This window comes from Vicugna pacos, chromosome X, assembly GCF_048564905.1.
Source record: "Vicugna pacos chromosome X, VicPac4, whole genome shotgun sequence".
Taxonomy (NCBI): domain Eukaryota; kingdom Metazoa; phylum Chordata; class Mammalia; order Artiodactyla; family Camelidae; genus Vicugna; species Vicugna pacos.
This window is the reverse complement of record NC_133023.1, coordinates 36134102-36278280: the sequence shown is the minus strand read 5'-3', so window position 1 is coordinate 36278280 and position 144179 is coordinate 36134102. Positions and strand designations below refer to the sequence as shown.

At 40.3% G+C, this 144179-nt stretch overlaps 1 protein-coding gene and 2 non-coding genes across 3 annotated transcripts; 2 read left to right on the top strand and 1 right to left on the bottom strand.

The window, feature by feature from the left end:
- Window positions 1-36207: 36207 nt before the first annotated feature.
- MAOB (monoamine oxidase B) lies at window positions 36208-127237 on the top strand. Its single transcript, XM_006213398.3, has 15 exons — window positions 36208-36379; window positions 73175-73269; window positions 74214-74351; window positions 102653-102757; window positions 103637-103728; window positions 108607-108748; window positions 110005-110154; window positions 111110-111269; window positions 115973-116069; window positions 117491-117544; window positions 119915-119972; window positions 123639-123736; window positions 124344-124455; window positions 125111-125173; window positions 126229-127237. The coding sequence occupies exons 1-15, from the start codon at window positions 36334-36336 to the stop codon at window positions 126379-126381; spliced, it is 1563 nt and encodes a 520-aa protein (XP_006213460.1). The 5' UTR covers window positions 36208-36333; the 3' UTR covers window positions 126382-127237.
- TRNAA-GGC (transfer RNA alanine (anticodon GGC)) lies at window positions 83449-83520 on the top strand. The gene has a single exon. It is a non-coding gene; the product is annotated as a tRNA-Ala (tRNA).
- On the bottom strand, window positions 114714-114785 carry TRNAA-AGC (transfer RNA alanine (anticodon AGC)). Its single transcript has one exon. It is a non-coding gene; the product is annotated as a tRNA-Ala (tRNA).
- Window positions 127238-144179: the final 16942 nt, after the last annotated feature.

The window sequence follows — 144179 nt, the reverse complement described above, 5'->3', positions numbered from 1 at the left end:
GTTGCAAATGGCATGATTTTATTCTTTTTATGGATGAATAGTATTCCATTGTATAAATATACCACAGCTTCTTTATCCAGTCATCTGTCGATGGACATTTGGGTTGCTTCCATGTCTTGGCTATTATATCTAGTGCTCCTATGAGCATTGGTGTATATGCATCTCTTTGAATTAGAATTTTCTCTGGATATATGCCCAGGAGCAGGATTGCTGGATCATATGATAACTTAATTTTTAGTTTTTTTAGGAACCTCCATACTGTTTTCCATAGTGACTGTACCAATTTGCATTCCCACCAACAGTGTAGGAGGGTTCCCTTTTCTTTACGCCCTTTCCAGCATTTATCATTTGTAGACTTTTTAGTGATGGCCATTCTGACCCATGTGAAGTAGTAATACCTCACTGTAGCTTTGATTTGAATTTCTCTAATAATTAGCGATACTGAACATCTTTTCATGTGGCTATTGGCCATCTGTAAGTCTTCTTTGGAGAAATGTCTGCTTAGATCTTCCAGCTATTTTTGGATTGTTTTTTGTTGTTGTTGTTATTGGGTTGTATGAGCTGTTTATATATTTTGGAAATTAAGCTCTTGTCAGTTTCATCATTTGCAAATTTTTTTCCCAGTCTGTAGGTTGTCTTTTCATTTTGTTTATGGTTTCTTTTGCTATGCAAGAGCATATGTTTGATTAGGTCCCATTTTTTTTGTTTGTTTGTTTTTATTTCGATTGCTTTGGGAGACTGACCTAAGAAAACATTGCTACGCGGAAATGCAGGAGTTTTGATTTCAGTGTGTGGTATCTGATTGAACCCTACCTCCGTGTGACACTGAGCAATTAATGATCATGAAAGTGAGCTTGTTAATGTCTAGTATACGGATGCTGCTTTGAATGTGGTCTAAGCAATGAAAGGACTGTAGCCCCACTTTCCCATGAGCAATCCAAAGTAACATGTGTAGATTGTTCTGTGCTTCATGCACATTACCTTGCTTGATTTCTGCGATAACCTTATCACACAACAAGGTGGGTTTTATTATGATCATTTATCAATCTCATTTGACTGAAAGGAATTCTGAGAAGATAGTGATGCTGGCAGCAGCATAGCTTTTGAATCTTCTCATGAAAAAAACTCAGAGTAACTAAGATAGTAACCCTAAAACCAAGTGGCAAGGTGCTCTCATCAACCCAAAATAGACAGGTTTGGGGCCAAACACCAACAGCAACAAGATTAACAAGATTAGTAGAGAAGCAGCCACCATGCAGGGGGAAGTAGAGGAAAAGAATGAGAACTTTTCAGTGACTCCCAAGAAACAGACAATCCAAAAACTGACCATCGAGTTCTCCAAAGGAATGAGAAGAGCCCAAATTAGAAGGAGTATTTCCAGGTTCCAATCTAGGAACCATGTTAAAGTAGGACTATGCTGGAGTGATGTAGGCCCTAAGCACTCTCAAAGCTAACCAACTCAAGGGCCCTTCCAAGGCAGGGCCCACATGAAAAAAACACATACACACATACACAATTGCCCTAGAGACAAGGAAAGAGAAGAGTAAAGGAGGCAGCAAAGCTCAGGACAGAATTCAAGAAAATCTTCCTGAAGGAAAATGAAGAAAACTTGAAAAGTCATCTAGGGCAATCTACCAGAAGAGCCAACATCAAGACATGTTCTAATAAAACTATTGGTGTCTTCAAGTTGAAACACCATGTCATTGATAAGGGAGATAAATCAGATTGACGTTAGACTATTTATGTCCATAGATGATGGAATCAGCATATTTATGACAAAAAAGAAAATGTAAGCCAAGGTTTTTTATAAACGACCAAGCTGACCTTTAAATAGAGAGGCTACGGGTAAACTTTTGTTGTGAATCTACAAAAACTTGGAGAATATTAATTCCCATGAGACATTTCTGTTTTTTTTAACATTTTTTATTGAGTTATAGTCATTTTACAATGTTGTGTCAAATTCCAGTGTAGAGCACAATTTTTCAGTTATACTTGAGCATACATATATTCATTGTCACTTTTTTTTCACTGTGAGCTAGCACAAGTTCTTGTATCTATTTCCCTGTGCTATACAGTATAACCTTGTTTATCTGTTCTACATATGCCTGTCAGTATCTACAAATTTTGAACTCCCAGTCTGTACCTCCCCCGCCAGCAACCACAAGTTTGTATTCTGTGTCTGTGAGTCTGTTTCTGTTTTGTATTTATGTTTTTTTGTGTTTTTTTTAGATTCCACATATGAGTGATCTCATATGTTATTTTTCTTTCTCTTTCTGGCTTACTTCACTTAGAATGACATTCTCCAGGGACATACATGTTGCTGCAAATGGCATTATGTTGTCATTTTTATGACTGAATAGTATTCCATTGTATAAATATATCACATCTTCTTTATCCAGTCATCTATTGATGGACATTTAGGCTGTTCCCATGTCTTGGCTATTGTAAATAGTGCTGCTATGAACATTGGGGTGCAGGTGTTTTTTTGAAGTAGGGTTTCTCTGAGTATATGCTCAGGAGCAGGATCCTTGGGTCATATGGTAAGTCTATTCCTAGTCTTTTGAGGAATCTCTATACTGTTTTCCACAGTGGCTGCACCAACCTGCATTCCCACCAGCAGTGTAGGAGGGTTCCCTTTTCTCCACAGCCTCTCTAGCATTTGTCATTTGTGGACTTTTGAATGATGGCCATTCTGACTGGTGTGAGGTGATACCTCATTGTAGTTTTGATTTGCATTTCGCTGATAATTAGTGATATTGAGCGTTTTTCCCATGAGCCATTTCTGAAAAGTCTACTAGAAAATAAGCTTCAGAAAACCAATAAATGATCTAAGACTAAAATTGTGATAAGAAAGAAGAAAGTAGTTTGTAATGACTGTCTCTGACAATGTGAAGGAGAAAGAAGAGAGTACATAGTAGGATAAATTTGCTGACTGCCTTACACATACATAATCAAAAGACATCAAAAGAATATTACTTTAAAATTGTATACTGGGGGAGCAAAGAGGGGGTAAAAAGTGTTTATGAGCTAATTTCAATATCACTCATTGTAGACACTGTAAACAAAGGTGGGACTAAGGGTATTTATAAAGGCATTAGTATATAGATAACTGTATTAGTTTTCGATTGCTGCTGTAACAAATTATCACAAACTTAGCGGCTTAAACAATATAAATTTATTGTCTTACAGTTCAGGAGGTCAGAAATCCAAAATGGATCTCACTAGGCTAAAATCTAGGTGTTGGTAGGGCTACAATTCTCTTGGAGGTGCCAGAGGAAAACGCATTTCCTTGCCTTTCTAGCTTCTAGAGATACCACATTCCTTGGCTGGTGGCCCCCTTTCTCCTTATTACATTGCATCACTCTGACCTTGCTTCCATCATCATATGTCCCCTCTCAGTCTGACTCTCCTGTACCCGCTTCCATTTTTAAGGACTGTTGTGATTACATCAGACCACTCAGATAATCCAGCATGATCACCTTATCTTAAAGTCAGCTGATTAGTAACCCTAATTCCATCCCCAAACTTAATTCTCCTTAGCCATGTAACATAACAAACTCAACAGGTTCTAGGAATTAGGAAGTGGACAATTTTGGGGGAGGGCATTATTCTGCCTATCATAGTAACTACATACTATATACATACTAACTATATACTAAATGTCAAACTTTATCCTCCTTCCAAAAAGAAATAGAACAAACAAAATAGATTGAAGGAGAGAAATTGAGGCTCAAAGGTAGCTATCTAATCATTGGTAGACCCAGGGCTCAAACCTAGAATATCTGATTCCAAATTCCCTGCTCTTCTTATTGCTTCATATCATCAAGTCCAAAGGCTCATCTCTTAAGAGTGGAATTATGACTGTCAATCTGGTCCTTGTAAATAAGGAGTGCCTAAGGATAAATAGATATATGATTATGATCAGGATTATTGCTCCTAAAGGTTGCCAAAAGCTAAAGGAGGAAGGTAGCAGAGGTCAAGAGTTGCTGAAGGCATCATTACTATATCTTTAAATCTATAGTAGGATTTTCACAGGAATGAATTGAGTTATTTTTCTTGATTTTCTTAGGAGACAAAAATACAGTAATAGATTTAAACTAAAACTTCAGAAACTTTAAGGGGGGAAGGGATAGCTCAGTGATAGAGTGTGTGCTTAGCATGCATGAGGTCCTGGGTTCAATCCCCAGTACCTCTGTTAAAATCAATAAGTAAATAAATAAATCTAATTACCTCCCCAATAAAAAACGCACACACACACACAGAAAAAACCCCAAAAAATAAATTTTAAAAAAATGCAGAAATTTTACATCTTCATTAGAAAGAAATTCTTTTCTTTTAAGAGAAGAAAACACTGGAAGAGGTGTATTATGGAAAAGGTAGGGATTCTTGGCTGGGGAACCTTGAGAAAGGAACCAAATATCAACTTGAGAGAGCTTGAGCCCATTTCCCAGTTTTGAAGTGAGGGCCAGGCAAGATGAATGACTTCGTAGGGTCTCCTTGAATTTTAATAAGAGGTGACAAGATTCTGAGCACAGAGTAGAGAGTGTGTCATGGTCCAGACTCAAAGTGCTGTTGTTTCTGGCCATCACTGGGTAGTTGGTTTGGAAAACTCAGTGGACCAAAGCCTAAAGGAAAACTTAGGTGTCAAACAGGTAGAAAGCGAATGCTGCTTGCTACGAAGAAATGAGACAATATGATGGAAGAAACACTTACATAACTTCTCCAGTCTTGGAGGAAGTGGTTGGAGTTGTCAGAGTGTGTTTTGGGTTTTGATCCTGATGCTGTCATTTACTAGTGGAGTGAACTTATGCAATTTACTGAATTTCTCTGAGCCTCAGTTTTCTGATCTGTAAAATGGGCATAAGAATGCAAAGGGTTTTTAGGAAGACTAAAGGAACGTAAGCCAAGTTCTTACAAATGCGCTTACAACGTAACAGACACTCAGTTAATGATATTCTCCTTCCTCCATGCAAACTATGAAACTGGATGCATTTGAGTTGAGATGTTTTCATGTTGCCATTAACAGGCCTGAGCAACACCGTTCTGGGATCCAGCTTCCTAAGAATGTTCCCTCTCTGCCTACACTTTCTCTCCCCTCCACCATACTCACATCTGCACCCCAAATTTACATTTGAGTGGCCCTTCAACAGACGTCGGGTGGATAAGACCTGCTCCTATTCTAAATGACAAGGAGAAAATGGAACAGACACAAAGAGACAATTCTAGAACAATATGATTGCACCCTGAGTGGTGTGAGAGCAGCCAACAGACACTATGGTGCCCTTTGGGTCCTAAGATGCGTGGCAAGGTGGCAGGTAGTAAATCTGAGCTATAAGTTGGCCTTTCTGCTGGCCTCGCTGCACTTTGGCTGGGTGTTCCTGGGGACAGTTGGCTCCCTACTGTTAACTCCAGAGAAGTGGCTCTCATGGTGAAAGCTATGCTATTGGTGGTGATTGATGCTTTTTTCATTCTCCAGTTACACTACTTGGTCACTTAAGACACACAGGATGCATAGAGTAGCAATATTTCCAAGGTCATCTGACCTCATCCTAGAAAGGAGAACCCTTGTAAGAGCGTTTGTGAATTCCAGCTCTGCCAGCAGAGGGGGCACTCAAGATCAACGCAGGAAGCTTGAAAAAGCACTTGCCATTTCAGCTGATGCCTTTCGAGACCAGCCAGCCCACAGCAGACCAGCATCTGACCCGAGACCAGAAGCTGACCATTTCATTGGACAGCTGCCAACAAACTTGTAAATAAAATTTTATTGGATAACAGCCAAGTGCATTCACTTACAACTATCTATGGTTCTTTAGTGGTATATTAGCAGGGTTGAGTAATTGCGACAGAGACGGCATGGTCCACAAAATCTAAAATATTTAGTATCTGGCCCTTTACAGAAAATGTTTGCTGAACATTGTCTTACACAAATGAGGAAAACCCAGTCAAGACCAACAGAAGAAACTCCCTGGCCAGTCCAGCCCAAATCGCCAATCCACAGCACTATAAATTAAACACTGTTTTTTTTTTTTTTAATGGCAGCATAGTCAGTTACAGTGTGTCAATTTCTGGTGTACAGCACAATGGCCCAGTCATGCATATACATACATACATTCATTTCCATATTCTTTTTCATTAAAGGTTATTACAAGATATTGAATATAGTTCCTTGTGCTGTCAGAAGAAACTTGATGTTTATCTATTTTTATATATAGTGGCTAACATTTGCAAATCTCAAACTCCCAAATTTATCCCTTCCCACCCCCTTTCCCCTGGTGACCATAAGATTGTTTACTATGTCTGTAAGTCTGTTTCTGTTCTGTAGATGAGTTCATTAGTGTCCTATTTTTTTTCTCTTTTTAGATTTCACATATAAGTCATATCATATGGTATTTTTCTTTGTCTTTCTGACTTACTTCACTTAGAAAGACGATCTCTAGGTCCATCCATGTTGCTGCAAATGGCACTATTTTATTTTTTTTTTATGACTGAGTAGTTAAACACTGGCTGTTTTAAGCTATTTAATTTGGGGGTAGTTTGTTGTAGAGCAAAAACTAACCGGTACAGGCACATAACTGTTTCTTAGAGAAGTTTGAGAACCACATGCAGCTAAAGGAAGCTTCAAGAGTCAGATGAAGGTAAAAAGATAAGCAGCACGATATTTTTTGCCTCCAGCTTTTGACAGTGTTTTGGAAGAGGAAATTGATTTATTTTCATAATATCCTTGCACACACATATGAACCAAAACCAGAGCAATTTGTCACAAGAGTTACACATACGGATCCATGCCTATCAATCTATTAACATTTATCAGTCCATCTCTGTCGTATGCTAGTAGCTTTTGTAGACAGATTAAATAACTGGATGGCAGAACTATAGGAGATAGCCGAGAATTTGCACATAAAAACCCTCGGATATTAAATTTTGACAAAACTTGTGTTAAAGTCGGTGAGACTCTGCTTTTCTTGATAACATGAGTATCAACATCTTGTCATTAACTCGTCTCACTCTCCCATCAGAATGCACTTAACCGAAAATTAAATAAGGGCTGTTTGGAGGGTTGTTTTTTTTTTTTTTTAAGACTATCAAGAAAATATCTTCTGTGTGGTGAGAAAAGGAAAGATTTTCTTTTTAACTCCCAGGGAGAAGATGTTTCAGCAATTAGTACTGTAATTCCTCCACCTCGTAATTCCAGGCTGCCAAACTGTGGAAAACAGAATGCCTTTTGGAAAGAAGACTGCATCATTGTGTTTGTCTGCAAATGGCTTGTTCTTAATCATTCTTTGTGTCTGTTTGGAACAAGTTCACGTAAACAAAGGAACAACATGTGCCTAGAAGGCCCAAAATAACAATATATTTTTGGTTGGTTGGTTGATTTCTTAAATCAACATTTGTCGAGATTTATGTGAGAAAATAAGAAATTGTGATTCCCTTCCTTGTGTGAAAGAACTGAAGCCGAAAGTTACATAAAGTCATCCAATGAATTATCATTGAATCTAAATTTTGTGCACAGAATTTCCTGGCACCCAAACCCCACTCCAACTGCATCTTCACTCTCTCATGAACATTCCAAAAGTTAAAAGTGCAAAGATATTTTTACTATCACTTATAACTGCTTAGACTTCTATGGACACTTTTGTTATGAAAATCTATGATTCATATGATTATCACAAAATTTTACTCTTTGATTAAGCTACAGATTAAATTTACTTTGCTTCCTCTGCTGGGTACCACCTTGTTCATGATCAATTCATTTCTGATAAATTATCAGCAAGTGTTTTGCTGTTCTAATGGACTCAGGGTATTTGAGATCACTAGATATATTTCATATACCATTTCAGTCTCAATTTTAATTTAAATGATCTCCAAAAAAAAGTCAGAAATATAACATCTTAGCCATAAGAGACTTACCCCAGAAGCTTTTTCTCTGTCTGAAAAGAAAAAAAAAGACCCCCTTCAAGGCTTACATCATCTGTCACTGGAGAGTTACCGTGAGATACATGTTGCATCTAAGTTATAAAGAAATTATTTGATGACAAAGGAGGACTTATAATTTACATATAAAAATTCATCTGCAACACCTCACAAAAGCAACTTGCTTCTTCAGGCCCCTGGTGTTTTTTTGCTAAAATACTGGTAAAATGGAGAATAATATGTCCAGACATTTTTACAGAGTCTGGGACATGTAAACAGGGAGGTTAAACCATAATAACTCTCTCTGTAAAAGATTTTCAAGCTAAAACAAGTATCTCTCTGAGTACACAACTAATCCTCCTTTTTGTCTCAGTTCATCATTATCTTTGGGAAAGAGAGCAAACAATAAAGCAAGAAATTAGTTAAACTGTAATCGCCATCTTAAAAAACAAATATATCCTGATTCGAGTCAGAGGCGCAAATCTCATCTCTGAGGTAAAAGTGGGCAGGTATCCAGTTAATTGGTGAAAAAGAAAGGTCCGAAAGTGACCTGCTTTCACAATCGGCACACACATATTTGCAGGTGGAAGCTGTTTGCGTTCGCACAGCTGACACAGGCTTCTCTGTTCTAGACGTGACATGTCATTGCAGATCAAAATAAATATCTAGCTATATTTCAGTTGATGTGATTTATTATATAAAAGTCTGATAAGGGTGTCTTGCAATTTCATATTCATTGAACCATGAAACTCCTATTCTTCCACTTGCAACATCAGCATAAATTGTACATTTATTATGTAATAAAATACAATGATTGAGAAAGTGGGAGTGAAAGGAAAGCTTAAAGGGAGAGAAAAGCATTTAGATCAGCGTTAAAATCTCTGTGAACAAAGGGAAATTTACCTAAACCCAAAGACAAGTTGACTCCCGTCGGTGGCATTCTCCCGATTTTGTCTGTCAGTTTTAATCAACTTCATTACCGTCTTCTACTTTTTTTAGGATTTAGGATTAGGATTTTTTAGGATGAATCCCTTTGTTGATTCATCTTTCCACTTCTTTCCTTTTCTCCTATTCCTTCACTCATACAAACTTTCCCCACGAGAAGGACACGAATGGTCAGGGCCAGATCTAATCAGCAAGAAGAATCAGTGCAAATAACTAGTTAGTTGCTTTCATAAAAGGAACAAAATTGCCATGTATGTTAGTTTGTTCAGATCTCCAGAGCAAAATCCCACACAGGCTGGGTGACTTAAATAGCAGAAACTTACTGACTCACAGTTCTGGAAGCTGGATGACCAAGATCAAGGCGTTGACAGGTTTGGTTTCTTCTGAGACCTCTCTTTGGCTTACAGGTGCCATCTTCTTGCTGTGTCCCCACCTGATTGTCCCTTTGTCTGTGTTGTCTGTGTCCTAACTTCCTCTTTTTATAAGGACACCAGTCGTCTTAGATTCTGGCTTACTCTAATGATCCCATTTTAACTGATTTACCTCTTTAAAGACCTTATCTCCAAATACTGTTCCATTCTCAGGTGCTGCAGGTTAGGACTCCAAAAGACAAATTGTGGAGGGGGCCATGGTTCAGCCCGTGACGTCACACTACGGTAAGTCGCTGTCTCTCTGTAGAACAAGGTGAACAGAAGACTTGGTGCCTGAACTACTTCTTCTTTAGCAATGCCCCCATCACCGTTGTAGCCATCTTCCTCCTTTCTCACCTCCTTATCTTGAAATACAGCATCAGGGAAGGTGAGACTGGGGACTAGAAGCTAGATCAGGCTTCACTGTACCTTGGGGAGACTCCTTCAGCTCATTGGGTCTTGGTTTACCTCTCTGTGAAGTATTGGTGGAAAAGAAGATATCCACGATTTTGCCTATGCCTGAAATTTCACAATTTTATTATATTTACCAGCATACCCATAGGGAAAGTAAGGAAGATTGGAGGTTATTCCAGGATGACTCCTGTTGCTCCCAAGTCACTCCTTTGCTCACTCGTTAGGCTATTAAATTGTGCTCTTAGAAGCTCCTTCTTGCTAAGTGAAACAAGCCAGATGCAGAAAAATTCTGCACCATCTCACTTATATGTAGACTCTGAATTAGTCAAACATGTAGAAGCAGAGACCAGAATGGTGGTTGCCCAGGGCTTGGTGAAGGGAGAAATGGGGAAGTGTTGGGCAAATGGTACAAAGTTTCAGCTACAGAAAATAAATTCTGTAGATCTATTTCACAACACAGATACTATGATGAATGATACTGTATTGTATACTTAAAATGTTTCTAAGAAGGTAGACCTTCTATTAAAAGCTCTTATGACAAAAGGAAATAGAAAACAAAGGATGCAGGAGGAAACTTTCGGAGGTGATGCATAACGTTATAGCATTAACAGTGATGATGGTTTCCGAGGTGTGTACTTTTTTCCAAACAGATTAAACTGTAGACATTAAATATCTACAGCTTTTGTATATTAATCAGACCTCAGTAAAGTGATTTTTTTTTAAAATGCCTTCTTTGTGTGAAGATCTTGCCCCTCTAAGCATCTGGTTAAACATATTACTTTTTGGAGGAGCAAGTGTGTAAATAATAATGTGCAACAATGCATCTCGGGATTGGTTTGCTATTTTCCCAAGGGTGTAACTGATGGTGTGATTTCAGTATGTATCCTTTCCATCAGTCTACCAGAAACGTCTATTTATCCCTTACTCTACAAAATATTACTACTAACTGTTATAATAATAGCTACAATTTATTGAATTCTTACTAAGTGATTGGTTTCTGTAGCTACTATTTTTTTTTAACACTTAGCAGTTCTAGGAAGTGGGCTTCTTTATCTTCATTTTGCAGGTAAAAAATCCTGAGACTCAGAAAGATTTACTAGCTTTTCCAGCTGGACACAGCTAGTAAATTTAAATTATGGTCTACTTGATAGCACTTCATCTCTCTCTAATGCCGCGTTATCGCAGAACTGATTTTGGCAAAGATCTGAAATCAAGTAGGACATGATGAAAACCAGGAGGCAAGAACTCTCCATCCTTGGAAGTAGATTACTGTCCAAACATTTTAGCACTAATGAGGTTTTAGCATCAGCTCCAGAGGATGAAGGAAACATTGGCAACATTGACAATAACGATGATTTCTAGATCAGGAAATTTAAAGATCTTCAGACTTTATCTGTAAGGCTACCCAGAGGACACCAAGCCTGTAATCATGTTAAAAGAGACCTGGTATGACATTTTTAACTCATCTTGAGGACTGGCATTTTTTAGTGTTAATTTTTTGCTGATTATAAAATAATGTATGTTCCTTGTTGAAAATTTGGAAAATACAGAGAAGTGCGAGGAAGAAAATATAGTAGTCTATATTTCTATTTTCAGTAATAATAATGTATTTGTGAATATCCTTCTAGTCATTAGTTCCATGAAATTTTCACCTGGTTGAGTACTTACTATATATTTGATTTTGTTTCTGTTTTTTAAATTTAATAACTATATTTTGTCTCTAAATCCTTTGTGAACATTATTAATGATGCAATAGCATTTTATTATTTAGATGTATCGTTTATTGAATCAATATCAGATTGTTTCCATTTTTTAATAGTTTGAACTTTTTCAGGTACAAATAAATGTTTGCATTTAGAATTATTCTTGCTCAGGATAAGTTCCCAACAGTGGAATTACAGAATCAGAAGAGAGGGACACTTTTAAGACTGCTGATAAATATTGCCAAATTGCTTTCACAAAGAGAATGCTTATTTGTATTTCCAGTGGCAATATAGATAAACACTCATTTCATTTCCCCTCCCTCGCCAACTTTGGGTTTCATCTTCTCTTAATCTTCTTTAATTTGATAGGTAAAAAGAGATCCTAATTGTTACTTTTATTTTGCAGTTATGTGATCGCTACCATTTTCAGTAGTTTATTAAAAGCTTACTTAGTAATTGAATTTAGACTTTTGAGGAATATATACGCATAACATGGACTCATGTATATTTTGAGATTATCTTTATATCTGTGTTAATTTGCATTTTGCTTTAATTTACAAAAATGTATTAACATGTTGTGTGCAAATGTTTATTGAAAATAATTTTCTCAACTTTTCTCATTTGTATAATAATTCTAGACATGCAGTTTTTTATTTCTATCAATCAGATCTGTGTTTCCTAACACAGTTTTAAATTTAAACCTAGAAATTCTATGCATGGAGAGATTAAATAAATAATCATGTCTATTTTTTGAATTCACTTTTTGTATTTTTTTGTATTTGTTTGGTTTTGATTTGCACTTATTCTCTGTTCCAGTTGAATTTTATTTCAAGTATTTTGTGTGAAGATACAATTTGATTTAGTTCCCAGATAGCTAAGTAATCGTCCAGCTCATTTGACTGATTAATTCCTCCTTTTGGCCACTGATTTATGGTGCCAATCTTATTGCACATTACATGACTACCTGTCAATGATATACAGCTTTATTGATCTGTTAAGGAATTCTTGCATCAGCAAAAAAAGTTTTACTAATTAAACCTTTATGATGTGTATTAAAATTATTATTTTGGACTTCTGCTTTCCTTCAAAATGGAATAAAAAAAGATCTAAAACAATTTTTAATGGGAAACATTTATGAAAGAATGGTTTTCAAATATTGGACATCAGGCAGTGGAGGACAGTGATCCCTGAGAGAGGACAAACAAACGAGTTGAGCAAGTTGAGTTTGCTGCTCAAAGAGCATTTTCTGGCAGCAATACAAGGAGAGAGAACCTGATGAAGCTTAGCGATCCGCCTGAGTTGAGTTTTCAGGACCAAGTACTGAAGAAGAGAGTGTCCAATGAGAATTCTTTATCTCATCCCCTCTCTGTCCTTTGCATTCCAGGCTGGCTGAGTTTCTGCTGGTATAAAACTATCTAGTCTGTCACCTAGAAAGAGGGTCCTCCACCGACCTTTCCTGGAGAATGACATCTTTAGCCCTGGTTTCTGCTGAGATGCTTGATTGGTTTCACGAGTTCCACATCTCATCTCTTTAGCCAACATTGTCCGGCCACACTTTTGGCCTTGTTTTCAGAGCATGCTATCTGGATAGGCTGAGAAACTTCCAAACTATCAAGTGCCGATTCTTTTTTACATAACGATTTCTTCCTCAGTTTATGTTTTCCCTCTCACATGTTACTATAAACAGCAAGGAGACACCATGCTGCAGCTGCACACTTTGCTTGGAAGTTTTTCAGATGAATATCCAGGTTCATCACTTCCAAGTTTTACCTTCCACCCAACAGAAGAACACGTTTCCGCTGAATTGTCTGCCACTTTATAACAAGGATCACCTTTCCTCAGTGTCCAATAATATGCTTCTCATTTCCTTCTGAGGAAAGAGGTAGAACACTAGGAACAAATGGAATCAAAGAGGGGCTGGTTGATTACATTATGTTCATCAACGACAGACTATTATTCAATGATTAAAAAAGAAGGTACCACTTGATTTGGAGGGATTTTTATAAGAACATTAAAGTGAAAGAAGATACAAAAGTAAGTACGTAATAGGATTCATTTAATAAAAATGAACTATGAAAAACACCCAAATGTGTATATGTGTATGTATGATAATGTAACTTTGGTGGGTAATAAGGAAGGATACTGACTAAGTAGTCAACATGGTGTGTGTGATTGCACTAGTGTGTGTGTGTGTGTGTGTAGGAGGAGGAGTGATTGTGGGTGAGAGTGGAGTAAGGAGGTGGATGGAGAAGCCAAGTAAAAATGGAAGAGAGAACCAAAAAAATTGCATTATTGGAAATATATGTATATGAAAACATGTATGAATTCACATAAAAATTTTAAAATCTATTTTAAAAAGAATGTTATAAATAACAAAGTTCTGTGTGCTTCATATCCATACTTAAAACACCGTTGGAATTTGAAGTTGACTCTTACAGATGTCTTTTGTTTTGAGAGCCTTGAGCTAAATAAAGAAAGCATTGTTTTCCTCTAGGAAGGATTTCAGGATCATGTAGTTCATAACTTCTGATCTTACTGCCAAGAAAATATCACAACCTCAATCTCTGAAATCTATCCTTTGTTTTCTGTCTACATACACGCAACCACTCTCCATTGCTTTGTCTCAGACATAGCTGTCCGGCCAACTTATTTAAAAGATGTTTGTTGTTATGATCAGAATTCGATATTTTATGATTCTTACTGAAGCAACAGGAGGATTATACAATAAAATTTGCCCCAGATAAAAATTTTCATTGCTTTGGATGCTTTGGGTCTGAGCAATTACATTGAAACATCAAATAAACAAGCTGTGTTTTTCCCCTAGAATTTAAATAACACCTGCTTTTTCTCAGAAGAGTTGGATCAGGCCCTGTCTTGTCCTATTTTACGATAAAGAGGTCATAGATGTGAAGCTCCTTGGGCACTGACGTAATTCACGATGACTTAAAGGGCACCAGCTAAATGAAAGGTGGTGTCTTGAATGAACAGACTGGTTGAATAGCATAGGAAAAATACAGGAAGCATTTCGGTCTGAAGCACACAAGACAGTGTTCAAGCTGCTCCTCTCTACCCCTCAAAATCAAGTGACCAAGCAAACAAAATCAGAAGGCTTCTTTAGGGGAAGTGAGATTCTCTGGGGGCGCTTAAAGGAATAGAGGGACTATTTGCTATTGTTTTTATATGGAAATGAGAGGAGAATGTGGCCAAGGAAGATACAAAGATAAGTCAGGGACACTTTTAAAAAATCTAACAACTCTGGAAACTTGTTGCTATCTGAAACTAATATATATTCGAATCTCAGCATCTAATAGTTTTACAGAAAGTTAACCTCAAGCTTAACTCTTTATATCTCTCCATCCTGAATTCTGATCATACTGCCATGGATACCTACACTGCAAAATCTAAATATGTGGGGACTTCACTACTCAAAATATTCATTTTGTAAATTTATCTGTCTCTAAGATAAAACTTTAATGAGTCTGGATCGTGTGCGTAAATGAACTGTGGAACTACATGTATGTGCTTCCTCGTGAGACATTTTGGCTTGTCTTTATGCTACCAAGTGCACTTAGGGTCAGAAAGAAGATGGATGCAATAGACTCCCAAAGAATGCTTTTCATCGGAAATGTACAGTCAAAAGCTAACAAATGATGGTTACTAAAAGGGAAAGGGATGGGGGAAGGATAAATTAAGAGTTTGGGATGAACATATACACGCTACTATATATAAAACAGATAAACAACAAGGACCAACTGTATGTCACAGGGAACTATATTCAATATCTTGTAATAACCTATAATGGAGAAGAATCTGAAAAAATAATATGCATATATGTAGATATATAACTGAATCACTTTGCTGTATACCTGAAACTAACACAACATTGTAAATCAACTATACTTCAATGAAAAAGATATGATTCAAATTCATTAAAATGCTAATTAAATTTAATCCTAAACAATTAAACATTCTTTATCATCAACTGTAAAAAAAAAAAGCTAACTCTTGAGTGATTTGAACCATCACTCAAAATACCCCAAATTCTGGGCATTCCAAGAAACTTATATTCCTTTTGTTTTTAATTCTGTAGAATTTTTTTGTTTGTTTTTTCTAGATCATTCTAACTAGTAGGTATTAAGTAAATTTTAGTTGGACAAACAAAACAATATATAAAACTCCCCCTTTGAGGCAGCTAGTGGTGTAACTGTGTCGGCTTTGATTCAGACCCCTCCATTCCATTCCTGGATGATGGAAATCCAGTGTCTTGACAGTCTACAGTCCTCCAAATCCCATTAGGTTGCTGAAGTTAGCAAGATCAGTCTCAAATACAAATTCTTTTCCAGCTTAAAATGATTCAGTGGCTTATCTTAATTTTTAGGACACATTTCAAATTCTTTCTCCCCGATAAAATATGATTCTATTCCTGCCTGTCTCTCCACCTTACCATCTATCACACCCTTCAGATTCCCTTACTTTTTAATTATTTAATATTTTTTTTCTGTAATAGAGGTACTGAGGATTGAACCTAGGACCTCACGCATGCTAAGCATGCTCTCTACCACATGAGCTATACCCTCCATCCCCCAGATTCTCTTACTTTTGGAAACATTAGGACATCCTGGAGTTCGTACTGCCTCCATGGAGCTACTAAACCCTTCTCACACAATACTGAGTCTTCCAAAAACACTCTATTCATTTAGTAAACTCCTACTTCTTCAAAATGAATTTTTGTCTGTAACATCTTCTAGACAGCCTTCCTAGTTAAGACTTAGTTTTCAAGTAACGGATACCATTTAGAGCTAGGTTAAGAGAGAGGGGATTTTTAATAAGGGTCCAGAAAGGGGTTGGAAACAGAAACTTAGGAGTCATTAAAACCTCTAGAAGTTCCAGCATCTTCTCACTTCTCACTGTGTCTCTTTCCTACTTCCTCTTTGCCAGTTACATTTTCCGTCTTTTTATTCACCATGGAGCTGGAAATATAATTTCGAAGTCTCAGTTTCTCACCTGTAAAGTTGGATAATAATAATAGTTAACTCAAAGTGATGTTGTAAAATTTAAAGGAAAGGATGCTTATAAAGGGCTTAGCTCATTCCTTGGCACACAATAAATATGAGTTATTCTATTATTTAGACAAATGGATCATTAGAACACTAAGGTTCTGGATACACTGTAGTCAATTCCAAAGACATTATAAGAATTCAGTACTAAATTAAGCAACCCTCAAAAGCAAAGTGAGCAATGCACTTTACCAGAAGCAATGCATTTTGGGAACATAATACAAAACTAAATTAATTTATTTTAGAGTTGGAATCATGTTCCCATTTTTCCAAAAAGAAGACAAGTAGGTTCTAGAAACCAGGGAAAAATGAGCTTGATGGAATTGCTCTGCAAAATTCTAAAACAGGTATCAGAGGGATGTTTTAGGGGACACACATAGAAGTTGCGGCCACTGTTGAAATGAGTTTACCAATAAACAAGCCAAATCTTGTTTCCTTTGATGGTTAGCGTTGATGAAACCAATAGGTAAGGAATTTCATTTGCTTTAAGGGAATCTTAAATTCAGCTAGGTATTTGACAGATAATTTTATCACATCTTTTTGGACAAAATTGTTGGATTAGTAGCGATTTGAACAGTTTTACCCAAAGGATAATGAACTGATAGGAACCAGCTGTGCCCAGCAGTGAGCTCAAGGGCCCTGCGATTAGCCAAGCTTTGCTCAATGAATCCCTACACCAACACTCAAAGGTAGATAGTATTTTAACAATGAGAATGGAAGCACAGCAAAGGTAAGAATCTTGTGCAAAGCCTCACAGCTGTAACTCAGAAAACCTTCCCGGAGAAATCCAGCTCTATCAGACAACATAATGCAACCTTGGGCAAATTAATCAACTGCTGCAAAATTCAATTTCCTCATTGGTGAATTGGGGATAATAATGCTTACCTACAAGGATGTTATAGTGATGAGGTTGCTTTTTTATTCATTCATTTAACAAATGCCAAGCATTGTGCAAGATGCTGGAAATATTCTATGGGGGGGAGGGGTGAAGGGTTGGAGACAAGTGGAGGAGGAAGGGAGACATATAACAACAAATAAACAAACAAATAAATAGCATTTGCAAGTTGTATTAGGACAATGAAGCAAAAGTACAGGTGCTGGGAGAAAGAGAAACAGGTGGAAAATAAATTATCAAAGTATGGGAACCGTGCTTTGGTCAGCAAATCATCACAGAGGAGAGATTTTAAGCTAAACCTTTAAGAAGAGGAGAGGGATTTGGGTAGGGGAAGAGAGGAAGGCATTCTTAGGCAAGAAGGAAAGTATTAGAAGTATTAGAAGAAAAGGTTCTTATGCCAGATTATGAGAATGATATTAATATCTATTCTGTTCCTAGTATTACTGTTTATGAGTAGATATTCATGCTTGCCCTCTTTAAGTTAAAACATAGGCATCATGTACCTTTAAAGATTATTAAGCAAAATTATAAGGAAATGTCCTAAGAAGATAATCGTGTTATTATAGGGCAACTAGAGACTTTGTAGATTAAAAATAAGGACAATGCATCCTGAAGAGCGGACAGGGAGATTAAGTAAAATGGATATTGGAAATTCAGTGGGAATTGGCCAAGAAGGAACTCTAGACTGAAATTCCTTGAAATTGAATACACTTTGCCCTAGGTGAGATTTATGGCCTGCATGCTTGTGGTTTTGCTTTCTCAGTAAACTACATCTAAGGCAGAGCATAAGGACAGCAGAGAGAATGAGTGTAAGCTGAGTCTTTGGCAAAGGAAGCCATTTAAGGTGTAGGACACGTGAGGTATTAATGCCTGGTTTCAGGGCAGAGGTCCTGGGATCTCAGTGGGTGTACTGTGGACAGTAGTAAAATTAGGTCATGGTTGGAAGTGAATGACATTATCACGAATCAGTAATTAAAAGCCATTTTCTCTACCTTTTTTTTTCTTTAAAAGAAATGTAATCCTAAAGTGTGTAGGGATGTAGGACAATGCAGATAGTAGTTTTCCCTTCAGTCTGAAAGCAGGCAGGACCATTCTACAATGTCATGTCCATTCTGTTCTCTCTAATATAGGACAGATCTGAAGACCTAATAGTTCAAAGGAGAGTCACTTTGCCCAGAAGGAAAAAACTCCATTAAAACACTGTTTTTAATTTTTGCCTGAGAATGAGATGACATAGGGGTCAACTTAATAGTGTTTTAATAGACAAAGCACAGGTTGACCCAAGTAAGGCTTATTTTTCCTTTTCATTGAAAGAAGAACCAAAGCAAGGACTTGAACAGAATGAAGAACTTAGATAAGATGGAAGGAAAGAAGGACTTTTTTGATAATAAGGATCTAATAAACACTCGAATGGATTACTCAGTGACCTTGGAAATCTTCCATCCAAGTCTTCGGTAGACAATTCCAAGAGTGCTGGGCTGGGGATCAAAAGACCTTTAACCCTTAGTCACAAATTCGTTCTATGACCTTGGACAAGTTACTTAGCCTCTGTGTGTTCTAACTTCTTTATCTGTAAAATGACAGCTTTGGACTCATAAAGGACACTTTTGATTCTTAGCTAGAGTCTCATCTTGCTAGAATGATTCCCATTTTAAGTCAAGGAAATGGACCAGATTTTCCTGCTAGGCTAGCTAATGGCTTATCTCTTAAATAATGCTTTTTCTCCTAAAGTACTAATTACTTCACATTTTCTTATCATTTTTTGAGCCCTCTGAGATAGAAACATGCAAGATATCTTTTTTTTAATGTTTCATGTCAAACATGTATTTTCACTGAAAGGTCAAACTTCTATGTTCTTTGAACTTTGATGCTTTGTAGGGTGCTATATGATTTCTTGGGGCTCTTTGTAACTGCCCTTTACATTCCCCCAGTACCAGGGATAATATCACAAAAATGTACTATATTCTGCGCTGGAGGCAAAGATGTGAGCCCAGAGGTGCCCAGAAGATATTCAGGCCAACCCCAGGGTTCAGGGAAGGCTTCCTGGAAGACAGGACATTTGAGATGCATTCCAAAGAATGAGTAAGAAAGCATTCTAATTAGGGGGGCCAGATACGACAAAGACACACAGTTAAATTTAAATTTCACCCAGACCCCTTTTTAGAATAATGTTTAGTGTAAATATGTTCCCAATATTGTCTGGGACACATTTACACTAAAAAAAGTATTTATTGTTCATTTAAAATTTAGATTTAAGGGGATGGTATAGCTCAAGTGGTAGAGCACATGCTTAGCATGCATGAGGTCCTGGGTTCAATCCCCAGTGCCTCCTCTAACAACAGATAAATAAGTAAACCTAATTACTTCCCCCCACCAAAAAAAAATTAAAATTTAGATTTAACTGGGAGTCCTATGTTTTTATTTGCTGATTCTGGCAATCTTAATTCCAGCCTCAGCTCTAATGCTCTTCTAAGCCCCTGACATACTACGTTACTCATCTCTCCCCAGGACAGACACTGCAACAGTACCTCCCTCCTCTAACATCTTTTCCAAATGGTCATCCACGACTAGTGTGCCTCCCACCACTGAAGTTAATTACACTCTACTTTGTGCCAATACCACCGCTTGACGTTAATCTCTGTATAAAGACTTACCACACTGTGTTGCAATTTCTTACCTAGTGTCTATCTTACTGTTAGAACATAAGCATCTGAAGGACCCTGTCTTATTCATCTTGGTATGTTCAGAGTGCCTGGAAGCAGATGAGATCTCTCTGAACATTTGTTGCCTAAATGAATATACGGATGTAGAGACGAGCAAATAGTCCATGGAGCACTGATTTCCAAACTAAGCAGAGAACAAATAGGACTGACACTTTGAACAAGACTGTTTATATATGTTTTTCTGTTTTCTTCTGCAAGTTGCATATATTGGACATTTATCACATAGTGGACATTTTTCTCCCTTTTGACTGCCCAGCACCTAAACTCCTTTCTTGCATTTGGGGAACGCGCTATGGAATTCACATAATGACCTGGTGGGAGACAGGTACTGACAACTGGGGCACAGTCATGTGACCCAAGCCCAGTCAATTAATATGGACTTTGGATTCAGAATGCATTCAGGGCTTGCAAATCAGAATGAATGATAAAGGTAGTTTAGGCTTTATTCTGCCATGACTACTGGTGGCCAACAGTGCCCAGCCGTGGCACCCTAACCAGGGAATTTTCCTCTGCATGGCTATGATCGTCCTGACTGCTGTTTGTCATCTATTTCCAGTTCTTTTCTTCTTCTGGGAACATGATACAGTTTCATTTTCTGGCCGCCTTCTGGTTGAGTGGACCAGTTATAGCCAATGAGTTGGACTGGAAGTGATGAGTGTTCCTTCAGGACTGAGAATGTAATTGGTCGAGTGAGATCATCCAGAGTTATCTTTTTCTTCTAGTATGGACACTGGCAAGGTTTGAGATGGTGGCTGCCTTATCAGCTTGGGACCTTGAGGGACTATATTGAGCAGAGGCTCTCTGTCAACCCAAGACGGATTGAGTAAGAAATAAGCCTTTATTGATTTAAGCTGCTTAAACATAACCTAGTCGACCCTGTAAGTTTGGTTCCTGTTCATTTATTAGCCTTGTTCTTTACTCTTCCCACTGATTCTGTGAGCCAACCTATATCTTTCCAACAAGCCCATTCTTTCATAAGATAGATAGAATCGATTTCAGTCATTTACTACCAAGAATATCAAGTGGCCCACTGGGGATACACTGACAGCTGTGACAGAAGATGGTCATGGCAATGTGCAACCTTTCATTTGTAAGAAAGAAAGTTATTTTGGCCTAAGGGTTGTTTGCAAATTGTTACGAACAAGAAGTAGACTATTCAGGAGGAAGGAACATTGTCAGAAATCCTAACGCTCTATATCTCGGTAGCTCTGCTACCTCTAGAATGTCACTGCCACCTTTACCATTTGAAATCTATTCCTCCAGCGTTGATGTGAAGGCCACATAAGAAATATCATGTGAAAATGTTCTGTAACCTTAGCAGGGCTGTACAAATGTGACAGCTTATCCCTGACCCAGGCTGGGACTTTGCCAGTCTAGGCCATGGAGAATTTAAGGAGTCCCACGGTAGTAAAACTTGAGACTGAATTATTAAGTAACTATGCAAAGAGCAGATCACTGCAACCACTGTGTAAATATGGCAGGCAATTAGGGACCTTAGGAAGGACATCAGCTAGAGTTTCAGCTGGGCTTGTGTACATAGGGTGTTAGAAGAGCACCTATAGACTAATGAAAAGAGCTTTACATCCAACTGAAGTTTCACTTGAAAGTCTCTTTCTTATGATGAGGCAACTGCTTCTAGATTCTTCTTCTCCTTGACAAAAGCATTGTATCAGACCCTTCAGGTGCTTTGCCTCATGTTTCCCTAGCACATCTCTGGTCCCAGCTATTGAACTAGCAACCAGCTCGGCACAGGTAGAAGAAGCTCATAGGTCTGTCATTTATCAGCTGTGTGATGTTGCAAAAGCCTCCATCCCTGGTAGTCATAGTGTCCTTATGGGTGTGTTTTTACTGAGGAGGTGACCTGGGTTTCAAGTCAACTTGGAAATAGCCAAGGATAGGGCTGTGACCTCTGGAATTTGGACTCTGCCACCTTTGGCCCTCTGACACTGAAGGCCTCTGTCCAGGCCCCACGTTGGGGGTATGGCCAACTCCCAGTTAGGAATTGTCACTAATTCTGTTATTGCTTTTATGGCTGTTATTTTGCCTCACAGTGACTGGCTATACGTTTACTTAATTTTAAAATTATTTGTAGCTTACCATTTCTGGTTGTGTCCACTTTTACTCTGTTTAGCCTGTTTTAAATTATTTTTCTATGAATTAGGATCCCATTTTCTTTTCTATTCTTTGACTCTCTACGATTTATGCTTTTAAAAACTCTTGCCTTTGATTTCCTCATTATTTTATATGACCTTTTTGGGGGGAAGAAATTAGGTTTATTTGTTTTGATTTTATTTTTTTAATGGAGGCTCTGGGGATTGAACCCAGGACCTTGTGCTTATGCTCTACCACTGAGCTATACCCTCCCCCGCCAAACTTTTATTTTTAAAATCACCTTTTAATATTTTTACTCTTTTCTTTTTTACTTTCAGTACACTAACAAATTCTTTTGATTTCAACTCCTTACATTTTTACCATTTTGTTTCATTTTATTCAATTGTTTAATATGATAAACATCCTTCTAAATGATAAGTCTTTACCAGTTACCTTCCCCTGTCATTTCTACCATTCATTGTAACTGTTACCCACTGTTACAGTTGTCCAAGAAGAAACTTTCGTTTCGTTTTGTTTTCTTGTTTCACATCCAGATCCCAAGCTGGGATCTATTCTTTTTCTTCTACCTTTCAAGCAGGTGGCTTGTTTCCAGCGAGCCCTTTCATTGACCCATTCCTTTTAGTCTTTGGGCTTCATCCAATGTCTCAGTTCCAACAACTCATGCAGCATGAGTCCAAAACACTGCCTCCTGTCCAATGCTGCCCTTAGAAGCCAGTTCCCTTGGTTAAGAAAATCATCAGAGCCCCAGTATAGCTGTAGTGTCATATGATCACTTGCTTTTCCATCTGCCTCTTAAGTTTTGGCCCCTCGTGTTTTCTATCACTTTCTTACTAACCTCCTATACATTTAAAAAGATGTCTGTTATGTCTCTCTGTTTTCTATTGAGATGATATTCACATACTATGAAATTAACCATTTGAAGTACACAATTCAGTGACATTTAGTACATTCACAGTGCTGTGCAACCACCACCTCTATCTACTTCCAAAAAATATTGTCTTCACCTCAAAGGGAAACCCTGCACCCATTCAGAAGTTAATCCCCCATTTCCCATCCCCCAGCCCCTGACAACCACAACTCTGCTTTCTGTCTTTATGGATTTACATATTCCGGATATTTCATATAAATGCTATCATACAATATGTGACCTTTTGTATCTGGCTTCTTTTATTTAGCATCATGTGATGTTCGTTATATTATCTAGATATATATATCTAGATATATCTAGATAGATATATATATCTAGAGTTCTTAGCTGTTTTGTATTGGGAGAATTTTCAGGCCATCCAGTATATAGATGATGTTGCTGGAAATGGAAGTCCTAGATCTGATTATTACCATGAGTAGGAAATTAAGGGGCTTTATTGAAAATCCGTTTGACTGATATTTATCTCTCAGAGGTCCAAAACTTTCACTCAATGTTTTACTTCTTTTTAAGCAAGCGTAAGAGAGTTTCCTCCACTATTTGGTCAATCCTTCTGTAAAACAGTGGGCATTCAAAGTATAAATTCACTTTATCCATATTTTGAATCCAGTAAATTTTGTTTAATAAATTATTAGAAAAGTGATTTTTTTCCTAGCTTCACCACAGGAAAAAAACTTCTTGATTCAGGAAAAATGCATTGTGAATATATATCCTTGCTTATTTCTCCCATAGAGATCAATTTTTAATAAACTTCCAAATAGTAGTTAGAAGTAACCATTGTTTCTCAAAGTGATGAAATAAAGACTCCAGGACAGGATAGCCAGAGGCAAACAATATGGCACCTGTTTTGGCAGAATAATTTTGAACATGAAAATTTTTCAAGGGTTTTTGAACTGATGTCACAGTGTTTATCAGTTGAAGAGAGCTGCCTCTTGGGAGGGACCCCAGATTTTCAAAGGTGTCTCTCGTTTACCTTTATGATGGCCAATTTTTCTTCTCTCCCAAATTATAGACGCAGAAGCATTTATTAAAGGTAATCATCTCATAATTAGCCAGTAATGATTTGCCTTTCATTGTCAGGTGCACTTATTTCAATGAGTCAATCTGATGAGATCAACCCAGGACCACTGAAGTCAGGACCTTTGAAGTGAATGTGTGTGATCTTAATGGATATAGTTCATCACTTGCTTTTTCATCATCCAGGATCCATGTCTAGCAGCATCTTTATTCATCTTAGAGACGAGCTTATCAGATGCATAGGCTTTATTTGCTCAAGTTGTCTCTTATTTGTCTCAGTCGGATAGGAAAAGAATTACATTAGAGACTTCTTGGACATCTAATTCAACTGGTACAGGGTGCTTTAATCTAGATCAAGGGCTCTCAACGGTGGTGGGGGGGGTGGTTTCCTCTGGGAGACATGTGGCAATGTCTGGAGACATCTTTGTTTGTCACAAACAAATGGCAGGAGAAGGGGGAGCAGTGGTGGTGTGCTAGTATCCAGTGGGTAGAAGCCTGGTGTATCATTTATGGCTCTCTGGAGAAACAACCAGTAAGATGAAGATATATATACACATATGACATGTATATATACATTTATATAATATATATAAATATATAATTAATATATTATATATATAATATGTTATATATATAACATATATATAATGAAGAATAGGCTCATACAATGTGAAGGCAGCAAAGTCCCACGATCTGCCATTTGCATGCTGGCAACCCAGGAAAACCTGTGCTGTAATTCCATCCAAATCTGAACGCTTGAGAACCAAGAGAGCCAGTGGTTTAAATTCCAGCCAGAGGGCCAGAGACAGTCAGATGAGATGTTCCAAGTCAAGCAGGCAGGCAGAAAGCAAGAGGGTCAAATTCCTCCTTCTCTCGTCTTTTGTTCTGTTGAGGCCCTCAATTGATTGGATGATGCCCACCTCAATTGGAGAGGGCTATCTGCTTTAGTAAGTCCACAGATTCACGTGCTAATCTCATCTGGAAACACTCTCACAGACACACCCAGAAATACTGTTTAATCTGGGCACTCTGTGGCCAGTCAAGTTGACGCATCAAACTGACCATCACATGAGGAGTGTGGCTAAGCATGCTACAATGCTCGGGACAGCCCTCATAACAAAAAATTATCCTGTTCAAAGTGTCATCTGCGCAGAGGCTGAGAAACCCTGATCTAACCTGAAGCAATTTCAGATTTTAAATCTTGTTTCTTCTTGGTTTCAGATGGATTTTAAATGACTTTAAAAAATACACTGAAAGTCTGCCAGGCCAGAGAATATGCTGTCGCTATTAACACCTTTATATCAAAATGTGAAAAATCTAAGATTTAATCTCTTACATTTCAGTTTTCCATCTCAAGAAACTTAACACCTGTATTCTAGTTGGATATATCCCCAAATATAATCCTTAAACCACTAATGGGTGACAAAGGTTCCCCCTGAGAAGCTATAAACAGATGTAAACATGTCGATTTTTACATCACATCAGCATTTCGAAGAGTATCACATGCAATTCTATAGATTTTTATTGAATTTTGCTTCACTGGTGCTATTTCTACCGGAAAGCGCAATGAGTAGGACCAGCAGCTGTGGGATCTTTTTCTGTAAGTAATTCTCAGTCCAAAAAAGCTGGAGACCCATTGCTGCCCAGACTTTTCTTTGCAACAGTTCCTCCTGCCCAGCCCCCTGCTGAGATAAATGTGCCCGTTCCTTCTCTCCACTACTCTTTACCTTTAGATCTTGGTCCTCCGTCGAGACCCACCTCAAGCTGCCTCACGCTGGCGGATGTATGCATTTATTTGTTCATTCATTACACACATTGAGAATCTCCTGAACACCACTACCAGTAGGCTAGGGGCTGGAGACACAGGAAAGGCCCTCAAAAACAGAATTCCTTGAGTGCCCTCATTGTTGGAAAAATTCTGATCTCTGTTAACATTCCCTTTCCCTGCACCCCACAATTTGAGACTTGATCACATTCTGCTCAAATTGATTTCTTTGTGTCAATTTCTCCTCCTGAACCAGAACGAAATATCTTTTCCAGCTAGGGTTGCCAGATAAAGTACCGGCCCTCCAGTTAATTTTGACTTTCAGATAAACAACAGAGAATTTTTTAATATGACAGTGTTGCAAATGTTTCATGAGACACATTTATATTAAAAAGAGATGATTTGTCGAAATTCAAGTGTAACTGAGCATCTTGTATTTTTATTTGCTAAAGCTGGCAACCCTCTTTAGGGTAAGTGTTGTCTAATATTTTCCTTACATCTCCCAAGGATGTATGAGAGAGGTCTGGGTGTGCTGTCAGTACTCAAATAAGCAATTGTCTTATTCCTCTGAGGGACACAGAAAGTTAAAATGTTTTTCCTCCAAAGGCAGGGACAGTGAGTAATTTGTTCTGGTTCCTACTTACATCATAGTTAAATCAGTTGTGATCTGAAGTAGGAGCAGGCTTCCAGGAAATGGTGGACTTTAGGGCATAACTTCTAAAATATCAAATTATGAGAGAGAAGAGAATTCAAGCCCGAGGGATTCCCCCCACCCTGAGGAGGAGAGGGTGGGTGAAAGTCTGTCTTTTAGTCCCATCCATTCCAAAGTGAGTTTCACATCGAGCATTGGTATATGGATAGTGCAGGAAAACAACTTGTTTCAGTCACAATTATTTGGATAATTAATCATGAAAATTTAACTGCAAATAATATTTTTTTACATCTGACACTTGGCTATCAAGGAATATTATACTGTTACTTCAGTCACCATTATAACTGAAAATACATGAAGCTGCTCCTGAAATTGATGAAATGACTTAACTGCCCAGAAAGCATAAACAGTCATTGCCAAATAGCATCCATTCTGAGACCAGCAGGTCAGAGTTTCTATTTGCAATAGCAACTACAAGTATTGCTTTTTGGAACCAGAAAATGCTCTGTCATGTGGAATTTGTCAGGAAATGTCATACGGATTGCAGAGTATTACAGAAACAGGAAAGACTGTCACACAAAATGCCACGACAACCTCAGGACATGTGAGATTTTTCATACTTGTTTTTCCTAGGCAGGAGTCCTGCATTCTCATCTTGGCTGTATTAATGGATGTTGTTGTTTGCAGGAGGAAGGGGCGTCAGAGATGAGATTACTTCCTGTGCTTAGAGTCTTCTGTCCGTTCAATTGTCTCGCTATTAGGACCACCTGAAGCTGACCTTGTTCTTTGTTCCCAAGGCTTTAGGTGAGCTGCTATAGGCACGTGACAGTGGAGATGTAGACCAGATGGCTCCAAAGTTCTTTTCCAGGTCTGTGACCTCCATCACCAGTCCTCTTAATATTGAAAGGTGTTGGGGAGGGTATAGCTCAGTAGTGGAGTGTATGCCTAGCATGCATGAGGTCCTGGGTTCAATCTCCAGTACCTCCATTAAAAATAAGTAAATAAACCAAATTACCTCGACTGCCACCCCTCAAAAAAATAGAGAACAAAAAAAATATGATTGAAAGTTATTAATGTCTCACCAGTCTTGAGGAGACAGAAAGTTTATTTGAATTTGTTCTAGGTTATTCCAGGTGAAGAACAAAGAAACTATCTGATTTACTAAAGTAGGAAGGAAGAAAGATGGGGAAATTTTCTTTTCTTTGGAATACATCTTCAGTTACTCAGCATAGTTGGACAATATTTTTCAGATTAACACAAACTTATTAGCCAATGACCACTTTTCACAGCTTTTGAATGTAATAAAATAGGCTTAATAAAATGATAGTCAACAGATTTTTAAGAATATCTTATTCTAAGAATTTTCATAAATGTACACAGAAAAGAAGAAGAATATGTCATTTCTCAAGCATCTAGCTCCCAGTTTCAATATCTAGCACTATTTTGCCAGTCTTGTTTTATTTACAACCACCACTATTTTTTTCCTACTGTATTTTGAAGCAAATCTCATTATATTCTTTTATACTCAAATATTTAGTATGCATCTCTAATGGATAAAAATATTTTTATGTAACCACCATGGCTTTATCACATATATCAAAATGAGCAATAATTGCTTAATAACATCTCATAGCCCATCCATAGTCAAATTTCTCCATTTGTCACCCAAATGCAATTGATTTATTCTAATCAGGAGCCAAACAAATCTACACATTGCGTTTGTTTGAGTCTCTGAAGAGGCTTTTATAGTGAGCACAATTTAATCTTTTTTTATTAGACAATTTAGAAAATATATCAAGATTTCGGAGACTCTTGGGATCCTTAATATAATAATAATTACACTGTACATGGCCAGATATCTGTGAGGAAGTGGTTATGGTATACAGAATGGCAGGCTGTGGTTTAGAGCTTTGGAATAGAACCAAAGTGAGACCATGGCCTTTGTCACATAGCCTCTTTCAGAAAATGTGTAAAGGGCTTAGTTGAGCTTTGTTGGCTTTGCTGTATAAATGCTTTAGCTAACATTTTCCAGTTGCAAACAAATACCTCCAACATACTATCTAAAGTCAAGGCTATCTATTAGAGAAATCACAGTAAGATTTGAAGACATTTCTACTGCAGGATCTTTATGGGTGAGAAGTATTTCAGGGAAGAACTAGTGGGTCATTTGATTTACTGAGGGAGAAAACACCATTTCCAGTAGGACGAGAAGCTTCCCCAAAAAGGCTAGTGTTGCCGAAAAACCAGCCTCTGTATCCTGATAGCTGAATTGAGAGTCAGAAGCAGAGTTTTGGGAGAATTAGAAAAGAACAGATTTATTGCTTTGCTGGGCAAAGGGAGTCACTGCAAGCTAATGCCTTAGGGACTGTGAGCCCATCTTGGGGTCTGCAGATTAGAGATTAGATCATGGTTATGAGACAATATTACCTTTCTCATTTTGAGGGCTGTATCACAGTTTTGGAGGAGAATAACTTTGTTCCTAGGAAATACACACTAAAGTATTTGGAGGTCGTGGTGATGGGACATCATGCCAACAAGTTATTCTCAAATACTTCGAAGAATAAAAGATTCTTTTGTCCTGTATTTGCAACTTTTCTTAAAGTTTGAAACTGTGTAAAACAACATAATTGCAGAGAGAAAACAGCTTCTATCTTTTCCTGATTTGGGACGCAGCTTTTATCACATGGTAAGTTTCCATATGCAATGGAACCAGTTTACGCAATTCCATTCCATTGGGTTGTCTACTCATGAATTGATGCCACTCTGTTTTAGTCCAAGAAGCTATTATACTGTTTAAAAAAACTTAATTCAACTAAGTACATTTAGAGCTCTAATTGGCTTTACTCAAAGATTCATGATTTGGGCAGCGCTCCATCTAGCAAGGAGCAAGGAGCTCCGAGGGGCTGTACAAAATGCAAGGTTTTTAACGGCAGAGAGGGGGTGGGCCAAGTAAGTCCCTAAACAAAAGAGCAAGTTATTTCAGGCAAGGACACTTTTCTTTGGAAGAAGACAAGATCTACTAGGCATACTACCTCACTGGTGCTTACCAGGAAATTCCAGGCTGACTAGTTAAGGTTACATTTCTGGGGAAGATTAAAACTGCAATTATGTTAGATATTAAGTCTTGATTCAGTGATGAGGATTAGCACAAGTGACTCCATTTTGGGCCTATTGTTTCTTTTCTTTTTTTTTTAAACAATACCTAGTAAGTTCAGCCCTCTGTTTCCCTTTATTTTTCTTCTTTTCTTCAGGATTTTCCCAGCTATTCTATGGTAAAACTGTCTCTATTTGCATAACCTTTGTGTAAAACTCAAATCAATAGAAAATACTGCAAATGACAAGAGATTTTAATAAAGTAATAGGTTATAAAATAAATATACAAACATGAAAGTCCTCCATTTAAAATAAATAATATTATATTCAAAGATATAATGAAACAAAAGTCCTCCATTCACCAGAGAAAAAAACTTTTAAATTACCTAGGCACAGAATTAACAAGATGCATCCAAACTCTATATGAGGAAAATTACAAGACAATTTGGAAATACACGGGATTATACTAGATCAAGTGGAAAAATATTCTATGCTCTTGGATAAAAGGAGTCAACATCATAAAAATATTGGTTCAACCCAAGTTAATTTTATAAATTTAACAGATCCAAGTAAAATCTGTCAGCCCCCTTGAGGGATTGTCTCAACTGTTGAAAGCCAGGTCACCGTCCCCAAGTAACCCACAACCAATGAGAGATTGAGGCAGGAATACAGAGGCCTGGCCCCTGCTCCAAGAGAGAACAAGCTTGCAGGGTCTTTCCAGTCCCAGAAATCCCCGTAGGTTGGCTGAGCCTTCCACTGGGGCTGAATCACAAGTCAATTTCTTCAACTTCCTGCTTTCTTCTTTTCCCTTCGGCAGCTCTGGATCCTGAGAGCACTCCCTAATAAATCTCCTGTTCACTTGCCTCTGTGAAACTGAGTAAGCACACTAATGCCTTGCTAACCTGTGTGAGCAAACCTATACCTCAGTCCACACACTCACATCTGAGAAACGGAAATTTAGAAACAACCAATCACAAATAGCCGCTTGAGCTCTAGCCAATCAAATAATTCCCTTGCTTTACTTCCTTCTCTGCTCTATGAAAGTCTTGCCCCTAGCTCTTGTCACCAGAGTGCCCCCAACCACCTTCAGTTTGGCACTCCTCAGTTCAAATGGATTCTTGCTCAAATAAACTCCTGAAAATTTTAATGTGCCTCAGTTTATTTTTGGACTCGTGTTTCCGATTCTGCTTCCTGAATAATCTAGATTACTACGACCCAGGCTCTTGGATTTTGGTTGATCTGTGAGCACAGACCCCTCACTCCTGTGGGATTAGACGCAGTACCATCAGCCTCATGTTTTTGGCACAAGGCTGTTCTCTGCTGCTGAAGAAAATTACCTCAGCCCAATTATGATACTGCTACCCGAGGAACGGTAGCTTGCTGCAGTTTCTCTAGTTTTCCCCCTCTGGTAGAACATTTTTATTTCCTTGGAGATGTGGGTGCTTGACTTAAAAAACATGGCGATGCTATACATCTTCTAAAGAGGCCCCTCGCCACACTCAGTTGCTGGGCCACATCTTGGCTGTACCATCACAGACCAATGGGTCTCAGTGTGAGCTGCCAAACACCCTAATTATGCAATCCCTTATATATACTTAATATATTATTATATATTAATAATTATATTATACTTATAATGCGTAATTAATTAATATAGGATATATTCATATATGTATATGTAATATGTAGGTCTATGATTATATCCAACATTACTATATATTTCAGAAGTATGCTCAGATTGTCTACCTTTGGTAATACACTTCAGGTTTTTGCAGTATATGGCTCAATTTCTACTTCACTTATTTTTACAGTTGTTTATAGTTTAAACTCCTAATAGCCACAGCATCCATAGTGAAGAATCATTTTTCTTCTTTAACACCTTAATATCAATTATTTCATATGGGCTGAATTTCTATTCCTTAGAAGAGTTCAAGTCAACTCAAGCCCCAGCTATTAGCATCCTTTTGTAGTGTGTGACCCTCCCCACCAGGAACACGCCTTGCTGTGGTCGCCATCTCTAAGGGGAACTCCTCTCCTCACCTGATTAGCATAGTCAGCAGACTCAATGACAGTCGTCATCTGGAGTCGACATGACATAAATGTCTATAAGAAAACATGGAAAGATTAAACTCAGGACTGCATAAAGATAATCAGAAGATTGATTCTGCATCTGTGACCTCACACTATGAAATTAGAATCATAGAAATAAGAATAATTAATTGCAATAACTTTATTCAACGGCCAATAGGTAGTATACGGTGGGGCTCTAATACTAATTTGTAATTTCTTCTTCCTAAAAGAATTGATGAAAAGCCTTAACACAGTGTTCTTGGGAAATATTCTCATCTTCTTCCTGAGCTGAATATTTTGCAGTTGGCTCTTCCTCTGTGTGTCCCCTACAGTCCTCGTCATGCCATCTGTTCTGATATATCACCCTTTGTTTAGAAGCCCCGATTATGATTTGTAGAAACAGTATTCATCTCAGCATCAGTCATTGTAAAAAAAAAATCACTTTCGGTCCAGTTTGTTTAGCACTTATGTTGCAAATAAGATTTGTTTTTCTTCTGCATGCTCTGCAACATGTCTAGGCATGACCTCTATTTTTCTGAAGCCTTGTAGCTTGTGTGTTTTTGCTTGAGGGCCCACCCCTCTGTGTGGCGCCCCTTCGTCTCTCTCCTGCCCATGCTGTGGCAATTAGGTCACAGAGGAAAGAGTCGTCCTCTGGTTTTTTTGAGCAGAAAAAGTCATTTCTCTTCCATCTCAGCCTTGTGTCTATAAGCCAGCTCAGTGCATCCATCTAGCTGTCAGCCTGTTAAAGAGAGTCATGAAGACTCTAGTTTGTTTCCTGCCAACTCTACTCTGAGCCAGTTCCTGACCAGTCCCCTGGTCCTGGGGCAGGTCTTTCCTTTGGCCTCTTAATCCAGCCTATGGACTTTTGAGTTGGATCTCAAGCTCTAGCCCAATGTCTCATGAAGGGCTTTGACTTGGACTGAAGCTGAGCACCCCCAACTCTGGGGCTGCTTGAGGATGTGATTCCCCTCCAAGCAAGTCCTTGAGACCAAAAGTAAAGTCTTGGTCCACTGAAAGGTCCCCAACTGTTTCTTGTTGTCCCCAAGGAGGGGATTCGGCCACTCTCAGGTTAGGATCCAGGCTGATAACGGATATTTCACTGGGCAGAACCAAAGCCCCTATAACGTGGAACAGTTGTTAAGTTGTTAAAATTTTGATTTAACATTGTTAAAGAGCTGCGATGGCTGAGACCCTTTCATCATTTCATCCCTCAATGTATGCTTCAAAAGAGATTAACAGAGAAGTTGGGGAAAAGAAACTGGTACACTCTAAAGAATATAATTTTAAAACACATTTTCTATCCCCTGTGAAGCTTCCAGCATGCAAAAAAAAAAGTGAAATGTACAACTTAGATAATATCTGATGAACTCAGTTCTGCACAGTCTGCCTTTTATTGAAACCTCCTGTGGCATCATAAGAGACTCACTGAGATATCTGTTAATGAAAAGCTGGACAGCAAGAAAACGGTAATAAGGACTTTTTATCTCTGGCAGTCTTCTAATAAAAAAATGAAAGTAAGTTCATTTTAATTGATGAAAGAAATACAGATTTCATCAAGTTGGAAAGGCAAATAAACACTGCCTAGCGCCGGAGGCGAGGATGGAAAACAGCATTCCTCTGTGCTTCTTGGTTAGAGATGCTGAGCATCACCTATTGGGGCATGAATTAGGTTCATGGTAATTGTTTTCGTATTTGGTTTTCCTAGGATTAGCATCATTTCTTGTTTATAAAGGCATATTTCCAATGATGAACACAGTGCCTGACACAGAGTCGGCGCTCGATAAATCATTCTGAAACGGATGAATAAAAGATAATGTGGGATCTCTTCCTGCAGGGATTTATTACTTGGGAAGAGAAGACACAGGCACACACATACAGACATGCATACACACACAAATGATGCTTTCTATCACTTTATTCGCTGTTAATATTTCACTGGTATTATCTGATTATTACACTATTGGTTTTGCAGTGTTTGTTAATAAGTCTTAAAGGTGGTCAAAAATGTTCTTTGTACCCTGGACTGTGTCCAGTTCTTCCCATGCTCTGGCCTTAGGCTTGCCTCCCATCTCTGCCTGGCATGTTTGTCTTCCTCAATAGTTGATTAACCCCTGTTCATCCTTCAAGACCCAGCAGAAAACTCACTTCCTCTGGGAAGGTCTTCCTCACATGATTGCCTGGGCAATTATCTGGCCCTGCTGCATGTTCCAGAGCAACATTCAGAATTACACTTGTGATTGCTCTTCCTGATGGAGAATGAGCCCCAGGAGGGCAGGGTCAGCCTCTGTCTCATTCATCTCTCCCCTGGGGTTCAGCATAGTAGATGTTCCATAAATGCTTGGATAATGAACAGGCACCTTATCATTAGGGTCACTTTGAGATGGGGGGGGGCTCTGGACCATGGAGCTGGTTCTGAAACTGATGAGGAGCAGAGGCCTAGTGTAGAGGAAAATGTGCTCAAGATGTGTGGTCCATAGACAGCAGCACTGGCATCCCCTGGAGCCTGTTAGAAATACAGCTTCTCAGACCCCAGACTTGGGTGATTTGTATGCAAATTCAGGTTCAGGAAGCGCTGCTTTCAGAGGCTTCCTCCGGCCACATGATGCTAAGGGAGAAGACGGACCTTGGGAGTTAACCAACCAGGAGACGGAAGACCCTGAACAGGCCTGGATGACTACCTGGATGTGTCCCTAAAGGATCCCGTTTCCCCCTACAGCCAAGTCCTGAGTTTTATTTCAACCCACATTTGACCTCATAGAGCACATGGTAACTGACTACCTTTTTCTGGGGAAAATGCTGTTTGCCAGCCAGTGACTTTTTTCCATGGACACCAGGGAACTGTAGTTCCTCCCCTGGCCTTGTTGCCAGCTGGACATGGAGAAGGGACAGTCAGCCTGCAATGGACTCACGCTTTATATGCCCAGGCCTCTGGCTGACTTTGCATTGCTGGAACCAAGCAAAGGACATATGAAGCAGATTGTACACGTATCCTCTCCACCCATCCCACCCCACCCACCTGGACATGTAAGTCACTTGTAGGCTAGGTGAGGGGACAGAGTGGCCACAGCTAAGGAGCCCGAAGCTTCAGGGGTCTGTGGATGGACGTGGATGGGTGAGTCCTGACCAGGAGGCCAACATAGGCTGTCTGCCGGGTAAGGCAGTGGGGACATGGGCTCAACATTCAAGCACAGGGGCTATTTTATACCAAAGCAGGAGAGATGGACGTTTCTAGAATTCAAGTTAGAGCTGGACCAAGACATTCTCTGCCACCAGTAACTTCTCAGTCACAGACATACCCAAACCCTAGTCTGAAGACAGCAGAAGCTCCGAATACTTCGGCAGCAAGTGGATACACGGACTGGGGTGGGATGAGATGCAGGTTTGCTTCAGTGTCTCATCAATTCACCAGACCTGGAACAAGTACCCCCCCATCAGGTCCACAGCGGCCCCTAGTCCGAACAGAAGCACTTCCCACAATTATTTCTTGACAGGCCAGCCTACATGGCTTCTTTCCACTTTCAGCTCTCAGGGGTGGCTTTCCTAGTGGTCTGAAGAAATAGATCTCTGTTTTATTTGGAGCTACCTCAGCTTAAATACCTGTAATCTTGTTGAATCATTCCCATGCTTGGCAAAGACAAGGCCCACATCCCAGGGCCATAAATAACTCCCCTTGCTGTTTTGGGGGGCTCTGAATTCCATTCTGCCTCACCCACCCAAAGCCTCTTCCTGACACCACCACTTTCCTGGGCTCCTGTGTCAACAGCCCCCAACACGGGCATACTGGGTTGCTCCAGGAGCAGTTGGCTGTTTGACTCACTTGCAAGCAGGAGACAGTTTAAGATAGTCTTTAGGTGTTGCATTTGCAATACTAGAGAAGAGCATTCTGGAGATTCTTGTGGGCATAAAGAAAGGAGAGTGGGGACAGAAGTGGGCATTTGGAAAGAGGATGAGAGGGGTTGTAAATTCCACTCAGGTATATGCCCAGATAATGGCAGTACTACTATGTGGTAGATGAAGGAGGGTCTTGGAATCTTCTTGGCTTTTAAAAAAAAAAATTCTTATCTTTTTATCTTGCCTTTGTCCCTCGGTAACTCCTTTACCTCGCTTTCCTCATCTGTAAAATGGGCTGTTGTAAGGTTTAACTGGAATCATGCACATAAAGTGCTTAGTACAGTGCTTGCTAGCAGAAAAGCGCTCCATTAATGGCTGCTATTCTTTTGCTCCTGTCCAGTAACTGGGGTGCTGGAGGAAGACACACCACCCTCCCAGCCCCCAAGCTGAGGAGCGCTCTAGGGAGGCTGATGGGAAAATACCGTGCATTAGGCCAAGGGGCGGTGGCCCCGGGGACGGGCTCTTGGAGGCCCCAGGTGGCCGGTCTGCCCAGGCGTCCGCCCTCCCCAGGTCTGCGCGGCGGAGCTCCGGGCGGGGGCGGTGGCGGTGGCGGTGGCGGTGGCGGTGGCGGTGCGCTCCAACCGGCCAGCGCGTAGGCGGGCGGGCGGGGCTCCGCGACCGGACGCCCTGGGCGGGCAATATAGCCGCTCGGCGGAGGCGCGGGTGCGCGGGGGCAGCGCAGCGGGCGGGGGCCGAGATCCAGAGACCGGAGCGGCTGGCACCGGGGCCACCCGGAGAGGGGCGAGCGCCATGAGCAGCAAATGCGACGTGATCGTGGTGGGGGGCGGCATCTCAGGTCAGTCGCGGCTGCGCACCCTCCTTCCTCCTCCCGGGCTCCGACAAGTGGCCGCCCCGGGAGGCGCGCGGGGCGGCCGGAGGGAGGGGTGCCCCCCAGGAGCCCCTAGACTCTCCAAACGCCGGCGGGGGTCTAGCGGGTCCCGAGTTCCGCACCCGGAATCCTCCCTGGGGGAAGGATTTGGTGCGTCCCTGGACAGGAGCCGGGGGCTGGAAGTCTGCTGAAGGTCTGGGGCCAGAATTTGAACTTCTCCCCCGGAAAGCTGCCAAGCCAGCGCTTGCTGGAATTTTCGAAGCGAGGAGAAACAGAGTGGGCAGGAGAGGGGCTCTTCGTAGGGGATGGCCCAAAGGTCAGTCACTTGCCCCAAGCAAAGGTCAGTCATTTTGCCCCAACCTGCCCTGAACGCTCTGCACCCTTACTTGGAGCAGGCGTGCACGGCGACGCGCTGTTATTCTGGCACCAGGAGAACGACCTTGAACATTTCCCCGTTCAGAAACAAGGCATTCGCCCCGGGGGCAGTCGATTGCCGGAGACCCTCCTGACCCTGATTCTTTGTGGTTCCATGATTGCCCTGGGACCTGGGGCTGCAGGGCTTTCTTGTCAAATGCCTCTTCTCTCATTCCCCTCCCCCTTCAGGCAGTTAGAGGGTGGCCAAGTCGCCCAGCAGAATGGGGACAGAAATTACCCTCTCAAACATGGGACATGGGGGGCAGTGTGCACAGCAGGAGCCCCCAGAAATAGAAGCCAGGAGAGGGATGTGGACAGTGGGGGAACCTACCTTCAGAGGAGGAGGGTCAGGTGGATCACTTGGAGTGGGGTCAGTGGAAATAAGCAATGCTTTCAGAACAGCCTAACAGACCACTGGGGATGCTTTGGCCAAACCCCCAGGACCTCCTGGTGCTTGGGCAGTAACTAGGACACCTCTAAAATCCGTGGGTGTGTGGGATAGGATGTGCCCTAACCAGATCTCAGGAGCAGGGCTCACCAGATCTCAGGGGCGAGACTCCGTCTTGCTCCCTGTGAGGCCTGCAGGGCAGAGGTGCCCTGACTCTCTTTTGCCCAGGAGAAGAAACCAAGGTGTTGAACGTTGGGTGCTGCCCCTGATTGTCTGCTGCTCCTCCACTCCAGCTTTCTTCACCCTTGAATCAGATCTCAGGCTACCACTTCTGTCTGCCTGGTCCTCCTGAGCGCACCCCTGCCAGGTGCACAGATGCATAATCACAACAGCTCGCTGAGATGGGCCAAGGCTGAGTTTTCTTTCAGTATTTTTGACATCTTCTCTACTAAAGGAACTTGGACTTGAAAACTTATCTACCTAGGTGTTCTACAAAATATTACTAGGTGCTTCTCCATGCTGCCTTGCACAGCACCCATATTATGGAAACTGAGGATTCTCTTTCCAGTCCCCCAAAGTCCTTTTCTTGCCCAAAATATGTCTAATGGGGTCAGATTCTTCTATTCCCCACCCCCTTTATTTTGACTTTTCTTATTCGCGCTCTAAAGCTTCAAGCTCACTCAAGCTTATTCACATTAGACTTCTATGGAAAGTGTTTAGCTATTTCTACAGTGGTAGTGAATCTCCATATTCAGCCCCAAATTCTCCAAACAAGGGACTGATGAGTAGATCTGACTTCTCAAGCATGTTACATGGAATAGGCATTGTTCTAGAAACCAAGAAAGCAGACCGTATGCAATTGCTTTATCTGCTACATGAGGATAACACCAATTATACATACAGGGTCATAGCTACATTACAGGGTGGTGGTAGAAGGCAAGTGAGGCAATATGTGTGAAGATGGCATTGCAAAGTCAGATGTATGACACAAGGTCTTACAAGGGTTTTGCTCATTTATTCAGGCCATAGACATTAGGGTAGGCTGTGGTAGACCATGGAAAAATCAATCCCATTATTCTTGCCCTGGAAGATTTGTCAATCCAGGAAGGGAGATGAGGTACCCAAAGAAAATACAAGTTAGAAAGTGGTAGATGCCACAAAAGGGGTCCACTCATTCACTGGTTAACCATTCATTCAACGAACGTTTGCTTCCTGTCCCACACCTTATCCCAAAGGGAATGAAAGATGAATTATACAGAGCCATTGCCCCTGGGGGACTCAACCAGCTGATGGGGGAGGCAGAGTCATGAACAATTAATACTAATGAAAGGTGAATAGTTACGAAAGGTGAATGTTGAAATCTGCCTGAGAATATCTGGGCAGACTTCACAGAGGTGGTGACGTTTGATGTAGGTCTGAAGGAGTGAATATGGATTCACTAGGAGACTGGATGAAGAAAGTATTTGAAGCTAAGGAACAGCTTATATAAAATCACAAATATGGGAAAGAAGATTGCAGCATGGTTAGGAAATCGTAAGAACTTCAGTGTGGAGAGTTGGGGGGACTTGTGGGGAGCCTTGTATATCATCCCAAAAGATTTAGTTCCTTCTGTGGTTGATGAACAGCCACTGATAATTTTTCATTCACAGAGTGACATGTTTCAAGTGACGAGAATATGGTGATGCAAAAAGTGGGACATGCGGAAGAAGAGGAGCAAGTTTGGAGGAAAGATTTAGAGTTGGAGGTGCTGGGTGGATGCCCAGGGAGGGATGTCTAGCAGGTGGAAAGGCAAGGAGGAAGCTGGGTTTGCAGATTTGTGTGACAGAGCAGTTTTAGTTGAAGCCACCTGAAATGACCCAAACCGAGAGTGGAGAGAGAAGAGGGGATGCCCAGGGCAGAACTGGATGAGAGGGTGCTTACCCCCTCCACAGGGAGGGAGATGTTTCAGTCATTCTCTATAGTTTGATGAGAGAGATGAAGAAACTGAGTAACTGAAAAACACTTCGTTAACCTCAGATCTTAGCTCAGATGTCGTTTCCCTGGGGCAGTCTTCCCTTCCCAAGTCCCTCCCAATGGGATTAGATGCCTTTGTTTAACTTCCCTCTGCCATCTTGTTCTTTGCCATGAGTTTTTAATTGTTCACATATTAGTATAATTTCTCAGCCAATAGCTTTCTCCTCCACTAGGCTGTAAGTCTCTAGAGCCCCGGGGAGGTGTCTCTTTTTCTCCTGGAGAACTCCTAACCCCCAACTCCAGGGCTCTGCCTGACCCAGTTAGCACCCAATAAATGTGTTGAATTAACGAACTTTTACTTTACACCAACAAAGTAGCAACTGACTGGATCTGAAATTCACATCCATTCACTTTTGCATTTCCTGCCAAATCATATTGAGAACGGGGAAAGTGGTAAAATCGGAGTTTTAGAACAAGTAGGTGACCGACGCAATGGTTTAAAAGTCTAGAATTCGACTCTGGTTTTTTAACTTTGTTAATTATTAAACTTGGGACATTCTGGCAATTCTCTGATAGTTTTCAAAGCCGTCAGCAAATTTTAATCACTTCCTTTGGGATAAACAAAGATGTACTGGGGGTACAGCTGGTTAACCTATAACTTTCTTTTTTAATGTTTGAAAAATTCCAAGGCAAGTATAGAACAGCTTTTCTGAAATGTGTGTAGTACTTAAGTGCACACATACTCAAATTTCTTTCACCCAAGGAGCAGGTCATCTCTGGAGACTTGGCAGAGTGATGGCATTTCCCACATGGAGTTGGACAGCAGCGTATTGCTTCTGTCCTGAGTCTCGGTTTTAATGTTTGGTTTTGGTAGAACCATGGAAACTATCTTTTGCAATTCTGGAATGGCTCTTGCTCAAGGCTCTAAATAAAAGCTAAAAAAGGGAAACATGAAGCAGAAAGGAGAACATGTTTTTTTCCAGGCTTGAGAGAGGAGATCTGGCCATCTGAGGGTGGCAGGAACTTGGCTAAGAGCCTGAAAGAGTCGAAGTCAGCCTTCCAAATGGTAACTGACACCTGGGAGGTGATCCGTGCGGCCAGGAGGGCAAGCATGCTGCGGGCTGGCGGGACTGGCCTGGGCAGGGGGCGACAGAGAGGGTCCAGAAGGGATCATGAGTTGAGGGACACGACAGATAGGCAGATGTGGCCTGCGTGTTAATGACAAAGCCCCCTCCTCATCTCTGATGAAGAAAGATGGAGAACTCCCCTGGGCTCCTATGACCCACCTGAATGTTCTAAAAAAAATAGTAATTGTACAGAAGTGCTTGGAAATTTGTACAGCCCAGTCAAGGAGGGTCTGGAGAGAGGCAGTATGGCAGTGTTCAAACAACATCCATCACACATCAAACAGACTCGTTATCAGTCCCATTTCCTGCACTTACTACTGTGTCACCTTAAAATTTCCATCACGCCTCTGCTCTTCAGCTGCCTTATCTTTGAAAGGGGACTCCCGGTGCCTTTATTGGTGGAGACGTTGTTTAGAAAGAATGCGCAGGAAGTAAGGTACACAGTGGTCATTATGGCTTCCGTTTGTTCCTTTTGGAAAATACACCCTTTTTTGGCTTCCAGGGTTTTTTTAATCTGTGAGAGCAGAGGCAGGCATCTCTGTGTAATCTCTTCTTCCTCCTTGCTAACCAGTCATTTTTCTTGCTGTGAGGCATGTATAAGGTGGCAACAGGATGCGAGTTTTACATGCAGGCATCGGTAGGGACCTGCCTGGTTCCAGCCTCGCCTTGCCCCAGCCTATCCCTTTATTGCCTCCAGTGAAGGGCCTGAGGAGCTTAGGCTCACCCCGGGCTCTGGGATCCACTGGATTCCTCATCAGGAGAAATTCTGGCAGCCAGAGATCTGTATTTCATCCCTACCCCAGCCTGGCTGTTATTCCGATTCTGACCTGGTCCTCATTTCAGCCACCTGAGTCCTGTCTTAATGATAATAATAATTAAAAAATGCATGACTAATAAGTGGGAATATTATTTATTTATTTAATAATGTTAATTCTTGCATAATAATAAATACTACAAGAGCCAGCATGTTGAGTGCTGTTTATACGTTTATATGTTAAACTGAGTAACAGTGAGGTGCTATTAGCATCTGCTGGGCACCAAATGAATTCACAGTCTTCATGCAGAAATGCGTTCTGCGTTTAGAATTTCCGACATGTTTATCTCTTCAACACAGATTTTAAATGATTGGAGTTTATGATTTTTCTTTCAATTTAGCTGCTGGCTTTCTTGCATCGGCTGTGTTAATAAATCATACAGAAGCCAAGAAAATAGGGCTTCAAAGCAGCATCCTTGTTACAGGATAATATTCCACGAGTGTGTGTGTGTGTGTATTAGCCAATGCATGTGTGTGCACAACCACTGGCAACCTTCTCAACCCAAAGTTTGATGGTGGAGTCGACTGGCACACTGACACTTTGGATTAGTGGCCACTTTGTCAGCCTGGTAACAGTAATAGCCAAGATCTCCCTGTGTGTTTGCTGGAAGCCAAGCCCCATTGCAAGCACTTTATAGGCATTTTTTCTTTTAATCCTCTGATCCACTTTTTGAAGTAGATAGCTTTAGTATCCCTGTTTTCCAGATGAGAAAACCAAGCCATGGAAAGGGTATCAATTTTGCCTAAGATGGCACCGCTAGTTAGTGGTGGAACCAGGGTAAACACTCTGCTCTTAACCTCTGTGATCTACCACTGCTGAAAATGTTATTGCAGGAGAAGGTAATTCCAGTCTCTTAACCTTTACCCAACATCAGGGCAGCCATTGTCTCTGTAACAATAACTTAGAATTTGTTTTGCTATCATTGCGTCACACTGACATGGCTGGAAAGACACACACATTAAGGGCATTCTAGTAATGCAACTGATAAATAGGTCATCAAAGTTTGTTTAAAAATCCTCAGCTTATAACTAACAATCAGCTGTTCTAATGATTCCTGCATTTTTGACAATAAATACTCAGGTGGCCTCTGCGTCAAATTTATCTTATGAACTTGAAGAGATCATTTAGTGGCTAACTTATTTCATTAATGTTTTGGACCTTAGTAGCATTTTCACGGTCTATTGACATGATGAAGTCCATATAATGTTTCAACTTCAAGTGTTTCTCCAGACATCATGAATGACAACTAAGATTGCTATCACCAAATTCTAATGTTAGTATATTTCTTTATTCCTCTCAAGATTCAGACTGTATGTGCACAGGCACTCGACTGATGACAATGAATTAGAACTTCTGCAGCTTAAAGGACGTTTAAAATTAGTAAATATTAAGTTATTACAGGTGACAAGATCATAGTATAGTGGCAGATGTCATCACTACTTGAGACAGACGAAATGCATACAGTTGCATGTGATTCCATGTGAGAACTACCACTAACTTTAGTGTCATCTTTGGATTTGGTGGACATTATGCTTACAGTCTTAGCAGTGTTCCATGTGGATCTCTATTACTATATCTCATTTACCATGTTTAATTTAAATTACCTGTTTAAGCATCTGTGAACCCTTACCTGATCATAGGCTGTTCAAAATCAGGGACTTTGTATAATGTATCTCCCGATCTCTGGCGTTTAGCAAAGAAACCGGCTTACCCTAACTCCCAGAAATTGAATGAAATTGATCGAATCCCTTAATGACGATCATGGGCCTTGATAGGCTTTGGAACCAGGAAAAGGAGGCCCCACAACCCAAAATCTATTGAAAGAATGGAGTTAACCTTTCACCTCCTAGAGGAAGCAGAGTAACACGGAAGTTAAATGCAAGGACTCTGGAGCCCAAGGCTTGAGGTCAGATCCTGGATTCAGACCTGTGTCCTTAACTCTGTAGCTTGGACTAGTTACCTGTTTCCCTAGCCTCCAGATCTATGTGTCAAATGAGGAGTGATGGCCTTGGGGCTACCTTCTGGAATGTTCAATAACATTAACTTTATCATTTTTACAAACTAACAGGCAGTACTTAACTGAGGGGATCCTGGAAACGTACAAAATCAAATACTTGTCTCCATCCCCAAAATGGGCTCAGTTGAGAGGTCATGTTCAGAATGAGGGTTTTTGTCCCCATAACAATGCATCGGAGATTTGCTCAGATTCAATGTGCAGCGTTCCCATTTCGCAAGGGCCCCAAGTTTGTTAGGCTTCATTTTTCAGTAATGTCTCTGAATAAAAGTCATGATTTCTCTTGATAATGGTATAAAATTCTTTCCTCACTTTGAACATCCAGATCACATAAACTTCTTCTGAGCCCCCCAAAAAGTTTTCTCTAATAGAAACATTGGTGACTGAAGATGAGATCATCTTTAGAGTTTTACCTACTGATGAGAACGTCTGGTTTTCCATCCAAGGAAAAGCAGACCAAGAGATACCAAAGAGCTGATTCCAGGCCTCACAGCCACTTCTTTTGAATAAAATTACTGTCCTGGGGGATGAACCTTCAGGAGGAAATGCGATTGGACCAAGAACCTGACCAAATAATGCTGGGTGGAAGAGAAAAATTACCAATATTTCGAATGCGCTGTTTCTACTTTCAAGTTCGCACAATGGGTCCATCTTCAGTTAATTCAGTAAATAACCACACTGCATAAAACCAAATCCCAGTAAGCAACGTTCTAGAGTCAGCATGTGTCTGTTTACTTAGATATAGAAAAAGAGTAAGACCAAGTTCTTAGCCTCAGAAAACTTAAAATGCAATTGGAGGCACAAGACCAGCACATACAAGCAATAAGAAATTACTAGAAATAATAAATAATTGAATTGAGTTCTGTATTGTGGGACCCAAGGACTAAGTTAGAAGAAATCACTGAAGACCCCAGGAATTGGCGAAGTTTTCATTAAGGGAATAGAATTTGAACAGGTCCTGAAGAACAGTCAAGATTTGAGGTGAGTGGAGAAGAGAGAGGTTCCTAAGATGGGAGGAATAATAGAAATCATAAGTCTATTGGCTCCAGTTAACAGGTGATATTTCTACTTATAGGAAGGTAGAAAATGCAGCAAGTCTAGACTAAGAGGATGGGGAGACTTGGGTAATAAAGTTAGAAGAAGGAGGGTGGGATTAAACAATGAAACATTGAAAAGCAAAGTGAGTTAGCTTCGGTTTTCTGTGATTGGAAATAGGGGAGCATTGACAATTTTTGCTGTCAAGATAGGGTGGACAGTGGTGTGCCTGATAGGTGCAAGAGGGCAACCCTAGAATGAAGCCAAGGGATGGGTAGAAATTCAGGAACAGATTGAGAGGTGATCAGCTGATTATCATGAATTGGGTTATCCTGAAGCTCAAGACAGCTTGCAAGAGAAAGGGGGAGAGAGGAGGCAAGAACGAAAAGGGGAAGTTCTTCAATGGTACAGTCTCCTTTCTTCTATCTTGCTGAAACATACCCAGAAAAGAAGTATCACCAAAAAATAATTAATGTTTTCCCCTTGAAGTTTTGTATTTAGAATTGAAGGACTTGACTGTATTTCAAATTTCCTTTTTTAAAAAAAATAAAATCAAAGAGATTTTATTTCTAAGGGTGGTGACCCAGCTTACTAAATGGCAAACACATCTTGGGCAATCTCAAACACAAAGTGAATAGTTCATTCTATTTGGTAACGTAAAAGTTGTCATTGAAACCTGTTGTTTTGTGAGGGAGAGGGCAAAATCAGAAAGCAACCTCAGGTAGGTTTGACCTTTCAAATGTTAGTCATGTGACCATAGTCTCTGTTTAATGGCATCTTAAATGTCATGTTCTAGTTAATTTCCACTTCCTGTCGGAAGCTTAAGCTCTCGATCTTACGTTAATCATCCCTTACCTGAGCCATGTTCACTCTGGACTCATCATCCTCATTTCATTTATCAGAATTGCACAATGGTGAAGGTGTCCTTCTAGGTCCTTAGTTTTATTTGCTCTCCTTCCAGCCTAAATAATCCCCTCTTTGTGTTTACCTTGCAAATATTTCCAAAGATTCTTTTATAGTGAATTTGGAACCCTGACCTCATCTTTGGAGTTGGAGCTCCTTATTTATTTCTGTGATCCCAGTTGGGTTTCTGTCTGAAATTGTGTCTTTATAATTATGTTTAGTTCTATTTCATTTCTTTGGGTTCTTTTCCAGTTTTTGACATGAAAAGCAACAAGCTCTTTGGAAAAGTTTTGTTATCCAACAGGGCCTCTTTTTCAGATGACTTGCAGTAAAGTGAAGGATTAATAATTAAGTTAATGAATAACCAAAGTTCCCTCGAAAATTTTGAGGAGGAAAGGCCACTGATGTAAATGAACAATGAAATCACATTCCTTTTTGGTTATTTAGAGTTTAAGGAAATTTTATTTTGGAGAGGTGGGAACATTTGAAAAGTAATACTAGCTGCAGAAATAATACATATTTATGGTGAAAATCTGTAAATTATAGAAAAGATCAGAAAGAAAATGAAATCATCTATAATTGATCCCCCACAAAAAAAATTCACTGTTATTATTGTCACCTATATATATATGTATTTTTTTTTTTGCAAACCATTTACTATATTAACCATACTCACTGGCAGCCCCTTTTAAATAAATAATAACATATTATGAATGTTTAATTGTGTCTTAAATATTCTTCTTACATATGATCTTGATAACTTTATATTATTTCATATGATTGTATTTATTTACCACTCTTCTATTGATGAACATTGGTGTTTCCAAATTTCTGCTATTTTAAACAAATCTATTGTGAATATCCTTATACCTAAACCTTTGTGCATAATTATGAGTATTTATTTAAGAAATTTCTAGAAATAAGTGTTAGGAGTCTCTTTTTAAAGGCATTTAGTAATGATTGCAAAATTGTCACACCAAAAAAGTCTTATCAATTTAAGGTGGAATTTTAATAGTGAACTTTTTAGTTACTTCAATAGGAAACCAGTATTTTTCCCTCTCTGACACAAAACAGAGAAGACCACGGTTCTTCACCAGTTTGGAGCTGTAATTTAATGAAATTGTAGGTATTCGTTTTTGTAAACTATCTTGAGTTTTTTAAAATTTCAGTGGTGGCACTTTTTACAATTCATGCTTTGTGTCTACCATTATTTACTAGGAATATATTTTTTTATAGTGCTTTAGAATTTTTTGAATCCCATTTAGCCTGTGCTTCTGGAAGTTGGACATCATTAATGAGATAATTCTGTTGCGTCTCAGTACAGAAAAGAAAAAAGAATAGTCCTGTAGCAAACCATTTTCTATGATTAATTATTTTTAGCCATCTAGATAAGACGTGAATATGGCCTTTGTCCACAGTCTATTGTAAAAGCTGATCAAACAGCTCTTTCATGTTTTACATTTTAATTTCCTCTCCAGTTTGCATTCAAATCCTGGGTTAGATTTTGGTTTATTTAGGAGTCTCAAAAGATATCGTTGGCTGTTTCAGAATTGCCCTTTCATGCTATGCCAGTTAAAGTGAAACAGCCCTAGTTAAGCACTGATGATAGACACACCTGAAGGCGTACACTCAAATGACTTATCCTCATTTCATTGAAAGTGTGTTCTTATTTTGTTGTTTCTGCATGGGAGAAAAAGGAGTCAAGTTTGCTCATCCGTTGATTCGTGCATTCATTGAGTAAACCCTTTTCGCGTGCCCTATTTACCAAGCATTGGGCTAGGTGTGGGAATACACAGATGGGTAATACATGTTTCCATCTTTGAAGGGTACACCAAGCAGAGGGAGTCACCTACCGCTACATACAGGTGAATGCTCTGAGGGGTGGTGGAGGCTGAAAAAGGCAACTGCAGCTGGTTCACATGACACAGAGGAGAGGAGGCTGGCAGCTTCACCTCAGGGCCTCAGAGGACCTGAAGACTTGGTGATAGGATTTATTGGAGTGAGAAGTAGCCAATTCAGATATTCTTGCTTGAAGTATAGGTTTAAGTGGTTGAAACTTAAATCTACATTTAATATACATGGGGCTTTGAGATTTCAGGTTTCATCTTCTTAACTTTGACCCTAAAGTGACAACGTAGTGGATGCTGTAGTGGGCTGCCCAAGCCCCCGCGGGGCAGTTATTGACCCACCTGCTGAGAGCGTTGCCTGCTGCTGGTTCACAGCTGAGTCCCTCTCTCGAAATTGCCCTCGACCGAGGGGAGCTGACTTCCCTGCAGCAGACGTGGGGGTATAGAGACTAGACCCCCTTGCCAGGGCCATCTCAGCTCTGGAGCTCCCTGTAGGATTGACTAAAGCCATTGTTGTGACCGCATCTCAGTTCAGCTTCTCCCTCTGCCCAATCCTGTTTCCCTTACTTTTTTTTTTCCACTCCTGTTGAACCCCGATAAAGCTTTCTAGATGCAAATCAGTTTCAGAAGCTTCTTGCCATGGACCCTAATCTAGACAGATGATAATCGAACAGCATTTTTGTTCTGCACATCATAAGATATTCTGACCACAGAGCTTCAGTCAGTTGGAGATGGAGGAGGCCATTAAAGGACTGGGCATTTTCCAGGATGCAAGAAGCCAACAGGGCTGGGGAGGGTGCTGAGCTTTATCAGTTCTGGATAACCTCTCTTAGGTGCCCTGTGGGTCCCTGGAACAGGGGTGGAGGATGGAGGCTGAGCGCTACAATGGTCCAAACAAGCTCTGGGGAATTCACTTCTTCTCTCACTACTCTGTGGGCTAATTTAGAGTTGAGATTCATGCCCTCTGATCTAGAATTGCTATAAATGTGGGTTTCTTCCTTTACTGGAGAAATCTGTGGCAGTGCAGCCAAAGGATAAACTGTGAAACACATATCCCTAACCTATGAAGACTGGATGATACAGACAGGAGCCATCCATCTATTCCAGGCTACCATTTTGGATCCAGCTCAGCTTCTGGGTTCTTAGCAAAATGGTGCTGTTGGTGTGGACCACTATTCTTCCCCTAATCCTACAGCCATTTCATGCAGCTTTCCTTAGGATTTCTCACAGGGAATTGAAGATATTGAAAGTGAAAGTAGAGGTAAAAATAGAGGATGGAATCCCAGATGGACAAGGGAAAAAGTGAGGCTGTGGCAGGGCTGTTGGTAGTATTTGAGTGGAAAGGTTAATAAACTGAGGTTCTCTGGTTAAAGGATATTCATCTTAGATGGATTTGAGCACGTAAACTAGGAGGATAGAAGATCAAGATGGCAAGGGAGTGAGCTGTCGAGTTTTGACAGGTAATCATTTGCTTGTACGTCTTGGCAATGACCATTAATTGTGTTTAAATGAGTTGCAACATTTTGACTCATCATGACCAGAGACAGGATTCTCTGTGTGATTCAACACATGATTTAAAAGCCAGAAAAAATAATGTCGTTTTTAAAAATAGTAGTCTGCTGCTGGTTTTATGGTTGAGCAGAAGAGACAACTATTCATTTAGTCCAAGTTTAGGAATGACTGGAAGGCTCTTCTGCCGGATTGAGAGAGGCAGGAATCCTGTGCTTTGGGTCCCGAAGATTCTAAGTAGAGGTCTTTGTTCAAATTGCACGCACACAGCACTGGGAGGGGTAACCCCTCCACTGCTGACTTGTGTATGACTGATGCACAGCAGAATGGGGAGGGGACCCAAAGCAAGGTGCTCCGGGCCCAGCAGTGCAGAGCAGCTGGGAGACAATGAAACACTTCCGACCGGCTCATTTTGAGGAAGATGATTAGAAAAGCATTAAAAAGAAAAAAACCAAAAGGCAAGTGCTATACACAATTCAGCACTGTATAAAGTCCCAGCACACTGGCCCATTCCATACAGAGAGAGAGAGAGCCTGTCCTTCCCGTGCCCCCCAAACTAAATGTTTCAGAGCTAGACTGTTAACGATGGTGGCATGAACACCTTGAGGATTCTGTTCTCTAATTGAAAATGACGAAGCGTATTACTTATGGAAATGTCTGTAAAAGGAAATTGGGGGTTAGTTTTTCATCCTGTGGTTCAGCCTCTTAGATTTACTATCTGCTGGAAGATCTTGGCTGGCAGCGTGCCAATCTCTCTCTGGCCGTCTGCTGCTAGCCCTTCACTTAGAAAAACATCACGTGAGGGCCTTGTACGTGCCAGGTGCTAGGGATGAACAATCAGGAAACAGTGCCAGCTTAACACATGCACACACGCAAGAAACGATGGGAAGTTACATTTCTTGTGCCTGTTGTTGATCGATGCACAAAAATGTCCTCTTCAAATGAAAGAGACCTCCGCGCGCTTTTGAAGAGGTCACCTTTGGACCAAATCAGGATAGATGCAAAGACAACTTTGATTTTGGTTTCCAAGCGTTGTGTCCTCTGCTAGCTAGTTTTCGTCTGACTCAGAGGTGGTGTGCTATTTCGGGCCTTATGAGGGGTAAGTGGAATGTCATAAGTGCCTTTTCTCTGATCAGAAATTGGGTTGCAGGCAGGAACAGTCACAATCTGAAAAGAAATCACATGGTTCGTCCTAGTTGATAAAAGGCAGAACATTCAAAATACACTGCCTGTGATCTGAGTTTCTCCTCTTGATTCTTTTTTTCTCTGATTTCAGGAAGAATATGTCCAAAGGGAAATGAGTTTTCAGTAGATAAATCAGTCTGCCGATCTGCAATACTGAGCTTCCAGTGGACAGGTCTGAAAAATGGGGAAAGGTACAAAGAGGCTGAGCTGGCTATGAGGTAGAGGAGGCAAAAACATTTTGCGTGCAAAAGAAAAATCATTTGGGGCTTATGTTTGTTTTATTTCTGGGTTTTAGTTGGTGAGCAGAACACTATGAGAAGCTGATGGCAATGAGAAAGCATTTTTTTCTCCTACTTTGTTCTTTTAAAGGTATATTTCAGTAAACAGGTATCTTTTAAATCTGCCTTCCTTTCCCACAGATGAATTCCTTTGAAAGGAGTTTGTAGGTTTAAAGATTGCATGAGAATAAGTTTAAAACTGATCTTTAAGCTTCAACACATGAGTGAATTTTGAATTCCCAATGAATAGATGTGTGTGTGTGTTAAAATATTTGAATACTTTTTCTTAGAAAATAGGGATTTTTAAAAAGTGTTAGCAATTAGAATTTCAACCAGTCTGCAAATCATGCATTGTATATATAAATTCGTGGCGTTCTTTTTCAATATTTTTTAAATACAATAGATGAAGACCCCAATAACCATGAAAAATGCTGCCTGAAAGTAATTTGTAAAGTGAGAGCTTATTCAGTCTTGCTGGGGAAACAATTTGCAGCTACGTGGGAAGAACAAACAAAGGACATGCATGACATATAGTAACAAAAATATCTGCCCGATATTTCTAAAGGACCTTGGTTACATATCATTCGGCACATGTAAGAAGGGCAATATTGGGGTTTTTTTTTCCCTCCACAAATACGTCCCTCCTACAAGGTGGCATGCGCAATATACTGATTTGTATAATTTTACATGAAGTGGAAAGTTAGAAAGAGATGGAGTGTGGAGACACACTGAGAGCTTTTGTTTCTCTCAGCTTTTGTTTCTCTCACACTGTTACTTGCCTAGTGGAATACTGTCTCCTATATCCTTGGCTTCTGAGCCTCATGGTACAGTGCAGTAGAAGGGTGTTCGGGCCCTGTGAACTGCTATTTAACTAATACTGTTTTCCAAAATAGTTCCTACTGTCTCAGAAAAGATTTTTCAGCTTCTCGCGCTAGGTATTAACTAGGCATTTTAAAACGTCACTTCTCATCACTCCCATGATTCTACAGTTTCCTGCTGCCCTCCTGCCTCTCTAGCTGCTCCTTGAGTCTCCTCTGCCTGCTTCTAACTTGTTTTTCCTCCAGTGTTCCCAGTTTGGGGAAACAGAGCCACCTTCAGACCAGTTTTCAAGTCCAGACCCTTGACATTGGTAGCAGATATTGGAAGGCACCCACTCGCTTCTGCTGAGACCTGTGGCTCTTGACTGCTGCAAGTCTTTGCCTGAGGGCTTTCTCTGGCCACTGGAACCCCTGTAGGCTTCCACTAAGGACTGGCCAGCAATGGGGTGGGGTTCATGCCCCCAGGAGCAGCCATCTTCCTGGGACTGGCCTGAAAAGTTGCCTCTTAGTTGGAGTCACCAAGGTGTGTTCCACACAGTCTCCCAGAGATCCTGAGGGGGATCGAGCCCCAGTTGCTCACAGTGACAGCCTGCTGAATACTGCACCTTTATTGCCTGCCATCCCTTCCGTGTATTACGTCCCCAGAGTCCTACCAGGGCTTCTTGAGGTCACCTCCCAAATAAACTAGCAGCATCCAACTCCTTGTTTCAAGGTCTGCTTTTGGATACTAGACACTTTCTTCTTTTCTCCTTTTCTTATTCCTAAACCCTATTCCAGTTTCAAAATAGAACTTGGACACATCTACCTCACCATCTCCATACCCCTCCTGACCTGGGGTTCCTCAAGTAGACCAAAATAGTTCTCAGAATCTGCTCTTCATGTCTCCATCATTTGGTCCAGTCCTTGGCCAATCTGTTCTTTTTCTTTTTTCTTTTTTCTTGTAATAAAGTATATGCAACATAAAATTTACCATTTTAACCATTTTAAGTGTACAGTTCAGTAGCATTAAGTACATCCACATTGTTGTGCCACCATCACCACCATCCATCTTCAGAATTTTGTCATTACACTAAATTGAAATTCTGTCCACATTAAACACTAACTCTTCTCTCAGCCCCTAGTAACCTCCATTCTGTTTTCTGCCTCCATGAATTTGACTATGCTGGGAACTTCATACAGAGTGGGAGCATACAGCATTTGTCCTATCGTGTCTGGCTTATTTCAATTATCGTAATGCCTTCAAGATTCATCCATTCAGTCCATTCTTACACTAAAGGATGAATAATATTTTCTTAGTGCGAAAAATCCAAGTGCGATGTTTTAAAGCTACAGGAAATCTTTACTGTCAGAAGTGATGCGCCCAAAGTTGTCCAAACACAAAGCTAATTACCAATCGGTCTTCACCCCATCCCAACCCTCCTGAGGTGACCTGTGTTAACAGCCTGGTGTGTATCCTTTGAGACTTTTCTCCTGGAAGGACAGTCATTCTAAAATATAAATCTCATGAGGTTACTCCTGTTACACCCAAGATACCAGAAATTAACACAACATTGTAAATCGATAATTTGTAAATCGATTGATCATTCAATCAAAAAAAACCCCAAAAAACAAAATCAAAAGTCCAAAATGATGACTGTGGCCCAGACACACTGCAGACCTGAGCCCCGCCTACCACGTAGGAGGCTGATCTCCTATTATCTACCACGGTCTCTGGCCTTTGTACTTGCTTTTCATATGGGTCTCTTCCTAGCGCTCCTCCTTCCCATCTCCTGCTTTAGTAACTCTTGATCATCTTTCAGAATTTCTTTTAAGACTCACTTTTTCGGAGATGTCCTCATCTGATAGCCTTCTGCACGTTACCCTACACTGCCAGTTCTCCCTTCTTGTGGAGCCTTGTTTTATCCCTTTCCTGCCCTCCTGGGGATAAACTCCAGGAGGGCAGGTGCTCTGTCTTTTTAGCATCTAGCTCAGTGTCTCCACCTAGTAGGTCCACAGTAAATATTAATCGGCTTATTAAGTCTTTCTCCAAAAACTGAGTTTAGAACTTGGCGTTTTAAATTGCATTTGTACCCTTCTTGTTTTGTCCCTGTTTTCGGAGTTATTTCATATAGTTGTTATGACGAGTTAGGAACTATTAAACCACCTAGTTGCCTGACAAAATTCTATTGTTGATGAAGGGGCTGTCCTGGTTTTCCCTGAGTCCTCTCGCCCCATTTTCCGACATCCATGTCCCAGCATTTATTTGACAGCAGCTATGGCTCTAATCTACCATAATACAGGCCACAGTCCCCTTTCTGCGTTTCCTAAATGCCCCAGAGCTCAGAGAATTGGAAGTGTTTCCTGCAGCTTTCAGCAAGAGCTGATGAGAACTGATGTGTCTGGTTTGCTATTAGTGGTAGCAATAATAATGCAGGTAATTGCATTGGGGCTATTACATAATATAATGCCTGCATACTGTTTTGTCTCTAAAATCTGAAAAAAATTCAAAGTTCTGAAATGCATTTGGTGCCCAGAGTTTCAGATCAGGGACATCCTTAAAAATATAAACTAAGAGGATGGTGTATTTTGGAAAATATAATACCTTAAATGACACAGTCGTGTGCTAGTTCTGCCCATCCTGGGGTGTTTGTGTGTTAGTTGGTGGGTTTTTGCTTAGAAACACCATTAGTTCATTGTTCTCAGGAAAGACCCAACTCTTCTCAACAAAATTTCCAGCCAAAAAAATTAATATATTGGAGTCCCAACAAAGTTTCTCGATTTTATGCTTTCAATACATTGATGACAGTGCTTCCATGGTGTCTGCGTTTCTGTTCCTCTAAGTAGGACCGTCATGCCAGCTGAACCCCAGAGGACATGAGGGTTTCCTGCTCACCAAATCTTGACTAATTCTGGAACTTTCCATCTGCTAGTCTCTGCCAGCCCCAGTTGTCCCTGCTCTGCTCCCCTGAAGCCCTCGTTGCTGTTTCCATGGGCTGGAGAAGCTGCAGTTGCCCCATCCACAACACTGCACTGGGACCGGCTCCTTCTACACCTGTAGGCTGAGGTCCCAGAATCCTCTCTCTCAGCCCCCAGAGAAGACAGTGGGCCCAGAGAACCCTGCTCCAAAGGCCACCGCACTTCCCATACAGCCTGGTATGCAAAGATGTAGTTACTGTGACAATTTAAGGAAACACAGCGTTATTTGTAAACACAAGTCAACAAACTCTAATTCTCAATCTCTCTCTCTGTGTTGGCTAAACCTATAACTACAGAGATTTTCTTTTAATAACCTGACCAATGATCAGTTCAGATCTTTCTAGTGGAGCAAGATATGAATATTACTTGAGAAAGGAAGAAAGAGTAACACGTATCTTGCCTTGGTTTCCCCTAGAAGCTGACCCTCAGACAGACTGTGAGTGCAAGTCATTTATTTGGGAAGTGATCCCAGCAAATCCCTGAGAGGTTTGGAAGCCTAGAGGAGGTAAGGAAGTCAAAGGGTGAATTTTCAAGCCTGTTTCCACTGTGGGTGACTCAGGCGCATCCCTGCTGGGGACCCCGGGGAAGACAATGTAGGATGCTCCTTAGTTATCCCCGCCGAGTTGTGAGGCAGCTGGGGTACCTCATTGGTTTAGGTGGCAGCTGCTGCCAGAAGCAAGCCCTTGGGCAGAATCAGTCATGGGTTCAAATAGAAATGCATGAAGAGGGAATATGAGTGGGGCATGACAACACCGGCTACAGCATCTTTCCTTAAAACCTCAAAATAACTTTAAAAGGTAATGATAATAATTAGAAACCTTATCGAGTTCTAAAATTTCGGCTTAAGTTTTTAAAATAACAGCTTTATTGATATAGATAATTTACATACCATACAATTCACTCACTTAAATGTACAATTGAATGACTTTTTAACATAGTCACGGGGTTGTATAATCATGACCCCAATGTAAATTTTTTTTTCAGAACGGAAAACAGCCACTTTATTTTTTTTGATTGAAGTATAGTTGATTTACAGTATCGTGTTAGTTTCCTATGTACAACAAAGTGATTCAGTTATACATACACACACACACATATATTTATTTTTCAGATTCTTTTCTATTATAGGTTATTATAAGATATTGAATATAGTTCCCTGAGCCATACAGTAGTTCCTTGTTATTTATCTATTTTGTATATAGTAGGTGGTATCTGCTTATCCCAAACTCCTAATTTATCCCTCCCCCATGTAACCATAAGTTTGTTTTGGATGTCTGTGAGTCTAGTCAGTTCTGTAAATAAGTTCATTTACATGATTATTTTAGATTCTACATATAGTGATAGCATATGGTAGCTGTCTTTCTCTGTCTGGCTTACTTCCCTTCATATGATCATCTCTAGGTCCATGCACATTGCCCCAGTATAACTTTTGAACGTTTTTGTCTCCCCTAAAGGAAACTCTGCCCCCATTAGCAGTCACTCTTCATTCCCCTCCACTACCACCGCCACTACCCACCTCGCCCCAGCCCCTGGCAACCACTAATCTACTTTCTGACTCTAGATATTTGCTTGTTCTGGACATTTCATATAAATGAATCATACCATACCTTTGTGTCTGGCTTCTTTCACTCAGCAGAAGGTTCCTCCGTGTTGTGGCAGGCATGAATGCTCCATTCCTTTTTATGGCAGAATAGTATTCCATTGTATGGATAGACCACATTTTGTTTACCTGCTCTTTAGTTGATGGACATTTGGGTTGTTTCCACTTTTTGGCTATTGTGGACAGTGAGAACACCACTATGAACATTTGTGTACAAATATTTGTGTGGACATATGGTTTTCATTTCTCTCGGGTAGATATGTAGGAATGGAATTGCTGGGTCATGTGGTAACTCTATGCTTAACCTTTTGAGAATCATCGATTTTAAAATGTCACCTTCAGTGGTTTTGTGGATACCATGTGGTGAGGGTGCACTTAGAAACTTGGTATTTTGTGTTGCCTTCTGGGAAGAGAAGAAGTTGACTGTATTAGTCCAGGAGACTGGGAGACGACAGTGGGAGCCTCTGGTCGTCACAAAGGCACGTGTGTAGAGGTGCGGACCAGCTGAGCTGCCTGCTTCTCCCATATGCTTTTCCCACACGGTTGGGGCTGGAAGAGAGAGATCCTTGGGGCAAAATGCCTCAACATTCACATGAAAACCCTGACTAAAGAAAATATTTACATGTATATTTAAGTGTATGCTTATATATAAAATGTGTATACATGAATATATTTATGTGCACATTTAGGTATTATATTTAACATATAATAAGTCTTTTCCTTAGTTATAGCTTTCCTATGGACATTGGGACACTTTAGTTGGCCCATGAGCCTGGAATACAGATGGGGTTGCCAAATTCAATCCCTTAACTGGCGAACAATAATTGCATTGTATTCATCGGTTTAAGAAAGCACAATATAAGCAATGTTATTAAGTTCCAAAATTTACAGGCTAATCTAATAAAGATGTTTGTTTTTGAGGCGGGGCAGGTAATTAGGTTAACTTATTTATAGAGGAGTAACTGAGGATTGAACTCAGGACCCCGTGCATGCTAAGCATGCGCTCTACCACTTGAGCTGTATCCTCCTTGCAATCTAATAAAGATGTATTTGTGGTGTTCAAAGAAAAAGCAATGAAGGGAAACAGCTCCTAAGCCTTGAAAAACTAATGTACATCCTTCGCTCCTTTCCCCAATCTGATCATTAGGTTGTGATTGAAGTAAATTTCATAAAATATCAAGTCGTTGAGTTGATTTTTATTTGATTTACAGCTGACCTTTGGGAAAGCATTTCCATCAATTTATTTGCATACAATTATTCTTCTGAAATAGGGAGTGCAACATACAGGCAGATAGAGTGTGATTTATAGAGAAGTTTCACAATTATGTGACTCTAAGTGCTTAATTTGAGGTCTCTGAAAAGTATAAATTTGTAACAAAAAGTCAATCATTTATACAGTGAATTCTAGAAATAGTCTAATAAACGAAACTACTCATGTAGCATCACGACTATTGAAATTTTTACTAATTCTGGATGAATTATTTTCGTAAGTTCCTTTTTAAGTCTTATCATCCGAAAGACAACCACTCTTAACATTTGGGTATATTTTCTTTCAGCCTTTTTTTCATGCATTTGTTTGTTCTCTCTGCATGTGTGTCACACATTTATATTTATAATCATTTGTTCAGACACAAATTGATATCTTTTCACCTGATATTAAAACAGAAGCATTTCCCACATCCTTACAGTCTTTATGAACACAAGTTAATAACAAATAAGCTTACCGTAGCTTACTTAACTAATACCAGATTATTGGACCTTATGTGTTATGTGTGTGTGTTATTATAAATGATACTGCACTAAAGAGCTTTAGAAATAATATTTTTCCACATTTGATATTATTTCTTGGAATTGAATCATAAAGTAATAATTTCTGATTTAAAGATATAGACAGTTTAAAGGTTTTGACAAATACTGCCAAATTGCTTCTCTCGAATATTTTACCAATTACTATCCTAGCCAGCTTTGTTTCATCACATTATTGGCAGCATTTAATATCATCCTTTTTTATTCAATCTTTCTCAAATGGAGAGGGAAAATGATATTTCTCAGTTTCTCAAATTGAGAGGTGAACATGGTTGTTTTTAATTACTAGCAAAGTTGAACATTTCTCTTGCGTCTATTATTCAATTACATTTTCTGGGTGAACTACTTTTATTTCATTTTTTTCTTAACTTGTGGTTAGGATATGGGGTGGGATCTATTTTTCTTTTTTAATATACCAGTATTTATGTCTATGTTTCTGAGCTGATAAGTAACTAGAAACCTTTTAGCCAAGATATTTGAATGCTCTTTGCTTTCTAATGCATTATGCCCTTCTAATGCATGTAGTCTTCCGTGAGCCTCTCGACCGCTTTCAGTGTACACATTTCACACCCAGGTGTGTGGCCAGTAGCCATGGGATGATTGTGATATTGTGATTAAAAAGGCTTAACCCAATAAGTAGGCTTCCTTGTACATGTTTTCCTTATGGTATTATTCTATGCCAAATTCGTGCTGTCACTCTACCACTTTTACAAACCTCCAGGGGAACGTAGTGGTTTCAAACTTCACCTGTGCTAAGGTGACTCCCAAAGGGCTATATATTTTCAGCGAAAGTCAACAAATGGGAAAATAAATTAACAACTTCTGGCTTTGTAGTTGGGTCAGTTATGAGAGACAAAAGGAACTGGGAAAGTATGGGATACAGATGGACATAGTAAGACAGAGCTAAGAATGTACATGGAGACCTCCACAAAGATATACACACACAACAAAACACAAAACAACACACACACACACACACACAAAAGATATATATATTGTAAAGGAGCCCCAGAAATAGACTTATTGAATTGAACAGAAATCCAGAGGGACAAAGGGGCACAGAGGAACATCACATCACAGCATAACTTTCCAGGCTTAGAATTTTGTTACTAAAGACTGTTAAATATATTTTTGCCACCGTGGGCTTAAGTGGTGACATTGGCATTTTCAGTTCCATGTGCTCCTTTGTCTAGGAGGAATTTGTCAAGGATTGCAAGACCTCCGGGTCTGGATTATACCTCCTTTTAACAAGATAGAACGGGCCTCTCCCATTAGGAGTGGCTTCGTCTTTCAACTTGGAATGCAGATTGATATTGCAATTTGGGGCTATGCCCAAAGCTTCGGAGTACAGAGAGTTTGTTTAAGGCATTTAAAAGTACACACACACACACACACGCACACACACACACACTATTTCTGCTACAGCATAATATTAAAACACATTTAATGTATAAGAAATTTTGGTAAGTAGCTAGTGCAACATAGACCAGGTACCTTTCTGTTCCACAATCTAATGGTGCAGGTTGAGGATTTAAATGCCCCACAAGAATGAACAATTTTAAAAGCCTTTAAAATATCAAATGCTCAAGTGACCTTCGGCTGAGAAAATAGTTTAATTTTCTGACCAGTTCCCAGATTGTGTTATTGATTAAAGGGAACTCTAGAATTTAGATGTGAGGCAGACAGGTTGTGGAGCTGACATTGTATTGTTAATATTTGGCGACCTGTTTGAATCCTTGTCTGGGTGGAAGACTCCATTTCTCTATGGGTGCTTCTTCCCTTGCAGATGTTTTGTATTAAATTTGTGATTTAAAAGAATTCTGGAACAGAAAATTTAGGGTTTTTAAATTTTAAAGGGCACTTGTGATCAGATGGTCACACTGACATTAAAATAAATTTTGTGATACATCAGATTTTGAGTAGAAATGCATTCTGAGGAACCCACTAGAGTATGTTCTTTGCAAAACGAATCACTCTTCATCTTTGCAGCTGAACTTATTGACTTGTCTGTGTTGTTTCATGCGAGCAGCAAATATTCATTGAGGATGTCTACATGTCAGATATTCTCCCAAGTGTTGGGGACAAAGTAGGAAGCAAAACAAGTAAGATCCCTGCCCTCCCAGAGCTTATAATCTAGTAAGGACAGTCACACAATAAATAACCAATGAATCAACCAAATAAACACCTACCTACATACATTCATGCATACAAAGTACTACCAGTGGCAAGTAATCCAGGAAAAATAAAATAGACGGTGTGATGGAGCAGAGCCGGGGAATACCTCCTCCTTAGAGTTGAGGTATAAGCTGAGATCTGAGATGTTGAACATGTCAGTATCAGGGCAAGGAGCACTACAGGAGATGGGAACCATTGATGGAAAGCCCCAAGGGTGGAAACAACTTTGATGTGTACAAGGAACAGAAAGAAAATCAAGGTAGCTGGAGTGGGATGAGCAAAGGGTAGTAAGGCAAGATATGTAAGCAAGAGTGAGTTCATATAGGGCCCTGTAAGTTAAGTAATGAGGTAGGATCACCTCTTTGCAATGTAAGTCATTGGATGATTTGAAACAGGGAAATGTCATGAATTTGAGTTTGCTTTAAAAGATGTTCTATCCTCTGTAGATTGAAAACTTAGAGAAGTGAGAGTGGAAGCAGTTGCCAGACTATTATAATAGTCCAAAGGAAGATGATATCATCTTTGACCAAGGTAGTAGTAATATGGGTGCTAAGAAATGGTTGTATTCAGGTAGAGCTGACTTACTGACGTACTGATTGGAGGGTGGAGTGGCCGGGGGGATAAAGAACTAAGGACAGTTCCAGGATTTTGGCCTGAGCAACTGGGTGAAGTGTAGTACCATTGCTGAGATGGAAGAGACTGCAGAAGAACTAGTTTGGGGGAGGGGACTCAAGACCTCTGTTTGGGAGATGTTAAGGTTGAGATGATTATTAAATAGCTGAAGGCACAATTAAGTAGGCAATTTATATATAAAGCTTGAAGCTTCAAGTCTGTAGGATTGAGCGAGATAACCCAGGAATGATTTAAAAAAAAAAAAGAGAGAGAGATCTAATAAGTGAATCCTGAAGCTCTCCAACATTTAGAGGCTGGGAAGAGGAGAAAGATTCAGCAAAGGAGTGTGAGAAGGAGCAGAGAATCCCAAGGAAGTATGTGGCCCAGAAACAAAGTGAAGACAGTGGGTCAAGGAGGACAAGACCAAAAGCTGTTAAGTGGACAAGTAATTTCAGGGCAAAGACTTGACCACTGGGTTTGTAATCTGAAAACCAGAGCAGTCTAGATGGAGTGGTAGGAATGAAAGGCTGACTAAAGTCAAGTGGCCAACAGAAGCAACACGTGAAGATAACTCTTTGAAGTGCAGGATGCAGAGGGGAGGGGTTGTAGCTAAAACCAGAGCAGGATTGTGTGCTGATGACAGTGACCCAGGAGAGAGGGAGAAATTGATGATGCAGGAGAGAAAGTACATGATTAGAGGGTCAAAGCCTTGGTGGGGGGGCTAGGATCCAAAGAGAGTGGAAAGGATTGGCTTCTTTAAAGAAACCACTTCACTTAAAGCACAAGCGGGGGTATATAAGTGGATTTATTATGGAAAGATGAATGAGTTTTTACATTTTCTCAATAAAAAATGAAGCAGAGTCATCAGATGAAGAGGGCTGGGGGAGCGGGGGTGGTGTCATGTAAGAAGTTTTAGAAGGAAATATCCGACAGTGGGAAATTACACGCTAAGGGTCAAAAATGCTGTTCATTTAATTGCATGATGGTATCCGTCAAATACAATCATCTTAATGTTAGAAAAGAGGTATTAAAATATTCTTTCTGATGATGATTAGTCAAAAGATATTGCTTAGATTGCGCCAAGTCCATGATAAAAATGTTATCAACAGAGACAAAAATTGCTTTACCTCTTCTCTGCTATGGCCAGTGGGCGTTCGTCCAATCCATGATACAGTTTATCCATTTGTCTTGTTATAGGTTAAAAAGAAGGTGGTTTAAGACCCAGTCATTTTTCGTGGGATGCACAATTTGAAGAAATAGTAAAACCTGAGAGGTTATGCCAGTGTTCTAAGACGTGGAGGTATAGCAAAATCATCTACATGGAATTCAAGGATGATGCTGTCAAAAGCCTTCAATTGCCACTAAGTATTTGTAGGGAGATGGAAGTAAAGGAGAAGGAGGCATGATTAATTCCCAAGCCCAGCCTGCTGATCACTGGATAGCAACAGCAGGCCCAATATATGCAAGTAATTTCACACACATAATCTTTGTATCAACTCTGCCTGCAAGCTACATCCCTGTTTTACAAACTTGAATTAGAAGGAGTTCAGAAGTTCCTTGCTCAAGATGCCACAGTGCCTAAGAGGCCAAGTGGGATTGGAACCTAATTCTTCCAATTTCAAAGCCAAATACTTCCTAAGATGTTGAATTCATTCTCTGAATAGATATTTGTTGGGTATATACCATGCAACAGGCATCGTTCTCAGAACCTTGTGTATTTTGGCTCAATTTCTTTTCACAATTACTGGATAAGGTAGAGGGTAAATACTTCTATTCATTTACAGGCCAGGGATTTGGGATTTAAAGAAGGGGATTAATTTAATCACCTAGTCAATGGTAGACCCTGAATACGAGAGAGATCTGATTTTCTGGAAAGATTAACATTGCCTTTTTGAAGTAATACAAAGCCAATTCAACACAAGGAATTAATTAAGACAATTGGATTGGTAAGGACTGGGGCCCACCGCTCAGCATGAAATCTAGATATTTTGGCTAAAAGCACCTAAATTTGTTTTTGATTTGGGGTAACTGAGTAGATGTCCTCAAGTGAATGGGGAAACTGGATCCCAGCCACAGACACCTCTGAAATAATTTGTCCAGACAGCAATAGATACTTCGTTTTTCTGTGGATCTTTGCACTAGTGTTCATTTTGTGTGACAGGCCCTCTTCTGATACTGACCTGATCCTTTTTTATTTTATTTTTTTTGAGAGTATAATTTTCCCTAAAAAGAATTGACCCTAATGAACATACAAGGAATTTCATCTGAGTCCCACTTGAGGCCTTGTTTTGGCTTTCCGGAAGCCTTTTATCAAACCACAAACTGGGTTTTAGCCAGACATGGAGACCTTTCAACCTATCTCTAAACTGTTGGTATGAAATAACAAGAAAAGCCTCTTTCCAAAAATAATTTGACTGAAAAGTTTAAAATTATAGAACTCTCAAAATATTCTTGGAGATTTAGTTACAAACTGCCGAAGCCTACTTTCTCTTGGCTCACCATGTCTCCTAATTCTTATTGTAAGTGATCTAATAATGGGTAAGGTATTCATTGCTATGGAAGCCCCAACTTGGGGCTCCTAACACACCTTGGTGGAGGGGGGTTGGTTAGGGCAAATTGTCTAGAGCTTGAGCTGTATTTTGGGGAATGAGATGGAATTCAATGACATCTTCCCAGCAGAACAAAGGCCAGGAAACACTAAATAGCGTGGGATGTGACAAGAACCATAGTGGGAAGGGTTTCAACATGGCTGAAGTATAAGGAACAAGATGGGGAGCAGGAGAATAAGGCTAGAAAAGTTGGCAGGGGTGAAGTCATGTTGGATCTTGTAGGGCATTAAGATGGGAGAAGAGACTGGGAAAAACTCAATGATGAACTCTAGGTTTTAGACATGAGCTCCCAGGCCAATGACTGGGCCCAAGTTATGAGTCAGAAAACAACCTGGGAAAATGGATAGGATTTGATCATTCATTAGTTTCAGGTTTGTCAATTATCTCTGTGTTGTAAATATGCTGAAAACTAGGGATTTCCTTCCTGGTTTGATGAAGAGCCCTGCTTTGGAACAGGAAGAGGCGCCATCTTTGAAGGCATGCAAAGCGCTGATGAATCAGTGAAGACCCAGGAAAATGGCACCCTCTGCTGAAGCCACATCCCTATCAATAAGATGAGTGGCTTAGAGCAGAGGTTCTAAACTAGTGGCCCCTGGGCCTTCTGTAGCACTGCTTGTCTTGAAAGAAGAAGAAAGAGGGAAGCTTCTAGTTTCTTTTTTTGGTAGAACACTGTCTTTTTCCTTCTTGTTTCACCATTTTTCACATTTCTGTAACTCGGCTGAACTAAGTACACTTCCAGCCTCCCTAGGAAGCTCCCTTTCCACATACATTACAATCACCCTCTTCCCACCTCTGTGGTGCCTCTCCTATTAGGCTTTTTTCTCTTCAAGAAGCAAGTCATGGTTGGATATCAACTCCTTGATAATGTTCAGCTGAAGGACAATGATGTGGTCGAGGAAGTTTGAATTGTAGGGGAAAAGAGAGGAGGGTTTTTTTTTGAGGAATGTTCTGTGATCAACCCACCACCAACTGTAGCCACATTGACCAAACGGACCAGTTGCTTTAGGCAGTATTTCCCAAAATACGTAAGGAAACATTCCTGCCCTTGAAAAACATCACTTCCATTTGACACAACATTGTCAAATGACTATAACTCAATAAAAAAATGTTAAAAAAAATTTTAAATCACTTCCATCCCCTCTTCCAATAAGATATAGAGACTAAGAAATTATGTGAATAATATATATAATATCTCCCGATGGAGGTATGCAGTAAGTTAATTAAGGACTCTGAAAGTCCAGCTGGATAGAAACCAGTTTAACTTTTTGTATGTGTGTGTTTATTTTTATTTTATTTTACAGCAGCTGGGTAGTATATTACTAAACCACCATTCCTTACAGAAAATGTCAGCAACCATTTGAACATTTGTACTTGAACAATGTTTCATTCATCTTTAAGTTGGGCAAATCTTAAGTATTTTGCAATTTAAAATATTATATAATCTAAGAAAATCCACCTCTTTCAAATTTCAAATAACCATCTTCATAATTTAGATTTTATAGCCAACTTTTAAAAAATTGAGATATAATTGACATATAACATTATTTTAGTCTCAAGTGTACAACATAAAGATTCAATATTTGCGTATACCATGAAATGATCACCACAATGTGTCTAGTTAACATCCATCATGACACAGTTACAAAGATTTTTTTTCTTGTGATGAGAACTTGTAAGAGCTACTTTCTTAGCAACTTTCAAATATACCATACAGTATTAGTAACTGTAGCCACCATGCTGCACATTACATCCCCATGACTTATTTTATAATTGAAAGTTTGTACCTTTTGACCACCTGGTTTAACTTTTTTCCCAGAATTTTCTTATTATGAAAAAGGTCAAGGAATTTTACAGTCAACACTCATATACTGACCAACTAGATTCTACACTTAACATGCTTGCTGTATTTGCTTTATTCTGTAATTATCCATCTATCCATCCTTCTCTTTATCTGTCAAACCCTCTTATTATTTTTTGATACATTTCAAAGTAAGTCACAGACATCAGGACCTTTTGCCTCTAATTACTTTAGCACACTTATCCTCAACCAGCTTTGTTCGAATCCATATTTCCTTGTCCCACAAGAGCACAAAAATCCCATGTTTTTGATTAACACCTATTGATGTCACTCAAATTTCATGCTCCACAGGGCAGACTAAAGCTAATCCTTTGGGGTTATGAAAACATCACCTATGTAATGAAATCTCAGATTTTTTTTTAACATTTTTTATTGATTTATAATCATTTTACAATGTTGTGTCAAATTCCAGTGTTCAGCACAATTTTTCAGTCATTCATAGACATATACACACTCATTGTCACATTTTTTTCTCTGTGATTTATCATAACATTTTGTGTATATTTCCCTGTGCTATACAGTGTAATCTTGTTTATCTATTCTACAATTTTGAAATCCCAGTCTATCCCTTCCCACCCTCCACCCCCCTGGTAACCACAAGTCTGTATTCTCTGTCCTTGAGTCTATTTCTGTCCTGTATTTATGCTTTGTTTTTGTTTGTTTGTTTGTTTTTGTTTTTGTTTTTTAGATTCCACATATGAGCGCTCTCATATGGTATTTTTCTTTCTCTTTCTGGCTTACTTCACTTAGAATGACATTCTCCAGGAGCATCCATGTTGCTGCAAATGGCATTATGTTGTTGGTTTTTATGGCTGAGTAGTATTCCATTGTATAAATATACCACATCTTCTTTATCCAGTCACCTGTTGATGGACATTTAGGCTGTTTCCATGTTTTGGCTATTGTAAATAGTGCTGCTCTGAACATTGGGGTGCAGGTGTCATCCTGAAGTAGATTTCCTTCTGGATACAAGCCCAGGAGTGGGATTCCTGGGTCATATGGTAAATCTCAGATTATTTAAAATTGTTATCCTGTCTCATGTAGATTAAACACCGAATGGAAGGGGGCAAATTTAATCATCTCATTTTACAGATGGGGAAAGTGAAGCCCAGAAAGGTGAGGGCTCTTGTCCAAGGTCATACAACCTATTAGGCCTGTTAGGCATAGAGCTTTCCTGCAGAATGACAATGTTCTGCCTTGTTCTTGAACGAGGCCATTTTCCTGTCACTGTAGTCCTAGCACACTGCTGACTGCTATGGTCTTTGGCTCACAAGGGTGTTTCAGGAGCAAAAGTAAAGTTCCTGGGTCAGTCTCTAAGCTAGACTCCCAGATGACTGTTTTTGGAACTTCATTTCTTCCAGTTACTTGTTCCATCTCATCCAGATTTCTTTTGCTTGGCAATGCCCATGTTTTATTCTGTTCTTCTAGAATTCCAAATTAATCATCTCCTTTTTGGTGAAAGGAGATGTTTAAATGAAGAAGTATTCAAAGGATGCTACAGCAGGTCTCTGACCCTCTTCCGGCCATCTGTAACACCCAGCCCTTTCAGAGACTCAAATCTAGGGCGTGGATGAAGCCATGGGGGAAGTGGTATTGCTCCAATTTTATATTCTACCTTAAAGATGCTTGTGATTCTAAAAATCATGTTGGGAAACTCGAGGAGGGCTACTGTCACAGCAGTGAGCTATGTCATCCTTCAACCACGTGATGGATAGTCAAGGAAACTATGGTGGCATCATCTGGATACTTTCAATACTTAAAAAATAGTATTCTTCAAGGAGTCTGTGTTCATTTATTTATACATATTCCATTGAATTTGCAAAAGGATTTGAGGCAGGTGAATTAAAAGATTCGTTTTCTATAACAGTTTTTAAAATGAAGAATACAACACCCAAATTTGAGAAAGACAAAGCTGTAATTTCTGGGTTTGCATCCTTTTTTTCATGGGAGACCACGATGAGGTAAGGTGAAAAGAAATCTTGTCTACTACAATTACAATACACAAAAGATAACCCACACCTTTCACACAACAAAGGAAGACAAGAGCTTAGATATGAAACAAGACTCATTATACTGCTGACATTTTAATAAAATGTAATAATTTACGTAGACAGCATGATGAAACAATTTTTATGGTTTTAGACGTATTCTGAAAGGCCTTGGAAGGCAATCTCATTCTAATTTCTCAAAAGCAGCCGCATTTGGAGAAAAGTTTCTATGGCAACGCGGGAAAGCTTGTTTTTTTTTTTTTCCCTCCTTTTCAGGAGCATAAATCATCTCCTGGCTTGAGGCTTCAGTAAAGGTCTCCTTTATCTTAGAAGCTATTGCCATTTGGTTTTGCGTTCCCGATTTTGACTGTCTCAGAGAAAACCGAACAAAGGGCTTCTAAGAAAACTTGGAGTCTTTTTCATATTTGGGGCCAAGATGTGAATAACATAACTTTAGACTTTGCTTCTCAGTGATCAAAATGATGGTACAGGGGGAGGGTATATAGCTCAGTGGTAGAGCGCATGCCTAGCATGCAGGAAATCCTGGGTTCAATCCCCAGTACCACCATGAAATAAATTAATTAATTAACCTAATTACCTCCCCCTACTCCAAAAAAAATGAGGGTACACATTAGTATGTTTGGTTTATATCATGTATTGTTTCAAATTTCCAAAAAGTTGTGACTGATGGGTTCTCAGGAAAGAAAAACCAATCTGTACTTAAGGAGGAGGAACTGTCTGGCCAAAGCACCTCTTAATGACTAGTTTAGTGGAGCAGTTAGAAGGCTCTGCGATGCTCCAGCTGCCTTCAGATCTGCCTGTAAATGATATGGTCACCGGGTTTGGAGCACTGACAGGCTCCAGGTAGTTTTTTTTTTATCAATACATTCTTTCCAAGAAAGCTAATAATGAGATATTCTCATTTTAAAGCACGGCATGCCTTGAGAATTTTGTTTAAACCATATTGGCCTTTGTATGTTATAGGAAGTGATGTGACTAATGAAAAACACAGAGGACACAGAAACAGAGCTGGGTTTTAGACCTAGCTCTGCCATTGCTAGTTGTATAACACTGGGCAAATCCTTGAGCCTCCATTTTCTAATCTGAAAAATAGGAATAACACTTTGAGCCTCAAAGGCTTACTGTTAAGGGCTGAACGTGTGTGAATATTGGAGACTGCTGTGCTGTACACATATAAGGTAGTTATTATTATTGGTTGGTTGGTTCTCTTTCTTTCCATCTCTTTTTCTTTGAAAAGTCAAGGGTATCCTTTACTATTTCCAGTGTGACCGGAAGAAGTCAGTTTCAGCGTCTGTAAATATTTTAGTTTCTTATACGGTGTTAAATATACTCAGTTTATACAGATGCCATTTCAGGCATTTATTTATTTCTTGACCAAGTAATTAAATGTCATCTTTGTTGAAGGATATTAAATGAATCCATCCAACAAACGTGTTAAGTGCCAACGGTGTACTAGCATCGGGGAGACAAAGAATAGATAATTAAATTCTTATCATTCAGGAAATACGTTTTCTGAGTTTCAAGGCCACAGCATAAACTGTTCACACGGATGCAGTGAAAGAGGAGATGCAGGCCAGCTCACACTCTGCCAGCCAAGCGCCGATGTGAGCTGCAGTCATATGAAGAAAGGATGCCTTTTTGAAATTTACTTGCCATGAGTGTGTGCCTTCTTGTAATTTACACAAAGAAGACATGGAATGTGTCAGCAGCGGCCCTGATGCTTTTACGGTTCATGATATTCTCTGGAAGGCTTTCAGTGTTTCGCCGTTTAGCATGAGGAAGGCTGCTGGCCACGTTTGTTACTTGGAGTCAGAGTGTCTGGATTTGAATACTGGCTCTGCCATTTGCTAGCTGTGTGACCTTGGGTACATTACTTGGCCTCTCTGTGCTTGCCGCTTGCCACAACTGCCCACTTCATAGAGTTGTTAGGAGGATAAGTAAATTCTTACCTGTAAAACAGTTAGACTAGAAGCTGGCATATAGCCTGTGCTCAAAATGTTAGCTGTTTTTAGTAATATTATTACCTGCCTCTCCATTCTGTGTTGAAGAGTTCAAAAATTAATATCTGAATTCTGCCTACAAATGCTGCTTTCCTGTAATGAATTTAATCACATGTTGGGGATATTTTTCTTCTTACCCCAGATCCTTTGTATGTGTGTGTGTATGTGTGTGTGTATGTGTGTGTGTTTGTGTTAAATAACTAAAAGGCATTCTCTTTAGAGGCATCAAAGAATTCCAGTTCTTTGATCAAAGGCCACTTGATTGTTTCTAGAATTTTCTCATAAAACCATTGCTTTGTCAGAAGTGACAGAGGTGATGAGGGCTATTTGCATATTTTTTGGCTATTATCCTTCCTGGGAGGATGCTTGAAGGGTTTACCAGGGTTCTAAGGTTAGAGATGCTTTGAGGTACAGTGAAATATTTTGGTCAGTTTTGGTTAACATGTTCCTTTTTTTTTTTGGTAACTTTAAACTAAGAAAAAGTCCTTATGTAGTATTGAAGTATTGATGTTTCGTACTGTTTTCAAAACGATTAACTTTGCATTTTAAAATGCTGGAAAAGCTCTGTTAAATATCAGATTTTGATCTGAAGGACATGAGACAGATTGACAAGACAAAGGATGAGGCAGATGGGGATTTTGATTTTTCCCTTTTCTCCAAGTCCTTTCTCCTCCACTGTTCCTAAGACACTGAGAAGAGCCCCCCCTCATTACCTGCACTATGTGCTTTTCAGTCTCCTACTGCATCTAACTCTCAGGCCATTTTCCGTGGCACGAAACTGGAAGCGTTGACTGTTAATAATGGTACAAACCACTGATTTCTAGGTACTTAAAATAATTTGAGTATCTAATCCAAATTGAAGTATCCAAGTAATTGAGACAGTCATCACTTTGATGAGACATTTTCCAAGTGAACCATCTGGGAAGGGAGATGCAATATTTTAATCATTTCACGCATGAGGCTTTATAGTCCACCATTAGTCAGATGTACCACACTGGGTTTATTCATCCAAGGGAGACTCCCTGAGCCAAAATACTATGAGTCCTGCACCATTTAGAGACAACAAATAAGATGATCTTATCAGGGTCCTGTCGGGGACCGATAGGGGCTGCTTCTGAAAGTGCCAAATGATCATCTGTTTGTGAAATATTACTTGGTCCTGTGTGTTAAACTCAAGTTTAATTCACTTTTTAAAAGTACAGATGGATTCTCACCTTGCTTCTAAACTGGTTGCAAAAGTTAAATATCTGTTTAAGAGAAAAACTGATATTTTAAGATTCTTATATTTAAATGGAGAACAGAATGCTTTAAGACACTTTGCATCAATCAGTGTATAGTTACTGATTTTTTAAATTTTTCCTTTTGGATCCAAGGGTGGTGGCTGAGAGTTCAGGTTTGGTGCCAAACTCTAACCCTGCCTTTTAGTAATTGTGTAATCTTCAGCAAGTCAGGGAATGTCTCTAAGGCTTCCTTTTTAAATGAGGATAATAGTACTTCTCAGCACTGGGGTGAAGATCAGATGAGCTTTGTGTTTAAAACGCTTCTTCTTCACACAGAGCAAAGCAATGCTCAGTGCTTTATGATGGTGACTGTTAATATTGTGGATATTTTCATTCTTTCTTTCTTTTTCACCGTTACTGTGTTGTGTCAGTAAATGATTGCCTAAGTGTTTCAACAGTGTTGATTTCATCGTCTAGTGTTTTTAGAGCAAATGTAATTCTGCTACTTCGTGGGGTTTTTTTTTTTTGCAATAGTATTGCATTATAAAATTCTCAGACTTCCTGGAGAATGCACCATCTCTCATATTTTTGTTCTATGGCAAAATGTGTTAGTAGTTCCAAACGCCTGACATAAACATGAACTCTTGGGAAATCACCCTGTCCTAAGCCGGGGCAGCTTTGTGTACTTCGTTGTTTGCTTACTCTTAATTAATCAAACCATTAGTCCTTTTGCCAGTCGTCACTGAGGAATCCCTTGAGGGCTATTTCTTAACAGTCTTAATCACCTCCAGACCCCGACTCCAATTCTTTTTTCCAATTGCAGTGTCTTCCTTAAGGCACGGATGCTTGGGTCAATTACTTTTCAAGTCAATTTTGTCAGTTGATTCCAACAAACATTTTAAATACCCCTCACACGAACACTAGTGAGACAAATCGTGAGGTATTTCCAATAATACAGTCTCGTATTGCCTTCTTTAAAGATATTTTTGTAATTTCTATTTATGCCTTTTTAAGGCACTTGGGCATAGAGAACTCTATTCAGTGATTTGATAAGACCCTGGCTTGTTTTAGTAAAAGTCTGTGTTTAGCATCAGATGCTATGGGGAAACTGCACTTACTCAAAGACAGTACCTTCTGTGGAATATAAAATGCTAGTGTGTATGAGTGATGTTGTGTTTCGCTCTGAGCCCTTTTGTTTGAGCCTCAACACGCTCAGCAGGTCTGTCTGAATTCCCTGATGACAGCTGTTACTAGGGCTGCATGTTATTTCATATATCATTTGTTGAACTGATGCTTGAAAAGGGAAATGGCATTGAATTGTATGCAATTTTGTATCTAAATAGGAATTTTCTTTTCCTTATAGAGGTAAAATTAGGAAAGTGGAGTTAAAAATCCAAGCCCTGTATTTGTGAATTAGGATTGTGCAATGCTTGTGTGCAATGCTTGTGTGCAATGCCTGTGCACACTGTGCGGGGAGCTGTGGACTTTGGGACCATCACCTCACCACCAACTGGAAGTCCCAGCCTTGCCCCCAAGGACAGGGATCAGAAGATGGATTCACTCAAAGGATGAAAGGGCAAATTTGCCTCTTTAATATTTTAAATATTTTATTTATTATCATATTATTTTATTATTTTTTGGCAGAGGGGGAGGTAATTTTATTTATTTATTTATTTATCTTTTTTTTAACATTTTTTTTATTGAGTTAGTCATTTTACAATGTTGTATCAAATTCCAGTGTAGAGCACAATTTTTCAGTTATACATGAACATACATATATTCATTGTCACATTTTTTTTCGCTGTGAACCACCATAATATCCTGTATATATTTTCCTGTGCTATACAGTACAATCTTGTTTATCTATTCTCAGACTGGGATTTCAAAATTTGTAGATACTGACAGGCATATGCAGAATAGATAAACTAGATTTATTTATTTTTAATGGAGGTCCTGGGGATTGAACCCAGGACCTCGTGCATGCTAAGCATGTGCTCTACCACTGAGCTAAACCCTCCCCCCAAAATCAGCCTCTTTAAAAAAAAAGTGGGCATCTTCTTTTAGAATAGCCCATAGAGGGGGATACAAGCCTCGCCTTTTCATTATGGCTTTTACAATGCACTCATATTTTATGTTCCACAGACTGTTATCAAACCTTGAGGTACAAGTGTGTTTTAAAAACACATTGATCTAAACAGAGTGAAAAATATCTTTTGAAAGGTAATTTCTCCCTGAAGCAAAAATTGAGAGATGCGATCTATGAAAAGGATGGCTCTGAGGCATCTGAAAGCAGTACTCATGGTGGCTATGGATACCAACACTGGAGTGAAACTGCCTGGCTTTGCCGCTGGCTCGTTACGTGACCTTGGACACCTCTTCGCACTTCAGTTTCCTCAGCCATGAAATAGAAAGATCAATAAGACCTTTTTTATCGGGTTGCTGTGAGAATTCATTGAATTCACATATAAAATGCTTAGGACAGCGTCTCAAATGCAGTGAGCACATATGAATGGTAGCTATTTTGATAGGAATCTTTGTTTTCACACTAGTGGTATCTATATCTAAAAGTCCCAGAACTATTATTTTTAAAAGACAAGATAGAATTTGTTTCATTTATCAGTAAGGCACAGCATCTTGGCATTTCCTTGATTTTGTTTGGTCTCATAAAACAAATGAGTAATGTATTGGGAACTGAGCAAATTCAGGTCATCGTGGGAAGAGCACCAGAGTTCTCTTGTCTGAGAAAATGCTTGCTAAACTCTGGAAGTCAAAAATGCAGAATTTTAAGGTCTGTGATGTCAAAAACTACACCCAGGATATACTTACAGCAAAAACTACATATTGGAACTCTACACTAAGCTTTACACTTTATCAAAACTCATTGAACTCATTGGGTAAAGTTTATTGCATGTAAGTGTACCTCAGTAAAAAATTTTTTAAAGTTAAATTCATGGTGGTGAGAACACATTAGGCATTCAATAACTATTTTGACTACATTACCAATGGAATGAATGAATGAATGAATGAATGGAGTCATTTCATCCTTCAGTGATGAAGTATTCAGGCAATCAAGACAATTAAATGGGTTGAATTTTATGTCCTTGGTTTTGAAACTTTACATCGACTTCCAAAAATGCAGTTTTAACAGCAAATCTTAGATCCTTTCACGTGTTTTGAAGGCTCACTCTCCCCCCGATTTACCGGATTTTCGGATTTGCCTTGAGAATGAAGTCAACGGCTCCATTTGGTCCTGTGCCTTCTGGGGCTTATATGTATCTCTTTTGGGTGGCCTTGTACTTTCTCTCGCATTGTCAGACACAGTCATGCAATCTAGTCCTTAAAGACAGACATTTTGATACAGTGACCAAAGATGTTTTTAAAATTTGAGACATTTCCCCAAAAATGAAATCCCTTCTATTCTTTCTAGAAATAGAAGTTGGTTTCCCAGACTTGGAATCTGGGCCTCTCTTGAGAACCCTTAACCACTCTCAGTTAAAACAAGTAGAGCAGAACGATAAAGCAAATGTGTGAGCCAATGTGGACTTTTTCTCATTGGCTGTTAGCATGAGGAGCTGATCTGGAGTCTCCTGTAAAGTGCTTGATTCTGATTGCTTCTTGTATTTTTCTCCCAGGTATGGCCGCAGCCAAACTTCTGCACGACTGTGGCCTGAATGTGATTGTTCTAGAAGCCCGGGACCGTGTGGGAGGCAGGACTTACACCCTCAGGGTAAGACTTGTTAAGGATGGGTTGGAGAAACGTGCCACTGAAGCTGAGTTTCTTTTTTTTCTTTCTGGAAGTCTTGTGCTTCATTTGACTCTTTTTAAGAGAGTGAAAATTACTCTGGAGCATTCTCCCCAGCGTCTCTCTCAATTTTCAACTTATCTTCCTTTTCAACTTATCCTCCCGTCCCTTTTCTCTTCTCACCTCATGACACTTGGCATTTGCCCAGTAAATTATGGCACCAGTAAATAAGTGTTTGGAATTTATTAGTGAATAAAATGAAGATTACTCTTGTGAAACTTATGTTCTCTTTCTTTTGCAGGATGAGTAATACAATAAACAAACAATTAGGCATCCAATTATGCTTAGACACATTCAAACATAGGGAGTTTTTCTAGTCACTCTTTTTCAAAGATTGATGCTTAGGCATTGCAAGTGAACCAATTCATACCCATATGGAAACCTCTCTGTTGAACCTAAGAACAATTTCAAAGGTTTGATTATGGCCAAATATTTCCTAATGCCATCTTTCAAGGGTCTGGATTAGCAAACTGCATAAGAAGTGATTATTTCGTTTCTTGTTTTTCCTCTAGCATTAGGTCCCTCAAAATCAGCCTGAAATGCTAAGTAAAGAGAAATTCATCAACAATTCATAGCTTACAAATCCAAGGCACTAAAACCCAAATCATGTCGTGGTGTGTATTGAGAAGTATGGGGTTCAGATGTCTCTTGTCTATTTCAAGTTTAGTCAGTTTTGTTTTAAATTAAGGAATAATTCAGTAACTGTTAAGTCACATGAATGAAGTAAAGTTGAGAATAGAATCCAATTTTCCAAGGATACACCTCTTTAACCTGTGAAATGCCAATTTGCATATTTCAGGGCTGTCTTTTTTATCTTAGGAAGAACATTTTTACAAATATTTATTTTTATTTTTTCCATGGAAAAACAGAACCAAAAAGTTAAATATGTGGACCTTGGAGGATCTTATGTTGGGCCAACTCAGAATCGTATCTTAAGATTATCCACGGAGCTAGGATTGGAGACCTACAAAGTGAATGAAGTAGAGCGCCTGATTCATCATGTAAAGGTAAGCCTGGACCAGCCTTTGAAGGATTTGAAGACTTCTCTATGGATCTTTCCACATATGAATTCCAGATCCTTCCCTCAGTCTCCTTTATCCCTGAATGATGCATATATATTTTATAAGTATATTTCAACCATTCTGAGAATCTTTTTTTTAATTTCAACCATTCTGAGAATACTTTTTTTACTGTTATCAAAGAATGATTCCAGACCTATTTGCGGAGGTTATTGATGAGGTGATATTGCCCATCTGGTAAAAAGTGTAACAAAACCAATAGAAAAAAATGTGATTGATTTATTAAATAGCTCTATGGAAATAACTAGGTCCCTTTCAAGTGATATAAAAATTTGTGTATAGTTTTACAAATGCTGCCCTAGACTTCACATTATAAAGGGTGTTTGCAATATATCTACTATAGTATTTTGAAACTTTGTCATTAAGTCCTATATAATCAGCTAAACTCACTCTTTTTTTGGAGAAACATAAAAGTTGCTCAAGTCTCAAATTCCATTTTTCATGGAGAAGCTCCATTGATCCCCTGGAAATTTCTGTGAGTTCACTGGGTCTCCCATTCCCATGATCCTTTGTGGCTCATGGTTCTTGCTTCTGTGACCCCTGTGCTCATTCACAGTTCATGGCCTGTGACTCTTACCTTCCCCTTGTTCTGTGTCAACATGAGTTCAAATTCACCTCTTTGTCTTGATTTTCTTCAGACCACCCCAAACATCTGTGTTCAGCAGACTTGACTGAAGTTTTGAGCATCAGGAGGGGGCTTAATTGCAGAAACATAAACAGCTTAGAATTCAATATTGGTCATTCTAATAAGCTCTTAAAACAGTATGCCCCTGGGGATTTCTGAAGGGCCACATTCCTCTGTGGATTCCAGTTTTCCACCATGTTTCTGCCATCCTGATCCTTGTTTTCCTGGCACTGTTGTCTTGATCCAAAATGTCACCAGTGTTCTCTGACAAGCAAAGAGTCACCTACCTTGGGCCCCACTCTGAAGTCCCACAGAAGAACTGGTAGAGGTTTTGAATTTCAGCCTTTCCTCTCTCTTCCTCACTGAAAGTGATCAGTCTAGAGACCTGTTCCTCCCTGGAAGAAATCATCCCCTTAGGAGACAGAAGAAACTAGCAACAGTCAGTTTCAATTTACATAACAATGTTGACACCTGTATATTATTTGTGAGTGGTAATATCAAGAAGGACAAAGAATAGATTGTACATTATGAATCATTTAATAAGACAGGAAATAAATATCTACCTAATTTGGCATAATGAGGGTCACATTCATATATACATGTTTTGGTTGACCTTCAGATTTTGTTTTATGAGCCCTTGCACCTTGCTTCCATATGTGTCTAGCGGGAAAAGACACACACAAATTAGAAATGAAAATGTAACATGGTGATGGTGTGATTTATTGAACATCAGTCAGCGGCAGTGAACATCCTTCATCGGCTTTCTTGCTTTTAAATGTAGGGCATCTTGACCTATTTCTCCTGTCTTCCTTGTCCTACCATTTAAGACTTGGAGAGACTGACTTCCCAGAACACTAAGATCTCTTTTAGGTTTCTCCAGACAAAGGAGATGACTAACAGATTATATTCACTTTTCTGTCTATGTGTGTGCAGGGTTTCTTGGCAGTCAGGAGCTATGTTCAGGATGCTCTGTTTTTCTGGTAATCTTATGGCTCCCGTTAAGTTCCTTGTTTGAAAGAGGCTGGTCACAGTCATCAATCATGGAAACGATGCTATACTTGAATTTTTCAGAGTGATGGCCAAATGTACTACTTTCTTAGACTATTTTAAATAATCCACGTGCAGCTAAGACAATACAAGCAATGAAGTAGTATCTCTGACTTGATACAGAATAAATGCATATGCCAATATTGCTCTTTATCAAAATAAATGTTATCGCTGTTTAATTATTACAAAAATGAAACATGTTTACTGTAAAAAATATAATATGAAAATGTGGGTAGAGAAAAACAACTTAAAAAAAATAAAAACACTCCAATAATCCTATCTAGAGAAAATCACTCTAAATATTCTTTTGGAACATAGATTTTCATATTCCTGTATTGCTATTTTCTGACCTCTGCTGGAGGAAATGAGAAATATCAGTACACTTTAACATACTGTATACCTATGCATATGTGCATATGTTTAATATGCTTACTTAGTCTCCAATTAATTCTCATACTGAGACAGTTGAAGCGCCAATGAGGTTTATGAAACAAAGATGTTTCCAAAGGCGGTTTCCAGAGATGCTAATTTGACCTCCTTGTGGTCATATCCAGTGAAGAGCTACATGTTAATAAACATCAATAAACAGTATAAAGCTAAGAAATCTTCCCCAAACTAAATATTTATTTATTCACCACTATCATCACCGCCATATCTTTGCTCAGATGTCATATTTCTTATTTTTAACCTGTAAAAAGCATCTCAGATAGCTCCATCCATTTTTTGGAATTGACAAGAACTCTGACATTTGATCTCTTACAACATGCCAAAGAATGTAGTCCAGAAATGTGCCTCCTTGGTCATGGTAGGCAGTACTTCGGGCATTTGGACATGACTCTCGATTGCCTATTTCAATAGCTACCATTTCCAAGTGCAAACTACAGTTCATGCAAATATACCAGATATTTGTGCCTTGTTTTGTCAGCAGACCTGCATGTATTTCTTAACCCAAAGCCTGAGAACATCAAGATATCAAGTGTACTACTTACTATCTTGCCAGATCCTGCTAATCAAATCAACCTGCTCCAGGTCTCTGGTTCTTTTTTTTTTTTTTAATTCCTTGCATGGTCGTTAAAGGAGGGCAGAATGTTATGTGCAGCCTTCATACCATTAAGCTAAGGAATTTGGATATGATGCTTGGAATTGAAACTGGTGAAATGGGGCTATTCACAAGAGGGGGAGGGCACAGCAAATGATGGGCTAGCTATCCACAGGAAGGGTGTCTTTCCCAAGAAATGAGGACTCCCAGTATCACCAGTTCCCTGAGAGTTCTAGGAGAAATGGTCTATTGACAGATGGGGTATGAGCGTGCCAGCCCCATACCAAGCATCCGTAACCCCTGGTGTCCTGTGATGTGCAGGGCCTTTTGCTGTCTGCCTCTGATCTGTCGGAAATATTTCTAATCTCCTGAGGGGGCATTCATTTTTAGTACCACAGGAGATCTATTTTATGTGGTTTTCCAAAACCTTATTCATGAATGAAAGATGTGATACCAAGATAAATTGGGATTTAATCATCAGTGGGAAAAGTGATCACTTCAGCTCAAATCTGTATAATTTAGGTGTTTTTCCACACTTCTCAAAGCAGCAATGTGGTTCTTTGTGCTTCACAATTATTGTTAAACATCTACTGAAGTTTTTCATGTTTTACAAATAGTCATGCTGATTTCTGCTAGTCGAGTTTAAAAGGTGGCTGTTTGCATGCCTGGGAAGTGACTTGGAAAAAAAAAAGTCCCCTTTTAGGGACTATCTGATAATTTAAAAGACAAAGACAAAAGGTAAAAACTTGTTAAGGAATCTTGCTCTATTCTGACTTATGCCTCTTCCTCCTTCATCTCGTGTGTGTGTGTGTGTGTGTGTGTGTGTGTGTGTGTGTGTGTATCTGTTAGCGTGCACCCATCTCTGTGGTTATTGTGATGTTATTTTTTGTTCTTTTGGATTCTTACCTTGAAGGAGTCGGAGAACATTCTTAAGTGTAGTACAATTCAGGCTATCGGCAAATTAAGTTCCTCTGTCTCAGAAGCTCTTATAAGTCTGAAATTTGGAACTAGATTCTAGTCAAAATATGCATGAAACTGCTTTAGGCCCAAAGGCTGAACTGTTAAAGAGTTGGGTGAATGTAAAGATGGAGCGTGACAAACTTAAGAGCCCAACTGTGCACTGATAATCTTTTCCAAACTTCAGCTATCTGGAGAAATGGAGGAAAAAAGATGCTCTGGTCTTAGTGTGTTTCCCAGAGGGCAGAAGTCAAGCTGACTGTCAAAGTCCCTTTTGCGTTGTATGTGGTCAACCTTAATGCTTGAAGAGGTGCATGAATGAGGCACCATCCCTCAAATATACTGCCCACCTGTTACTGTGTTGTTCAGACAGCCTCATGGGGGAGGTACCATGTGGCACAGCCCTTCGGTTTGCTGAGAACTCTAAAAGCCAGTGAAAAATACAGGACAAAAAAGCACACAAAGGCAGAGAGCTGAGAGTAGATCTCTATTGACAAGAACAGTTGAGCGAACTTCTTGGAAGCGATTGCAAGGCTAAACTGCCTCTCAGTGTGGGGAAACAGCAAAAGAATTAGAGGTGAAATGTTGAAAACTAAAATATTCAAATGTTAATTGCATTTGCAAACAGAGATGGTCCTATGGTGCAGGACCTCGGCATCTCCCAGAAATCAGGAGACCAGGAGCGTCTAGTCTTCTTTAGGCTGTTAGTATCCCCTTTTCCATGCCTCTACCTCCGATCCAATTAATCCAGAGGAGCTTGGATCAAAGTCTAGGCAGCACTTGCTTGTCTCATGGTGACAGGAGTCTCTAGGAGCAGTTAGATAATCAACTCTTGTATTTCACCCAGGAATAGTTGCCCATTTCACATGAACTTCATACATGCCACACCGAGCTCACTGGCTCTGAGAGTCTTCCCTAGCTGGGATGGACTTTATGAACCTCTTCCACTCCCACCCCCACTCCATTTCATGTCTTAATTGTTGGAAACAAATATGTCTTGTATTCATGGGAGATTTTTTTTCCCCCCAAAAAAATGCAGAATAGTAATGTCCTCTTCAGCAAGTAAAACCCACTTGCCTAGTGATCATTCTGAACCTTATGCCAAGTTATTCTGGAAACCGAAGTGTTCATTTGTGTTCTTTAGAAAATACAGGCAGATTTTTTTGGCAGCTAATAATTTGCTGAAAATGATCCTTTCAATGACTGGATGTGGAGCAATATTTTGGGATGTGAAATGAATTTATTCTAGATCTTCAAGGTTTCCTATTAGAATTTAAAATGTAATGAAATCAGTAAACATGCTCCCTGTGTACAAACACACACACACACACACACACACACATCTGGATAAACTTAACAATGACTAGAGTTGTGAGTCACACAGTGTTGGTTTTACATTATACCGGAGGGAGAGGGTAGAGAATATATAGAATTCAGTTATGATGGTGAAATTCATAAGAGGAAACAAGCCTGGAGCTTAAATCTGCTGGGAAATTTTTATAGCATCTAATTACCATGTCATCATGGAATATGGCCAAGCAGTCCAAAGGAGATACAATGACAGGGGCCCAGCTCATCAAAGGGTGATGACTAATAAGGGTGATCATGTAACAGGTCGAATCTTCAGCAGCCTGTAGGGATTGGCAGGAAGTACAGGATGGCTGAAAATGTGTTAGCCTACCTTGCTACACTGTCATGGAGCCCACATCTTTCTCTTGCCCTCTGCTTCAACCAATAAATAATACTCTGGTATAGACATCTAGAACCTTCCAAGTGCTTTCACACATGATATGTGATTTGGACCTCACAAATATGAGTCCCAAATAACTAGAATGTATTTGGCTGTGAACTAGAAGTTTTGGCCCCATTTGACAGGTGAGAATGTAAAGGCTAAAGAGATCAATTGCATATGGCAGGAAGCGATGGGGTCAGAGCATGAATTGAGGTGCTAAGGATACACAGTAAACAGCTCACTGTCCTCCGGATGGGAGAATTCCTGTCACTTCCTTGAGCCCCAGCATCTGGCTTGCCCTGCTTCCTTCCTGCCCAACTTACACTCTCACATTGTGAAAAAATCCAATTCAAAATCTTTCTTTCCTTAAAATTTTCTGCAATTGAATACAATTCTGAAGCCCTGCATCCTCCTCACTTTCTTGATTACATTTTGTAGAAACCTGTTTGAAAGTAGGGAGAAATCTGTTATTTGTACTTGAAGATTATGCACTCCCTCCAACACAGAGAACATAGTCTGTTTATATTTGACATTCTTGGGTTCTTTTTTTTTTAACTTTTTATTGATTTATAATCATTTTACATTTTCATACTTTCACATAAAGAAAGTTTTCAAGTTTTTTTTTGCTTATGAATATTTCTCAAGTATTTTCTAATGTCATTAAAAGTTCTTTACAGATACCATTTTAAATAGATGCATAATATTCTGTAATAAGAACACTCTGTAATAGAGTGGCCATTTTGCCAATCAGTTTCTATTAATTAAGCTTCAACACTCTATTCAAATCATCTCACATGTATTATACATCTAACATAGGTTCCTACTATGCAAGGCTTAGGGCTAAATAATTGAATTTGAAACAGTCTGGCTTAAAGTCAGTGTGGGATTTGTGGGATCAAAGAGTCTTCTTTTAATATAAAAAGAAATGAACAAAAAAAAAAGGAAAAATGACCAAATAAAACAAAGCAAAAAAAAAAAAAAAAGATCTCCATGCCACAATTGAACCAGGAAAAAACAGTAGCCTTAGAAGGTAAAATCTGAGAGTTGACGGCAAGGAAAGGTTTCCAATCCTGGCTGCTCAGTCCCAGGGCTACATCATTGCTGAAAGCAAATGTGTTACAAGTAAAAAGCAACAATCACTAACACTGCAACAGTTTTGATTAGCATTTCAAGGTCCATAAGTACTTGGTTTGCCTTTCCAGGTCGTCCATGTGACAGTTTTGCCAATGCCCTCCAACTTTCTCTATCTTTCAATCCTGTGACATCTCTTTTCTGGCTACCAGCATCCTGCCCACTAAGCTAATGGCACACAATTAAAATTTTTGTTATATTAGTTCTCCACTTCAAGGTATCATCAAATGATGAGTCCAAATAAAAATTCAAGAATAGATAAGCTTTGATGCAATTGGTACCAAACATTAAATGTTTAAATAAAGATTTAAATTGGAAGAATTACAATTGTAGTGCACAATGAACTACAGATTTTTTTTTAAAGCCCTTCTATGGTAAACAAATCACATAATCTATAAAATCAGAATGTGGGGAAGAGGAGAAAGGAAGCGGCATTAGAAAGGTGAATGCTACTGACATCTTCCTTCATAGTATGGAATCAGTCTATACCAACCATATACTTGTAGCTAATAAAGAAACAAAGACTCAAATCTCTTAATGATTTTTTTATCATTCTTTTAACTTTATGCTACAGAGCTGTTTCAGAAACTAATATCTCTTGGGATTATGCAGCATTTATTTGAAGTTGAGCCCTTCCTTCAGTTCCCTTCACTTATGTTTCCTCCATGAAATTCAAGTACATTCATGTCATTAAAAATAGCAAATATAGTATAATTTAATTCTCAAATACTTATATTTCTTTCTTTGCCCTTTCTTTCCTCCTTCCTTACTTTTTCTTCCTTCCTCCTTCTCTCCATCATTGATTTGTTTATTTGTCCATCCATATCAACCATCCATCCATCCACCCATGTATCTATCCATCTTTCTATGTTGCAGATGCTTACAAAGAGGTCTGGAAGGTAATGAACCATATGTTGTAACTAATTTTTTCTTAACCTGAATGGTATGATTTGAGGTAGTTTGTTGCCTTCTTCATTGTATTTTTTAGTACTGCTTGAACTTTATGTGAAGAGCTCCTCTCATTTCTATTTTGAAAAATGTAATTAGACACGGACTTTACTTTTCATATTCTTTCCATTAGAGCTTATTACAAGATAATGACTATAGTTCCCTGTGCTATACAGTAGGACCTTGTTGTTTATCTCTTTTATGTATAGTAGTGTGTATCTGCTAATCCCAAACTCCTAATTTAGTCCTCCGCCCTCTTTCCCTTTAGGTAACCATAAATTTGTTTTTTATGCACAGACTCTACTTTTAAGAGCTCATGATCTATGAGAAGAGGTAAGATCCAGTGTTTCCAGCAGATCTCTGTGATTCTCACCTGCGTAGGCAGCAGTCTCCTGGGTTACAGATCTATTAACAATAACGAAACTGCTTCCAGCCAGGCTTAGTGACTGAGCTTCGACCCTTTGAGTTCAGACAGTCTAGAGCCCAAAGCAGCTGTTTGAATGCAGAACCTCAAAGGCTCTTATCCTGGTATTACTGAGCTACAGAATTTTCCCAGTGTCTCCTGCACACACACTTCATCATTGACTTTTTGTATGACCTTGGCCATGTTATTTCTGCTTTTGTGCCTTGATTTCCCCATTTGCAAAAGGTGGATATTTGTACCTGTCCTGCTTAGTGCTTTGAGATTTGAAAGAGAAAAAAATAACAGAAGACATTGATCAACATTATTCTCACCAAGAAGGCTGCTTGGATACACTGGACATACTAAGGATGTTCTCATAGAGTCTGTTTACTTTCAAAAACAAACTTTTCTAATAGGCTCAGAAGATTCTTACTACCAAGGAAGAATTTAAATGGTGAGATACCAGATAGTTTAAAGCTTTACAAATTCTTTTCGAAAGAGAACCAGGCCAATAAACTCATCCTGAAAATATTTTTGTAGGCTCTTTATACACCAAAATAGAACTTCTCCTACTTTTAAATACAGTCTTCCCTTCTTTATTTGTTTCCCATGTTACTAATGGGCTTAGGATATCAGCATTTGGCTGCACAGACTCACACACCCAGACAAACAGTAAATAGATAATAGAAAAGAGAAATTAACCCCCCCCCGTCTTTTTTAGCTGTGTTACCTTGTAAATTTCCTTCAGCTCTACTCTGATGTCTTCAGATCCTGCATATGTGGTGATTATTTGGCCCAGTTGAGACCCTTTCCTTCCAGTTATTAAATGGTAGTGGTAATACTTTGGAGAGCTGTCAGGAGACAGTGGGCATGTCCGTTTCCTAATCTCTAAATCATCTCAGTTCAGAGACTCAAAATACATTCATTTTCCTCATTTTTGATGTGAAATCTGGGAATACTCATTAAAATAGACTAAAGCAACGCTGTCCAACAGAAATGTAAGATGTCACATATGTCCCTTCAAATTTTCTAGTAGCTGTATTTGAAAAGTAAAAAGAAACAGGTGAAATTAATTTTAATAATATATTTTATTGAATCCAGGATATCCAAAATATTATCATCTGAACATGTAGTCCAGTGGTGGGGGATGTAGCTCAGTGGTAGAGCACATGCCTGGCATGCATGAGGTCCTGGGTTCAATCCCCAACGCCTCCATTACATAAATAAATAAATCAATCTAATTACTCCCCCCCAAAAAACAAACAAGAAACAAAAACACATGTAGTCCATATAAAACATTATTAAGATGACATTTACATTCTTGTTTGGTACTAAGCTTTAGAAATTCAGAATGTAGTTTATACTTACAGCACATCTCAATTTGGACTAGCCCCATACTAAGTTTTCTTAGCCTCATATGGCTAGTGGCTCCTGTACTGAACAGCAGAGGCCTAAAAGGTTAGCAGATTTTATGTATTTTTGCAAGTATTTCTAATCCATCTTCAGCTTTTTAGAAACCTGTATAAAACACTTTTAGATCTTACAACATAAACCCAACATTATGGCATAGATTAATTTCACTTATTCTGACAACTTCATTATCTGGTATCGCAAAGAACTTGGAAATAAGTGAGATTCCTTATGTGCCTCTTGCTTCCTAAGGGCAAACCAGCTTTGAATCCCTTTCTGAATACTCTCCTAGGTCCCCAGGGAGATGCCATGTCCCTGAGATTTTCATTCACGAGGCAGCGAGCAAGTTAGAACTCAATGAGGTTGAGGAGGTCAGAGATGTTGCCATAGACAATGTTTTGGACACTTTTCAAAACCTAAAGGGCATTGCTAAATAAATTTAAGGAAATTACTTTAGGGAGAGCATAAGTACTTTTCGTACGGTGGCAATATTTTAATAAAGTTGTTAAATTATCCTTGACTATGACTTGGGAGAAACCACAGAACTGGCCCAAAGTGTTATAAATGATTATTGTCTTAAAATAGAGTTAAGGAAGATTCCCGCAAGTGATGAGTTGTAGAGACGATGAGGCTATAGTTCAACAGAAGATGCTTATTTACTCCCTTCATCTTTTTGCACACATGCTCCCTGCAAAACTCTAAGCGAAAGGGCTGCAGAGTGACCTGGAGCCTTTTACAGTTGACATTTACTGTTTCCCCTTCTTTAAGTTGGCAAATGTTAAGAGCCACTGCTACAGACAGCGTCTGGTCACGTGCAAACTAAGGGAAAAAATCCCAATTCATCGTCACCTATAGTTTAGGCTCTCACGTTGAACTGAACATATCTGTGCATTGTGGTTCCTGGAGACTCAGTTCAAAATTGAATTTAGTAACAACAATAGCCAATACCTTTTGAGATTTCAATGTGTGCAGAGCCCCATGCTAAGCATTTGATCTGTGTTAACTCAATTCTCAGATACTCAATACTTAATACTCCCAAGAGCCACCTGATCTAGCAGCGTTAGGAGCCCACCGAGGCCACTGACATGAACTTTCCATTTGGTTAAGTCAAAGGCTGTTGAGAGACACTGAACTTTCTCATTTCATTCTTAACTTGAGAATTCTTAATTTGAGCTCTGTTATACCAGATAAATATGAGGAGACAGCCATACACGAATCTCATGTTCATTTCATCTTTCCATTGCAAACATAATATAGTCAGAAGAAGCATTGCTTTATGTACCACTTCATGCTTTAGGCAGAAAAGAGAAGATAAAATATTTAAGGGTGACCTATGTAGAGTAGATGTTTTGGCAGTTGAAGAGGATCATTATGATACCTAATGACATTGATCCATTGGATTAGAAAGGATGAGGGTCCGTCTAAAAACAACAGGTTGCTTTAAGCTGCTACCTCTCTTTCTAAGGCCAGGATCTTTGTACTGCTGCTATTTTAAGGACCTTATATTTCTCCTTTATTACTTCCAGGCATTTCTCCCAGATCACTGTTGACATCTTTTCTATGTATCCAGGCTGGGGTTAAGGTTTCTTGACTGCAGAACCCTAGAAGGAAAAAAAAAAGCAATAAAAAATAAATTAGAAGAATGAATGAAACTCAATTTTTATTATGGCTTACAAGTCCCTACATGATATGCCCCTTCCAACCTCCTAGTCCAGCCACTCTGGCTTCTAGTATGCCAAGTTTACTCCTACCTCAGGGCTTTGGCACTTTGAGGCAGATTAAAGATGGCCACATATTCTCTGATGCCCCTCTCATGGGGAGGGAGAGGTGGGTTCTATGCCCCCTTCCTTTGGGAGGGCACTGTTGCTGATTTGACCAGTAGTATATGGTGGAAATGATGCTGTTCCAGTTTGGGGTCCAGGCCTTAAGGAACTGGCAGTACCAATTCTGTCTTGGAACAGTCACTCTTGGAGCCTTAAGTTACACCATGTATGAAGTCCAAATACCTTGAGAACACTATGCTGGAGAAGCCACATATAGGTACTCTGGTCTCCTGCCCCAGCTGAATTCAGCCTTCCAGCCTTACCTTCCAAGGCCTTAGACTTGGCAGTGAAGCTATCTTGGGCATCCAGCCCAGTCAAGCCTTCAAATGACTACAGCCCCAGCCCATCTCTGATGTAGCTGCACTAGTGACCTCAAGCAAGAACTGCACAGCTGAGCCCAGTCAACTCACAGAACCCATTTTTTAAGACATGGGCTATCTCTTTATGCATCAATAGATAACCCAAACGTAATTGCCATTCCCTCCACTTGGAATGCTTTTTCTCAGGTCTCAACTCAAATAGCGTCTCCTCAGAGAGACCTTCCCTGGTAACCCCACCTGAAAGAGCAGCCTCTCCCACCCCACCTAGTATTCTCTGTTACAGTCCCTAATTTATCCCTCCCCTGCTTTATTGTTTATTCAATGCACTTACAAATGGTTAACATTGTATCCGAGATGCATTTGTTTTCCATCTGCCTTCTCCTGGTGGAATGTAAGCACCATGAGGACAGAATTTTTTTTTTTTTCTATTTTGTCTACCACAGGATCTCCAGTACTTGGATAAGGACCTGGCTTTAGGTAAAGGTGTTTTCCGTGAATGACTGAAAGAATGGGTCTTTGCCTATTCTATGTGAGCCTGTCCCTTTTAGGGAACAATTGGGCAGATTTTAATTTGGTATTGTTGTTAGGGGCAAAAGTGAAATATTTTAGTCGGAAATAATCTAGTCCTACAGGAAATCCAGTGCCTACCTCGTCTGATGTCAAGAAACCAGGTGCACCACTCCCATCTCAACACATACACCTCTATTCCCACCAAAATTCCACAACCGAAGACTATTTTCCTTGTCCACAGTTAAGTTACAAATAAACTTACAAATACAGAGGCAAAGAAAATATACCAAAATCCTTGCCCTCATGAAGCGTACATGTGAGCTGGGTAGGACAGACAATAAACAAACAAAATATATAGAAAACCAACTTATCTACCTAAAATAGAATTAGAATTAACCATGTTTGATTTTATATTGCTTTTAACTTGCAGTAACAGGCACAGTCAAGAAATGCAAAATGCAAAATTAAAAAAGTATGAAATATGAATTTTCTTCAAATAAAGTTAACTCCAATATATCAAAATTCTTATATCACATTATCTGAAACTTTAAAAAAAAAGTCCATTTTAAATTTAACACTCTCAACTCTAATGGGCATATGAGTTGATTTTCAAATACATGTTAGAGTTAAAAATCAGTTAACCACCAAGTTGTGGAATTATGCAAAGTTCTGTTTGGCTTTTAAAGTCTGTTGCTTTTCCCATGTCAAGATTTAATAATTTCTACAAAGGGTTGGAACTTTGTAACCAGATCTGTTAAATCTCCCATGTATATTAAAGCAATGCGTAATAAAACGTCTGCTCAGCCGTATTTGAAAAATACATATATTATCAGAAAGTCCTGAGTGCTTACAAAGAATGGGAGGTGAGAGAGAATGGGATCTAATTTCAAACACAATAGTCAGGTAGGGCCTCACCAAGGAGGTGACATTTCAATAAAAACCTAACCCTCATCTGTAGGATTTGCATGGTGTAAATACTACACAGTGGCTCAGGTCAACCTACCCACTTATCGTTGATTCACGTGGAGGTGGGAAGCAAGGAGCCCAATTGCTTCTCCAGAGCCAGTACGTGCGAGCCCGGCACCACACAGGAAGGTCAGAGAGGTAGCATCCTACTCTAGATGGCAGAGGACTTGTGGGCAGTTATGAGAACTTTGGTTTGGGGAAGGTATAGCTCAGTGGTAGAGTGCGTGGTTAGCATGCATGAGGTCCTGGGTTCAATCCCCAGTACCTCCATTAAATATAAACAAATAGGTAAATGAACCTAGTTACCCCCCCAAAAAAATAATTTAAAAATAAAAAACAAATGAGAACATTGGCTTTTACTCTGGGTGATACAAGAATAGATTGGAAGGTTTTTAAGTAGAGAAGTAACGTGATCTGATTTTAATTTTAAAAGTTATGTTCTAAGGGTAGGGGAGCATATAGCTCAGTGGTAGAGTGCACACTTAGCATGCACAAGGTCCTGGGTTCAATCCCCAGTGCCTCTATTAAAAAATTAATTCAACAAATAGATAAATAAACTCAATTACCTCCCCCTTCACCAAAAAAGAAAGTTATGTCCTACAGAAGTTGGCTCATGAGCAAACAGATACTTTGTTGAAGGGGGAGCACACATGCATGTGTACGCACATGAGCACTTGGTTATGCGTATATTTCTTCTTCACAGGTGTCAATTCACCCCAGCCAGCACACTGCTCTTTCTTTGGGGTAGATACAAAAGAATACATCTTTTCCTGTGAAGGGCCAATCCCCTTGCTTCATTCAGACATTTAATCAAGAGCTTGCTAAAATAAAAATGCCGTATATTATCACGGCTTTTAAGAATATGTGGCCCGTTCAACCCACGAGCTTCTCATAAAAGTGACATTCCACACACGTTATGAAGCCTTATGTTGTCATCACAATTAGTTATATTACTTCGTTTTGTTAAGTGGTGATGAAAGTGTTCTCAGGCTCCTGCTCTGCCCTCCAGCTCGGATGCGCATAGTATTCTACTCACACTGATATTTGTACATTTAGGAAACATAAAGGTTGTCAGCAGACATTCAATAATTTTGAAGGGAAGCATTTTGAAACTAGCCTATACTGCATTTCTTATTACCATGGTCATCACTTAAACCTCCCTCAGGTCAACGTAAGTTAGCTAGCATCCTGTGGGCCGCTTTGGAATTTAAAGCAATCATAGGAGACCATATCCCTGCATGGAATTTTACAATTGAAGCTATGCATAAGAATGATGTTAGAGGTATTTTAGAAACCTTCTGAGTTAATAGATTAATTCTGAGTGAGTCTGAATGGTACAGAGCAAAGAAAGAGAAAATACTTTTATGGTGACAGACTTCCTCGGCATAAATACATAGGCTTGAAGATGGAAAAAGCGAGATAATTGAAAATAATGTCCAAAAGAAGAAAGGGAAATGCTTATACATTTAACAGAAGCCATGAATACATCTTATGTACATCTTAAAGGGTATCTCTCTTACTTATGAAGAAATAGCCTTTGTCCCAGTGGTCTTTGGCTAATATCTTCCAGCAGCTTGAAGATATGTTAGCATTATCGTATTAAAGTTCGTCAAAGCCTTGAAAGATAGATGTCATCAAGTGTATTTGAGGAGAAAGTCAAAAAATAAAACCACCAGCCCATCTGTAATGATATAGAGATTGGTATCGTAGGCTTAGAACCCAGAGGAACTTTGAATTTCTGACTCACTGCTTATTAGCTGTGTGAGTTGAGGCAAGTTTCTTAACCTCTCTGTGCCTACATGGGCACATCCTTGTAGGATTGTTAAGAGACAAATGAGTTAAATTTTTAAATCCTTGAAAGAGTCCCTGGTACACAGCAAATGTTCAGGAAGTGTTAGCCACTTTGATGATGATGATGATGGTGGTGATGGTGGTGGTGATGATGGCAATGGTGGTGATGATGATGGTAATTATGCTGCTTGCCTATCACAGTCCTTATTTCTCTTACCCACTTTCTTCTTGCTCATGACTTCTCCTTTGCAGTGGTGGGCTTTTTTAAGCAGGTGGGTGTCGATCAAAAGTACCCCTTAAGTGAATTTCTTTGAAAACACTTCCTCTCTGAAAAGAATTGTTTCAAAGAAGCAGATGCCTCTGGGATATTCCTGTCATCTCAGTAAAGTTGGTAAAGTTTGAATTCTCTTAAAATGTCTTCGAGTTGTCTTGCATGTAAAATTCACAAGACTTGCCTCTTCCTTCGTGTGACTCTCACTCCAGGTTTCTCCTGCAATGTCGCTTCTCTCCTAGACCCCAGAATATTCCTCTGATCGGAATCTGCTCAGCATACTTCTTACTGCCGCAACAAGTGACTTCCTTAAATCAACACTGTTCCACCACCGGGGATTAAAGTTCATAGCAGCAAAGCTCATTTTGGGGCAGAGGAAACTTTCTATTTATGCATAAAGTCTCTTTTGATTTATTCCAAAGTGGCGTTCCTATTTCAAAGCATTGGATTTCTTTGGAGGGAGTCTTCTGACTCATCCAAGTGAATCATCATTTTGGTTTGTACCATTAGAGAAAGTAAACATTTTCTCTCAAATAATTTATGGAGTGGAAAGTTGGTATGTTTACCGGCATTAATCAGTGGCTGACTTTGGAACTGGGTGAGTTATTCGTTGGAAAGTAGAATATGTGTTGTGTTGGGTACATTCAAGGCTATGAATTTCCATCTTGTGAGGACCTCTCTGTAAAGAAAGGCAGACTCACTCTGGAGTCACAGCCCTCTGTTTACGCCCCGGGCTTTCAGTAAACTCACTGTGGATCCCGGGCATGTAATTTACTGCTTCTTAGAGCCTCAATTCCTAGTCTGTAAAGTGAGACTATTACTTTCCACCTCCCAGGGTTGTCATGAAAATTAAATATGATAATATACCAAATGACTTTATAAATATCAGGTACTTTTACCATTTAAAAAAAGTCTTATGTGGTAGAGAAACCCTTCAGGAGGGCAATTTTTTTTTTGATCATTTACTTTTTGGACACAGCTTTTCTAGACTGAGATCATCACAAATCCTCAGATTTCAAAATGACAGTCTGGTAACCCAAAGATGATGATAATTAACAATTGATAATAATGGCCCCCAAAACCCCGTTTTGAGAAAAATCATTTATTTTAAAAGTCTTAATTCTCTTTCTCTTTCCCTGTCTCTCTCCCCTTTTATGTTGTCTGTGCCCAAGTTACAAAGTGATTTTTCATCTTCTCATTACTCTATGTCGTTTGGGCACATCAAAAGCATTCAGATAATATCTTTGAAAGACAAGGGACGCACCTGTCGTCTGGCACCTGTGATCGCAGTGAGGCTCCAGTTGGGCTAGGGAAGGGGTGCAGTTGTTTGGGATTAGTTGAGCTGCTCTCTGAGGCTGGCGTTCAGGCTCTAGGTCTGGAGGTTCAGAGAGTACTTGCCAGAGAAGGTGACTGGATGAGCGCCTTCCCTGACAAGGGTGTGCTGGGGTGAGCAGTTTGGAGATTGATTTTCTCTGCTGGTAAAAATCCCAGCAGGCTGAGTGATGCTGTGAAGGCAGGAAGCTTTTGCACCTTCTGCTACAAAGTTGTCCCTGAGCTCACATGGTGCAATTCCCCTAGAGGGTCTGGAGAGCCTCCCGTCATGGGAGGCTCAAGACGTGTTTATAAAGGGGCATTGTGGTATTTATTAAAATAACAATGACAATCACATCCTTTGAAGCACTTTCTATATATTATCTCATTTAATCCTTGCTTCAGCCTCTAAATGACAGTTGGCAATACCTTTTGTGGAAAGATAAGTGTAGGGACAGTAGTGATGATATTAGTCGGTGTTTACACGTTTGCTCTGGACGACGCACTCTGTTATGAGACGTATATGCATCTTCCCACTGGTTGCCGGCAATGACATCATGACATTGGTTCTATTTACATCCACATTAGACAGTAGCCAGACAGTGGAAGCTGTTTGCTTGAATTCACATGGTTACTTAGTTATTCAACATTGCAGGCTGTTTTCTCGCCTCTAATCGCATGTATGTGGGCGTTAAAATGGATCCTTTTCAAGTGATTTCTGTTGTTTTGTGAAGGAAAGGCCGGGCTGGTCTAACAAGATAACTCACAAGTCTAGGAATGTGAAGGAGAGGCTGGGCTGGGCTAACCAGATAACTCACAAGTCTAAGTATTGGAATACTGATCTGAGTTCTGCTGGACTAACTTGTAAATCTAGGTTAATTAGTGTTGGTTTGCTGTTCATGTTTTTTTGCTAGCCAGCTGGGTTTTCAAAGATACATATCTGGCTTTGGAATGTTGGTTTGCTGCCTCCCCACCTCCACTTTTGTGATGCTGCTGCTGCTAAAGCTGTTCCATGCCTATTGGCCGAATACTCCAAGCTTGTACTTTACCCTATAAAACCTCATGCTCACGTCTTGGAGGTGCTCAGAGCTTCGGAGCAGAAGCCCCTCTGAGCCCGCCGACGTAATACATCTGAGTACTCCAACCCTCCGAGTGGTGCTTGTTTCTTGACTGGCCTGTTGTTTCTGTAACAGTTTGAGCACTCTAAATAAGGGTTTGCTGTGATCGTGGTTAAGCCAGTGTCCCTTTTTTGACTAAGGCGAATCGTGTTTGGTTTTATTTCTTTACTGCCCTACAATTCAGTCACCTAAAAATCACTTTATGTCTTACTGTGATCTATTTTTCACTCACAATTCTTCTGACACCAGATGTGTGGGGATTTTTTCCCCCACACCAACCAAATCTTAAACTGAGTGGACATCAACTGGGTGTCCTCCAGTTCAATTCATTCTGACATCTGACAACCTGAAGTTAGCGCAGGCCCCACATGTTAGGGGCTCAGTCCCACAAAACTGCCACCACTTCGCAGTTTCCAGGCCTCCCCTACTTCTGACTGACCAGCTATAAATCGGAAGTTCCCATGACACACTCTTCAGGTTGGAAAATTTGCTAGAACAGCTCACAGAACTCAGAGAAAACAGTTTACTTATGACTACTGGTTTATTATAAAAGATGCAGATGAACAGCCAGATGTGGAGGAACATAGGGCCAAGTCTGGAAGGGTCCTGAGCACAGGAGCATCAGTCCTCATAGCATCCAGGGTGCAGCACCCTTCAGGCACATGGATGTGTTCTCCGCTGACACGGGGCCTCTCTGAATTCCCTTGTTTAGGGATTGTTATGGAGGTTTCATTGTGTAGCAATGACTGATTAAATCACTGGGCTTTAGTGATTGCATCATCCAGCCCTCCTCCCCACTACTCCTTGGAGGTCTGGGGTGGGGCTGAAAGTTCCCGCCCTCTAGTCATGTGGTTGGTTCCCTTGGCAACCAGCCCCCATCCTGAAGCCATCTAGGGGCTCACTAAGAGTTACGTTATTAGCATAAACTCAGGACTTTGTTCGAAAGGGGCTAGTTATGAATAACAAAAGACATTCTTCTCACCCCTATGACTTAGGAACTTCCAAAGGTTTTAGATGCTCTCGTGCTAGGAACTAGGGACAAAGACCAAGTATATATTCTCACAATATCACACTATTGAAGTAAAAATTTTCCAAACCGTAACATATCTATATAAACATGCAATTTTACAACTCTTTATTAACGGCCACTTTAACAAAAATTTTATCAATTTTTTCCTATGAAAAACCACATTGAATTTATTAATTAAATCATAATATTAGAGCTGGAAAAACTATCTTTTGTGTAAATTATTTGTGGAAGATTTTATGACATCTTTTAGTGAGACCAAAATGATCTTTTCTCTAATTGATGATTACACAGAAGTGAATACAGCTAGCAGAGCATGTTGTCAACTGAAAAAACAAACAAACAAAAAAAACCCGGACAATCTAAAAGGTGAGAATTATGTTTTATTCGGTGGACTTTCTGAGGACTTCAAGAGACAGCCTCTCAGATAGCTCTAAGGGACTTCTCCGAAGAGGTAAGGGAGGAGCCAGGGTATACAGGAGTTTTTGCAACAAAGACCAGGTAGTTGGAATATCAAAAGATTACTGTTAATTAAAGAAAACCCAGATATCTCAGGTTAAGGGATTTTGAGCTTTTCAGTATGGATGGGAAGCTGCAAGAGTCTGGGTTTATTGAAATCACTCCTTTGATATGCACTTTAGTCATCTAGGGCCAGTATCCTGTTCCCTCCCATCTGGAGTCCCCTCGGGTGTTACCGTTGGGGGTGGCTGCAGTGGCTGAGTGCTTAATGGCGGGCATCCTGTTTCCATTGTGAGTTCCCTCGGGGCTCCCCGTCGGCGATGGCTGCGGTGGCTTGATAGCCGCAACATTCTTTGTTTACTGATATGGCAGGAGATATTTTTCATTCACAGTGTTAAAAATGGGAAAATTTCAATATTTAGACTTGTTTAAAATTTACTGGAATTTGGAGACCATGTGGATTTTAACTACAAGGTCATTTCTTAAATAACTCAAAATATATGATAGGAGTTTTTTTGTTTGTTTCAGGTTCTTGGAGATATTTTTTAACATTTTTTTTTATTGAGTTACAGTCATTTTACAATGTGTCAAATTCCAGTGTAGAGCACAATTTTTCAGTTATACATGAACATACATAAATTCATTGTCGCATTCTTTTTTGCCATGAGCTACCACAAGATCTTGTATCTATTTCCCTGCGCTATACAGTATAATCTTGGTTATCTGTTCTGCATATGCCTGTCAGTATCTACAAATTTCGGAATCCCAGTCTGTCCCTTCCCACCCCCCCCCCCCCGCCCGCATGGCAACCACAGGTTTGTTGGAGGCATTTTTAAGACGGCAAACTCACTCTTGCTCCTGACACAAACTTTTACATGAATATTAATGGGATTTTAAAATTATGACCTATGATGTAAAAGTAAGCTTTGCTTTGTAGGTCTTAGATTTGATTATAGACTTTCTCCTCTCAATTTCCTCCTGTCGGTCTGTCAGCCTCTCTGAGGATTTTTGTAACTGCTATGGCTGTATTCCTCATTTCCTTTAGCAAGGCTCTGGTGAGGATCACGGGGAAGAAGTTTGGGACCTGCTCACTAATCTGGTCCAAAGGCAACACCTTTGTTCTCAAATGTGGTCCCATTGTGCCTGGTTCTACACATTTTCCATGCAGTTTGGGCCACCCCAGAGCCCTGGGATTGAGATTCTTTAGACATTGCCACAGTCTGTTGTGCCCATCCCAGTGAATGGCTGTTGTGGTGGAGTTCCCCAGGAAGCAAACTCTGAGATGGAGATGAGCACACAGGAGGGTTATTAGAGGATGCTCTGGGAATCAGCAGGTATGGATAGGAGGGGGGAAAGGCAGAAGCCGGCAGAAGGAGAAATCAAACTGTGATATATTGTCAATGGAAGCCTTAGCCAACCCTGCAAGGAATTCTGAAGACAGGAAGACACTTCAGAACTGTTCAGAGTGGGGCAGAAGGGCAAGACGTCTACACCCTCACATTGGTCAGTCATTGGAAGGGGGCTGCCCAGAGGAGGCGGCATGACCTGAAGCAAAGTGGTTTGGGGCTAAGAGCCAACTGCTGCCTGGCAGGAACACTCAGTAACAAGTCTACTGAATGGGGATATGGGCAAGCTTATCACAGTGTCCACCACATCGACCCCTTGGGTAGATGGCTCTTCTCTTTAGTAGTTCTAGACCAAGCTTCACCTCTTGGAGGCTTTTGTAGACCTTGCCACCTGGCTACCAGAATGGCTCTGCCTGGAGAAGCATCGGGGTGTCTGGGGTAAGATAGATGCAGTCTTGAATCCTGCGGACTGAGCCCTCCAGGAAACAGCTCCCTCCACCCAAAGATTTGGGTTGGGGGGGGGCTTGGCAATACACAGCCATGTAGCCAGGTGATGCCATGAAGCCAGCTGTGTGCCACGTTATAATTATAGTGCTGTAACTCTGTTTCCATGGACCTGCCTTTCCAACTAGACTTTAGAGCTCCTCGAGCCTGGGACTATGTCTTATTTCATTTCTGTGTCTTCAGAGCATCACATGGTGCATGTCTCAGATCTGTGGTTAATAAATATGTTTTTACTGAATGAAAGAAATTGTCCAAGTGTTAGTAGCACTTAAAAGTATGATCCCTAGAGATTCTTCTTGGGTCAGTCCAAGCCTATCAGTAAAACAATTTTAATTCTCTTCAATGTTTAGCTAAATACAGTGTTAGTTCTAATTTGATAGCTATCCTTTGCTTAGGGCTTTAAAAGTCATGAAAACATGTAAGCAGATGGAGTGGAACATTGAGGAGGTGGGCCATGTTGGTGCCTGCTGTGGCCTGAGCGCCGGTGACCATCCAGATCGTGGATCTCCTGCTGGGTGAGAGGTGGCATGTGCCAGGAACCCACTTGACTTTAAGCATGGCTGCATTTGAACCTCCTTCATTAGCTGGGTGACCCTGAGAAGGTTGTTTATCCTGAGACTCACTCTTCTCATCTGTAAAATGGGTTAATGCACAAATGTTCATGCAGCATTATTCTAATAGCCCCAAAGCAAAAATAACCCAAATGTCTATCAACAGATGAATGGATAAATAAAATGTAGTCTATCCACACAATGGAATATGAGTCAGCCTTAAGAAAGAATGAAATTCTGAGCCATGCTACAACATAGATGAATCTGGAAAATATTATGCTAAATGAAATAAGTAAGATGTAAAATCCACTTATATGAAGTACGTAGAATAGGCAAATTCACAGAGACAGGACGTAGAATGAGGTTACCAGGGGCCCGTGGGAGGGAGAAATGAGGTGTTAGTGTTTAATGGATGTGAAGTTTCTATTTGGGATGATGAAAAAGTTCTGAAAATAGAAAGTAGTCATGGTGGTACCAATATGGTGAGTGCTTAATAGCACTACATTATATACTTAAAGACGGTTAAAATGGTCATTTTATCTTATGTCTATTTTACCCCAGTAAAAAAGAATTTTATGGCATGTGAATTATATCTCAATAAAGCTGTTAGTTAAAAATAAGGTTAATAACAGTACCTATTCCACAAAATATTTGTAAGGATTGAAAATGATACATGATGTAATGTAGATACATGACTGGGACATTATGCTGTATGCCAGAGATTGACACATTGTAATTGACTGTACTTCAATTTGAAAAAATGATATATGAGAAGTACCACTCACATGATATGTGCTTACCAAAAGGTAGTTGTTGCTAAGCATGATCTAGAAATTAAGCATTTGTTTCATGCAAAGGACCCCATAATTCTAAAAGGCACTGATGCTTAAGGACTGGGGTGTGCAGCTCTGTCTCTGGCCTCGGGATGGCTGCAGGAGTCTTTTCTAATAATAATCCATCTATATGTCAAGACAGACTTGGTGGTATTTCAGTTAATTACCATGGGACAGTGCCCTAGCTTCACAAATGAAGAACTCATCACGAACACCTTCCAAACACGTGATTAAAGCATAGCTACCCTCTTGGCATCGTTACTCTCTGTTATGCATCTTCTCTGGCCTCTACACATGGTTTCAGATGAACACAGCATTCGATCTTTATTTATGCATAGTTGTAGATCGTTCATTGTCATTGCTGTATGGTGTTCCATTGTGGGATGTAACTCAATTTATTTGTCCAACTACTGTTCATGGACATTTAACATTCTTGGGTATGTGTTTGGAGAACATTTTCTTGGGCATCTACCTAGAAGTGAGTCAGAAGTGCACGTGCATCTTTAGTGGATGCTGCCAAACACTTTTCCAAAGCGGTTATACTATGTTACCCTCCCATTAGCAGGAGATGAGAGGTTGCTCCTTAATTTCACCAACACTTGGTATTATCATCAAGTTTTCTCATCCTTTAATTCATGACTCTTGGGAAAGGGTCCAAGATAAGTTTCAGTTACACCCCCCAGCTTTATATACAGAATTGTTTGTATATGTGCACTTTACTGGAGAGATTACATGGTTTGAAACAGAGTTTCGGGGGTCCTTGTCCCAGAGAAGGGCAAGGACCATCACTTCAAGGTTTTGGCAATTTTATAATCCCTAACATTGTGATGGTACAGCCTTTTATTTGAGCCAAGATTTCTCTTGGGAAAGCTAAAACTGCTAGGTAACTGTCTCTGTTTTTGAGAAGCACATGATTGAAGGCCAAGGAACTCTGGAATTTTGCTAGTGCTGGTGTATGTTGGATAATGTTCAAAACTGCATGCCCTAAGTAAATGGATGCTATTTAACGGGATATTTTAGGTGCCTGTGCTAATTTGATCAAATAAACACTTCCGTGTCTACAAATTGAAAGAGTGAAAAAAAAATTGGCACCGGAAAATAGATTTTAGCTGTGGGCATTATTCTGCTTTGGAAACAGCTTCTTGACATCAGTAGAATGTCCCTATGGTTTGCAACGTGATACAGCTGGAAATGTACCGGCATCCTTCTTAACACACTCTTTTTCTTTGAGGTAAATGTATGGGCTAATTTTGGAAACGCTCCCCTGTGGAATCCCCTGTCTCCACTGGCTGGTGTATTTACAACAGATTATGAAAGGAAAGAGGACAAAGATACGGATTAGGTCTTTGCGGGGGAAGAATTACAACGTTCAGCTTCCTAGTTTAAACACTTACTTTAATTTTTTTTCCAGAAGAAATTAATTTTCATTGTGTTTAAAAAACATTCAGGCAGACTTCTGTCTCAGACCCTGAAGAATGCCTCTTCTTATTTTGACACTGTTTGCCTTAGTCAGTTTGGGCTGCAATAACAAAATACCATAGACTGGGTGGCTTATAAACAACAGGAATTTATTTCTCATAGTTCTGGAGGCTGGGAAGTCCCAGATCAAGGTCACCGGCAGATTTGGTGTTACTGTCTGCTCACTGTGTCTGTCCTCGCTTAGCCAAAGCTCTCCAGACTTTCTTTTATAAGAAAGTCTGATCTCATTCATGAGGATGATTCATCTTCCAAAGACTTCCACCTCCAAATACCATCACAGTGGGGGGGCAGGTTTCAACATACGAACTTGGCAGGGGGGACACAAACATTCAGCTGTAATATATATGCATGACTGGGACATTATGCTGTACACCAGAAATTGACACATTGTAACTGACTGTACTTCAATTAAAAAATACATTCAGCTACAGCATTATTCATTCAATCAATCATCTATCCATCCATCCATTCATCCAATCATCCAACACTTGTCAAACATCCATTGAAAATATAGCACTCTTAAGCATTAATATGAAAGGAGGCAAATGATTGTCTCTTTTCCTGAAGTAGCTGGAGGAAGAAGGAAAACCCACGTGGACTACCTCGAGAATGATATCAAAGTAACACGGGCCAGTACAAGCTGATAGGGTAAGGACTCAAAATGGGGTGAACTTCGTTTTGAGCACTGTCGGGGGAAGGGAGAAAGGGAGGTGAATTTCCGAAGGCTTCTGGAAGAAAGTGAGTCTTAAGCTGGGCATAGAAAGGAGTTCAAAGTTTGCACTGCTAGAATCTAGACGGCAAAGAGCCTTCAAGGGCAGATGCAGCAATGATGGGTGGTGAGGGTGACCCGCTGAGATCAGGGAGACTCCCTGACCGGAGAGCAGAGGCCATCTGCCTGGCTGCCACCTTCTTCTGGTAACCTTGAGAGCCATCCCTGCAGAAGAAGAGATAACATGAAGCTGGCCTCCTTTCTGTTACCCACAAGGTCCTTCTCAGGACATTTGCTGGGGCCTCGGGCTGAAGTGATCTCCTCCCACTTTTTTTTTCTTTCTCCTTTGGGTATGTAAAATCTAAAGTGCTGTCTCTGAATAATCTAAATCCTTTTTTTTCTCACCATGGAAGGTCCAGTGTTCCCTTCTCAGTGAAGCCTTCCCTGACCACCTTATTTATTTAAAATTACAATCAACCCCAAACCAGCACACTTTCTCTTGTTCTTCTTAGCACTTAGCACCTTCTAATATACTACATGATTGTCTTCTTTATTTTGTTTAGCCTCTGTTTGGTTAGTTTATTTTGTTTACACCTATTAGAATGTAAGCTCCCAGGAGAGTAGGGATTTTTGTCTGTTGTCCCTCACTGCTGTGCCCCTGGAACCTGGGACAGTGACAGGTACATAGGAGGTGTTCAGGAAATATTTGTTGATCTATGTCATTGAAAAATTTCTGATAGCCACATTGAAAAAAATAAGCAGGTGAAATTAGCTTTTGTTAATCCTCTCAGGTAACAATGGAGGCACTAATAAAGAATTTTCAACAGCATTATTGAGGTGTAATTAACATGTAATAAACTGCACGTGTTTAAGGTGTATAGTTTGAGATTTGACATGTATATACACCTGTGAAACCATCCCCACAATCAAGATAGTGAACACATCCACCACAATCAAGGGTCTTTGTGGCCTTTTGTAATTATATATGTTTAATAGTGTATTTTATTTAACCCAATGTATCCCACTGGGTACAAGCTGTGTGACCTTTGGACAAGTTACTCAACCTCTCTCTGCTTCAGAACTCATCTGTAAAGTGAAACATACGGTAAGCAGTTTGCTCACTGGGTTATTGTGAGGATTAAAATAAATAATTTAATAAACACTGTTAACCTAATGTCCGACAAATGGTGTTCAATAATTATAATTCACAGGCTGGGAAGTTTCACGATCAAGAGCATTGACCTTCGAATGTCTGAATTTCAGTTCTGCTGCCACTTAGGAGCTGTGAGACCTTGAGCAAAGGATAATTATTTCACCTGTCTGTGTCTCAGCTTCTGCATCCGAAAGGGTGGCGGTGAAGATGAATGAATCCAGACATGCACAGTGAATAGAACCAGGCCTAAACTGGGGAAACACTCTTGGCTGTTATCATTATTTTTTGTTATTATTATTCCTGCAGGCCTTTGCCTAATTTCTCAGCCACTACCATCCCCATCTTCCCCATTTATCCCTACATGGGCAATCCCAGACCTTTCCTGGGCTACAGGGCTGCTGGCCTGTCCGCAAATCCTTGCCATTTCTGTCTGTCCCTCCCTCCAGCTTTGCGCATGTGATGATGCCATCAGAAGACAGTGTTGCCGCCAGGCTCCGGGGGCTTTGAAATGTGAGCCCATGAACAGAGGAAGAAAGCCATCTGCTTAAGTCTGAGCTCCCTCCTCTCCTCACCCATTAAGAAGATGAAATTTCTTTTCTTCCAAACTGGAAACAGAGATCAAAAGTTCAGCTTGGTCCTGCCATTTTGTTTGTGGCCCAAGCATCGTCCTTGCCAATAGCTGTAAAAATGATTGAGTTCTAGAGGGCTCGGTGGCCTGCTCCAGCTTCCCGCAGTGAGGAAGGCAAGATGCCCATGAACAGCAGAGGAGATGCTCCAAGAGGGAAAACTCACTGCCAAGAAGCTGGATCTAAGAAAGGCCAGGCCACCTCTTCCTACTGCAGAGGCTGGGGTCTGCATGGGGACTAAGAGGGCAAAAGGGCTTCCCAGGTGGGACAGAAATCAGGGTCTTTGTCTCTAGAGAACTAGGGTCAGGAGAAGAGCAGGACATCTGGAGCATCGAAACTGATGTTAGTGATGCACGTGTCGCCAAGCCAGCCTGTCTCTGAGAGCCACTGGCCCGCTCATTGAGTGGGGGGAGGTTTGCGGAGGTAGACTTCAGATGTTTTTACTGAGCCCTCTGAGGCTCACAGGCTACGAAATAAGGCCATGTGATAATCGAGTGGGTTGCTGGTTTTCAGCAAGTCTGCTTTAAAAAGTCAAACATAAATCATCATGCCAGGAATTCTGATCCTAAGAATTTACCCAAAGGAGATTAATCAAAAATGTGGACATGGATTCATGGCTAAGAAGTGGCTGTATAAATGACAGGACATTCATCATGATTCCAGAACTGTCAGCAGCCTCCAGTTAGTGAGTGCATCCTGTTGGCTGTGTGTAATCCTACAATACCCCTGTGACATGGGTACCATTATTCCACATCTAAAGATAAGAGACACAAATGTTGAGCAACTTGCCTGTAGTCACACAGTTATCAAGTTTCAAAGCCCGTTTGAATCGGGGCTTTGGACTTTCAAAAGCCACCCTGAATCCCTTCTTCTGTGGTCCTAGCCCAGCCCTGCTCAGACATTTATTTATTTATTTATCTATCTATTTATTTTTATTGAAGTCTAGTTGATTTACAATGTTGTGTTAGTTTCAGGTGTACAGCAAAGTGATTCAGTTTTGCATATATGTATAAACATATACATTCTTTTTCAGATTCTTTTCCATTATAAGTTATTAAAAGCTATTGAATATAGTTCCCTGTTCTCTACAGTAGCTCCTTGTTGTTTGTTTTATATATGGTAGCATGTATATGTTAATCCCAAACTCCTAATTTATCCCTCCCCATCTCCTTCCCCTTTGGTAACCATAGTTTGTTTTCTATGTCTGTGAGTCTCTTTCTGGTTTGTAAGTAAGTTCATTTGTATCAGTTTTTTTTTTAGATTCCACATATAAGTGATATCATATGATATTTGTCTTTCTCTGTCTGACTTTCTTCACTTATGATAATCTCTAGGTCCATCCATGTAGGTGCAAATGGCATTATTTCATTCTTTTTTTATAACAGCCTGACTTCTGACTCAGGTTTTCAAATGAAACTAAAGTGGTTTTTGTGCATGTTCCTAAACTGCCACCAACAAGTTAGTCTCCCAGAGATGACTTATAGGCTGCCATATTATTAATCCTTGAGAAATATGCCGTTTATCTTTCTGTTGCTCTTCTGGGAGAACCGGGTAGTATAAACATGTCCCGAGGAGAGCCTTGAAGTTGTCTCTTTCTATTTTAACCTTGTCCATCTCTGGGAACTCCTGTGTTGACTTATCACATCTGATTCCTTGCGGAAGCTTGCTGGACCATGTTTCGTGGCTTTTCCTACAGATGCTTGCATTCCTGCAATTGGTTTCTCATCCCCTTCTAACTTGTATAATATTTATAGTTGTCATTTTCTGACCTTCCAGGCACACAGGGTCTCCTTGCGCTAAGATATTTGCAAGTATCATTGGCAAATGAGATTACTTTAGGTAACCCCACTCCTGTACTGGCATTGAAGTTTTACTTGGTAAGCGTTCCAATTTCAAAGGAAAACCTTCTTATTGTGTTTGGTGTGGCAGCAAATTTATTTAGCTAACAGAGAATTTTGCTGGAAATCTTTATGCTAAAAAGTTAAGTTGGGTTCTGAGGACACAAGGAACTAAAACACTTGACTGTGTATCACAGATTGATAACATGGTTTTCGCTTGCAGATATTTAACGGCTTGGCATATTAAACGACTTTGACATTGTAGTAAATGTATCCTTTTAAAAATATCTTGTCTCTCGCAGGGCAAATCATACCCCTTCAGGGGCCCATTCCCACCTGTATGGAATCCAATTGTCTTACTAGACCACAACAACCTTTGGAGGACGATGGATAATATGGGACAAGAGGTAAAGCTTCCTAAAACTTAGGTCAAAGAAATCAAGAATTTCTTTGTCTTTTGACAACATTTGTATTCTCCATTCTTAAGTTTAGTCCTTAAAAGAAAGAAAGTGAGGGGGAAGGGTGGAGCTCAGTGGTAAAGTGCATGCTTGGCATGCACGAGGTCCTGGGTTCAATCCCCAGTACCTCCATTAAGTAAATAAATAAACCTAATTACATCCTCCCCTCCCCCCCAAAAAAATTTTTAAAAAAAAGAAAGTGAAACATGTCACCAGTGCCAAGCACATGGTATAGCACATAGTAACTGTCAGTAAAGATTTGTGAGATGTATGAATGAACTTGTATGTAACCTCTAAAAGAATGAGATGTCCAACAAACTGGTGTTTCCATACTGCTGATGGCGTCGGGGGGAAGATCTTATATCATGCAGCCTTCCTGGGATGATGTTTCTAATTTAGAAAATTGTCAGGGCATAGCAAATAAGATTTCTGGGTCTTTGAGTCACTACCATCCTCAAACCTGCAACTCATAAGTAAACACACTCTAATTGTGACATGATTTGGTGCAACTGTCTGATTCCTGTTTTGGGGCTGAACTTACGAATTGTTGTCTCTAAATCAGTAACTTAGTAGTTGATATTTGGAAACAGCCTGATGACAACATAGCCTCCATTTATTGCATAGGAAGTCTTCTCATAAATTAAATATAGACTGAGTGAATAGGGAAGCTATGCAGACAACGTTGGTTGAGCGGTAAAAACCACTCTTGGGGGAATCTGGAAAATTTGCATTTTCCTTCCTTAAGTTAGAATTTTTAATACTATCAAAATAGTTATCTCAAGTGGAAAATTGCATTTTTTTCTCCCCTGAATCCTCCTCTGAATGTAGATTCCCAGTGATGCCCCATGGAAGGCACCCCTTGCCGAAAAGTGGGACAACATGACAATGAAGGAGCTACTGGACAAGATCTGCTGGACCAAGTAAGACTCACCATTAGGCACAGGCATTTACTGTGACCCTCTTTCAGTTCTATTTGGTGACACCATTCAGCGGATATGAAACAAGCAGTTGCTTTGTGGCTAAAACCACACCATTTGGCCAGGTGGAATGCTGAAAAACATGGGAACCATTTCTTGCCCTAAAGCTATCTCTACCTCAAATTTACTTCTTTGGGATAGTTTTGCATCACAAAGGCGATATTACCCCATAGAGTCCTCAGAACAGACCAGAATGAGCCACTTCCTTTATTTAGAACAGCTTAAAGACAGTCAAGCATAAAGAGCTCATTTATCAAGTTGTTCACTTTTGTGCTCCTCACTGGGGGTCAAGTATGGAGAGTGCATTAGCACGTGCATTTGAAAACACTTACGGAATGAAGTACAACTCTTCAAGGCTTTGAAAGGGAACTTCTGTAAGTTCTCTGGATAATTCACAACTGTCCAGGAAACATGTATGACATACTCTTCATCAGGGAGAAACATGGAGCGTTGAAAGAAAGTGTTGATGAGTCAAGTATTCAATTATGGTCGGCTATATAGTCAGACAACGTGCAGAGGCTTCCCTCTTGGACAGCAGGGAAAAAAGGAAAGGATGGTCAGGGTCCCATCTCAAGCACGTGGTGAATTTGTGGTGAGCAAAGTAAGAAAATGGAATTGTAATGAGACTGTCCACCCATGCGAAACAGCTTTAGTTGGGAATATGTTTGGCCGGGGAGTTGATGTCTTCATTCCCCTAGGCACTGGCGAGGGAAGTTGAAGCACTAACAACTGGAAGTAAAACGTTTTTAGGGCTATCTGAATCTAAGATATGGAAATAACCAAAAGACATGAAATTTACATACTTCTTAATATATAAATTCAACTTCTTAGAATTTAGCTTAAAGAAGGAGTGAGAAAAGAAGAGAGGGAGAAAGGCACACAGGGAGGGAGAAAGGAAGAGAAAGGAAGGGAGAGAGGGAGATTCAAAGCATTATTTTTAAAAGGAAAATTGAAATAGAAGATTGGTTAAATTAATTATGGGTCATCTGAAAGCTGGAATACTCTAAAGTCTTGTAAAATTATGTTGCAGAAGAATACTTAATGGCTTGAAAAAAATCATGGTATTAAACATAGAAAAGCAGGCTGTCATCAAGTCTGTACAGTGATATATGATCTCATTTCTAAAAAAAAACTGTATATGCACTGTGAGCAATGGAAATCCATCAGAATGTTTTTGAACACTTAATATTACCATCAAACATTTATCCATGTCATTAAGATTCTTCATCAAACATCATATTTCATGGTTGCAGAATATTCCATGGAAAGTGAATACCATGTATTTATCTATTATCATTGGACATTTTAGTCATGTCCAGTTTTTCATCATTATTGTTATTTATTTTATATAATATTCTATGATGAACATGTGTTTCTCTTATGTCTTCGACCTTTGAAAGCAACCAATTTTGGAATAAAACCCTTTTACGATCATGAAATCAATGTCTATTATTAATTACATCCTTTTAAACATTCATCTGACGCCATTTACCACTTTTTTTGAGAGTGTCGGTTTATAATACAAGTTAGTTTGTGCTAATAAAATTGCAGTATTTACTTTTAAATTTTATACATGAGATTTTCAAAAAATAGTGAGTATTCAATTATCGGCACTTGTTTTGTAACTTCTATTATAAAAAACTTTTAATAAATTCAGTTAAGCCTTTTCTCTCCAGAGAGCTTTGAAGCTCATTGAAGTTAGGACTAATCATATTTCTTTGGTCTCATAGAAATCAGACTTTTTCTGCCACAGTCCTTGGCCTAGTCCTCCCCTTAGTGAATATTCTAGATTGTTGGCTGACAAAATAAAGTATTCTGAGATGCTAGGAGTATATGAACACAAGGTAATTTTTTAACTTTTCCTAAGCAAGATAAACATGATATCATTTCCTGATTTTAAAGGAAATAATCCCCGGAGCACAATCATACATTCAAAGTCTAACGTTGATCATTCTTTCTATTATTATCATTTATAAAGTGCTTTTCAGAAACACAAATTAAATTTACTGTGTGGTCACAGCTAGATAAATACACTTTTTAAAGCCTATAACTAGAAAAAAAAATGCACCAAAATGAATCTAGGGGTTATCTTTGAGGGGGGTGACAGAAATATGAAAGCTACTCCTCTCACCTTTTCCTTTTATGAATTTTCCAAATTTTATATAATGTGTATGTAGCCTTCATTTAGAAAATATAATGACGTTTATCACTTCAAAAGTCAGCAGGGCAAAGAACACGAAAATATTGCACTAGCTTCCTTGACCTTCCATCCCTCAGATATTGTTCTCATTTCTTTTCTTACTGAAGCTCCCAGAGTAAATCAAATAAAGGATTAAGAATGGCCTGGCCCTCCCGAGAGAATTACTTTTACCTCTCCCTCGATTTCAAACCAGGGTTATTTCTTTCTCATCAAATTGGCAACAATAACAGCTCAAATTGCAGTACTATTTTTATGTTTAATATTGGCTAGCTAGCTAGGGAAACATTAGGTTTTAGTTATTTATAACTCTCTTTCCCTTATATGCCCAAATTCACCTATAAAATAAGGAGCAAAGGAAACAGGACATCAGGAAACAGCAAAGGATATTTTCACTTTGAGGTAGTATTTTAAACCAACGCTTGAATATTTGCTTTAGACAGATGCCAAAAATTGCCTCTGCGAAGAAAGCATGAGTCAGCACTTTCCATCCCTTCAGTTATCATGACGAATCTTGCAAACCTAATTCTAAGTCATGTCAACATGTATATTACACCTAATGCAGGCTTAGTGATGGGGACTGTCACAAAAGTGCTACCAGGTTGTTAGGGTTGCAGACATTGTCCCAAGCAACTGGTTATGTGGGTTAGATGTGATTCTACAAACTTCCAGAGTCAAGGAACACTAGAGTAGAGAGGAGTCCCTTGGGAAGGGTTTATACCTTCAAGGTTGTCAGCAGCCTAATTATAAAGCATTTTGAGGTACTAAAATCAAGAAGTTGGGATCAGGTATGATCTAGGTTGAAGTTGTACCATTTAGTGAGCTGTGTACTACATATGATTAACTTCCCTGAGACTCAGTTTTTGGGCTTGTGAACTGGGGCAAAATCACAACCGTTATTTTTATGACAAATCGATAAGACAATAGGTTTAAGGACCATGGAGAAAGAGCTCAATACATGGAAGATAGTTATTATTTACTCCACCCATTGTCCGCACTACCAGGTGGCAAATTCTGCCTCAGGTAAAACCAGACCAATAACACGCAAACTTGATGCCAACGTCAAAAGGGGGATGGGTCCTAATTAAAGCAACCCCAGAGTGCTCATTACTACTGGCAAATCTTAGGATCTGTTTGACTTATTTGTTTCTTTTGAGGGGCAGAAGTAGCTAGGTTTGTTGATTTTTAATGGAGGTACTGGGGATTGAACCCAGGACCTTGTGCATGCTAAGCACACACTCTACCACTGAGCTATGCCTTCCCCCTAGGGTTTGTGAGATTTAACTGAGTTGTTGGAATTGCATGAGATCATTCACTTTCTGGTGTGCCTCCAGAGAGGGAGTAACCTCTCGCCATTTACCTGCCAACCTCAAGCAAAAGTTTGCTCATCTCTACTCTGTTCATCACTTTTCTCTCTCATCCATTCTTTGAGCTGATCTCCCATTAGGTTATCATAACTGAAGAGATAACTGTGACTAATTCTGGGCGTGGTACAGCACCTAGCATATCCTTTGTATATTATGGATCACTTAAAAGTAATATTTAATTGATATTTCTCATTACTCATGTATTCATTCGGTTATCTAACAAGTAATTTATTAAATGCTTACCGTATGCCCGATACTATTTTATTAAAGAAGACACTATGATGAGCAAGAAACTTAAGATCACTGCCTTACTGGTTGGTATTCTAGTGGGGGCAACAGCAAGAAAAAATAATAAACCAATAATTAAGATCATTCAAGACAGTGAAAAGAGTGTTAAAAATACTGTTCTATGGCAAAACGATAGAAAATGCCAGGGTGCTGGGAATGTGGAAGCTGGTGTTGATTTTTGTAGACATGTAAAAGTTCATCTTTCTGAGGAGCCATTAGAATAAGCAGAGAAGATACAGGATGAGATAGAAAAAGTAGGCATGGGCTAGATCAGTTAGGACTTTGGAGGCCATGGTGAAAGATCTGAATCTTATTCCGGTTTTGCTAGGATGCCACTGGAGTGTTTCAAGCAAGGGAATAACATGACTTGATTTACACTTTAGAAAGAGCACAATGGATAGAGGGGAGGGTGATAAAAAGCTTTTGCTTTCAAGTGTGGTAGATAGATATCCTGTGGGGACAAGTGGATTCAGAGAGACCAATCTGGAGGAAATCATTGCAATAATCCTGGCAAGAGATGATGTGAAATTGGTGATGATGAAGATGGAGTGATGTGGTGAGAGACAACAGGACTTCCTCATGGATTGGATGCGGGGAGAGTGATGGAAAGAGAAATCAAGGTTGATTTCTGGAGTACTGGCCTTAGCAATTGGGTGAATGGTGATGCCTGTTACTAAGATGGGGATCACTCGAAGAGTAGCAAGTGTGTGAGGAGAAATCAGAACAGCACAAAGTATGAGATACAAGCTGATTCTGGGTTAGGCATTTTGATTAAGGGGAAAAGAAATCTCATATTCCCCAAATTTCTGATATCATGTATTATAATATTCGATTCTAGTGACAGTTTTCTGCAACTTGCCAAATTGTACTCCACGTAGCCAAGTAAGTTTATTGCTTGAATAATTTCCAGAGACTGAAGAAGATGCTCTCCTGCATTTGCCAATTTTGCTCTCATTTCTTCCTGAGCAGATCTACGAAGGATCTTGCTACTCTCTTTGTGAACCTGTGTGTCACTGCGGAGACCCATGAGGTCTCTGCTCTCTGGTTCCTGTGGTATGTGAAGCAGTGTGGGGGCACGACCAGGATCATCTCAACAGCCAATGGAGGGCAGGTACCCATTCATACCCACACCGTTCCTACTGAAATCCACCACTGCCTAAATGAAAGATTGGCATCATTCTTTGTGATGGCAGGCTTGTGGCTTTTAGAGCTTAATCGTAGCAGCTCCAAGTGACTTTTGAAAGGGACAGCCTGTTGTTAGGTACCCCATGTGACAACCCAGTGGCCAATGTCATTTGAAGATTAGACTTGTCTCTTTTTCTGTACTTTTGCAATTTTCCATTTGGCTATACATCCGATTTTTATTGGGTAAATTTGTAAGAGACCATTGGATGAACAAAACTGAGTACTTCTCAGAAAACCCAGCAGAGAAAGTCTGAAAAGCATTTTTAATTTAAAACACACACACCACATGGAAGTCATTCATTCATTGCTTCATTCATTCATTGCCTGCTTCCTGAGCACCAGCCTCGTGGAAGGCACTGTGCTAGGCACAGTAGGAGATGGATTCGAGTTCTTAGATAATCTGCTTGATAGTCATTTTCCTTTCCTCCCCATCCTCCTTCTCCTTCCATCGCCCTCCTTCTTCTCCTCCCCTGCACCCTTTTCTTCCTCCTTCTCCATGACCTCCTTCCTCGTAGACCTATTTGAAGCCATCTTTTTCAAAATTAACTGAGCTGAAAATTTAGGAGGCAGTCAGTTCCACCGTGCACATGACCCTGCGGAACATTTGGCAGCTTTAGCAGGGCTTGGGTTAGGTGGGTGCAGTGAGGTGAAATGACCTCATTGGCCTGCAGAAAGAGCAGGTACCTGGCCCAGGGTGAGACAGCTAGCCTGCCACGGGGAGTAGGTGGGCCTGGGGGTGGGTGGGCCAGTGAGGTTCTGAGCCTGAGTCACAAGGAAAGGGGAAACAGGTCTAGATGTGCTCACACAAGGGCTGGTCCAGCTCTAAGGAGCGCCTCACCAGACTTGGCAACCCAACCAAAGGATGTGGGTAGGACGCGGAGCAGGGGCAGTGGCCAGGCAGGTGGGACATGGGGGTCAGGCTGAGGAGAGGATACACAGTGGAGTTTGGAGCCTGAGAAGCCACAAGAACATAACCTGGAAGGTGACTGTTAGAAAACCTGTAACTTTGTCGAAAGCCAGCCAGCATTCGTTAGAAAACAATGGTGAAAGACGCCATTCCCAAGCGCCAAATGAAATCGTATCCATCGCACAGTAAAGATACGTGCGGAAAACTAGCAACTTAGCACTTCATATCCCTTCCTATATTCCCTACCCACCTCTGGAGTCCTTTTTTCTTTCCAGGAGAGGAAATTTGTGGGTGGATCGGGTCAAGTGAGCGAACGGATTATGGACCTCCTTGGAGACCGAGTCAAGTTGGAGCGGCCTGTGATCCACATTGACCAGACAGGAGAACACGTCTTGGTGGAGACCCTCAACCATGAGGTGTATGAGGTAACCAAGAGCCTCAAAACTGGGGGGAAGAAGCCAGAGTCCCACAGATAACCAGAGCTTAAGTAAAGCTGAGAATATTCCAGACTTCCCAGACAAAGCCTTGGCCAAAAGTGCAAAAGCTGCCTCTATCTGAAAGGAAGGGAAAGAGAACATATATATATTTATAAAATAAATCTATAAAAATAATATTATTATCGCCCCTCTGTATTGGGCTCCTATATAAGTAGAAAACCAAAAAAAAAATTTATTTGATAAATATCAAGTGCCTCCTATGTGCTTGGCATTATTCTAGGAGGTGGGAACACAGCAGTGAACAAAACAGATAAATTCTTTGCTTTCATGTAACTTACATTCTAGTGAAGGCAAAAAGTCATAATCAAATATGTAGTTCAAATACTGACTATGCGAGATCGTGATAAGGAAGAGGGAGGGGTGTACCAGAAAGTGGGATGGGACAATTGGTCATGCAATTTTAAATAAGGTCATCAAGGAAGTCTGAAGCTTGAGTCCAGAACCCAAAGAGGTGAGGGATTGAGCCATATGGCTCTCTGGGGAATCGTTTTTCAGGTTGACTGAGCAGCCAGCCAGTGCAAAGGCCCTGAGGCAGGAGCAAGCTTGGCATGATGAAGTAACAGCAAGGCAGTCAAAATGGTGAAATTAAGAGGATTGAGGGGGAGAGTAGCAGAAGATGCGATGAGAGATGTGACAGGGGTACCTTTCATGGATGACCTTGAAAGTCACTGTAAGGAACTTGGCTTTGATTCCAAGTGTGATAGGAAGTCATTGGCAGTTTTGAACTAGGGAACAATAAAAGCTCATTTTGATTTTAATAAGACTCTTCTGGTTTCTCTGTTAAGAAGAGATTGAATGAGGGACAAGGGTAAAATAAGGAAGAAACATTAGGAAAAAAGTAAAAACAACCCAACAATGTTTAACCCTGCTGTTTTCCTTCCAGGCTAAGTACGTGATTAGCGCTGTTCCTCCTGTTCTGAGCATGAAGATTCATTTCAATCCTCCTCTGCCAATGATGAGAAATCAGCTGATCACTCGTGTGCCCTTGGGTTCAGTCATCAAGTGTATAGTTTATTACGAAGAGCCCTTCTGGAGGAAAAAGGGTGAGTCCTTTTCTTTGGCAGAAGATCCAAGAAACTTGGTGCAAAGTCACGTATTTGCATGTAACTGTTTTTCTTAGAATGCTGGATATCAGACATTCATCCAGGTTCTAAGTACAGTTCCATCAAATAAAGTACATTGACACAAACTCATGGAATTAACTTCCCTTTAGAATATGATCAACTCTTTCTATAATTCAATATAAAGTTTACTTAACTCTTTCACAAAATCTTGTGAAAATGAGTTATTAACATTTTCTAATACAGGTTTTTAAAGTATGAATTTATAAAGCCATTCACAAAGGTGTGGATTCTGAACACGTGTGTGAGTCATGAACACTTGAAATGTGATGAGTGAGACTGAGAATCTGAATTTTTCCATTTTATTTCATTTGAATTGCTTTAAATTCAAATGTAAACAGCCAGATGTGGCTAATGGCTACTATATTAGACAGCACAGTGCTAGAGTCTTACCATATTTACTCTCATCACATCTACTTTTCTTCCAAGAGGGGACCGTGTAAGAACAGTCAGTAGCTGGGACTGAGGGCGAAGGGAAAGATGCACTGAAATGAGGAACCAGATGGCAGAGAGAAGAGGAAAGTTGTGCTGGAGGCAAAGGGAGGAAGGTTTCATATTCTTACCTACCCTTTTCTGCCACATGGCAGCCTCCTAATTCTCCACCTTTGCAGGAAATTCTGTTTAGGACGGTTATTGGATTGGTGCATCCATTGAACAAGTAATCTACCTTTTGCAAAGGACAGGGCAGTGACCCACCATGAAGGACTTGCTTCCTCGCGTGACCCAGGTCACCCGTTTGAGGCAGCTGGGTGCTGGCAAGTAGATAAGGTTTAGGACCTTGGAATAGAGATGTTTTCTTTTAATGACTCAGAACGCCTTTATTTGTGGAAAATACCTCTAGCTTTCCTTCAAGTTAGCAAATCTTTAGCTTAGGGCTGCTGTGTGCCTGGCAAGTTCACTGTTAGGCAGTAGCGTCAAAAAGAAAACCCAAGTTCTCCACTCGCAAAAGGTTGGGTCTGACTTGATCCTTATTATGGGCCTTGAATTATGCTCTAAAAATTACTGAGGATGTCAGAACCTCCCCCATAGCATTTTCAGTTTCTTTTGTGTTACTATATTAATGTATTTCTGCAACTAACCATTATTGAGTACCTATTGTACAACCTTGGGGATTCAAAGGCATATTTCCTTGCCCAGAAAATCCAGACTTTGTGGGAAGACGTCCATGTAAACTAATAATTGCATTACAATGTGCTGAGTACACTGTTGGCAGCACCCAGGCTATTATAGAAACACAGGGGAGGGCTCCCAAACTCACATCCAATGTGGTGCCTCCTTTTTAAAAAAAAAAATTACAGAAGTAAACTTGTTCACTCTAAAACTTTCAAAATATAGAAGTGTATGAAAAAGGTCCCTCACCTATTGCCACGCCTCCCCCTGCCCAGGGAATCACTGTTGAAAGTGTAAGTTTGTTATCTTTAGAGATTCATCGTAGACATAAGTGATACTTTAAATATATTGAGGGAGGAGGGTATAGCTCAGTGGTAGAGTGCCTGCTTAGCATGCTTGAGGTCCTGGGCTCAATCCCCAGTACCTCCCTTAAAAATAAATAAACCTAATTACCTCGCCCCAAAAATAAAATTTTAAAAATAAAATTTAAAAAAAAGTTTAAAAGTTTTTAAAAAATTAAATATATTGTACATCTATATTGAAATATATAGACTTTCAATGTATATTGAAGAATATGTATAACATTGATGTGAAAATATAATTTTAAATAAATGTTATATATTTTCCCCAAACCACTATTTTTTAAAAAATACACATTATGCTGAAGTTTGCTCTTTGCTATTATTAGCGGTAAGCTATAGATATTTCTCCACATCAGTTACATTTTAATCCCCCTCATTTCGACAATTGAATAAACAGTATTTCACTGTAGGCTCCATGAAAATGTACCCAGTAGCTGTGCTTATGATAGGTGTTTCATTTGTTTCCAAGTTTTTGCTCTTATACACTACACTGCAATAAACAGCTTCCTTCTTATAGCTCTGCAGATTTGTATGGGAGCATTTTTCTTTTTTTGATAAATTTGTTAAAGTGAAATTACGAAGTCAACTGACTTGGGTAGACCAGCTAATAATATTTTTTAACTTTCTGCCAGTCAGTAGGGGAAAATATACCACTTATGTCTCATTTGTAAGTTTCATCATTAATAAGGCTTCGGAGTTATATTAAATCATTCTGTAAATTATCTGTTTATCCTGTGCTCTTTACATTTTTTTCTGTATATGTTGCAAATATTTTTTCCCAGTGTACCAGTTTTTAAAAAATTGTTTATGCTGATTTCATCCTACTATGAAATATATATACATGGGGCTTTTCTGGACCAAAAATTCTTTTCCACTGTTCTTTGTTACTGGACTCCAAATGTTTTTTTATAGCCCTATGTGTTAAAAATTAAACATCAACTACCACTGAATATATTTATTTGTAAACTATGCACATGGACTACTGGATACAATGTTTTTATTACAAAACATACTGGACACTTTTGAATAGCTGAAATTGAAAAATAAGAATTTCTGATGTCTTTCTCCACTATCTAGATGTGTAATCTAGGTGTGTGCACCCTACTTTGGAGAACACAGATTTCTAGTATCGAATCCTATGGTAACACTCTACTATGTGAATCCCTGTGACTTTACAATATGTTTGATATCTGGTAGGATATTCTTTTCTTGTAATTTTGTCCTTGGTAAATGTCAATTATTCTTCTAGATGAATGTGATCATTTTCTCGGAACTCCTCCTTCCACACTCCCACACTCAAGACACTTCTATTGAATTATTTTATCCTGAATATTCCTCTTTATCGCCTCCCATAGCTACAATATCTTCTCTTTTCTCCCTCAGGATGTCACTTGCCACTTTTGGGAACATTTCTCCTACTTTTTGTGCCCCCCCCACCCCGAGAGTTCCTTTGTTTGTTTGTTGTTAGCTTGTTTCTTCGTTTGTCTTTTCTTCTTTTGCTGAAAGTCTTTGTTAGATGTCTTCTAAGAGTGAGGCAGGACCAAGGTAACCAGAAGTCCTTTGTGCATGGGCGGAGCTCCTGAGCTTTCTACCTACAAATGATAGAGGTGCTACTGATGCCACATGGTTTGTCCTGGCATGAACAGGATGCTTCTCTCTGCCCCTTGCTCCTTCACTTCCGCCCAGTGCAGCTGCGTGATGCCGAGGTCATCTTTGCTCTGTGAAGGAAGTGTCCAAGGAGCCCCTCCACCCAGAAAGCAGGGCCTTCACCCCAGCCAACCTGGTGTCCTCCAGGAGCCCTCTGTCTGGTCCAGCTGACCCCCACGTGACCAGTGTACCCTTGCTTTTTTTAAATTTTGGAAAGGGAGGTAATTAGGTTCATTTATTTATTTAATGGAGGTACTGGGGGTTGAACCCAGGACCTTGTGCATGCTAAGCACACGCTCTACCACTGAGCTACACCCCCTCACCCCCATGCCGCTTGCTCTCTTCTCCTACCACATCCTGTCCCATTTGTCTCCTCTCTTGCTTGTCTTCTTATTACAAAGTGATTCCTTAGCTGTTTCCCTTGTATTCTTAAATCTTCTTGAGCTCTTGGACAGACGTTAACCATTTCTTCTTCCCATATTTCATTATGTTTTTCTCAATGATTTTTCCTAGCCCCAGTACACCTGAGGAACATGCAACTGCCCCTCCATCCAGTGGCTAACTAGGGCATTGATTCTCAGGAATGTGAAGTGGGGAGGGTCGTGGGAGGAGAGAGAGAGAGAGAAGGAAGTGCAGGTAGAAACCAGACGGGTGCGTCTGCTCACATACAGATCGGGGCAGTGCGTGCCCTCCAAGTTCTTTCTCTGTTCTTTCCTCCTCATTTTGAAACCCTCTCACTGGATTTTCTATACAACATTTATTCCAAGGTCTTCCGCCATAATTTTGTTCAAACAACCTCGATCTGCAAGTAAACGGTAGAGCAAGAGGAGTGATACACTGTAGTAGCATATTCTTACAGCATTTCAAATTCTGCCCTGACATTTTCGCCATTGCTCGGTCGCATTCTTTTGTTGAAATGACATGTATTTTGTTCTGGAGGGGAATGAGAGGGGCGCTTTTGTCCAGAATGAGCTGAAATTGTTTCCCAAGTTGTTCTGTAGGTCCTGTTTGAAATAAGGGTTTGGGATTCTGCATTTGAATTATCCATGTCCTCTCTGCCCTGTCTTCAGCTAATCAAGATCTAGTTAGCAAAGAACAGGTGGCTCCTCATAAAATGTGAATGTTCAGTCCCTCCGATTTTGCAGGAATGGGCTAGCGTTTCTTTTACACATCTTTGGTTTTATCTGATTTCTTGTGAAAGAGGAAAAAGGGGACATGCTTATCAATGGCAAGGAAAACAAGATTTCATGAAATGGTGGCCTGGATTAATTCATAATATCACATTGCTTCTTTGCAGAGAGGGGCTTACAGTTTGAGCTTTTCACAATGCTGGCTACTTAGCCTTCCTTTTGACTTTCAGTTTGGTTTGCCTGCATATATTTTGAATATATTAGCTTACTTTTAGCCTTTGGGCTTCTCAAGTTGCAAAAGGTGTGCTTCATTGCAACTGTTTTGGGTAACTTGATAGGGTGATGAATATCATTTTCCATTTTGCTCTTCTCCAAGATTACTGTGGAACCATGATTATTGAAGGAGAAGAAGCTGCAGTTGCCTACACGTTGGATGATACCAAACCTGATGGAACTTATGCTGCCATAATGGGGTAAGGCATGGTTGTGGTGGTGTGGGTGATAGTTTATGTTGACAGTGTATCCCATGCTATTCATAAATGTGCCCCAAACTTGGTTCAATCATTTTTTAAAATTGAAGCATAGTTGATTTACAATGTTGTGTTAGTTTCTGGTAAACAGCATAATGATTCATTTATATATATATATATATATATATATATATATATATATATATACACACACACTCTTTTTCATATCCTTTTTCATTATAGGTTATTATAAGATATTGAATATAGTTCTCTGTGCTATCCAGTACAACCTTGTTGTTTGTCCATTTTATATATAGTAGTTAGTATCTGCAAATCTAAGACATGTAAACAACCTAAATGTCCATCAACAGATGAATGAATAAAGAAGATTGGTATATATATTATATATAGGAATACTACTCAGCCATAAAAAAGAATATTCAATAATTTTTTTTTGTATCCATCACCATCATTCTCCAAATCCAGCAGTAGAAAAAAACATTGCTTAAAAAAATAATGTCTTCCAATGAATAAATACTTGGAAAGGAATTAGAAAATCAATAATATTTTAAAATTTGTTATATGAGATTTTGTTTGTTTGTTTTGCTTCATGTTTAGTGCCAGGGGTTGACATACTCTGGTAAGCTATTTTTTTGTGAAAACATGATATGAAGATTTGACTTACGGTGTTTTATTAAGAAGGCTTCTTGTGGAGGCTGTGTGGGCATCTATGGTATTTATGTGGAAAGCTGAGATTTTCCAGTTCCCACCAGAGAGGAGCTAAGACCAGGCCAGTTCGCAACTTGGGAAGGAAGACCAATGCAGATGGGGATGTCATGGGGGCCAGAACTTGGCCCAGAGGCAGAGGGGTGGCTACCCAAAACAGCCAAAATTGAGATGGACCTTAGAATATGTATGAGTTTATTTCAGAGAGAGCCAAGGGTCAGAACAGGGAGATCAAAGCCAGTTGTAAAGTTGAAGGCAAGCATAGGGCTAGAAATGGAGGTGGATTCTAGAAGGCTGGGCATCAGGGAGATGCCACCATGAAGATAGATCCTAAGAGCAAGGGCTGGATGAAATTGGAAAGTCTCAGACATATCTTAGATAGGCATTTGAAACCCAGTATGTATTCCTATTGACCGCCAGTCATGTAGGGGGAGTTGGGTCACTCATGGTATCACCCTAGGCAGAAATGATGGCCAGTCATTTGTTTTTAGTCCCTCGAATCCCTGAAGCTAGAAGGTATCTTTTAGTGTCAGGAATATAACACATAAACAGTAAAACATCAAAAGTTAGACAGTGTATAATTTGTTTCTTCTGGTTGACTTTTAACTTGTACACTAGGCACATGTGTCGGTGTAGAAATGAGGCCAGGAGGAAAGCAGCCATTCATTTCCCCCCTTTCTCTTGTTTGTATATTTTAGGTTTATCCTTTCCCACAAAGCCAGAAAACTGGCCCGTCTTACCAAAGATGAAAGGTAAGGGAAAAAGTGCGTTTTCTTTCTTCCCTCCTTCTCTCCCTCCCTTCCTCTGTCCCCTTTCTTCCTGCCCCTCTCCACACCCCCTCTCCCTTTCTTTCCTCCTTTGCTTCTTTCTACAGACTTTCAACTTTATTGAACTTTCTGACTTAAAGACTGTTTAATACGATGAGTATTCCCAGCACTACCTGTCCATGATGTTACTTACAAGGGTCTTGTATAAAGACGCAGTGCTGGTATCTTAAGAACCAAGTATTCAAAATAATATTTATTGAGTTTATTGTACATAAGATACCATGCAAAGAGCTATGGAGAATACAAAAATGGATACAGCCCAGGAGCTGAAAATTGACTTGGGGAGGAGATAACCAGGAAGACAAATGACTGCATTGCAGGGCAGTGTGCAGTACATCCTTCATGAATGATGTGTAACAGTGACAGATTGCAGGTACAAAGGGGCTTGTTTCTCTGCAGGGGGCAATTTCTCCCAGTAATTCGTATTCACCGCTACCAATTTTCTATTCCCACACCACGACTCAGAGCCCTTGAATTACATTATGACACATCCCCTCTCCCCATTAGCAGGCTGCTTTGTGACTATTGCCACCACTGCACTTGGCCCTGGGCTATGGAGGCGTCACTGGGCCACTCACCTAACAATGTCCCCACTAGAATATTCAGATCCATGAAGGTAGGAAGTTTTGTCTGGATCGTTCACTGCTGGATCTCCAGTGCCTGGGACAATGCCTGGGACAGATCTTTTCCCAGTTTATCTTTTGAGCATATTTACGGCTTCTTCATTTATATTATATTATATTTATACTGTATATAATATATATAATATAATATACTGTATAGTATATTATATTTCTACTGCAATATGATTTTAACTTTTTATGAAGTTTTAACTTATTATGAAGTTAACTTTTTATGAAGTTTATCAGTTTGTAAAATCATCACTTCTGAAGGGTCTATCAGGCATAGAAAAGACTTTTCTATTTCAAGATTATTTTCTAAATTATCCATTTTTTCATTACTTTTCTGATTTCATCCATTATGTGTAAATCTTTGATCTTTCTGAAATATATTTTGAAGGAGTCACATAGGAGTCCAGCTTTGTTTCTTTCACGGGTAGCCATTTGTCTGAGGGCCATTTTATTGAATAATCTGTCTTTTTTGTCATGGGTTTTAAATGCCCATCTTTATGATTCTAAATTCCCTTATGTATTTGGTTCTATTCCTAAATTTAATTTTCTCTACTCTGTAGAACCATTCCTCTACTTATGCCAAACTAGTCCATTTATGTAAATACAAATTAAGAAGAAAAAAAGAGAGAGAGAGAGGGAGGATGGGAAGAAAGAAGGAAGGAAGAAAGGATGGGAAGAAGGAGGGATGGAACAGAGGGGAGAAACGAGGGGAAAATAGACATTTTCACATACCTTTGTTTGTAGAAAGAGCTCCTGGATTTAAAATCATAATACTTTTGAAAATCATTGGCCTTAACTCTAAATCATCTGTAAGATCCTCTTTAACAATACTATAAAAATCAGAATGGAAATGGCTATAAGCTTATACTTTAATTGACTAATTATAACTTTTGGCTCACATCCCATTCACCCATAAAACTAAATATCTTAAGAGCTACCATTTATTGAGCATTTACTATGTACGAGTTATTGAATTGGGAACTTTCTATGCCTTATATCAGCTGCTCACAAACTTAATCACCTGGAAGGTTTGTGAAGACCCTTTGCTGCCACTGCTGTCTCTGAATTGGCAGGTCTGGGGCGGGGCCTGAGAATTTGCATTTCTAACAAGTTCCCCAGATGATGCACCTGCTGCTGCAGGTCCAGGGACCACACAGTTTTACCACCATTAGTGAAAACCTCATGCCAGCTTGTTGCTAAAACTAAAAGTCAGAGAGCTTAAGTAACCTGCTCAAGCCCTCACAGCATGCAAGAGGCAGAATCCAAATTTGAAGCTTTTCCTGCTCCACTTTGCCCATCGCTTCTCAGTGGGATGGGGGAGAAAGCGGAGTGAGCAAGAATCCTGTCTCGGTCCTCCCAGACTCTCCAGTGCTTAGGAGGTTGACAAGAGGTACACAATGTTTTCTTGAGTGAATGAACAAATTGCCATGTGCCCCCAGTGATGCAGACAATGCATCACTTTTTTTCTTTAATACTATTTGTGACCTCATCAATTTCCAGTGTTTGAACTAGAACAAAGCGCCTTGTTCTGAAAAATTGCAATGAACTTTCCAGTGGATGCAATAGCTTGGAATCATTTTGAATGAGGGGCTACTATGGATCTTGCACTTTTTCTTCCTTCTTCATTTTCACTTTTTTTTCTTTTCCTCTTCTCTTCCCATAGGTTGAAGAAACTTTGCGAGCTCTACGCAAAAATCCTAGGCTCACAAGAAGCTCTGAAGGTCAGACTGCTTCCCAACCCTTTTTAAGGGAGAGAGATCTTGCTTTGTTGTCCAGGTCTTGCAGGGATGGATTCATGCAAGTGGGGTGCTAGAGCTCATGTTTTTCCTGATACACTCTCGAAAGTGTCTACACAGCTGAGCTGGCCAATTTATGAGTTGTCCCAGAGAATATGGGCCCTGGCTGTGCCTCTGGCAGCCCCAGGACCCTGCAACACTGTTGTGTTTTAGGTAGTGCTATCCTGTCCCCGAGTTCAGAGCACTTCCTGGAGCAGGAAAGACATGCCGATGGGCTCAAGCTGAGCCCCGTGGGCTGAATTTCCCAGGCACTTTTGCAAGTAGCCTGAGGAAGCTGTGATCTTCAAGTGGAACGAGTAGTTCCCCTCCCCCACACCAGGAGGCTGAAGGCGGGATGGGCGGGGTAGGAAGGCAGTGTGATGGGGGCATTCCGTGATGGTCAAAGGGCCAGATGTGCTCAATAACCAGTATCCACAACCACTTCATCAATATTGAAAACGAAGGATCGATGTTCTCGTTAAATTCACCAGACTGCTGGGTCTTTAATGTTTTGACCTGGATTCAATCACCTTTTGAGAACGAAGATTAAATCCAGTTATCTGTGACGCAGTTGAAGACAATGGAGACCAATGTACAAATGAGCAGCTAAAGCGCGAGAAAAGTCTAATGAAGGGGCTAAGAGTGTTTAACTTGCTAAGCCTCTTAAATCCAAATCTCTGCAGGGCACGCCATGACCTAGTTGAGCTTCATCTCGTTCCTTGAACGCTTATTTCGCTCAACTTTGCAGTGGCTCCCTAGTCAAGTGGTTGTGGCTTTTGAATTTGTCATTTTTGTTCATCCTTTTCAAGCAAGAGCCATTTCCCCCGTGCTCATGATAAGCGAAACACATGCTCTTGAGGATTTGGGGAATTCTTTCTCAGCAAATGAACAAGAGTGACTAATTGATTAGTTTGGGAAAAAAAACATTATCATCCTCAGGAAGATGTTTTGTTTCTTTTTTCACTTTCATAGGCCATTTCACAAGTTTAAGTGTAAGCTTAGCCTCTGGGCACAAGGATAGTATGAGGGAAGTAGCAAGATCAAACACGCATACACATTAAAAATACATCATTTCACAGCTGCAAAAACTGCCTGGTTTTTTTGTTTAAAAATGCTGTTCAATTATCATACTAAGTGAAGTAAGCCAGAAAGAGAAAGAAAAATACTGTATGATGATATTACTTATATGTGAAATCCAAAAAAACGACACAAATGAACTTATTTACAAAACAGAAACAGATTCACAGACATAGAAAACAAACTTATGGTGACTCAAGGGGAAAGGGCGAAGGGATGGACAAATTAAGAGTATGAGATTAATAGATACAAACTACTATATATAAAATGGATAAACAGCAAGGTCCTACTGTATAGCACAGGGAACTATGTTCAATAGCTTGTAATAACCTATAATGAAAAAGAATATTTATATGTATAACTGAATCGCTATGTTGTATACCAGAAAGGAATACAATGTTGTAAAGCAACTCTACTTCAATTCAAAAAAAATGTAAATGCTGTTTAAGATATTCCACCCTGTTAAATACTCCGGCTTTTTTGAAGTTATGTTCTGAGACACCCTCAGGCTGAGGCAGTGTGTAACTGAGGTTCTTCCAACAACCTATGAGATGATTGTCTGGGGAACCCCACTGGGAGGCAAAAACAGTTGTTCTCAAGTTCCAAAAAAGTTGATCATTTTGAATGTGAGAAAGTCTCTTTTTCTAAGAAGAATATGGACGCTTAATTGCTGATGATAAAAATGAGTTGGTCCTGCCCTTGTTTGCTCTCGGCATTGAGAAAGGTACTAGCTTTACTCTCGCTTTGGTGTCTGTTGTTTTGCGTTCTGGGAGCAAAGGAAAGCAAAAGATGCAGTCCAACCTTTCTTCTGATTGGCTGGCTGGAAACAGCAGAGAAGGATGCTCACAAGGTGGTTGTCGCCCTCAGATGCAGAAAAGGAAGAGGGCTGGGCATGAGACATGGGATCACCGCCAGAGGCCGGGAGCCACTTACACCCTTCAGATGGGGTCTTGTGATTTGTAAATTGGATGCATTACAAATGACTCTATGAAGTCCCATATATGACTGCAAATTTTTTTTAACATTTTTTATTGATTTATAATCATTTTACAATGCTGTGTCAAATTCCAGTGTCCAGCACAATCCCTCAGTCATTCATGGACATATACACACTCATTGTCACATTTTTTTCTCTGTGGGTTATCATAACATTTTGTGTATATTTCCCTGTGCTATACAGTGTAATCTTGTTTATCTATTCTACAATTTTAAAATCCCAGTCTATCCCTTCCCACCCTCCACCCCCCTGGTAACCACAAGTCTGTATTCTCTGTCTGTGAGTCTATTTCTGTCCTGTATTTATGCTTTTTGTTTGTTTGTTTGTTTTTGTTTTTGTTTATTCGATTCCACATATGAGCGATCTCATATGGTATTTTTCTTTCTCTTTCTGGCTTACTTCACTTAGAATGACATTCTCCAGGAGCATCCATGTTGCTGCAAATGGCATTCTGTTGTCAGTTTTTATAGCTGAGTAGTATTCCATTGTATAAATATACCACCTCTTCTTTAGCCAGTCACCTGTTGATGGACATTTAGGCTGTTTCCATGTTTTGGCTATTGTAAATAGTGCTGCTATGAACATTGGGGTGTAGGTGTCATCCTGAAGTAGATTTCCTTCTGGCAAATTTTTTAAACAAAGTATCTTTCCAAAATCTACTTTTACACTTTTTCTCTTAAGACTTGCCATGTTGATTTTATTTTTTCAAAATAATGCTTAATGATAACACTTATGTTCAGCTATTTTAATAAAGAGCTTGAACTTTGCAAAATCTCAGCTAATTTTTTCCTATTCATGGCAAAAACATTTTTCAGACCAATAGCTGCTTGCAAGTATCACCGTCAGCAAAACCATCTACATCCCACAAAAACATTCATTCCTTTTTAAAAAAATGTTTTTTGTTTATTCTTTATTGTTTTTGTTTTTGTGGGGGGGTAATTAGGTTTATTTATTTGTTTGTTTATTATTTTTTTGATGGAGGTGCTGGGGATTGAACCCAGAACCTTGTGCATACTAAGCATGCACTCTACCACTGAGCTATACCCCCCACCCCAAAAACATTCATTCTAATGAAACATTCATTTGTCTAGCTTCTCGTAACAAAGTTGACTTGCCCCGCAAAACATGAATCTAGTCATTCTTTTTCCTTAACTGACATGTTGTTCAGCTTTTTTCCTCCTTTGACCACTTTAATAAGTATAAATAGTTTTTTAAACTTGTCTTGAAACCATTAGGCACTAAAAACTTCTTAATAGGTAAGGCCAATTTAAAAATGGAGCTAGACAATCACAGTTTATGAACAGTACCTGAGACATGAATGGACCAAGTGAGAAAACTTTCTAAGTCAGAATTTCTTAGAAGTTTATTAGCAAGGGCATTTACCTGCCCAAAGTCGTATCTCTAAAAACATCAGAATGATAAGGCTCTATTTCAGACATGTATTGGTTGTCCAGTTGATTGGGGCTGTGTTTGATTTATTCTGAACTAAATCGTTTCCTTTTGAATCTCCTTTGAGCTTTTGTCACTCTGCCTTGCAGCCGGTGCACTATGAAGAGAAGAACTGGTGTGAGGAGCAGTACTCTGGGGGCTGCTACACCACCTACTTCCCCCCGGGGATCATGACTCAGTATGGCAGGTAGAGTCAAAGCGTGCTCAGTGTTAACTGAAATTCCCTGAACTTGAGTCCCTAATTCTAAGAAGGTTCGTGTAGCTCTTCTCCCCTGTTTCTTGTAAAAGCTGAGCAAATCCCCAGTTTCCTTTGTATCTCGTTAATCTCACTAAGGAAGTCATTCTAATTCTGCTCAGTGAGAGGAAGTGATGTGGCAAGTTCAGTGGTAGAATGACCAGGTGGGAAACTGGGGGCATGTGTCTCCTTGCTCAAAGCTGGTGAACCATGGAAAGATCTGTACATGACTGGGCACGTATAGTCCCTCACTTCATGTACTCGAGGCAAATACTTATTTCACCTCCAGTGATGTCCGTCCCTTCCTTCACCTGTAAGCTCTTGGTGCAGGAGTGAGCTTTGGCTTTCATTTTATTTTGTCTGTGACTATGCAAGAATTGGAGGAACCTATAAACATTATTCCAAAATTGCCAACATGCTTCCTGACGTTTACAGGCTGAAGAAACTGATCCACCTTGGTCTTTGTGGGAGAGAAATTGACCAGCCTTGGTCTTTGCGGGAAGGCTCTCCTCTGGCTCTCTGAGACTGACCACTTTTACTTCTTTGCTTTTGTTTCAAGGGTTCTACGCCAGCCAGTGGGCAGGATTTATTTCGCAGGCACGGAGACTGCCACACACTGGAGTGGCTACATGGAGGGGGCGGTGGAGGCCGGAGAGAGAGCAGCCCGGGAGGTAGGGCCTGGGGGTCATGGGCTGAGGGGAAGGAAACAAGCCACGGGCCTGACCCGTCTGAGATCCTGGAGGCCAACTCCCATTAACCCCCATCCGAAGGACCATGAAACACCATTTTAACAGTAGTGTCAGGTGAAGTGAACACCTCAACCCAAAACTAACAATGAAAATACCTAACCTGTCACCCAAGGTAAAGAGGCCATGGGGCAAAAGACGGCCGTGGCTATACTTAGAGATAAGCTAGGTCTGATATTACAGAACCAAACATGTTTCTACTAGGACTCAGAACTCATTTATATATTTTCCAGCAATTTCTCTGATGTCATCTCTACTTTTTATTGATTTTTTTTTCCTTAACGGATTGAACCTAGGACCTCATTCATGCCAGGCATGTGCTCCACCATGAGCTATACCCCCACCCCCGATCTCATCCTTATTAAGGCATGTTCACAGCTCCTAAAATTCATGGTGAGCCTAATGATTGAACCCTTATGCCAGAGATGAAAGACCTTTTGGATCCTTTTAAAGGTTCAGTGGCTTTTACCCTGGTGTTTTTGATGGATAGCCCAAAAGACATTGATAGTCTTTTATTTAAGGAGAAGATTAGGTGAAAGATGGTGTCATTTTTCTTATTCACCGAGATGCTCTTTTTCAGATCCTGCATGCCATGGGGAAGATCCCAGAAGATGAAATCTGGCAGCCTGAACCTGAGTCTGTGGTAGGTTATATTTTATTTCATGAATTTAAATTTCTTTCCTCTAAAAACAATTATTCGCGAATTGAACATGCTTGTATCTGTTCACATACCTTTCTCTAAGTGATTCAACCCATGAATGTTTAAAAAGATGCCATGGGTTAGGGGACAGGTGAGAGATTTAGAAGAACTTTGATAAATTTGTAGCTGTCACATCCATTGCAGATTATTAAGGAAAAATAAATTATTTTTTGGTCAGACGAGACATTATTCAGAGAGTTCTAGACATATTAAGAACTCAATAAATGCCTGTTGAATAAATTTCTAACCTGGTGCTAGGAAGGAGGAAATGAAAGGAAGATATGTCAGCATCCCCTGGCTAGGGGTAAGGGGGTAGAATGAAACAGAGCAGATTTCAATTAAAAATGCATTTTCAATATACCTATCATTTTGTAATAAAACCCCAGGAAATGTTCCTGACTGGAAGGAAAGATACAGAGAGATAGAGTGAAATGTACTGTGAAGGACAAAGGTCTAAAAGGTCAAAGTTATTCATCTATCAGGTGTGAAGTCAAAAAGAACAGCCCTGCCACTCCAAAGGCATTCTCTTTAGTGCTTCCAGCACAGATGGGACTGAGGAGTGAGTGGACCACAGATTCATTCACTCAACACATACTTATTGTGCACCTGCTGTGCATCAGCCGCTGGGATAATGGTACAGCAGTGCTTTCACAGAGCTCAGCGTGTGGTGGGGAGAACAGATGATCACCCCAAAGCATGAGGGCGGTGAAGATGAGACACACTGAGAATGTAAAAAGAGGGAGTCAACTTAGCTTGGGGAGGCTGGAAAGGCTCTCGGAGGAAGTGAGGTGTAAACTGAGACTTGAAGTTAGTAGTCAGAATGAGTCAAGTACGGAGCCAAGGGGGAATGGAGATGAATGTTATGAGCAAAGGGAGTGTTCTGTTTAATGGCCTAGAGGTTGGCCAGACTGGGTCAAGTTCAGAGAACCAGAGGAAATACACTTTCTGGAGCAAAATGCACAAGCCCTGTACTGACACCAAATGTTCTCTGAACCCAGGATGTCCCTGCGAAGCCCATTACCACGACCTTCTTGGAGAGACATTTGCCCTCCGTGCCGGGCCTGCTGAGGCTGATTGGATTGACCACCATCGTTTCCGCAGCTGCTCTTGGCTACCTGGCCCACAAAAGGGGGCTACTTGTGAGAATCTAAATTGGGGGGCATCTGTAGCCACAGTCTCTTCTTATTCTACTTGGTGTGTGGGTTTGGGGAAAGAGTTGTAATAAAGTTCCATGAAGACACAAAGAATGTAGAGTGAGGTGGGGGCGTGGAGATAAGTCAGACTTCCGACCACAGGAAACACACTATCTCTTTCTCCGTTTTGATCCCTGAGTATTGTCTCTTACCCAGCCTAGCACTCTGTCTCACCCATTTCCAAGTTTACTGGCCCCAGAATCTTTACAGTAGTTAAATAGGCTAGTTAAGGTCCTTGCTGTCCTCCCATACACCTTGCCCATGCACACAAAAAATCTAGTTTTTTCCCACCTCTGTTGCTTTGTGCTTGTCCTTCTTATTACCTGTAATGTCCACATCTTCCAAGTTCTCTGCATTTGTCCTTCGAATCCTGTATTGTTATAGCTGGAAGACCTTAAAGACCACCTAGTCCTTACTTTCTATTTTAGAGCTGAGCAAACTGAAGCTGAGAAAGGTGGAACTTAATTGCTCAATGTCCACAATAAGCCACTGATATTTGGGGGACTAGAACACAGGTCCACTGCTTTTCCCGTCTCCTAGGATGAATTTCCCAATCACCCTCCTCCCCTCCTTGCCATGGTCGCCGATGGTGTCCCCTTGTGCGGGTTTACTAAGTCATTCTGCACTACTCAGATGCTACTCAGTATATATCCTTAAGTCTTACTGTCTTGTGCAGTGTGTCTTCTGCTCATTTTATTTTATTTTTTTTGATGGTAGGAATCTTGTCTTTTCTTCCTTTTGTACCCTGCCTTGTGTCTGGATACAAAGATCAGTACACGTTTCGAATAATTAAAAATAAAGTTGATTGACCAGATGTCTGTTGTCTTTTCTTTTGAAGGTAATGACTTTCAAGGTTTTAACAGATCAAATCAAGATCCAGTGTTAAGTATATAATTGTGGCTTAAAATCATTTAGTCAAAATTTCCTTGGAGCTCAGATGATGCGTGCATTTTGATTGTGTGACCCATTATGGGTGGCCTCTGTGTGAGCACTTGGGAAATGATTTGTAATGATATGATAAGGATGCTAAAAGACAAGATTCCTTGCTTTCACTGCCCTCCGCCAAAATAGGCTGTCAAAATAATTGACATATTAATAAGCAAGATGCTTTAACTATTAAGATAATTATAATATTTCAGTTGACCTTTCATATTCCTTATTGGTGCAAAGCTTTTTACTAGGTACATTTATTCATTTAAAACTACAGTTTCACAGTCCATTAAATCCTATTTGAACTACTTTTTAAATGAGATCATCATTTCAAAGTACTCATACCTCTCAACTCCCAAGGTCAGTTTTTATCAGGAGATATTTTAAATCCACAAGTGACCATTCTCACATGCTCCTTTAGAAAATGAAGGTTATGTTTCTCAGCATAAATGAAATTTAAGAAATCTCCCAGGGTCAATCAATAATAGTATTTCTGATTTTACAGTGACATTTACATTCATGAATTTGTAGGAACTTGAGAGACTAAATGAGGAAATTAAAGAACACACTAAGACTTCTGTAGCCATTTTGTTTTTTGAATCTGGCTAGGAATATAATGTATTTGGCAGAGAAGTGTCTACGTGATCATGCACCCTTCTGAAACAGTGCGCCACACCCCGAGAGTCATCATACTGCTAACTAACTCCAACACAGCTAGTAAGAAAGAGTCAAAGAATTGCCTTCTCCGGGAATCTCCTGGACCACTCATCCTCCAACTGGGCCAGGGAGCCCTTTTCTTTGTTCTCCCAATGCCACGTGCCTAGACCTCTCATCCTGCACTTACCGTATGATATTGCAATTGTGCCATCTTGTTAAATGACATGGTATGTGATGCCGAGTTACATTAGCTATTAGCTACCAAGGTAAATCCAAGAAAGAATCAGTTCTCATAACAGCCAGGCCCAGAGCATATAAAACTATGTCATAAGAGAACCAGTCAAGTAGGAATATTCAGGAGCCCCTTTCCCTCCTCCCTTTCTACACCCAATCCATGAAATCCCAGATTCACAGTTGGCAAGCTAAGCAAGGAGTAAAGAAGGAGGGGAAGAGTTAACCACAGGCTCTTGCAAGATGGCGCAACAGCCCCTGAAGCTGGTCCTAAGTGCAAGAGGGGAGAAATCCGAACTCTAAATCGAGTTTGGAGATTTGATTATTCCACAATATTAGACATTCAAACTATTGAATTGAAGCCGTGCCTTGTGACTTAAGAAAAAAACCTTAGGATTGGCTCTAATTTAAGAGTGATTGATAGAGTCATAGACCTGCCAGGGTTTTTCAATAAGGAGGGCAGAAACTTCCCTCACTGAACAGGTTTGAATGAACAATGGAAGATAAAGTTGTGATTTCTATACATCTTGTTCAGTGAACTGGTGTTATTGTCACCTGTTTTTTAGAACAGAGGCTGTCTTCTATTCATTTTTTAATGTTCATCTTTCTTATCTCTTATGGTGCCTAAAGCATCATAATGTCTCAAAAATAAATGAATAGATTCCTGTAATTTTCATTATAAGTCTGGATTTGACAATCCCATTATACCTACTCTTTTTAAAAAGAAGGTATCTAGCCTTCTTTTGCAGAAAGCTAATTTTCATTTTTCCTCATATTCATTTTGAAAGTATCAAATGTCTTCTTGACTATATTTTAGTTGAAGTAGCACTAATAACTGGTTGGATCCAGTTTTTGTTTGTTTGTTTGGGCAGGTGATGAGATTCAAGCAATGATTCTCAATTGAGGGTGTATGATAGAATTACTGGGATGATTTGGAAAGACCCACACATCTAAGCTTTACATGGAGAGTTTAATTTGGCAGATTGAAAAGAAGGCAAGTATGTTCATAGACCTTCTCTGTGAAGGTCTTAGCCAAGTGCTATTCACCAACTATTATGCTTCAGGGTAGGCTGAATCACTAGTTCAAAGGTACAACAGGGCTTAGACAGGTGGAGTTGAGTCTTTCTCAGAGACCTGTTGCTCTCTGCCTCCATTCTCTTTTAGCTACTCGGCTATGTCGGTGTGAAAAGAAGATGCTCATGAAAGACTTGGAATAGAAGGAAACGGTGCTGCTCTATGAAAAGTATGCATTAATTCAACAGATTAAAGTGTGAGACATGTTTCTTGGGTCATAAGAACTGCTTGACTAAATAAAGGCTATCTTGATTGGAAGGCATGGGTGTCGTAGGCTGGGTCCTCCTCAAAAAGCAGAACCTCAGACAAGGGCTTTAAAAATGTCATTAATTTCACTCTCCAGGAGAATTTGACCAATGGGAGATAAATACACCTTTCTGAGATGCATTGTGCATGGCTCCTCAGAGGGTCCCTGGCCACACTAAGCCACGGTAGCCCACAGCAGTGACCAGTTTTATAACTCTTTTTCTTCTGGGGAGCGGGCAGGCATTGAAACCAGGACCTCATGCATGCTAAGCATGTGCTCTACTATTGAGCTATTACCCTCTCCTCCTCCCCGAACAACTTCCCCTTGGCTTTTCCCCCTGCCCTATTTCACTCTTCCTGATCCCACTTCTGCTCCCTGAGATCACTTCCTTAACCTGCTGTCAACATGTTTTCAGTAGTAGAGCTCATAGCTCAGTGGTAGAGCGCCTGCCTAGCATGAGTGAGGTCCTGGGTTCAATTCCCAGCACCTCCATTTAAAAAATAAATAGACCTAATTATCCTCCCCGAAAAAAAAAATGTTATCATTGGGTTTTAGGAAATCAAGGAAAAAGTCCTGGAGTCTTGTAGGGGCAGTGAGAGGGAGACCCAGCTGTCTCAGGGTCTCAGATGGCCTGGCCTCGAAGCCCCTCAGCCCCACAGCCCATCCCTCCTTTCTGGCCTAGTCCTCTACCTGCTCTTCTCCTCTTCTGCTGTTTGATCTCTGGTGCTGCCAAATGCTCAGACTCTTAGTCTAAGGGCAAGGCTGGGTTTCAATAAATATAACTCCTTCTGGAGGGCAAAGCTCAGTGATGATGTTGACCCTGTATGTTTTAGAAGCACTCCAAGGACAGAACTGTCTTCAAAATAATGTCTTCTAAAAGCTGCTTAGAATGTTAAAACCAGGAAATAAATGTGTCTTTAAGTGAAATAAGAGCCTCCCTGCCAACTCCCTGCATCCCTGAACTTCCTTTATTTTAGGTGCCCAATGCCACAGGTGCTACGTAAGCAAAGACAAAGTAGGCCATGAAAGGAGCAGTATAGGAACAAGGCACACAGAGGGGGCTCTAGCCATTACAGGCCTCTCCCCAATGACCATCTCTTTTTTTATAAAACACAGAGAGACTCACAGACATAGAAAACAAACTTATGGTTACTGGAGGGAAAGAGAGGGTATGGAGGGATAATTTGGGAGTTTGGGATTTGCAGTTACTAACTGCTATATATAAAATAGATAAATAACAAGGTCCTACTGTATAGCACAGGGAAATACATTCGATACTTTGTAATGGTCTATAATGAAAAAGAATATGAAAAGAAATACATGTATATGTGTATAAATGAATCACTATGCTGTACACCAGAAATTAACACAACATTGTAAATTGACTATACTTCAATTTCAAAAAAAAGAAATGAGCAAGGCAAGGGGGTAGAGAGCCATGTGGCAGTGGGGGATGGCTATAGGAAACTGGATGATCAGGTTAGGCTTCGCTGAGAAATTGACTTTTAAACAGTGATCTAAATGAAAGGAATGAAGCATGATGCGGTTTGGAAGAAGAGCATTCCAGGCAGGAGAAACAGTCAGTGCAAGGCCCAGAGGTGAGGGTATGGTTGGAGTGTTAAAGGCATAGCAAAGGGGCCAGTTTGGCAGGAGCAACAGTAGCAGAAAGCTAGTGGTAGCAAATGAGATTGGAGAGTCAGACAGGAGCCAGATCACATAGGGAGTCTTCGGCTCTACACAGTAAAGACTTTGGCTTTTATCATAAGTTTGAAGATAATTCACTGGAGGGTTTCAAGTAGGGGGGGTGGATCTGGCAAATGTTTACGAGAATCAGTCTGTAGTCGGTCCTGCTGCCCTCATTCTCCCAACCCGGAAGTTGGGAGGCTGATGGCTCATGGCAGTGTCCCTTTCGCTGGGCTGAAGAAAGGCACCTGGCCCAAGACATGCCCTTCCTAGGAGTAGCCCACATCCCTCTGATGACTGGGCAGTGGGTGCATACAAAGGACTATCCCAGCTGCGGAGCTTCCGTGGGATCAGCCGATGCCCCTACTGCAATTGCATCAGAATCCTACTTCACCCTTTGCCCAGCTGTGCGTCTCTCACTCCCTCACAGGTGTTGATCAGAAGGGCACCCTCCAATAAACTTCGTGCATGCAAATCTCCATCTCAGAGTCGGCTTCTTGGGGAATCCAGCTTGTGACACACCTTGCAGTGGGGAGAGGAGGCTGTTACAGTAGGAAGAGTGGAAGCACGTGGCTAGCTCAGAGGTCAGCGCAGTTGTCCATGCCAGAGACTCTGAGGGCTTGGTCTAGTATACCAGACAGGGGCTATCTATTAGATATCCATGGACATCCAGGTAGAGATGTCGGGTAGACTGTTCACCCTATCTGTTACAGTTTAGGGGAGAAGGTGGGGCTGGTGATATAACTTGGGGACCTATGGGATTGAGAATAGCTAGAGAAATGTCTGAGGGCGAACCCTGAAACATCCAAACATTCCATGTGAAATGTTCAGTATGTATTTGCACAAACAGCTATGATCCCTAAGAAAGACTACTGTGGGAGTAGGGTAGAGCTCAGTGGTAGAGCACACGCTTAGCACGCACGAGATCCTGGGTTCAATCCCCAGTACCGCCATTTAAATAAATTAATAAATAAACCTAATTACCTCCCCCTCTAAAAAAATTTGTTTTTAAATCTCCCTTCAACATTTCTGTTACAGGTTTCTGGAGTTCAGACACCTGTTTAAACAATCTGCTGCTGTATTTATGGATTTGTTTATTGTCTGCCACTTGCCAAAGAATTTGAGATGAGATCCAGCAGTACATGTAAATATAGCTAATAAAAGAAAACAGAAAATCAAGACTTGTGCTGACAGGAGATGGTGGGTGAGCAGTCAGTGGATGAGGTGAAGGTAGACCAGCAGCTGGCCTTCCCTGGGTCCAGCTCAATATGACCTTTCATACCCCAGGGAAGGCCAGCTGTGATGTAGGTGGGGAATCTGAGGGACTTCGGCAAGGACAGATTGACCCAGATCTGAAATGTTGTTAGTTCATTTTGTTCCACTGCTGAAATATTACATCTGAGAGCCTCTTGAACTGGGCTTTCTCAAAATGCATGCTTATCTCACCAAGAGGATTCTTGGCACAGCTCACCCTAGTGTGAATGAGCTTCATCAAATTGTGGTCAATCAGGGATGAAGCCTACTCTGAAAATGAATTTCTGGGTAACATCAGCACAGGGGGACTGCAGGATATTGGGAGACCCAATGAGTCCTCCTTCCCCATGTGTTTCTGGGCTCCTCTTTCTGCCCTCCTCCTTCAAGTCAGCTTTGCCCCAAGTCTCTCCTTGGTCCTCCTCCTGGGGCACTTCAGTTGGTGACCTTCTCCTGTCCCAAGATCCTGCTGATGTGGGGAAGAGGGTCCCATATATGTCCGCTGCTTCCCCGGGGCCAGCAGGGAGATGCTAAAAGGTACTTTTCATGGCTTGATCGCAGAAAGATGGGTTCTCTATTTGAAAAAGCACTATGAAAACGTGGATGAGTGAGAGAACTAGAAGAAAGAAAGGTGAGGGAGGAAGGCTGCCATAAGTTCTCTTGGCCTTTTGTCTCCCCAGCTGACTGTGGCCTGAGAATCTTCCCCTGGGACTTCGACCTGCGGGCAATAATATTTCCTCTGCCTTGGGCATCCTGCCCTGTTGTCAGCCTAGAGAATTTCTGCATTTCATCTTCAGCTCTAGAATAGCTTTCTTCAGGAAGCCAAGGAATGGAGAGTTGGCTGAGCCCAGTGAGCTCCCCCACCCTCCAGTGAGGCTCAGAGTGCCAATTACACAGAACACCTGGCTTAGGAGGGTGACCCAGACAGGTGAGTGGGGCAGAACATGGGATCCCAGATGGGGCTGGCAGGTGATTCTCTCGTGGTTCCTTGGAGACTAGTGCAGGTGGATTCAGGGGTCCAGACCTCAGCAGGGGTATGAAAGGTCATATTGAGCTGGCAGGGTAAGGAGGGTCGGAGATTGGCAGCACCTGTGTTCCAACTAGATCCTTGCCTCATAGGGAGACGTGGTGATGTTGCTGGTGATGAGGTTCTGTCTCAGAAAGAATTCTGAGATAAGACACAGAGATTAAGAAAGTAAAGCAGGGGTTTATTAAGGGATAGATAGTACACTCTCCAGGGGAGAGTGGGCAGGCTCAGATGAGCAGCTGTGCTGGGTTTCTTTGGCAAGTTGGTTACATAGGGTGTAAAAATGAATGGGCGGTATATTCATTGGGAAGGGAAGGGTTTGGGGTCATATTCCCTGGTTTCCATCCCAACTCCACCCTCCTGAGGGGAGGAGGGATTTTTGTCCTTATTTAGTCTGGATTGGAAGTGTCATGGCATCAGTGCATGATGGGTACTTCTAATCTGCAAGGCTAATTTTATTGTAATGAGGGCATAATAAGCAAAAGGTTACATTTGGACACTAGAGATTCCTGCCTTTTCCCACCTTTCTTTGTTGGCCTCCAGGCCACGTGTCACCCCAGAATATGGCATTTCTTTTGTTTGTTTGTTTGTTTTTATTTTTTTTAAACATTTTTACTGAGTTATAGCCATTTTACAATGTTGTGTCAAATTCCAGTGTACAGCACAATTTTTCAGTTATACATGAACATACATACGTTCATTGTCACATTTTTTTTCACTGTGAGCTACCACAAGATCTTGTATATATTTCCCTGTGCTATACAGTATAATCTTGTTTATCTATTCTGCATATGCCTGTCAGTATCTACATATTTTGAACGCCAAGTCTATCCCTTCCCACCTCCTCCCTGGCAACCACAAGTTTGTATTCTGTGTCTATGAGTCTGTTTCTGTTTTATATTTATGTTCTTTTTTTTTTAGATTCCACATATGAGTGATCTCATATGGTGTTTTTCTTTCTCTTTCTGGCCTCCTTCACTTAGAATGACATTCTCCAGGGACAACCATTTTGCTGCAAATGGCATTATACTGTCATTTTTATGGCTGAATAGTATTCCATTGTATAAATATACCACATCTTCTTTATCCAGTCATTTCTTAACAACTCAGAGGTTCCTGCTTTTCTTTTTCTGCCCAGGGACCCCTGGTGCTTACACGATATATGATTTCCTGCAATTGACCCTGTGCCCCTCTCTTTTTTTCCCCCAACTCCTGCCTTTTGGCCTGCAACCCCCTTTCTCTGCTCATGTCTAGCTATCTGCCTGCTCTAACAGTGCAAACAGGGTAAAGTGCTCAGTTGCTAAGTGCAGACCTCTGGCCCAGGGCTGGGTCTCAGACCCCATCTTCTCACAAAGGGTCGGCGTGAGGGGGCAGGACAGAGGCTCAGTGCCCAGCGGCCATCAGCAGTCCCCCGGGAATTCTGTGGGAGGCTCAGCTTCTGCTCCTTGTGTGTGGGGCCCTTCCACCTGAACTTGAAAGTAAGCCCTGCCCTGGATCAAGATTTCCTGTTGTTATTTTCAGCCAAGCCCTCGCCCTCCTCCCTACCCCGAGCCACCCTGGAAACCCAGACTGAGGATGGCTGGGCCCTGGCGTGGCAAGCCCACCATTTCCCCTGAACATTCTTTGACCACCGAGACTGTCCTATCCCTTCACTCATCCTGGTGATCCCCTACCCCCACCCCCACCCCCACCCCTACCATGCTGCCTCTGCCCCAGGAGACGGGATTGCGCCAGGCATGGGCTCCTTCTTTCGGTCTCAGAGGGACTGACCACTGCAGATCCAGTTTTCCTGGACATTAATCCATGAAAGATGTTATCTGCCAAGTGCTTGAAAGCACCCACCCGATGTTAAACCATGCTTGTATTGCCCCAATGCTGTCTTCTGTTTACCTAACCAGGAATTTCTACCGTAGACAGATTCACATATGTGCTTGGGAGTGGGGGTGCAGAGGGCCAGGGAGAAGTTTGGCCCAACTTTAAGAAGCCAGAGGTGCCCTTCCTGGGGGTGCCCTGGGTCAATCCCAGCCCTGGAAGTGAGCTGAGGCAAGACTGGATTTGTTCCTTTCTGTGCTTGTTCATTTTAATTTGTTAGTTTTGTCTTTCAGCCAGATACCCAGCTTCCCCTCAAGACTAGGCATGTCATAAATGATCGAGTGAAATAAATAACGAATAAATGCTTCTCTCTTGGATTCCAATTTAAACCCAAGGAGCCCTGGTGAGATCTGAGGCCTGGTCTTGTCAATTATTTCTTCCAGACTGACCTCCAGTTACTAATTGGCTCATTTAAATTCCTTCTTTTGAGGGCACGTTACAATGGAAGTAAAATAATTAAAGAGCAGCAAACTTGAATTTGTGGTTGGATACGTTTGAAGCTATGTCATTAGCATTCTGATACTGGGCACCATATGAAATTGTGGTCCAGGGAAATGACTGGCTTTTAATTTTTCCCCTGCAAATGATGTTTCATAGTAAAATCTGCATATTAATGCTGATCCTTGATCATATCATGCAGAAAACAAAATGATTGCGTTGTATGGCATTTTTGGAAAGTGGATAAGTTTACTCCATGCCTGGAAGTGAGGAGCCTGGGGGCTCCAGCCACACAAGACCCCATCCATCTGCCCAGAGGGCTGATGGCCTCCAGATCTCCACACAAGTAGAACCCACTTAGAGTGGGGCCTATCATTTGGGGGAGACATTAAGCATCATTTAAACAAATCTGTAATTTTAAATCTTTATGGAGGGAAAGTAAAGAAGATGATAAGAAATTCTGATGGAGAATTCATTGCGGGGGAGGGATTGTCAGGAAGGGCACCTCTGAGGAAGTGGTATTTCATCAGTGACCTCAAGAATTTAGCCAAGTGAGGAATGGAGAAAAGAACCTTCCAGGGAGAGGACACTGAGACAGAAAAGGGCCGGATAGGTCTGAGGATTTATAAGCAGAAATAGATGGCTGGAAGGTTCTGAGGGAGAAGGGAGTGGCTCTAGGCGGAGGTAGAGGAGCAGGCAGGGGATAGAACATGCAAGGCCTTGGGAGCTGTAGGATATCACATCCAAAGTGCAACAGCAGCTCTTGGAGGGATGTAGCCTCCGATTGACACGATCAGATTCGCCTTTTCGAAAAATCACTCAGGCTACTGGGTGGTGTGGTGGAAAAAAAAAAACAACAAAGAAAGCAGGGCATTTTGATAGGAGGAGAGTAACTAGCGAGGTGATAGTGGAAGGGAGAGGTACTCCAAGATTATTATTTTTAGAAGCAGTTGTCACAATAGACCACAAACTGTCACTGAATCTTCATTTTTGTTTTTAAGGCTAACTTTTTATTGTTACTAATAGCTTCACTTTCCTTCTCCTATTGACTGCTTAGAACAGGTGAAGAGCGCCACTTAACAGATGGGAAAATATACACTCAATACCGAGATTCAAACCCAGATCTAGCTAGCTCCAGAGACCTGAGCTCTTACCATGTATGCTCTCCTACAAAAGAGGGTGAATTAACAAAGAATCTGTTTCCAAAGGAAATTCTTAGTGCTAAATGAATCAAAATATACATGTAGGAGTAATAAGTATTCTCAGTTCCGTGTTAAATCTAAGAACTGAAACCAACATACTTTCCCGTCCCTGAGCCACACAATACAGGAACCAGTCAAAATAACTTGGTGACTTGTTCCAGGAAACACTTGCTCCCAGAATACAAAACTTTGAACCAACAAAAATAGATTATTTATTGATACTCACAGCTTGCTCAACAAGACTCACTTCAAGACCCCCACCCCATTATGCCTACCAATCCTACGTTATTACATCAGAGATGCTGCCAGTCTTAACCAGTTTCCTGCCTTTCAAGACTGGCCTTAAAAATCACCCACCCTAGAATGGTGAAGCCACTATGGAAAATAGTATGGAGATTCCTTAAAAAACTAAAAATAGAGTTACTATAAGATCCAGCAATCCCTCCCCTGGACATGTATCTGGAGAAAACTCTAAAAAGATATATGCACCCCAAGGTTCATAGAAGCACTATATACAATAGTCAAGAGCAACCTAAATGTTTATTGATACTGATGAGTGGATAAAGAAATTGTGAGATAGACAGACAAACACACACACACACACACACACACACACACACAATGGAATACTACTCAGCCATAAAAAAGAATAAAATAATGTCATTTGCAGCAACATGGATGGACCTGGAGATTGTTATACTAAATGAAGTAAGCCAGAAAGAGAAAGAAAAATACCATATGATATCACTTATATGTAGAATCTAAAAAAATGACACAAATAAACTTATTTACAAAACAGAAACAGACTCACAGACATAGAAAACAAACTTATGGTTACCGGGGGGGAAAGGAGGTGGGGAGGGATAAATTGGGAGTTTGAGATTTGCAGATACTACTATATATAAAATAGATAAACAACGAAGTCCTACTGTATAACATGGGGAACTATATTCAATACCTTGTAATCGCCTATAATGAGAAAGAATATGCAAAAGAATATATATGTGTATAACTGAATCACTATGCTGTACACCAGAAATTAACACATTGTAAGTTGACTATACTTCAATAAAAAAGAACACCCACCCCGAGTTGAAACCTATAAACACTATAAACCTATAAACCCTGCCCTGATTTCTCCACTTTGAGACACTGCTAAGACTCTGTCAATGTGATATTCTCCCTTACAGCAGTGAGTCTAATAAATTTAGCTTTACTTGATTGACATGTTTTCCAGTGGTCTTTTGGGAGGCCAGTTGTTGACAAATGTCTGGTAGGATACTTTACTTTGAGGCTCTGCTGCCTAAAGGGAGGTCTGAGAATGTTTTTATAAGAGCATAGTATTTAGTTCTATACTGATATGAAAGATTTGGATTAGAGAATAGGAATTTATTTGGATCAGAGGATAGTAATTTCTGTTCTCTAGTTTATTAAAGGTGCAAAATTGGAGTCTAGTTTTGTGCTTATGTAAGGCAATTACATTTGCTGCTCAGGATCACAAAGTCCAATCTTTTTGTATCTAGAAGGCAAAACCGAGAAATGACTATGTTCAGGTATATGTGTGGCGGTGCAGGGAATGAGGGCACTGGTTTTTAAATCATTAAAAGCTCTACTTATTGCCCCAAATGCAGGTGCCTGAAATAGCAGAAATTTGAGGACAGGCCAATAATGGCCTTTAATTCTTAGTTTTCAAGAACTTCAAGGCCCATGCAGTAGGCTGAACAATGGCCCTGGCAAAGATATTCACATCCTAACCCCAGAATCTATGAATGTATTACTTACATGGCAATAGGGACTTTGCTGATGTGATTAAGGAGAGTAAAATAGGGAGATGGTCCTGGATTATCCAAGTGGGCTCAGTGTAACCATAAATGTCCCATAAGATGAAGGCAGGAGGGTCAAAGTGAGAAGGAGGTGATGTGTCTATGGTAGCAAGAAATCGGAGTGATGTGACCATGTGCTAAGGAATGCTGGCGACCTCCAGAAGCTGGAAGAGGCAAGGAATGGACTCTCCCCTGGGGCCTCCAGAATGAACCAGCTTGGTTGACACCTTGACTTCAGCCCTGTAAGATTCATTTCAAACTTTTGACTTCCAGAACTGTAAGATAATATGCTTGTGTTGTTTTAAGCCACAAAATTTGTGGTCATTTATTACAGGTGCAATAGGAAACTCATGCAGCCCATATAATTAAAACAGCTGACACAGCAAAGGTATTCATGATGGTCGTGAGAGAAGCTGATTCGCCCTCACTCCCTTTGGCCTGTCTGAATTGGCCCCACTGTCCAGTGAACTAGCCTTCAAGGTGCACACTCTGGCCTGCTCTGCACAGTCCAGCAGCAGCAGATGGGCCCCACACCTGCATCTCCCATGTCCCTTGGTTGATGCTGATACATTGCCCCATTGTAGTGGGGCAAGTGGAACTCCTTTTCTCATTTTCTTAATAAAATCAAATTCACCGCTAGACCTATGTGTCTATCCAGTTCAGGGTGCATGGTTTATCAGCTTAGATGTTGGTCTTTTCAGGGCAAAGTGTTTGAGGTTCTTTTCTTAATTCCACTAAGATCCCATAAACTGAAACTACAGGAATCATGGGCACTGTTTAAGATATCAGGCACTATTAGCCATATATTTTCTGAATTCATATAGCCCAGAATAAAATAGACTGCTTGGGGGGAACTCCAAGGTGGTCCCAGTACAATGTAGTGTGTAGTCACAATTTTTACTCCCAATGCTTAAAGAGTAGTATATTTTTGCACCAAATGACTCTAAGTCAAACTTCCTAAAAACCCTCCTTAAATGTTCTGTCTCCCTAAACTGTCAAGGCAGCTTTTTGAAAATGCCTTCTCCCTCACTGCACTCCATAGCCCCAAGTTGATTTTCTGAAATTTTCTCTCCTCCTGCTTTTCCCAGATTAGGTCCCTGCCCAGCTTAAGGTACAAGCGATTCCACATTTCTCAGCTCCCACCAATGTTCTCCCACACCCATGACCGAGATGGACACGACAGAGGCTGAAGAACCGAGTAGTTCTTAACAAAAAACATCTCACCGGGAGATTAAGGTGGTGAGAAGGCTGTGGATATCAGATGTTAATATTTTTTGATCCATGTCGCAACTGGAAAGTAAGAGAACCACCAGCGAATGTGTTTGGAGGAAATTCTGGGTGGAGGTAACGCCTCTTCATTTCCTGAAGGATGAAACTGTCTTAAATGCTTTAGGATTTCCTTTGGAAGGAAACAGCAGTGTTTGGCCAGAAGATGGCACTCTTTTAAAACAAATTTAGGCCGCCCCTTTGCACAGGGGGCTAGGAGACAGTGAGTCCTAGTTGTTAAATATCTCAGAGTGCAGAGAAGGGCCCAGTAGAGGGGGACAGAATATGACTAAAAGGCTGAACCACAGTCAACGGAGGAAAAGGGATTTGACTTAACGTTCAGCATTTTTTGATGATGCTTTTTGTGGTTTTCTTTACTGTTTAGCCGTGCCATTTGTGATGGTCCGAATGTTTGCATCCTCCCAAAATTCATGCTGAAATTCTAACCCCACAGTTCTTAAGAGGTGGGGCCTTTGGAAGGTGAGTAGGTCATGAGGGTGGATCCTTCGTGAACGGAATGAGTCCTCTTATACAGAGGCCCCGCAGAGATCCTCTCCCCTTCCTTCACGGGAGGGTACAGCGAGAAGTCTCTGAACCAGAATGCAGGCCCTTACCATACAATGAATCTGCCTGTGCCTTGATCTTGGACTTCCCAGAGAAATAAATTCTTGCTGTTTATAAGTCACCCAGTTTATGGGCTTTTTGTTATAGCAGCCCAAACAAACTAAGATACCATCTCATTGTTATTTATTTCCTTTCTCTGCCCTATGCCGTGTCCTTCCCGACTTGCTGCACAGTGACGCTTATAGAGGTTTGAGGACAGATCCTAGAAACCTCCCCCTAAATCTCATGTACTTCTGGAAACTGCCCTGCATCTCATGCTTTGCTGTCATAGCACTGACCAGAGCCATAATGAATGTGTTGCTTGGTGTCTACAGTAGACTTTATGCTCCACATGGCGGGCTCTATTTTGTTCACTGCTAAATCTCAGCATGGTTCCTACCAGCACATCATAGGTGCTCAAAAAGTACGTGTTAAATGACTGTAAGAATTGAAGGCAGTTAACTGCTCACAAAATGTCAAAAGTGCCTTCTTTCTGCTTGTATTTTAAAACGTTGATTGATAATAACTGATATAGTCAGCCCTCTGTATCCACAGTTTCCACATCTGTGGATTCGACCATCCCTGGGTTGAAAATATGTGAGACAAAAATTCCATTAAGTTCCAAAAAGCAAAACTTGAATTTGCTACACACCAGCAACTATTAACATAGCATTTGCACTGTATTTATAACTATTTACATATTTACATTGTATTAGGTATTATAAGTAACTTAGAGATGATTTAAAGTATACAGGAGGATGTGCATAGGTTATATGCAAATGCTATGCTATCTCATACAAGGGACTTGAGCATCTGTGATTTTGGTATCTGAGGGGGTCCTGGGACCAATTCCCCATAGGTACTGAGGGACAACTGTACTTACTGAGTGCTTGCTCTGCTAAGCCCTTACCTGCACAATCTCACTTTTCCCATCAATTCCGTAAGGCAGGTACTCTGAGTCAGAGTAAATGACACAAGTTTCGGGGACACCCTATTCACTTTGGTGGTATCAACCTATCAAGATTCTCATTGGAGATTCCTCAAAAGACTAGGAATAGACTTACCGTATGACCCAAGAATCCCACTCCTGGGCTTATATCCAGAAGGAACCCTACTTCAGGATGACATCTGCACCCCAATGTTCATAACAGCACTATTTACAATAACCAAAACATGGAAACAGCCTAAATGTCCATCAACAGGTGACTGGATAAAGAAGAAGTGGTATATTTATACAATGGAATACTACTCAGCCATAAAAACCGACAACATAACGCCATTTGCAGCAACATGGATGTTCCTGGAGAATGTCATTCTAAGTGAAGTAAGCCAGAAAGAGAAAGAAAAATACCATATGAGATCGATCATATGTGGAATCTAAAAAACAAAAACAAAAATAAACAAACAACAAAAAACAAAGCATAAATACAAAACAGAAATAGACTCATAGACAGAATACAAACTTGTGGTTGCCAAGGGGGTGGAGGGTGGGAAGGGATAGATGGGATTTAAAAATTGTAGAACAGATAAACAAGATTATACTGTAGAGCACAGGGAAATATACATAAAATCTTATGGTAGCTCACAGAGAAAAAAATGTGACAATGAATATATATATGTTCATGTATAACTGAAAAATTGTGCTGAACACTGGAATTGTAAAATGATTATAAATCAATAAAAAATGTTTAAAAAAAAAGACTTATATTTTGGGAGAATGCTCCCAAGTGCTCTAAACTTTGTGGATCAAATCTGCCCTAAAATAAACTGATATAAATTCTAGGGAAAAAAAAAGATTCTCATCGTGTTGCTCTTTGGACCTTTAAGCACTGCCCCCATGTCCCTTCTCTTCTTGCTCCCCTCAGCATACACCCTCGCCACTACACTCATCCACCATTTCACCTATGATTTTGCCTGTGGATCTTGGTGGTTCTTGGAAGATGTCTGAGGCTCATTAATATGCAAACTTGGCTCCCACTGAGGCGTGACTGTAAAGGAGTGTGTATAATAGTCTTGTGTGGGTCAGACATGCATTGGGTGGTGTCTGGCTTGAGTGGTCCACTACCACCCACCTTGAAGGAAGTTCCTCAAGCCAACTTTTTCACAAGGCCCCAAAGCTGCCTTCAGAAACCTGGCTCCAGGATAAGACAACCAGTTCACACCAGCTGTCACCTTGAGACTTACCTTCAAATTCAGAAGATAATGGCCTTGGTCAAGGAAGGGAACGGAACCCTACATTCCAATAGCAGAAGAGGTATTGTTAATATTACCCAATACCTTCCTTTGTTTCCATCCTGTTCCTCCAGTGTCTCAGCCAGCTTCTCCAGGTTAAGGGATGTGGCTTGCATTTTTAACATCACCTCTGTGTAAAGGGGGCAATATGGCTTTAAAAAGTTAATCCATTCAATGTTGACATGCTGCTGAGATGAAATGCTGACAAAAGAGCAACGATTTCTATCTTCCAGCGAGGGTGCAGGCTTTCCAATAAAGTTTGGCACTGCTCCTATCAATCATGATGCTGACACAGCCGGAGATAAGCATTGCCTGGGGAAGGGCTGCTGGAATGGCTCTTTCGTGAGAGAGATTTCTGGTCTAAGAAGGCTTTTTTCTGCCTCCCACCCACCCTGCTTTTTTGCCCTTAACCAGGCCTTTCTTATCTGCTCCTGGTAGTTTTACAAAATGGTTGCTGGTTTTGGTACTCCTTTCTCAGAAAATCAAAGGCATCCAAAATAATTTGTCATTTATGTGATATAAAACCAAACCTTGCATTTATTTATTAGAGACTTGAGGACAATTTGGACATGTGAGCAAAGCCTTCATATGTGTTTTTCTTGATTAGGAATCTCTTAAAGGAATCTGAATATAAATGTTCTTCTGAGGGGCAGATACTTCCCAGGTCAGCCACAGTCCCCACTACTCCCTAATGTCTCATGCCTGCTGCTGTTCATTTTTAGCTGCCTGACTCATGAAGACATTGGATCTGGGACTCCTGTTTGTAAATGTACATTTCCCCTCACCTCCTTTAATCTTCCTATTAGTAACCTGTAGAGAGGGTTCCTACAGGAGACAGAGAAATGATTTCCATTTCCAGAGTAGCTTCCAATGTGGATTTTTTTTTCTTCCACATAAAGAATAGTGCAGAAATACAACCTTCTAAAAGCAGTTTCCTTATCTAACAGGGATAGGTTTAGAGATAGCTCCATTTTATCTGTAAAACCAAAGCTCAAGTCCATGACATCTTTTACATGACAAAGGGCAACTCTGTATTTTTGGAGGGTGTGAAGTGGATAGTATGGGGGCCCCTCCCTGGACTCCCCAGCTGCTCCCCAGACTGATCTTAGTTCACAGCTGCAGTTCCTCACTCAAGCTAACACTCCTTCCCAGAGGGCAGCTCATGAAGGGATACAGAGGCCAGGCCCCCTGGCCTCCATGGGGGACAATTCTGAAGGGCC

What these genes read in the sequence shown, in the direction of transcription:
- MAOB (XM_006213398.3), top strand. Translation starts at nt 36,334, where the DNA reads ATGAGCAGCAAATGCGACGTGATCGTGGTGGGGGGCGGCATCTCAG. An exon ending in GGTGGGGGGCGGCATCTCAG is followed by an intron (nt 36,380 to 73,174) that starts GTCAGTCGCGGC and finishes TTTTTCTCCCAG; the next exon opens with GTATGGCCGCAGCCAAACTT. An exon ending in AGCCTGAACCTGAGTCTGTG is followed by an intron (nt 125,174 to 126,228) that starts GTAGGTTATATT and finishes CTCTGAACCCAG; the next exon opens with GATGTCCCTGCGAAGCCCAT.